The sequence below is a fragment of the Leptodactylus fuscus genome, chromosome 1 (assembly GCF_031893055.1).
Source record: "Leptodactylus fuscus isolate aLepFus1 chromosome 1, aLepFus1.hap2, whole genome shotgun sequence".
NCBI classification, from domain to species: Eukaryota; Metazoa; Chordata; class Amphibia; order Anura; family Leptodactylidae; genus Leptodactylus; species Leptodactylus fuscus.
Genome location: NC_134265.1, coordinates 138,056,571 through 138,200,749, shown reverse-complemented (window position 1 = coordinate 138,200,749; position 144,179 = coordinate 138,056,571). Strand labels below are relative to the sequence as shown.

Below are 144,179 nucleotides of genomic sequence, written 5' to 3'. Positions count from 1 at the left end.
TTTGATTCTAATGTGAAAATAGTTCCTTGTATTGGTTTACTGTTACAGATCAGCATCTGCCTTGGGGTGCCAGGGTATAATAATAATACATTTTATTTAAATAGCGCCAGCATATTCCACCGCATTTTAACAATTGTAGGGTTCATGTACAGACATAATGAGATATTACAGAGTAGTACGTCAATTCACAGAATGGAACTGCTCATAAGAGCTCACAATCTATGAGGTGGAGTGGCGGCATCGGAGGTAGCTTTGCTTATACAGTGGTCCAGCCATTTTTGTGATGCGTATAAATAAAGGTTTATGATACGTACACCTTTGGAGACCTTGCATTTCCATATTATTGACTGTAAAATAACAGTCAAAAAATTAGTGGGATCTATAAGTAGTCACAGGAGCAAAAGATGCTAATGTGAACAAAGCCGATCTTTAGATGCACTGTAGTCCATTTAACCACAGATACATTTACAATTCTGAACTAAACCTCACATGCATTCTGGTTCAGTGTGTACATACAGCTTGGTGGTTTGACTTGGAAACCATTTCTGGATAGAGAATGAACACAGTGCATTATTATTGGATTTGATATAGGATTAACAAGGGGCAGAGTTTGAGGTGATTTGATTTCACATTTAAAATGTCCCTCAAAGGGCTGTCAACATTGCAAATAGAAAGTGCAGGTTTAGCCCTGAGCCCAAGTCCCCCTGAATCCCGAAAATGCACAATAGCTAGAGCTGACAAAAGATGGCAACCCAGGGCATGGTACAAAATCGTAAAACAGATGTGTGGTCATACAAAACTCTGGACTGGCAGTCTTACTACTATATGAGAACACGGATATGAGCCAGAGCATACAGCAATCAGTAAGTTATCAGCGTCCTGTGATATCCATGCAGTGACAGTAGTCAGAGGAAACTATTCAGCACTCAACAGCTAAAACTTGAACTTTATTCCATTAAAAGATGCAGTTACAAGAGAGTCTGGTTTAGTGGAGTGTGGTAATAGCCATTTTGCACTTGCATGATTCATTGGAAGGTCTTGTAAGGTGTGTAAGCGCAAAACAGTTCTTGCCATGCTTCACTAACTTAGGCGCTCTCTCTAGCTGCATATTTCCATGGAAGAAAGTACAAAGAAAGTATTTTAGCTGTTGAGTGCCAAATATTCTAATTCACTCATTATAGGACTTGTTTTCAATGCTCTAGCACCTCCAATGTCCTGCAATAGCTCTACCAGTGTATGTGTGACCCCACTTAAAGGGGTATTCCCACCTCACATACTCATCAGTCTTTACTGCTGTAAAATCTTCTTTCTTCCTGGTTTCTTGCATCATTTGGTGGGCGGGGTTTCACATGCAACCTGTCGTTTAGCTCCGCACCCAAATTCCCGTTTAGCTCCGCCCACCCATATTGGACTATGAAGTACAGGCAGCAGCAACTCCATTCTGTGTTACATACAGAGACTGCCTGTCTCTGCCATAATGAACACATTTGAATTAGCTAAACTGGTAACTGGGAGAACAGAAGAAATGAAAGCAGCTCCTCTCCCCTATCTGAGTGCAGGACCTAGGTCACGTGGTGTAGACACAGGAATAGCTAGAAACACAGGCTCGCTCCCCTGCACTTAGCCCCTCCTCCCTCCCCCCTGAGAGCAGCAGATACATCACTTGACTCATGAGCAGCTAAGTCAGGGCTGTGGCCACAAAGAATTGAAAAACGTAAGATAGTGGACAAACAAAGCAGTTTTGCTGAAGCAATGTATTTAGGAAAAGTCTTACATCCACATTAACAAGCAGTATAGATAGGATCCTTGTGATGGGACAACCCCTTTAAGTTACAGCAGTGCTGACTCGATACTTACTCGTAGATATGACAAGAGTAGTCAGATCCCCCTTTATTTAGCCTTTTATACCTAATATATGTGTGCTAATTTCCGAGACCATCAGGAAAACCATAAAAAGTACAGAAAAGGTCATTCCATCATAGTACATAACAAACTTTTTTAAATAAATTAAAAAAAAAAAAAAAAGAGAGAAACCTAAAAGAAATAGGGCCTGATACCCTCACCTTTTCCTCCACAGGAACATAGCTTCAAAGTCCAAGAATGGGTTTCTTTAGTGCCCAAGACAGACATGGTAAATAGGGTCTTAATTGTAAATAAAGGGAGACTAAAAAAGAGAGATAACACTGCCATAGAGTAGTAAAGTTCAAAAAAGACTTGAGACAGTGAGATTTTCCCTGCTCCCTTGTAGGTGGGTACTAACCTCATCTGATTGTGCAATGGATAGGCACAAGTATACTGCATTTGGTAAGAGTACCTGGGGGTTCCCTGACTGCTGGCAAGCCCAAGTCTTCTGGATGGTAGATTCTGGATGTACATGGATCCCAGATGGAAAGAAAAAGAGACAGGAGTGAAGAATACAAAGATGGATTGGCACTTGGAGTCTTTTATTTGATTGTTTGTTTTATTGATAAATTATACTCTTTTTCAGATCAATACACATGGTACACATAAAGAGAAAAATATACGTACTCCTAAAAATAAAATAAAAAAGAAAACCAAAAAAACGGGGAGAGGAGAGGAGATCCTCTGCAGTGCTGAACACATGTTTTGGTAGGACACTTGCCATAGGGCAGACCAGCACTTCCAAGGCACAGAGGGAAAGCTCTGGCCACGTGACCAAATTACCAACCCAGAAATTGAACGGGGAGGACCCATCACTCAGTACCAGGAGACGTGTCGACAGATACCCATCCACCATATGAGTCAAAATTTGTGCTACAAGACATTATGGGTACACATGCAGTTATTGTCACTTTGCCTGGAGACAATATTGGTACACATGCAGTTTTTTTCACTGTACTAGAAGACAGTATTGGTATTCAAACACAGTTATTACTGCCCTAGGAAACAGTTGGGTACACACATAGTTATTATTACTATGCTAAGGGAATGGTAAGGGTACACATGCATCTATTGTTACTGCGCTAGGAGAGAGTATGGGTACACACATAGTTACTGCACTAGAAGACAGTGATGGTATACACACAGTTATTGTTACTGCACTAGGAGACAGCATAGGTGTGAAGGTAGACCATGTCTATTCTTATTTTTATACATGCTTTATACTGCTCAAGAAATTATATTTTTCTTTGTGCAACGTTTATACATTAAGATGGCGCCTGTATCCAGTACCACACCCAGATGCTGACGCACATGATCGTCATGTGGTTTACAAGAAAGACAGTATCATTTCCTGGGAACTCGAAAGCTAAAAGATGTTGAAATTTAAGAGCCAATGACTGATTGCCAGTGTATTCGGATACAAGACGTATATGCTTACAGCCTGCCGTTATCTTATCTTTCTTGCATTCCTGTATAAAAACTGTAACTTCCTCAATAAACCTCAGTTCTGTGTGAACAGGCATCACGCTCGTTGCATGGACTGGGATTAACCCTGACATATGTGTCAGAATTCATTCTAGTCAGCGTGCACATGCATGATTGATTTGGAGCAGGTGACTGACCACTGTAAGTGACCCGTACTCTGGCGGGGGTTCTCCCTCAACAAGTGGTGCCGAAACCCGGGACTACGGCCATAGGACCACCGCGGATGACCGACCCGCGCCGGACCCTGGACGCCGGACGACGTCTCACCGACCCGAGGCCTGATCACCCTCATTAGAGTCACGGTAAGTGTATGCATATTCATATGAATATGTGTCATTTGCCTGTGACTGTCGGTGTGTCGTTGTCTGGCTGACAGGTGATCCAGTTGGATCGATTGTCCAGTCCGAGTGATACGGATGGGTGGGTCCTAGAGCCGTAGTCTGAACTTGTTTTTCCTCACGGTATATATATATCACCGAGTGTTCAGTCACCTGTGGTGCTGCAGATTCCAGGAAGTGAATTTCTTGCCCTCTTTGATGTAGAGTAGTGCATGTGATCTTTTGGACGATTGCAGCATTTGGTCTGGGCACGGGCCGTCAGTAAAGAGGACGGGTGCTGTAATTTATTTATTTATTGATCCCTAGCATAAGGCCGTCAGGGAGTAGACGGGTGCTGGTGGATTGCTTTATTCTCCTTATTCTTTCCTTTCTGATACTGCCCAGTGACCGCAACCTTTGGTCAGCGGAGGACCTGTCAGCAAGAGTCTGAGACCGGTAAAGGTGACTTTGTTGGTGGTTGTGGGGTCACATATCTGCCGTGCGCACGCAGATAAGCAATATTGGGACCGTAAGAATGTTGCGGTTGTTCAAGAGGGAACATGTTCTGCCTGACGGGGCACAGACTGCTGTTGATTTAGTTCGAGTCAGGGAGGGCAAGAAATATGTGAAAGAAGCTTTGAGAATGTATAAACTGGCTGAGGTGCCTCCTACGGGCCGATTGCAACCTAGTATGTGGAGAAAAATGTTAGAAGAGTCACGGGGAGTGTTAGAAGATAAAGGTTTGCTGGAAGCCGCCCAAGCTCATTACAGGGTCGCAAGGACTCTAGAATGTGAGGGATATGAAAATGCTGAACCTTTGTTTCTTTGTTTGGTTATCTGAAACTTAATGATAAAAAAGAATATGCCGAGTATAATTGCTTGTGCGCCACTGCCCTAAAATGGCGCCGAGAGTAGTGGAGATGGGTGGATCTGTGACGTCTGTAGGCAGCTGAATCCTGATTTGCAAGATGTCTGTGTAGCCTGTGGAGCTCCTGCCCATGCCCCTGTTGTCTCATCTTCCGGGCCAACGCCCAGGGATGGCGGAAGTGAGGTTATGGCTGTTCCCACTGGCAGCCATGTTAGTACACCCAGACCAACATCTCCAGCCCCCACCGCCCCCTTTATCCGGTGATAGCCACATCCAGTTCCTATCACAAACCCTCAAGCCCGGAAGGTCAAACCCCTGGTAGCCCCCTTTCCGAGTGTCCGAGTGTCTATGCCCAGTTCAGCTATAAAAGACCTCACTGTATACCACTATTATGATGTTTAGAGGATTATACGTTCAAAACTTTGGTTGGGATCTAGTAAAGAAAAGGAAAATTGGGAAGGAAGGAAATTTCCCTTAACTTCAAGTATAGTTTAAGAGATTCTGAACACTTGTGGTAATTACTAGAGTGAGGTTTGCTGTGAAAATAAAAGATTGTGCAAAAATATTAATGTGTAATTTTGGTGTCAGTATACTAACTGCTGTTTGAGTTTTATTCCTATTTTTATTTCTGTAGAGGGCAATCAAAGCATTTTAATTGACTGCCAAGAGCTTCAAGGTCGTTTTATCTCATAGACTGCCAGATGCTGGATGACGCGCAGAGAAGACGAAACTTGGCTTTGTGCCAGCACCACAGTCCACAGTCTATGTATTACAGTCCTATGAAAAAGTTTGGGCACCCCTATTAATCTTAATCATTTTTTGTTCTAAATATTTTGGTGTTTGCAACAGCCATTTCAGTTTGATATATCTAATAACTGATGGACACAGTAATATTTCAGGATTGAAATGAGGTTTATTGTACTAACAGAAAATGTGCAATATGCATTAAACCAAAATTTGACCGGTGCAAAAGTATGGGCACCCTTATCATTTTATTGATTTGAATTCCCCTAACTACTTTTTACTGACTTACTGAAGCACAAAATTGGTTTTGTAACCTCAGTGAGCTTTGAACTTCATAGCCAGATGTATCCAATCATAAGAAAAGGTATTTAAGGTGGCCAATTGCAAGTTGTTCTCCTATTTGAATCTCCTCTGAAGAGTGGCATCATGGGCTACTCAAAACAACTCTCAAATGATCTGAAAACAAAGATTGTTCAACATAGTTGTTCAGGGGAAGGATACAAAAAGTTGTCTCAGAGATTTAACCTGTCAGTTTCCACTGTGAGGAACATAGTAAGGAAATGGAAGACCACAGGGACAGTTCTTGTTAAGCCCAGAAGTGGCAGGCCAAGAAAAATATCAGAAAGGCAGAGAAGAAGAATGGTGAGAACAGTCAAGGACAATCCACAGACCACCTCCAAAGAGCTGCAGCATCATCTTGCTGCAGATGGTGTCACTGTGCATCGGTCAACTATACAGCGCACTTTGCACAAATAGAAGCTGTATGGGAGAGTGATGAGAAAGAAGCCGTTTCTGCACGTACGCCACAAATAGAGTTGCCTGAGGTATGAAAAAGCACATTTGGACAAGGCAGCTTCATTTTGGAAACAAAAATTGAGTTGTTTGGTTATAAAAAAAGGCGTTATGCATGGCGTCCAAAAAGAAACAGCATTCCAAGAAAAACACATGCTACCCACTGTAAAATTTGGTGGAGGTTCCATCATGCTTTGGGGCTGTGTGGCCAATGCCGGCATCGGGAATCTTGTTAAAGTTGAGAATCGCATGGATTCCACTCAGTATCAGCAGATTCTTGAGAATAATGTTCAAGAATCAGTGACGAAGTTGAAGTTACGCCGGGAATGGATATTTCAGCAAGACAATGATCCAAAACACCGCTCCAAATCCTCAGGCATTCATGCAGAGGAACAATTACAATGTTCTGGAATGGCCATCCCAGTCCCCAGACCTGAATATCATTGAACATCTGTGGGATGATTTGAAGCGGGCTGTCCATGCTCGGCGACCATCTAACTTAACTGAACTTGAATTGTTTGTCCAAAATACCTTTATCCAGGATCCAGGAACTGATTAAAAGCTACAGGAAGCGACTAGAGGCTGTTATCTTTGCAAAAGGAGGATCTACTAAATATTAATGTCACTTTTCTGTTGAGGTGCCCATACTTTTGCACCGGTCAAATTTTGGTTTAATGCATATTGCACATTTTCTGTTAGTACAATAAACCTCATTTCAATCCTGAAATATTACTGTGTCCATCAGTTATTAGATATATCAAACTGAAATGGCTGTTATAAACACCAAAATATTTAGAACTAAAAATGATTAAGATTAATAGGGGTGCCCAAACTTTTTCATAGGACTGTATATCCAAAGGAGTGATTTAGCACAAAAAAAAAAAAAGGGGTTAACCTGAGTAACGTATAATGACAATGTGTATACAGGGATATCCAAGCATATGATGTAATGGTTATGTTTTGAATTATTGTTTGTCTGTTATTGTCTTTTAAACTGTTGTATCCACAAAAGAGCAAAAAGGTGATAGTAAAAAGTTTTGAGTCTTCACAGCGTGGGTATGGGAGGTCACGGAGGGGGAGACGGCCACTCACCCTCTGTCGCCTCGGCAACCTACAAGTTGGGGTTTTACCCCAAGTTAAAATCTTTGTGCAAAAGTTCACGGCACACAGAGCTTGGATTACTGGTATCATCTATGTATTACAGAGAATATTCTGATTTTTACTTGTTTGGTTATATTTCTATGTGTTTATGTCTTATTTATGGGAGTGGGAAATAATGAGATGAAACTTCTTCTTTGTGTCTTATCCCATAGTTATGTGTTGAAACCTATGTTGGAATTTTATATCCCGTTATGTTATGCTAATTATTCTAACGTGTCTTCTTCTTGTCTAATAATTTACAATAAGAGACCAGAATCCTTTTCCTGAGCTGACTCAGATCACGGTTATGAGGGAAGGTAACTCATCTGGTCTGTGCCGTATTTTCATCTTTGTATATTATTCTTTATAATTTGTATCATACAGAAGTGTGCACAATATCACACTAGCTTCCGTTCTCTTTTTATGTAGTCACTGATCCGACATAGAATTGTCTTAGTAAAGCATTTGGTGTTGCCTTCTTTAAAGCCGTACCCGACCCCTTTAAGATAGTTAAGATAGTTGGAAAAACATATAGTGCTATAAGAGGGGTACGGTAGAAGGTTTTTCTTGTTAGGACTGTGTTGTTAGCAACATTTTGATCTTAAAAGTAAAATTTTAGGAAAATTCTGATAATCTGGAATTTTGAGACGTCCATCCAATAATCCGGAATATAGTGTGAAATTGTGTTAAACATGTATCTTAGTCAATGAGTGGTCACAATGTGTTAGATTATGTGAATCGTGAAATGAATGGTTGAAAAATGTTGATGTAATGAAAAGATGCCAGAAAGTGGCATGAAACAGGAGGTTTAAGTATGTTGCCTAAGTTTAGGATGTCAAAGAGATGGAACTTGGAATGTTGAAACATAAAGTGATGTGATAATATGCACATAATAGGATGGGTATCGGATTTTAGGGTGAAGCAAGTGGAAAGATTGCTCCAGCAAGTGAAGAGATTGCGCAAGAAAGTGAACATAGGTTGAGATAAGCTGATTGAAACCAGGATTGTCCCCATTGTAGGAAAACTGTTATTGAAACTTAGAAACTCAGTAAGGTGTCCGAATTTGAAAACGTGTGTGTGTATGTTGATTGATAAAAAGACGTAGCACAGATTATCTTTGTAATGATGTCTTGGTTTTAGGAAAAAGGAAAAAGAGAGAGAAAAATTCCTTTGTGTCTATACTAAGAGAGTTAGAAGTCACTCCCATACCTGTTGTGTAGTGTTCTATGTGTATGATTGTGTTGTGTGAACAGGAGATTGATTTGATCCCTCAGTTAATGTTTCTGCTTTCTTTGCTGATATATATATGTTCTGAATATGTACCTAACTTTATTGTATTGATATTATGAGATTGTACAAATGTGTTTCTGTTTCTTTAAGAGAGATTGCTGAAGTCTGTAGTCCTACACAAGACACAGCTATGAGATACAGGGGGGGGGATATTCAGCCGCAGCTATGAGTGGGATAGGCAGCTATGTGAGCTGCAGCATGATAAGATAATACTGGCTCTTCTTGTATTGTCTAGCTTTGACCTTGCAGAGATTCCTGTGCCCCGTCAGACATGTATCTCTCTCACAGAACATGAAGTACTTTTGGAAAAAAAAAAAAAAAGAGGTCCAGTCCACGTACATTAAGATTGTGTTAAAGTTCATTTCTCTGACAAGTCACATTTGCTTGCTGCATTAGAAGGTTTTTTTTTTTTTTTTTTTTTTTTTGTTTTGTTTTTCCCAGGGGGGAAAGACAGCACAGCCATTGTTGTTTGTTTTTCAGCACGCCCCATCCTATTTGTTACCGTTGGCAGCTGCACCTATTCTTTCATTAGGGGTGACCATCTTTAGTATCCCAGTCCCTAGCCTCTTTCAGCTCTCACCCCACCTGTCTGTTAGGTCTTCGTGTTTAGAGAGCCAGAAGTTGTCGGGGCCAAGTTTAGCTTGGGAACAGCTGACCAACACCCGCAGGCAGGGCCTAGTCAGCCAGTAGCGCCAGGGAGAGTTTTCCTACCCCATTCCCATAGAGGTGCATGCAGCATTCAGTATATGGTTGTTTGGGCATTGACACAACCGAACCGTGATGTTATCAATATCTTCAAAGGGTGGGGGGGGGGGGGGTGAAGAAGCCTAAGATAACTTAAGAAAATTTTGCTGATATGAATCTGTTGATAACTTTTTTGATTGAGCTCTATTATAGATGGTCTTATATTTGGGAAGGATGGTGAATCCTGCATCAGATATGCCACAGTCACCATATATGAGGTAAACCAAGCGTAAGTAGACCTATTATGGGACTCCACGGGTCTCAGCTGAACTTGAAGCCATCGCTTGAACATGGTACAACGTCTGAGGGTAGGTGTTGGATATAGTAGAATTATGGTCCGATCTGGAGGGCAAGAACTTTTGTGTGATGGAGACCCTGCGGCTGCTCATAGGTTGGTATAGTCAGAAGTCATGGCACACACCAAGGCTGATACGAAAGAAAGTAGAGGTAGCATGTGGGCAGACACTGCCATTAGCCCGGCTGCGGAAGCCTAGGGGACATGTTTTACTGATAAGACCCAAACCTTTTAGCTCTCTTTTCAGGTTTTATGACATTGATGCACCGAAGATGGTCCAGGAGGAAAGGAGACTTGGAAAGAGGATGTACAAGTCCTGGTGTCTGGTGGTAAGAGAGTATGTACTGAGAACATTGTTCCCACTTATGGCATAAGCAGCTTCTTACTAAGTGTACTGTTTAGTAGTAGCCATGTGTGACCTGGTGAGCGGAGGATGGGCAGCTGCAGGGTGTAGCATCACTATAGTCAGATATATATGTGAGCCTGCACGGCATGTGCTAGGCCAGAGAGCCAGGCCTGAAGCCCTTGTACCTGTTCCAGAGATTGCAGGTTGAGTATATACAGTGAGACGGTATGAGTACGTGCTTGTGTGTAGTTGTCTCCCTTCAGGATGGCTTGGGGCATATCTGGTGAGGAAAAACCATCACAAACAGTCCGTGTACAAAGTCCACTAGTTCTGGGGCAGACGTGTCTACGCATGTCATTATTGGTTACCTGAATCTATTGTCCATAAGTATGCGGTGTGTTTCACACTAAGTTGAAAAGAGGAAAATTGATATTTAGCCCTGTCTTTGGATTGTATTTCTTATAAATGTTCCAGATGTAATATGTTGGGCTGACTGACTATGTGACGAATAATCAAAGACATATGATTAATGTATATTCTCGAGTTTTTCCCTTTTTCCCTCCAGATTCTAAGTCAGTGGAAGGAACTTCTAAACTAAAACCCAAAGATTGGATGGTGATAAGGAGATATATGAGATTCAATGGTCACTTCCGATTCCTGTTGATCGCCAGTACAGCTGTGAGAGTACAAGGAGAACCTTAAACCTTCGCCCACTTGATGATGTTCTTGAAAAAAAATGGGACAATAAACTGTTAGAGGATATGGACCTTGAGAAGAGAAAATTTGAAGACTGTTGGATCTATCTGAACTTATATTCCTGTTATGTTTCTATAGTTATTATATTCATATTGTTTATAGGTCTGACAATAGTCAATGTATATGCTTTCTATAAGATCTGAAGGGTATTTTCTTACAGTCCGGTAGTGAGAGATAGGGACAGACATCCCACCCTGCATTCCCTTTGTCTGGAGCTGTTTCAAGGGGGGACTATTAGGGTCATGTGTATATACTTGCTGGTAACTATACCTGTTTTACTGCCAATGAAACATCTGGAGTCAAACTAGGCATATTTGGCTCTGACTTCTGCATGGAAAACTCTACCACACCCTCCTCCTCTCCAAAACCGACTAGCTATAGATATGATCACAGCAGAAAGAGGTGGAGTCTGCTCCATGATTGGTGAAGAATGTTGTACTCACATTCCAGATAGCACTGTGTAGAAATTTCAGGGAAAGAAAAATATAATTTAGGGGGGAATGTGAAGGTAGACCATGTCTATTCTTATTTTTATACATGCTTTATACTGCTCAAGAAATTATATTTTTCTTTGTGCAACGTTTATACATTAAGATGGCGCCTGTATCCAGTACCACACCCAGATGCTGACGCACATGATCGTCATGTGGTTTACAAGAAAGACAGTATCATTTCCTGGGAACTCGAAAGCTAAAAGATGTTGAAATTTAAGAGCCAATGACTGATCGCCAGTGTATTCGGATACAAGACGTATATGCTTACAGCCTGCCGTTATCTTATCTTTCTTGCATTCCTGTATAAAAACTGTAACTTCCTCAATAAACCTCAGTTCTGTGTGAACAGGCATCACGCTCGTTGCATGGACTGGGATTAACCTTGACATATGTGTCAGAATTCATTCTAGTCAGCGCGCACATGCATGATTGATTTGGAGCAGGTGACTGACCACTGTAAGTGACCCGTACTCTGGCGGGGGTTCTCCCTCAACATAGGTATACACAGTTATTGTTACTAGGAGACGGTATGGGTACACACACAGTTACTGTGCTAGGAGACGGTATGGGTACACACACAGTTATTGTGCTAGGAGACAGTTGGGTACACACACAGTTACTGTGCTAGGAGACAGTTGGGTACACAGGGTACACACATAGTTATTATTACTGTGCTAGGATATGGTAAGGGTACACATGCAGTTATTGTTACTGCGCTAGAAGATGGTATGGGTACACACATAGTTACTGCACTAGTAGACAGTATGGGTATACACACAGTTATTGTTACTAGGAGACAGTATGGGTACACACACAGTTATTGTTACTGCACAAGGAGACAGTATGGGTATACACAGTTATTGTTACTAGGAGACAATATGGGTACACACACAGTTACTGTGGTAGGAGACAGTTGGGTGCACACACAGTTATTGTTACTGGGCTAGGAGACGTAAGGGTACACAGTTATTGTTACTGCGCTAAGAGACATAAGGGTACACACTCAGTTATTGTTACTGCACTAGGAGATGGTATGGGTACACAAACAGTTACTGTGCAAGGAGACAGTTGGATACACACATGGTTATTTTTACTGTGATAGGAGACAGTACGGGTATACACACAGTTATTGTTACTAAGAAAGAGTATTGATAGGGACATATGGATCCCTCCGTATTAGAGGTCCTAATTAGATAATTAATTAACAGGCCTAGATTGACTGCAGCCATCTTTCTTTTAGGCCTGGAGAACTGATTAAGACACAAGATGGTGGTGTATCAAAAGAGTTCTGATTTTATTGTAAGAAAAAGGTAGTTTAAATACATTACAGACAAAGAGCTGGCTTGGCTATTCTAATCAGTACAACATGATTGGTTATAGAGATATAAGACAAGCCTGGCACATGGCTATTGGCTGAGGCTCATTATAATCTGCATCTCATTATAGCTTTCCACACTGGGATGGACTTTCCCATGAAACAAAGAAGGATTCAAAATACTTATGTGTGAGCTAACATCCCAGACTATGTCTATATGTATATATCATGGCAAAAGATATAAGATGACACGTTCCATAGACTCTGTGTCTATACACACTCTAAGTGACCTTCATATGCCATAAAATATGACAGAGTGCCCATGTCACGGGATGGTTAGAGTCCGGCAATAGGCAATGTGTAATATATATTTCATGTGGAATGTATTCTCTAACCTGTTGTAAACATCAGTGTGTAGTTGGCTGATTCGGGTCTAGTGTGTTAGCACATTGTATGCAAATACCTCTAACTAGTGAGGACAATGGGTGGAGATAATCTGATCCGTGTCTCCAAGAAGATGTTGGACTGTGCATTGTTCAAAAGAGACAGGGAGTCTGCTCTCCTTGGCATAGGTGAGGGGGGAAGGATCTGTGACTCAGCCCTTCCCACCCCCAGATATAGGAAGTAACAGTTTGGTATATAGATGTAGCTAGCAGTTAGTATGAGTTAGCCGGCCTGTGCACAGCTCTGTAGAGAGCCAGGATTTAGTTACAGGACCAAGGAACCAAAGCTATCATTGGATTGTGACTTCTGTGGACTTATTGTTATTACGGTTGATGTGACCACCGCCGGCTACTAACTTTGTGGATTACAATAAATTGCTGTTGTCTCCCGACCTCTTGCGTCCGTGTTGATTCAAAAGACCTTCCGGAGGAAGACATATACCTTCGCTCCGTGACAACTGGTTGGCAGCGGTGGGATCAACAGCGGACAGCGAGATGGACTACAGCAGCCCAGCGATTAATGGAGCCACAACCTCAGAATACAGGAACTGGACTATGGCAAGTCTACAAGTAAGGGCCCGGGAACTAAACCTGAGTTACCAGGGAAGAACGAAAGATCAACTGATCGAGGCACTGGAGGAGATGACCCTGCAAAGCGACCATGAGGAGGGCTGCCCCCAGGAGACAGTAGAGATACGGGAGTGGCAGGTACAGACCCAAAAGAGCAGATGGGTTGTTTTGTATGAGGAGGAATTGGCAGTGCTGGGGCTAGAAGCAACTGCAGAGCAAAGGAGTAGAGCGTTACAGAGGGCTCAGGAAACGGAGAAGGAGGAACAGAGAATGGCGTATGAAAAGGAAAGAATGGCGCATGAAATGCGAATGGCTGAGATAACTGCGCGGAATTATAATCAAACGTCGACCCCCAGCCCAACAGTGAGAGAACCACCATATGTCTCCCATAAACACTTCAAGACCTTTGATGAAGCGGCTGGGGATGTTGATGGATATTTTCAGGACTTCGAACACCAGTGCCGCCTGATGGAAGTCCCAGAGAAGGATTGGGTCCGGTATCTGGTGGGGCACCTACGAGATGGGGCTGCGGAAGCTCTCAGAGCCATGGACCCTAGTGATCAGCGGGACTATGAGGCCATTAAAAGAGCGGTGCAGAAGTATTATGCAGTCACTCCAGAGTCCTACCGAGTTCAGTTCCGCTCTTTGTCTTACAATGGGGGAAGCTCCTTCCACATGTTCACCCACAAGTTGAAGCAAGCATGCAAGCGCTGGCTAGAAGGAGAGGAGGCTGTCACAGTCGATAAGATCCTCCAAGTCATACTTAAGGAACAGTTCTTTTCCCAGTGCCCCGCTGAGATCCGTGAGTGGGTGCTGGAACGGAACCCAGTCACAGTTGAGCAAGCTGCTTCTCTTGCAGATGAGGGCCTGACCATCAAGCCGCAGTGGAAGAGGTTGTTTGCAGAGGAGCGGAAAACTACCACAGTCCGCCAGACACCCTTCAGCCAGCCACCCACCTTTCGTGTCCGGCCTCAGGATTACAATTCCCCCTCTACCCCTGCCCCAGCCCATCGGCCTCCAGCTATGAACAACCCTGTCCCTAGACAACGACCCACTGGAAGAATGCTAGAGCGCAGATGTTTTGGGTGCGGGCGGCCTGGACATTTGCAAGCTAGTTGCCCTGCTAACATGGGGGCACGGGCCACCGTGGCATCCCGGCCTATTCACTACCTGGGAACCACCCCTAGGACAGAAAGTTTGGCCCCATTTCCAGATGACTCCATGAATGACCCATCTGTTCCACCTCCAGGGGTCTATGGGATTCAGCCTTCCGCCACACATCCCGCAAACCTTCAGAGGAAGCACTTGCAGGAGGTCCTACTGGATGGCCGAACAGTTGTTGGATTCCGGGACTCGGGAGCTTTCCTAACGGTAGCGGACCCCCGAGTTGTGCGACCCGAGGCCCTAGAGGAGGGCCCTGGCATTTCTATCAAGTTGGCAGGGGGTACTCAAAGACGTATTCCTAAAGCTACCGTGGAACTCGACTATGGTTATGGACCAAAACGATGCACAATTGGTGTGATGAGCGGGCTGCCGGCCGATGTTCTGTTAGGCAACGATGTTGGAAATCTACAGTGCCACTTTGTGGGAGCAGTGACCCGAAGCCAAGCTCAGGGAGAAGCCAACATGGATCCACCGGATTTTCTGACAGATGCCAGCCCTTCAACCCTACAACTTTACCATTCAGCACCGCCGAGGGAACCAACACCAGAACACAGATGGGTTATCCCGGCAGGAGGAAATATGAGCTATAGAGACTGATGTGCATTCCCCAATTTACCTGTGTAGGCCAATTGTGTCATGCACATGTTTTGAGAGGGGGAGGGGTTGTCACGGGATGGTTAGAGTCCGGCAATAGGCAATGTGTAATATATATTTCATGTGGAATGTATTCACTAACCTGTTGTAAACATCAGTGTGTAGTTGGCTGATTCGGGTCTAGTGTGTTAGCACATTGTATGCAAATACCTCTAACTAGTGAGGACAATGGGTGGAGATAATCTGATCCGTGTCTCCAAGAAGATGTTGGACTGTGCATTGTTCAAAAGAGACAGGGAGTCTGCTCTCCTTGGCATAGGTGAGGGGGGAAGGATCTGTGACTCAGCCCTTCCCACCCCCAGATATAGGAAGTAACAGTTTGGTATATAGATGTAGCTAGCAGTTAGTATGAGTTAGCCGGCCTGTGCACAGCTCTGTAGAGAGCCAGGATTTAGTTACAGGACCAAGGAACCAAAGCTATCATTGGATTGTGACTTCTGTGGACTTATTGTTATTACGGTTGATGTGACCACCGCCGGCTACTAACTTTGTGGATTACAATAAATTGCTGTTGTCTCCCGACCTCTTGCGTCCGTGTTGATTCAAAAGACCTTCCGGAGGAAGACATATACCTTCGCTCCGTGACAACTGGTTGGCAGCGGTGGGATCAACAGCGGACAGCGAGATGGACTACAGCAGCCCAGCGATTAATGGAGCCACAACCTCAGAATACAGGAACTGGACTATGGCAAGTCTACAAGTAAGGGCCCGGGAACTAAACCTGAGTTACCAGGGAAGAACGAAAGATCAACTGATCGAGGCACTGGAGGAGATGACCCTGCAAAGCGACCATGAGGAGGGCTGCCCCCAGGAGACAGTAGAGATACGGGAGTGGCAGGTACAGACCCAAAAGAGCAGATGGGTTGTTTTGTATGAGGAGGAATTGGCAGTGCTGGGGCTAGAAGCAACTGCAGAGCAAAGGAGTAGAGCGTTACAGAGGGCTCAGGAAACGGAGAAGGAGGAACAGAGAATGGCGTATGAAAAGGAAAGAATGGCGCATGAAATGCGAATGGCTGAGATAACTGCGCGGAATTATAATCAAACGTCGACCCCCAGCCCAACAGTGAGAGAACCACCATATGTCTCCCATAAACACTTCAAGACCTTTGATGAAGCGGCTGGGGATGTTGATGGATATTTTCAGGACTTCGAACACCAGTGCCGCCTGATGGAAGTCCCAGAGAAGGATTGGGTCCGGTATCTGGTGGGGCACCTACGAGATGGGGCTGCGGAAGCTCTCAGAGCCATGGACCCTAGTGATCAGCGGGACTATGAGGCCATTAAAAGAGCGGTGCAGAAGTATTATGCAGTCACTCCAGAGTCCTACCGAGTTCAGTTCCGCTCTTTGTCTTACAATGGGGGAAGCTCCTTCCACATGTTCACCCACAAGTTGAAGCAAGCATGCAAGCGCTGGCTAGAAGGAGAGGAGGCTGTCACAGTCGATAAGATCCTCCAAGTCATACTTAAGGAACAGTTCTTTTCCCAGTGCCCCGCTGAGATCCGTGAGTGGGTGCTGGAACGGAACCCAGTCACAGTTGAGCAAGCTGCTTCTCTTGCAGATGAGGGCCTGACCATCAAGCCGCAGTGGAAGAGGTTGTTTGCAGAGGAGCGGAAAACTACCACAGTCCGCCAGACACCCTTCAGCCAGCCACCCACCTTTCGTGTCCGGCCTCAGGATTACAATTCCCCCTCTACCCCTGCCCCAGCCCATCGGCCTCCAGCTATGAACAACCCTGTCCCTAGACAACGACCCACTGGAAGAATGCTAGAGCGCAGATGTTTTGGGTGCGGGCGGCCTGGACATTTGCAAGCTAGTTGCCCTGCTAACATGGGGGCACGGGCCACCGTGGCATCCCGGCCTATTCACTACCTGGGAACCACCCCTAGGACAGAAAGTTTGGCCCCATTTCCAGATGACTCCATGAATGACCCATCTGTTCCACCTCCAGGGGTCTATGGGATTCAGCCTTCCGCCACACATCCCGCAAACCTTCAGAGGAAGCACTTGCAGGAGGTCCTACTGGATGGCCGAACAGTTGTTGGATTCCGGGACTCGGGAGCTTTCCTAACGGTAGCGGACCCCCGAGTTGTGCGACCCGAGGCCCTAGAGGAGGGCCCTGGCATTTCTATCAAGTTGGCAGGGGGTACTCAAAGACGTATTCCTAAAGCTACCGTGGAACTCGACTATGGTTATGGACCAAAACGATGCACAATTGGTGTGATGAGCGGGCTGCCGGCCGATGTTCTGTTAGGCAACGATGTTGGAAATCTACAGTGCCACTTTGTGGGAGCAGTGACCCGAAGCCAAGCTCAGGGAGAAGCCAACATGGATCCACCGGATTTTCTGACAGATGCCAGCCCTTCAACCCTACAACTTTACCATTCAGCACCGCCGAGGGAACCAACACCAGAACACAGATGGGTTATCCCGGCAGGAGGAAATATGAGCTATAGAGACTGATGTGCATTCCCCAATTTACCTGTGTAGGCCAATTGTGTCATGCACATGTTTTGAGAGGGGGAGGGGTTGTCACGGGATGGTTAGAGTCCGGCAATAGGCAATGTGTAATATATATTTCATGTGGAATGTATTCTCTAACCTGTTGTAAACATCAGTGTGTAGTTGGCTGATTCGGGTCTAGTGTGTTAGCACATTGTATGCAAATACCTCTAACTAGTGAGGACAATGGGTGGAGATAATCTGATCCGTGTCTCCAAGAAGATGTTGGACTGTGCATTGTTCAAAAGAGACAGGGAGTCTGCTCTCCTTGGCATAGGTGAGGGGGGAAGGATCTGTGACTCAGCCCTTCCCACCCCCAGATATAGGAAGTAACAGTTTGGTATATAGATGTAGCTAGCAGTTAGTATGAGTTAGCCGGCCTGTGCACAGCTCTGTAGAGAGCCAGGATTTAGTTACAGGACCAAGGAACCAAAGCTATCATTGGATTGTGACTTCTGTGGACTTATTGTTATTACGGTTGATGTGACCACCGCCGGCTACTAACTTTGTGGATTACAATAAATTGCTGTTGTCTCCCGACCTCTTGCGTCCGTGTTGATTCAAAAGACCTTCCGGAGGAAGACATATACCTTCGCTCCGTGACAGCCCAGATACCATAAGATTAAAACTTTTGTTGGTTATGTGTCCATACATTATGTAAAGGAGATATGAGATATACAAAGTCAGCTGCATCTTCTCAAAATGAGGCCCTTGAGAGATAAGGATTAGCAGCCTATGCATTAACGTTCATTATCACATTCCTTAAAGTCTAACAAGGGGCCTCCTTGACTTAAGCAGAAAAATACATACTTAACTAACAGTATGGTTACACACCGTTATTATTACTGCGCTAGGAGATGGTATGGGTACACAAACAGTTATAAAAGAAGAGGTGGCACTACTGTGACCATGAACAAACTGCTATATTTAAAACATTCAGTGGAAGAAATATAAATGAGCGTTGGTCATCCGCTGTGTCTTATCACTGCTCAACTGTCCAAAAACATATAAATCCACGACGTATAAAGAAGCAGTAGACAAATAGGGCACTCACCATCAGCATCTGTACAAACAGTCCGGTCTTTATTAACTCTTCAATACATCATAAAACAAGGTGGGGAGGAGGTACGCCTAGAAGAGAAGGAGCGACGATCGTTTCGTGCAAAGCACTTTCTCAAGTTTAAGAATGAGAAAGTGCTTTGCACGAAATGATTGTCGCTCCTTCTCTTCTAGGCGTACCTCCTCCCCACCTTGTTTTATGTATTGAAGAGTTAATAAAGACTGGACTGTTTGTACAGATGCTGATGGTGAGTGCCCTGTTTGTCTACTGCTTCTTTGCACACACAGTTATTGTTACTAAGAGACAGTATGGGTACACACGCAGTTATTGTTACTGCGCTAGGAGATAGTATGGGTACACACAGTTACTGTTACTAGGAGACGGTATGGGTACACACAGTTGTTGTTACTAGGAGGCAGTATGGGTACACAGTTATTGTTATTGTACTAGGAGACAGTATGGGTATACACAGTTATTGTTACTAGGAGACAGTATGGGTATACACAGATATTGTTTCAAGGAGCATGTATGGGTACACACAGTTGCTGCACTAGGAGACGTTATGGGTACACCCACATAGTTACCTTTCACTGCCCTGAAAAGGGCCATTCTTATTTCTAGGCTAACTGTTCCTAACAGTATCAGCTTCTCTCCCTCCGGACTTGTAGGAGCAGACGTAGAGATCATAGAAAAATGAAAAAGAGGACCAGCAGCTCTCCAAAAGATTAAGATTTAACTTTTAATTATTCCAAAGGATAAAATTCATCAATAACAAAAAAAAAAGAGCTTTCTCAATGCTTTGAGAAAGAGATGTAATATCTCTGCGTCAGCAGTGTTTTTTATGGGGGGGTTTTGTTATTTTTGTCACTTTTTTTGTTATTGTTGAATTTTATCCTTTGGAGTAATTAAAAGTTAAATATTAATCTTTTGTAGAGCTGCCGGTCCTCTTTTTCATAGTTCTATGATCTCCCTACCTAACCTAACTAGCTGGAATGGTGACAGGAGTTGTGACCTTGCCTCTTATACAGAGAAGTCACATGTCCCGCCTGGCCAATCACAGCTATGCCCATACTGGGCATGTCTGTAATGTCTGTGGGCTTAAAGCTGGTTGATTGACTGCTCAGAAGTCTATACAGTATACACAGTCTGCTCAGCCGTCTACACAGTATGCATATTATATACAGTATACACAGTCTGCTCAGCAGTCTACACAGTATGCATATTATATACAGTATACACACTCTCCTCAGCAGTCTACACAGTATGCATATTATATACAGTATACACAGTCTGCTCAGCAGTCTACACAGTATGCATATTATATACAGTATACACAGTCTGCTCAGCCGTCTACACAGTATGCATATTATATACAGTATACACAGTCTGCTCAGCAGTCTACACAGTATGCATATTATATACAGTATACACACTCTCCTCAGCAGTCTACACAGTATGCATATTATATACAGTATACACAGTCTGCTCAGCCGTCTACACAGTATGCATATTATATACAGTATACACAGTCTGCTCAGCCATCTACACAGTATGCATATTATATACAGTATACACAGTCTGCTCAGCAGTCTACACAGTATGCATATTATATACAGTATACACAGTCTGCTCAGCAGTCTACACAGTATGCATATTATATACAATATACACAGTCTGCTCAGCAGTCTACACAGTATGCATATTATATACAGTATACACAGTCTGCTCAGCCGTCTACACAGTATGCATATTATATACAGTATACACAGTCTGCTCAGCAGTCTACACAGTATGCATATTATATACAGTATACACAGTCTGCTCAGCCGTCTACACAGTATGCATATTATATACAGTATACACAGTCTGCTCAGCAGTCTACACAGTATGCATATTATATACAGTATACACAGTCTGCTCAGCTGTCTACACAGTATGCATATTATATACAGTATACACAGTCTGCTCAGCCGTCTACACAGTATGCATATTATATACAGTATACACAGTCTGCTCAGCCGTCTACACAGTATGCATATTATATACAGTATACACAGTCTGCTCAGCCGTCTACACAGTATGCATATTATATACAGTATACACAGTCTGCTCAGCCGTCTACACAGTATGCATATTATATACAGTATACACAGTCTGCTCAGCAGTCTACACAGTATGCATATTATATACAATATACACAGTCTGCTCAGCAGTCTACACAGTATGCATATTATATACAGTATACACAGTCTGCTCAGCCGTCTACACAGTATGCATATTATATACAGTATACACAGTCTGCTCAGCAGTCTACACAGTATGCATATTATATACAGTATACACAGTCTGCTCAGCCATCTACACAGTATGCATATTATATACAGTATACACAGTCTGCTCAGCAGTCTACACAGTATGCATATTATATACAGTATACACAGTCTGCTCAGCCATCTACACAGTATGCATATTATATACAGTATACACAGTCTGCTCAGCAGTCTACACAGTATGCATATTATATACAGTATACACACTCTCCTCAGCAGTCTACACAGTATGCATATTATATACAGTATACACAGTCTGCTCAGCCATCTACACAGTATGCATATTATATACAGTATACACAGTCTGCTCAGCAGTCTACACAGTATGCATATTATATACAATATACACAGTCTGCTCAGCAGTCTACACAGTATGCATATTATATACAGTATACACAGTCTGCTCAGCAGTCTACACAGTATGCATATTATATACAGTATACACAGTCTGCTCAGCCATCTACACAGTATGCATATTATATACAGTATACACAGTCTGCTCAGCAGTCTACACAGTATGCATAATATATACAATATACACAGTCTGCTCAGCGGTCAATCAACCAGCTTTAGGGATGAGCTGAACGCAAATCCGAACATCAGCACTGAACTTTGCGCTTCGGTTTTGCTTATTGCTAGTCAGGACATTAATAGCTTCTTTTAGATAATAGTACTATAACACCTTCCTTGTCTGCAGATCAGATGACCAAATCTTGGTTTTCTTTTAGGACTTTTAATGCTTTCCTCTTGCTCCACTTAGATTGATTTTCTTTGGAGGAGGATGTTTGGTTAATTCTGGAGACTTATTCATGAAATCTTTCAGCTTTAGGCTGTGCTTGCGGACTGTAGTATATAAGACACACAAAACAATCCCTGAGACAAAGGTTGAACAAGCACAAGTCAAACACCCTCAAGAGCTGTCTCAAACAGAGTGTATCCAAACGTCCTCCTGTAGAACATAATAGGCAATTCACCAGTATTCAAGTCACAAATCCCAGAGACATAGCCAGATCACTCCCAAAAACGAAACATGGGAGAGTCCTACTGGATATACAGATTTCAGAGCTTAAGACCCCAAGGGTTGAATGAGGTTACAGAAACCATCAAATAACTTCCCCTCCCCACAGATAAGGAAAATCACTCAAAAGAATAGTTTGGAGGATTGCAAAACAGTGTCCTAAAAATATCCGAAAAGTCTATGATCATCTGTTAAAAAAAAAAAAATATTATTGGTCTGTCTCTCATTCCATGTATCCTCTTGCAGCCAGGTTACCATGACAACATGACGTCTAGCACGGCATCTCTCCAGCAGTTTAGCTTCTTTACTACATATACACCGGCTTCAATCAATGCACCAAAGTCCCCACACTTATCGTTTACTAGGCAACTCAAGACGCCCTCCAGGACTGTTTCTTATTATATAATCTGTTTTACAGCCCAGTGACTATGACAACAAGATGCCCAGCACATCACCCCTCCAGTCATCTGACCATGCATGCACTGGTTTCAGTCAATGCACCAAAACTCTAGGACTAACCAGCACCCATGCAATTCAAGACACCTTCCAGACAGCCAAATTGCAACAAATTCTTAAGTGCATCAAGCTTATGAACATGAGTAACTAAGAAAACCTATACTTTGAAGGTGCAACTATGTACAGCCTTCAGTTCTGATAGTCACAAGTGGGCACAACCTCTCTGCAGAGATCCAGAGACACCAGCCAGTGACAACCAATCACTGATCCCTAACCCACCCTCTATTATATGGAACTGTTTCCAAGACAACAGAAGACACCAATGGCTGTGGTCTATCATATCAATTTCATCCAGAGACGAGACAGTTGTCAGGGCAACTAAAGACAAGAGCACGGGTTGGTTGGTAGACAGAGATAAGGCAAGAAATGTAGGGAAGAGGGCTTTGTGGGTAAGGGTGACAGAAGCAATCTGGAAGCACTGTCAACTGAATAAAACATCAGACTGCTGTAGGTGCCCAACACATAGGGTTACTGTCAGCTGACTAAGGGTAAAGACACATGAAGGCCTATGCCCGCATGTTGTTGAAGGTGAAACTGAGGATGAAGCTGTGGATGCTACAGTAGTTTCATAACTTCTCCTCACCCTATGGCCACTTGCAAATGACCAATTAAAGGAACAGGCGATTCACAGGGGACACATGGATGTCCCCCATGTGCCGCCCATGCACGGGCTATGCTTCCGCGGCCCCTTTCATTAAATGAATAGGAGCCACAGCAAGGGACGCCCGGACTGTAATTCACGGTCACGTGTACAGGCCTATAGAAATGAATGAGTCAGTATGCTATCTGTGAAATACATGGATGACATACTGAACACAGCCACGGTCGTCTTCAACCGGCCTAAGGGTAAGGCTAGACTGCACAGAGTTTTTGGCCATTGCAGAAACAGAAAGGAAAAAAATGCTACATTTTAGAGTCCCAGCAAAGTGCTGAAAATTTTATGTAATCTCATTTCGCATTGTAGAGAAAATGCAGTGTTTTCAGAAACTCATGGGGTTGAAAAAATGCAACATATTAATATTACCTATAAAAATTTTGCATATGGAGTTTTTGAGCTGCATTGCACTATATTTTTGATCGCTGCTGACAGACGTATACTGTGTGTCAGGCACTGAGGCCTCTTTATTGTATACCAGACATACGATACATTGTGTAGCAGCTTTGCTTGATAATACAGCTCTATCGCATTTACTTGAATGGGACTGAATTTTTTTAATGGTCTATCCTTAGGATAAATCATAAATATCTGGTTGTGGGGGCCCACAGCTAGCCAGTTTCTTCATGGATTAGGTGTTTGGGAACGTGCTATACACAAAAAGCAGTTGGCTTTGGTCTCCATATAGTGGCAAGCATCAGAACTGCCATTTAGTTCCCAACAAAGCCCACGCACTATACAAAGCACAGAGCCAACTGGCGTAAGAAGCAGCCCTGAATACCGCTACCAGGAACACCAAATTTCCAAGATCCTTCCACAATTGATCCGACCAAAATTTAGCCTCCATGGCAAGGGGGCTGTGTCTCAGTTTATGTATTTGACCTTAAGGGGGAGTGACATTTACCTTCCGGACTTCAGATGTGCTTTCCCTTTATATTTTTCTGGACAATAAGCCACAAATAAAGTCATATCCAGGCGCAATATAATTATTATTATTTGCATGATCAAATCATTATTACTATCAACAGCAGTTAAAGTAACATGTTAAAGTAAAATAATATGATATGATAGTACAATTTATTGTGAAGTGATGGGTATGCACCAGAATGGGCGAGGTTTAAGTTTCTAACTTTAAGACATTTATGAGACAGAAAAGTATGAATATGGTGCAGATTTCCTTTGTGCAAATTTTTGCAAAATAGAACGTAACGTGTGATTTATTTACTTTATATTTCTAATCATAAATAAGCAAAAAGGTCATCTTTTACTACAACAGCAGCATAACATGATGTGATAGTACAATTTATTGTAATGTGATGGCTGTTAGAAATAAAGCATAGTACAACAGCGCTATCTAGTGTTCATTCTGATTATTGCGTACAACTAATAATTGTCAATCACGGTTAACTTGCTATAAAAGAAAATAGTTATCTTTAAAATATTTAAGTAGTTGAACTGTTTTTTATCCATGACCAAAACTTTCGGTATAACATTTTCATATTTGGCTTAGAAGCAATATAGAATTTAAATTCAATATATTATTTAATTATTTGTAAAACTGAACCACAGAGATATTAATTTCTAGCAAATTCAATATGTTTTACTAAAAGATTTAATGGGTCCATTCACTTTCTACAGTATATTACTGTCTGTTCACTGACAGTACTCAAACCCATTATAGCGAATGTTTTTATTACTATATTGACTAGCACTTTTTTACTCTGCCAGTAAACCAGGGGTCTTCAATTTAATGGCCCTGTGAAATGCAATATGCAAGGCATTACAGGAATAAAAAAATTTTTGTGGTTCTCAATTTAAAAAAGCAGTGTGAATTTAGCCTTAGACAGCAAGTGAACAGTCAGATCTTGTTTATGTGTAGCAACTAGAGATGAGCGAACAGTGAAATATTCGATATTCGTTATTCGTTTCGAATAGCCCCTCAATATTCGACTACTAGAATGAATATCGAACCCCATTATAGTCTATGGGGAAAAAAACGTTCACCAAGTCCACTATGACACCTCAGGAAATGATGCCAACACCTCTGGAATACAACTGGGACAGCAGGGGAAGCATGTCTGTGGGCATCTAAGAAGCCCTATGAACTACACACTTTCCACACTCAAAAAAACCTTTATCAAAGTGGGAAAATACCTGTAAAACTTCTTTCCTCCCCAATTGGATGGACAAAAACCCAAATTTTACGCTACAGAAACATTACCAAGCACCCCTTTAACTCACGTTGCCCATGACAACCACAGTTGGAATAGGCAATGGGAAATCCAACAGTACCCACCCTTAACTGCCATTGTGTATGTGTGTGTGATGTGGTAAGACCTTCAAAAATTCACTTTTCTGGCCCTTAACGTGAGCCCTTCCAAATTAAGTTAGAGGCCCTTAAACTGAGCTACTAGCAGAGATTGAGGCCCTTTAGGTGACTTCAGCCTTTTACCAGCAGAGTTTTAGACCCTTTAACTTAGTTCAGCCTTGCACCAGCAGAGTTTTTTGTCCTTTGGGTGAGTTGAGCCTTGTACCAGCAGAGTGTTAGCCCCTTTAAAATTGTTAGCCCCTAAAACGGTGGTTCCAGAACCATCACTCTCATTGTGTGGGATTGATGCTGTGGATTGGACTGAGGACCCAGACATTGACCTTGATTTGGATTGGGAAATTGATAACATTTTGGCATCAAGTCCTGAGGGTAACGTTTATTTAGAGGACCGCAAAGGTGGAGAATTGGCTGCAACTACTACCGGTAATGGTCCTCTAATATCGGACTCTACATTACCTCTACAGGGTTCTGATCAGGTGTTAATAGTCCAAACAACATGCTCCAGTACTTTAGATGCAGATCAGAAACCACTTTCCCTTCCAACATCAGATTTAACCAAGCTTCAACATCATCATGCTGCTGAGATGGAGCCACTAAAGGAAACCTTGCCTTCCAAGGCATGTTCTGGCGCTGTGACTGAACCAAATCTAAGCACAGAGTCCTTTGCAACTGAACAAAATTCACCAGCAGTTTTTTTGGCCCTTAGGGTGAGTTGAGCCTTGCACCAGTACGTGTCCCGTAACATCAGGAGGGCCCTAAATTCTGCGCTTTGCACAAAGTTCCACTTGACCACCGATGAGTGGACAAGTGCATGCGGCCAGGGACGCTACATCTCAATCACGGCACACTGGCTGAATGTAGTTGAGGCTAGGACAGGGTCCCAAACTGTGGTGGCCTGCCTTGTCTCCCCGCCCAATATTCTTGGCAGGAGTGCTGAAACACCACCGTCCTCCTACTCCTCCACCGCCGTTAAATCGACCCCAGCTACGAGCTGGAAACACTGCAACACTGGCGTGGGGAGACGTCAGCAGACCATGCTGAAGCTCATCAGCTTGGGGGACAGACAGCACACAGCCTTCGAGGTGAGGGATGCCATCCTGGATAATATGGCAATGTGGTTTTCGCTGCTGCACCTGGGTCCAGGCATTTTTTCGTGTGTGATAATGGACGGATCCTGGTAGCGGCTCTGGACCTTGCCAGCATCCAACATGGTCCATGCCTGGCCCACATTTTGAACTTATTGGTGCAACGGTTTTTAAAAACGTACCCCAATTTACACAAACTACTAGTTAAAGTACGGCGCTTGTGCGCCCTCTTTGGCAAGTCTACAGTAGCTGCTGCTAGGCTCAATACACTCCAGCAATGCCTACATCTGCTTGAAGCACCGGCTGTTGTGCGAGGTCACCACACGCTGAAACCCTAGATACCATATGTTGAGCAGGGTGTGTGAGCAGCAGAGACCTTTGATGGAGTTCCATCTCCAAAACCCAACGGTTCATCAAAGTCAGCTCCCTCAGTTTCTGCACCATGAGTGCCCATGGATGGCAGACTTATGTGAAATCCTATCCCATCCTTTCCACTGGACACTTTACAAACTCACTAGAACCTCTATGAAAGTGGATAAATAATTTGAAAACTTCTTTCCTCTACATTAATATGGACAGAAACATAACTTTAAACCGAAAGAAACATTAGCATGTGCTCATCACAATTCCTGATATGACAGCTGCGTTAAGCAGGGTGCAGGGTACAACGCAGACCAGACCAGGAACTGGTGTTACAATGGCTAGCAGATAATGCTTCCAGCTGCTTTTCCACCAGCCAGTCAGCCACTACCTGCAGTCGTGTTCATACCCAAGAGTCTGCCCGTCCTTCCTCCCAACATGCCCAATCTTCCCAACAGAGTCATCCCACCCTTGCCCCTTCCCAGGATCTATTTTCGGGTCCTTTTACTGTTTCTCCCTCTGTTGAACCACTGCCCGAATCGCAGGAGCTACAAGACGACTTTGTGTGTCCTGATACCCAAATACTGGAGCATCCGCCATTTCCTACCAATTTTGTGGTTGTGGACCCGCAACCAGCGTTTCTCGGCCTCAGCGATGATGACGAGACACTGTTGCCATCAGGGCAAGCTATGGTTATGTGCGGTTTGGAGTAAGTGGAGAGTGAGCAATTGGAAGAGGAGTTGGTGGACGACGAGGCCACCGAGCCGACATGGACAGGGGTGATGTCTAGGGGAAAGCAGTATAGATGTGGAGGCAAGCTAAGCAAGAAAAAAGGTGGCAAGAGGCAGAGGCATGGACAGGGGTGATGTCTAGGGGGGAAAGCAGTGTAGATGTGGAGGCAAGCGCAGCAGCAAAAAAGGTAGCTAGAGGCAGAGGCATGTCCAGAGGCAGCAAGGCCAAAGATTTTCCATGTACTAGCCACTCGCGCAAAACTCGGCCATGTTGGCAGACTTATGTGAGATCTTGCATGTCTTTGAGGAGTCCACGAAGAGGGTCAGCTGCAATGACGCATTAGTGAGTGTAACAATCCTGCTCCTGTGTGTGATGCAAGAATCCCTCATCGCCATCAGGGATAATGCATTGTATGCTGAGGAATCGGGCATAGGAGCAGAACCATTCCGGCAGAATAGTCAGTGCACACTCCTGTCCGCTTCGCAGCATATATTGATGGAGGAAGAGGAGGATGACGAAGTGGCAGATGATCTCATTGTCACACAGGAGGCTAGCGGCACTCCCTGGCCAAAGTACCACCACTTAGGGGCCTAGTGTCACCAGGAGGGACAAGTATAGGTACATGTTGCAGGAGTACCTGGCCGACCACAGCCCTGTCCTCTCCGATGCCTTTGCGCCCTACACTTAGTGGTTCTACAAGTTGGATTTGTGGCTGGAACTTGCGCTATACGCCTTGGAGGTCCTTTCCTGCCCTGCCGCCAGCGTGCTATCGGAAAGGGTCTTCAGCGCAGCTGGTTGCATCATCACGGATAAGCACAGTCGGCTGTCAGCTGACAGTGCTGACCGGCTGACTTTCATCAAAATGAACAGCCAATGGATAGACCCATCATTTACATGTCCACCAGTGTTAAAGAGGTTGTCCCATCACAAGGATCCTATCTATACTGCTGGTTAATGTGGATGTAAGACTTTTCCTAAATACACTGCTTCAGCAAAGCTGCTTTGTTTGTCCACTGTCTTACTTTATACAATTCATTGTTGACATTCCCTTGACTTATCTGCTCAAAAGTCAAGTGATGTATCTGCTGCTCTCAGGGGGGAGGGAGGAGGGGCTAAGTGCAGGGAGCGAGCCTGTGTTTCTAGCTATTCCTGTGTCTACACCACCTGACCTAGCTTCCTGCTATCAGATAGCGGAGAGGAAAAAATCACAAAAATGATATATAGATATGGAGGCAAGCTAAGCAGGAAAAAAGGTGGCTAGAGGCAGAGGCATGTCCAGAGGCTCAAGACAGCTGCTTCACACAAGCCAGGCCTGAGGCAGCAAGGCCCAAGATGTTCCCTCTTCTGGCCACCCGAGAGAAACTCACCCATCGAGGCCACGTTCTTCGATGGTGTTGAGATTATTCAATGTATACACGGAGGACAAATTTAGTGCGGTTTGCACACTTTGCAAGTCTAAACTGAGTAGGGGCTCTGAAAAGAGCATGCGCTGTCATTTGGAAGGCAAGCCCTGGGCTCAGTGGCAGAGAGCAAACGCAGGACAATCGTCGCCCGGTGTTGCCGACACTGTCTCTTCCACTGTTTACAGTGCTGGTGCTGCAGTCCAGACCACCAGCCTGGACAACTCCACATCTGTCTCTGACACTTTGGGGAAAGCCTCTTTGAAAGCCTACTCCTGCGCTGCAACCTCGACCACACCTGCAACCTGTAAGTGCTTCAGCACTGAGGTGTGGAGACGTCAGCAGGTCGTGCTGAAGCTCATCAGCTTGGCCAACAGAAAAAACACTTCCCCTGAGGTTAGGGATGCCATCGTTGATGAGACGGCAATGTGGTTTTCCCCGCTGCACCTGGGCCCAGGCATGTTTGCGTATGTGATAATGGCCGGAACCTGGTAGAAGATCTGGAGCTTGCCAGACTCAAGCACGGTCCACACATGGCCCACGTTTTTAACTTGGTGGTGCAAAGGTTCTTTGAAACCTACACCATTGTGCCTGATATACATGTAAAAGTGCGGCCATTTTCGTAAGTGAAAAGTAGCCTCCGCTAGGCTGAAAATTTACTGAGCCACTCTTCTACTTGTAACTGCATGATAGAACCTGCATGTGTATACTCTCTTGAGTTAGAGATAGATTGGAGCCCCTGCGTTTTAAGTTTATGTCCCATTCAGCTTCAGCCCATAAACAGAGATGTATTTTGTGCCCATTAGTGCCAATTCAGCTGTGCCACCCCCAGGATTAATTCTTTTACCCCTCTTTTGTAGTTGCCACTTGCCCCAGCAGCGTATACAGTGTCAGGCCCACCATTCAGCTTCAGCCCATAAACAGAGATGCTATTTTATATTTAGCTGTATACCACTTTTATTTGGGAGTGGAATATAACCAGAAAAGCTGGATTCGGTATATATATATATATACTGTACACAGATTGTCTGTATATCACTTAGGTTTTTGGGGGTACACACCGAATAAAGCTGGATTGAGCATATATAGCCTGACTTAATTGCTGTGTATCCCAGGTAGGTTTTTGGGGGTACACACCATTAAAAACTGGATTGAGCATATATAGCCTGACTGACTTGTTGTGTATCCCACTTAGCTTTTGGGGGGTACAGCAGTAAAAACTGGTTTGAGCATACATGGACTGACTGAATTGCTGTCTATCACACTTAGCTTTTGGGGGGGTAGACCCTTAAAAATTGGATTGAGCTTATATAGCCTGACTGAATTTCTGGGTATCCCAGGTAGGTTTTGGGGTTACACACCATGAAAATCTGGATTGAGCGTATATAGCCTGACTGAATTGCTGTGTATCCCAGGTAGGTTTTGGGGTTACACGCCGTGAAAAACTGGATTGAGCATACATAGCCTGACTGAATTTCTATGTATCCCACTTAGGTTTTGGTGGTACACACTGTGGATATCTGGATTGATCATACATAGCCTGACTCAATTTCTGTGTATCCCAGGTAGGTTTTGGGGGTACACACCATGGATATCTGGATTGAACGTACATAGCCTGACTCAATTTCTGTGTATCCCACTTAGGTTTTGGGGTTACACATCCTGGATAGGAGGTAAGGGGCCGTATTCACTTCCTGTTCCCGACTCCTGCTCACGGCCACCGGCACTTCCCCTGTGGCCGTGAGCAGGAGCTGAGATTGATAAGTAAGCCCACGGGCCCATGAACCCCACAAACAATATCATTATACTTGAGCATTGGTGAACCTAGCTCCTCTGCTGCCTGAAGCAGATGATCAACCCCACCCAACCCACCCCTTATTTTATATGAGCACTGCACAGTACCACTCCTCTAATCCTCTATACTGTATGCAGGTACTGCATCACTCATCTAATCCTGTATACTGTATATGAGCAGTGAACATTACTATATCTCTAACACTGTATATAGGCACTGCACTGTACCACTCCTCTAATTCTGTATACCAGCAACCCCAACATTTTTTGTAGCAAGACCACCTTCATGCAAGCCAATTTTCCAGTGGTCTGGTGAGGTGGCAGCGTTTTCGGTGGCGAAGCAGGGTTGAAGCAGTTGGACAGCTCATAAGAAGCTCATAACAACACAATACAGTGCATATTTAATTATTAAAATTATACATTTCCCTATACTTTATTAAGGGATATTTCTCTGCATATCATGCATAACTTATTGGTGGCATGGACAGCTTCTTTAATAAAAGTATAGGTAGGAGGTGTAACGTCTCTGCTTGTTTGGGTCTCTGCGCCACCCTACACTTGCGCAGTGCAGCGCAGGAGGCATGCTCAGTTAGATTCTTTGCTTAGTGTTTTTCGCTGCACTGTGTGAAAACTGCTCTCTCTCTGTAATTGAATTTCCACCACACTCATCTCCTGCACCTTGTTTCCCTCTGTTCATCAAATAGTTAATTCTAGCTTTGCCTTGTGATTGACAGCCCGTCTACCAATCAAGCCTAGGGCAAGTCCTGGGCTTCATATATACAGGCCATTAGCCCACACAGACTTGCTGGCTATTGAGACTCTGTCCTTAGACTTTGTCCCTGATAAGCTTCTCTTTCTGCTACTATTGTTTTTACTGATCTCTGACCCTTGGCTTTCCTTGTGACTATTCTCTTGGATTACGATTCTGTATTGCGTTACTCGACTGTTACTGGACCCTTGGCTAGCTGACCTCCCTTTGTTGTTGTTTGCTGTGAGCTTTGGGCTCACTGTCTATTGTGCCCCTCCCCCCAGGGTTCATCAGAAGCTACTGGGGTATTGCTGTTCTAGCAATTCCCTTACAGGAGGGGCCTCACTCAGTTAGGGGTGATTTTGAACCTTTTCCCTCAATACAGTATAGGTAGGTCAGGGGGGGGACTATCACTCAGATGACACTATTACTGTAATTCTGTAAGACCAGAAGGGGTGTAAAGGCGCACACCATAGAAGTACAATAGCAGTTTAGGTCCGAATGAAACTACTGGGGAAACATCAGGTTTGTCCAACACATTATCTTAGTGCTTCTGGCAGCCTCTGCTCTGAAGGGGCTGCACTCTGCAGCAGTAGTCAGAATTAAGGGGCCTTGAGATAGGCAACATGCTGACCCAGCGGTCCACATTCCAGTTGGCCCATCAGAAATGTTCCCAGTGACATACATGGCCAACCCTCCTCTGCCTATAATTCTTAATATATAGGGGCAGAGAGGTCCTATAAACCTGTATACAATATATGGGAGCAGCAGAGTACAACTCCCTTAATTTTGTATACTCTATATAGGCACTGGATCCTACCACTCCTCTAATACTGAATACTATATAAAGGCATTGCAGAGTGCCATTTCACTAATCCTGTATATTGTTAATGGCACTGCACAGTACCACTCCTCTAATCCTGTATAATATATTGGCACATCACAATACTGCTACTCTGATCCTATATACTGTATATGGGCATGGCACAGTATCATTTTTTTAATCCTTTATACCGTATATGGGAACTGCACAACACCACTCTCCTAATCCTGTGTAATTCATATGGGAACTGCATAATTGAATTCAATGTTAAAAAAAAGAATACTTTCATCTGCCTTCTGCTTTTAGATGCAATATAAGTGCAACACTGTGTTTTTTCATGTAGTAAGTGATTTGGTTCTGGTATCTAGTCAGACTGTAGGTGTCAAATCATAAAGACTTTATCCCCCCTTCATAACAGAGTCCATAGCAGTCTTAATCCACCCCTGCTGTTGCATCAAATTGTATATATTTAGAATCCAAAACACTAGGGTGAACATCGGGGGCATAACTTGAGGGGGTGCAGAGGGTACAGTCGCACTGGGGCCCAGGAGCTTTAGGGGGCCCATAAACACTGGCATCAGTATTGAGATTGCAGCTTCCATATGGCCCATAATCCAAGGAGACCCCCAGATTACTCGAACCACACTAAGGTTGATTAAACTCCTTACCACCTGTAACCATCACTATCAAGAATTCGCTGTAGGGATGAGATATGTGGCCCTGGACAAAAGATTGCACTGGGGCACACAAGACTTTAGTTACGCCATTGGTGAACATAGCCTAATGTATGTATGTGGTCGACAAAGATTATTGTTGAAGGTTTACAATTTAGGATTGTGTGTCAGAACAGCAGACAATGAAGAAAGTATGGTAAGAAGTAGTAGTGAAGGAATTATTTTCTGCCATTCTCATTTTAAAATCTTGACTGGTATGAAAACATATATGAGGGATACGGCCACTGGGCCAGCAACTATGTAAAAAACGTCCCCATTTACAGATATTGTACAAATTTGCACAGCTCCATAACATAAAACAATGTTGCATATCAATATATGCATCAAATAATTTTAATTAAAAAGACAAACACAAATGTTACGATTTTTTTCCCAAATGGGATTTTTTTTCCATTAGCATATTTTATTAAAGATAATTATGTAACAGTGCCCTTAGCGCTCATTTTCAACAAATTCAGATGCAAGAAATACATTGGTACAGAAAGCATACTGGAAACAAAAATTGATCTGACCAAGTTTTATTCTAATATTTGCTCCACTAAATAGGATGTTGGACTGATTTAAAGCTGTAACAGTAACACATTTTTTTTCAATAGACTATAAACCAAAAGGTCTGCAATAGCAAAACAGAACAAAACTGCATTTTCTGGATATTAAGATCCTTTTCGTGTTAGTCGTGCTTGTTTTACAATCAGGTTTGGATGGACATGAAGAAAGTATCTTTGTTGTCAATTGAACAAACTATACAAGATAGAAATTTCTTTCGGTACACATATGCAAATAATGCCAAAGCCAACATAGCAAGCATTCATTTCAAATTGCTGTTATCTGTGTTCTGCATTAAGGCATTTGCTTAGAAAATCTACAAAGAAGACCGTGATAAGGTGGCCCTTTCAGTATTATTACATTCATATGTATTTATATATGTATTGTTAAAAAGTGTCTTGTATTAGATTATAAAAAAGTCAAATTTGGTAACATCATAGCTGCAAAACTAGCCATGATTGTCACGTTCAAAAAATTTGTACAAATTGCTGTGGTTTACCTATCTGAATACAGGCGTATATTACTGATAGGTTTTAAAGCAACAGGAAGTAAAAGTCTTAATATGTCAGGAACCAGAAGCTTTGTAGACATCTACAGAAAGAACTGTTTTACATCAGGAAAATAAAACAACACTCCAAATTCATATATATATATACTGTTATATTATATACCGTTAAACCGAATGACTGAGAATAAATAGAAAGGAATACAGTGCAAACAGCTGCTGTGAGATTCAAGAGGAACCAACATTTTGCATTACAGGAATTAATCAATAGAATTTGGACACAATTGTCACATTTGCATGATGAATTCAAAGAAAATACAGTATATACAGCTTTAACATAGTAAAAACTAGGAATAAATAGTAATAAATAGACATTCTTAATCTAAAGATAGAATATATATATATATATATATATATATATATATATATATATATATATATATATAATTTCTAAACAATAAGCTTTGCATTGATAGAAATACACCTCAGGCATTAAATTGGCGTTCATCGTTTTTGATATTCACAAACTTGTAAAATGAGGGATTTCTACATTGATAAATACTTTACAGAAACAAGTGCCATGGAACTGGTGGAGTGAACCACCCTAAATAAAAGGCCTTACTTAGAAACTTGCTACAATTGAAATTGCCCTTATTCGTAAAAGTGCCCAGTACATTGAAAAAAGGCTGGTCCATAAAATACAACTTCCTTTGTCTTGACAAATTTGATGTGCCTTATGTTCAAAAAGCATTTTATCCTAGAAAAAAATCCATTGGACTCACAATGTTAATGCAAATCCGTGCCTTTAATCTTATAGAAGTTCAGATAGAATCATGCCATGCTTACAGTACACCATTCACATTCAGAAGTCTGCTATCCATCAACAGTATACTTTGTAAAATAATGGATAGAAATACACACACATACATCTATATACTGTATAACAGATCCCTAATGGTAAATAAAAGGTCGCTTGCTTAGAATTGCATAGGGACAGCTGAGATTATAAACTTTTACAGAACAAAGACAGATGTATTGGAAACCAATTATAGTGACCCCTTCTTAAATAAATGCAATACAGAGAATGTGTGTGACGTAGGCTTAAAGTATACACTGTCTACCAATAAGTATTTGGACACCCACGACTTCCACCGTTAAATAGAAAACAGCATTGGCATTAGTCACATGCAAGGTGCATGAAGTTGTCCGATTTCGAGAAAGGGGGAATTGTGGGGTACCACAGAAATGGTTGATCCTTAAGGAACATAGCAATCGAACTGAATTACCCAAAATTGACAGTGGTCTATGTAATTATGAAGTGGAAGGTGAATGGTGATTGTCGGAATGTGCCCCGAGTCAGCAGACCCCCAAAACTGGGAGATAGAGACCGACGAGCACTGGCCAGAGAAACCGCACCAACCGATGGCGCATATACACCAGGAGTTTCACCAGGCATCCGGGAGTTTTGTGTCGATCGATACCATCCTTAAGGAAGCATCTGCTGGGTTCTACCAACTACTGTATATGAATAAATGTTTTCTATTCTACCACAGGCATCTAAATACTTATTGGTAGACAGTTTATATATGCACAGGCTAAATGAATGCAAAACATGAGTGAATAAATGTATTTTCCAAAACCCAAATCTGCTTGTTTTTAACAGACCCACAGACCTGGTAACTAAAGGCTGCCTCCTAGCCAAATGTCCTTGTTCATATTTCAACACATAACTATCCCATATACGTATTATTCCTACACTCAGCCTAGTTATAACATTGCATTTTTACAAGGCTACAACTAAACAGTATTAACAGAGATACACCACTGAAGGACACAGGAGGGGGCGACTGGCCATTTGTAGGTGCTTTCCTTTCAAAATTGATCTCCTTAGAAGAATACATGCAGTTAAAAATCTCTTTAATTTTAAGCCTTATAATATATATATATATATATATATATATATATACATATATATATATATATACACACATACATATACATATATATATATATATATTTCCAACCTTTTATTCAGCTGTGGTTATTTTGGATTTCGTTCATAGTTAGAATTGTTAGTGAAATTCTGAACAGGTTCTCATATTGTTTCACATTATAATGGTGTAGGAATTTGTTCAGAGACACAAAATTAGGCGTGTTTTATTGTTATATACAAAAACGGTCCACACTTCCCACAAGTACAGTGAATAAAAAAAATATGGAATAAGACATACATATAAAAACAAGATACTTAAACGTGATAAAAGACAACAATTAACTGTACACAAGAAGGCTGCTTTTAATGTCCTTATGTTACTGTTGAAGCTGTTTTTATTTTCTTGCGTTTTTTTAGCTTGGAAGAAGATTAAAAAACAAAAAAGGGAATGTAATCATGTTTATATATATCTGAAATATGAAGCACATTATCATACTGTATCTGTATACTGCATTATTTGTTACTGCATCACATGCATAATCCTTAAAAACTTTCTTATGACACCAAAAAAATTATGGCCGCCAAACAATTAAAAAGGGCTTCCAGAAAACACTCCATTTCCTCTTCTCAGGAAGTGATATCACATCTCAGTCCTATTAAAATGAGCTGCAGGATGGCCATGTGACCAATTGACGTGATGTCACTTCCTGAGAAGAAGAAGTGACATGGTTTCTTACAGAAAGCAGTTATTTTCTCTAATCCTTACAGAATTTCCTACAGAAAGCAGTCATTTTTTTCTAAAGCTGGTTAACCCCTTTTAAAACCCACTTTGTAAGAAATTATACTTGTTAATAGTGTGTGTATATGAGAAAAACAAAAAAAATATATAAATGAGCCCTTAAAAGGGCAGTCTTATGCAATATTTTAGATGTACAACTATTTGTCTCTATAATACTCTACATTTGGTTATTAAAGCAGATGTTCATACATCTTGAATTAGAACAAACTACAAATACAGAATTGAACTACTCTACAGCTTAATTATGCCAGACTGAAGTTTTGTTTTTATACAGAGTGAATTAAAATGCGATACCAATATACAGGAGTCTGCAAACACTGTCCAACTCAATGCTAGATGCCACAGATAGTGAGTGGATACTCACAACATACATTCCAGACATTCATGGAATATCCATTGATCAGAGATCAGGGAAATCCAACCTATAAGACACTTACTCTGTTAGTATGTAATGTGTCTGCACAACAAAGTAAGTTATAATAATTTTGTCAGGCATCTCCATTCCGCCATGCTTTTGTCCAATTCTACTGTGCCAACTTTTTTGAAAAGTGGTGCGTGGGGCGCAAAATGAACAAAGGTAGCAATTGTACCCAAAAAAAATTTGCATGTCCAACCAGGCTAACATACAACTTTATATCCGAACAATAGAACAAACACAAAATTGAAAGCATCCCACACTGTCCTTCATAGGTAGAGCCAATTTACTAAAAATGTCCACATTTCCTAAACTACTTAACATACTGCAGTCCCTGCCAATATCATCGAAGCCCAATTTTTTTTTAACCATAAGATAAAATATGTTAATTGTCTTTCTTAATTTCCTGTATCCCTTACTGTGTGGAGGGATCACTATGGGACATTATACTGTGTGGAGGAGCTACTATGGAAAATTTTACTAAGTGGAGGGATCACTATGGGACATTATACTGCGTGGAGGGTTACTATGTGATATTATACTGTCTGGAGGTCATTTTGGGACATTATATGATGTATAAATGGGGTCAGGAAGAGGGGCTATGTTGTGAGGGCCCCAAGGCAAAATTTGTTATGGAGCCCAGTCTATGCTACTTACGGCCCTGATCATATGCAAAATGTTCTTCCTTTAATTGTAGTTGCTTTCCTTACTTTTTTTTTTTTTTTAGTAACCTGAGCGTAGGAGAGTCACAGCAGATATACCAGCATGTCAGAGTGTACATTGCTGGTGAGGACCCTGGTAAGGAGCTCTCACCAGCAACTGTGTTCGGAGTAAAGAATGCAAAGCTACAAGGCAACAGGCTCAGGTGGCACCTCTTGCCATAAACTGAGCGGTGGCATTTTTTTTTAAATTGTCCACTACCTATTGGCTTATTGCAATATTTTACTAACCGTTCCAGCTTCAGTCCAGTCTGGCCTAGGATTCTGCCTTCAAGTTGTGGATACTGCAGTGCCCTCTGGAGAAAGAGGTCAGAAGTCAGACAGGAGAGGAGCTGGATTGGTGAGTAAAATATCAGCTGCTACCTGTTGGAATAATAAAATAATGACCAAACTTGAGCAGCAACAGGGAAGGTGAGTAAAAACAACAAACAATTATACTCACCTCTCCTAAGAGTCCAGTGGTCTTCCTACATCCTCTCCAGGCCTCTTCCAGCCTATGGCAGAACTGATGTGCCAAGCATCATTACATCATGGCCTCAGTGGTGCCCCCCACAGCATATGACGTCAGGCAGAGGCTTGAAGAGGATGTCAAGTACCACTGGATGCCACAAAGATGCCCAGGAGAGGTGAGACAAGATGAGAGTAAGTGTTCGTAAAGGGGGCATTATATTGTGTGTGGGCTAAATGAGGGGATTTTTTTGATCTGCAAATAGGGGGCATGACCTACAATTTTAATTAGGGGGCCTCATCAAAGATCACTCGGTTAGATATTTGAGAGGGGGGGGCGCCTTTTCATAGGTCATCTCAGGCAGCAGAGATGCGAGATTCAATCCTGAGAAGATGCAATAGTGGAAATAATGGAAGTATTAAGATTTATAAAATTGCTGTATTTACACCAGAAATGTTTTACTGTATTATGCGAATATTTACTTTCACCTTTGGGGTGTATACATTAAAAGGGTTCTCCAGGAAGTATTCCAGTACATACGTCCCCTGGGTTCTAGTGCAGACCAACCACTGGTTTCTTGACTGGTTCCGACGCCAGTTCATATGATCAGAACCAGCACCTTGACCTGGCCACCTCCCTCCTCTTTTGTGTTCCAATATAAGCTACCTGTAGAATGGGGGCTGGCTTTACTATTATAATTTTTATTTTGCAAATCACTATTGCACAGGTAACTAGTAGTGAAGACAGGAGAAAATAGAGAAGGCAAGGCGATCAGGGGGTGGGTGCTGACTCTGATAACATGAATCAGGGTCAACAGCAGCCATGAAGTTCTTGGTTCGTCCACCTCTATGGTTGATGAACCATGAACATCTTGGCTGGTTCTATAACCTAAGGAAGAAAATATAGAATCACTTCTTGGAGAATCTCTTGAAAAAAAGCACCTTTTCATTTTTCTACTTTTCTACATACATGCTAGAGATTCCTGGGACCAAGTGTAAAATCTGTATAGTGGCATAATATATTATTGCTTGTCGCCAACAGCAAACATTTATACATAATTGTAGGTATTTTTTGACAGATATTCAATGGCTCTCTATTAGTTTTTATTATGTATATAAATACAAATGCAACATACAGTACTTCTCCTCAAAATGGAATAAAAATGTCTCCCTAGTCCCACATTTAAAGAGAATATTTAAATTTTCCATTTCACTACATCAACATGCATGGCAGATACCAGATCTTTAAACGTGGTACAAAATGTCACACATTTCACAAAATAGCATCAATAAAAACTCATAACTGCCCACGAAAAAAGCTTACAAAGTTCAATAGACATGAATGTAAATAATTATGTATGTCAGAATATGGTGATACATTTTTTTTTTTTCAAAAGTTTTTTTCTTTACAGTATCAAACCATAATAAAGACTATATACATGTCATTGCTGTAATGGTACTGATCTACAGAAGGAGGTAATGTCTCATTATTACTGCACGTAAACATTGTAAAAACAAAACCCTTAAGAAAATGGGGCACTTGTGTTTTATTACCAATTACACCTAATTCAGAATTTTTTTCCAGCTTCCCATTACAATGGATGAAATATTAGAGAGTGCCATTAAGAATATAAATTTCTCATGCCGTAATATGGGTATTCAAATAGAAAAATAATGGCTTTTGGAAGGTAGAGAGCAAAAAATTAAAATGCAAAAATGCAAAATGGCTGCAGGAGGAAGGACTTTAAAAAAAATACTGAAACCCTGTAATTTTAAATTTGGCCAGTGAGACTCTTAATAGAATAAGGCCTCGTTTACATCTGCGTTGGTATTCCGTCTGGGGGAGTCCACATGAGGACCCCCCGAATGGAATACTGAACTCAACTGCAAATGGTGTGGCAGTGAAAGCACACGGACCCCATGGACTATAATGGGGTCCGTGTGCTTGCCGCCAGATCTCCGCAGGGATCATGCGGACAGGAAAGTAGTTCACAATCTACTTTCCTGCCCACATGATTCTTGCGGGCAGCATGCGGCCAGCACACGGAGCCCATTATAGTCTATGGGGTCCGTGTGCTTTCACTGCACAGCGCTTGCAGTTGCGTTTGGTATTCCATTCGGGGGGTTCCCAAGCAGACTCCCCGAACAGAATACCGAACTCAGATGTGAATGAAGGGTAACACCTTCTGATCTATAGAGATGAGTTTTCCCATTATCATCGCAGGCAGAATTATAATGGAAGGTGCTCCAGTTTACACATTCCCGTGATTCAGAATACAGACCAGATGGCTTGACAATAAAGACAGAAAATAGAGTTTTGCAGTGAGGAAACTAAAAATACTGATGAGAAAAAAGTTAACACAAGTAAGTATGCATAGCTTGTCATATACTTTTTGACAAATCCATAAGAACTCACAACTCAACATGGCCTTCTGTAATACTGTTGCCTAACCAGTATCATTATGTTTCACTGGTCACTTTTAAGGACAAGGAATTACATTTTTACAATATAATGCATATTTTACTATGGGTATTTAACCTGATGGAAAGCCACCTGTCTAAGATCACTACTTGTAACATCTCTTTTAGGTCAAATAACTAATTATTTATTATATAAAGAGACATATATACAGCTATGTACATGTCAAAAATAATGTCTTGGGTAATAAAACACTATGATTTTATCTTCATTAGAGCGTATGTAACATAAGTTCCGCGTAATATAAGTAACGTACACATGCTATGCTAAGTGTCCCATGACAAAAAGGGAGCCAGATTATCCAAGTTTGCTACCAATACAACCCACCTGTACATGCAAGTGAGGTGGGAAATAAACAAGCATGTTTTTACAACAATTTGCAGCATGGCACCTTGGCCTAAAGAGGTTATTCAGTCTCTATCGAGACATGGCGGCTGCCAGTATTGTTCACAAGCCGGAAGCTGCACTGATCATTTGCTACACAAACTGTAATGGCAGGTTTTTGTACTATTTTGGAGTATGCATGACTTTTTGATCTCATTTTATGTAATGTATATCTGTCTGCAATCTATTACTTTCTACCTAAGGTAGGTTCTCCTAGAGAATGGGCCTGGGGCTTTCACTAGGCCCTCAGCCACCATGAAAAACGCTCAGCAAGCTCCCTCACATGTTACAAACACTATTGACTGGGACAATTTCCAGGATCATAACTAGTCCTGATGCTGGTGAAAGTCTACTGTAAAATGTACCCATAGTATATGGAGCAGGCAGAGCTCCTGAGCCCTCTCCATACACCTGACCTAACATGTATATGTATGTGAAATGTCAGGAAGGGGTTAATGTATGCATAAACTTCATTAGCAAATCCAGTTACATATATTAACAACCATATCAAAAGAAGACATTATGGAAGATTCCATTCTACAGTATTATGAGACGGAAAACTAATACTGCTGTAAAATAAAAACCCAGGGTTACATGAAATAGATATGGTGCACCACATTAAAGCTTGCCTATTGTTACAAACTCTTAATGTCTAACTTACGCAGCTGTAGACATGTATTCATTGTCACCCAGCCAGTAATGTTGTGTATAATTTCCATATTTTCCTTTACATTTCTGCTTTGGATTTCTGTAAGTACAAAATGGGGCATCACAGAAGATTCCAGGCAGCAGTCAGGGACTGGCATACATTTCTGGTACAACTCATGCCAGTTTTCTGCCCACAGTCACAATTTATGCCCAAAAAACAAGTCATGTAAAAGAAACTTTTTCACAACTGTACACCAGAAAACTGATGTACAAGATATGATAGATTGGGCCCATGTTTGTCTCTACATGCTTGCTAAGTAGATGGGTAAAAGGGGTCTTCCTCATATGATGTAAGGGCTCTGCTGTGTGCTAGGAAATAAATCATCAGCCTCGCCTCTGCTTCCGCCACAACCTTCTTTCTGTGTCTTACTTGCAGTTGTATCCTCTTCTTCCTTTTCTTCTATTGTTTAACACTTCTTAGCTAAGGCTCCACATAGCAGGCCACAGCAAAAAAGCGCTGTGGGAAAAACCTTGGCGGCAACGCATTGCGTTTTTTCTCGCAGTGCTTTTCACAGAAAATCCGCAGAGATTTCCTCTGCAGACATTCTGCTTCCATTATACCTATAGCCAAACCATTGGTGTTTGTGTGGGTATAATTGACATGGAGCAATTTCCAAAACTACAAGGGTTTTGGAAATTGCAGCATATTCGCTGCACATATTTTTTCACAATTATGAATCTCACCTGCTTCATAGGGACTGTAAAACGCAGCGGTTTTTGGTGCACCATTTCTGCCACTGCCAAACCATTTTACACCATGTGGGGCCCCTGCCCTAGACAGAATTTTTTGTGACTTTGGGTTTTCTGATAGCAACAGGAAGAGTAAAATGACTACAGGCTGCTCTAAGGGAAGGAAGATGCCAACTTGCTCTAAAATATAGTTGTTACAAAATGATATTGTATATTCATGTACAAAAAAAGTAAAAATTTTAAGAGAAACAAACATGGATTGGCTGCTGTTTGATCCAGTGATATATGCATCAGTTTGTAGACACAGCTGAAAGGGATTGTCCAAGACCCCAAATGTTTTGGATACTGATGAGGTTATCCGTATGTATTTGGTGGTGGTCTGACACCTATATCCCATACCGATCAGCTGTTCTCGCTGCCCCAGGCCACATAAACTGTATACATGGTATATGGCTGGAAGCAACTCTCCTCCTATTCAAGTGAATGGAACTGATCTGCAGTTCTCCACCGCTATCACTACCCCTAGCCATACATTGTTCTATTGGATAGGCCATCAGTATCCAAATCATCATTGACAACCATTTTAATCCCTGGATTTAATGAAATATTCCTTCAAAAACAAAAATGTGACACCTTTTATAAATGTAAAGCCCATCTACCTACAGTGCAGCTTCAATATACAGTACTTACATTGCTAGTTGCAGGATTTCAGTTGCTGTCAGGCCTATGTATAGCAATGACTGCCTGCTCCATTTAATAGCATCTCACCCATTTGCAGTAAAATCCAGTAGTGTCAGAGAATCCCAGAAGCCACAAACAAAGCAGTCAACCTCCTGTTTTGTTATTATCTGGATAACTTACCCAAAAATCTTACATAGGCACAATTTTGCATGGACATATTGGAAAAGCATTAAGTAAAATTAAAAACACAAAAAATAGTTGTCTATAGATGAGGTTACTGAAATGAACACACAACGTAATGATAATTCTCGTCACAATGACTTAAACCTTCTCCCCAGCTCCAAAAGCAGCAAAGACCAATCTATTCCGTTTCTTACGGACACTGTCCAGAAGTTCTCTATGTTTATTTTCTGCATGATTTTTTGGATGGCTGACAACCCAGTCTCAGGGGACATTGAAATCCTGTAGCTGTCAGCTCAATGCATTAAATAGTTCAGTACCTGAAACAAAGCCTATACCATGTATATAAGTGTAAATGTAATTCCCTAAAGTGAAATCTGTACCATCAAAGTGAAGCTACACTTCACAGTTATAATAGAAATAAATAAATAAGATTGTTATTATTAATGAATTATTATACTTCTCATTAAATCAAAGTTGATATTACCACACTAACATCGACCTATGCATAGCCATGTTATGTCCAGTCGGTTTATATATCACACATATATTTGGTTACCATAAATCCTTGACAGTTTTGATAAACTCATGTGTGTAGAAAATTTCCACATCAAATAAAGTGGCCATTGCTTACCATGCCAAGATCATTGTGAAATTTAAAGCGCTTCTTCTAGCATGCACCAACATTAGAACATGATGTATTCAATATGGGAAGAAATTGGATGAGATTCTACAGTACATAATGCTACCATTCAGAGGTAGCCAATGCTACATACTACTAATGCATTATAAAGATGAAAAAATATCTATGCTTTTCACCTATGCGATATATACATATAAAACTAGTTAGAAATGCATACAAGAAATTGTTGATAAAAATAACGATTTTATAGGCTGCGACACAAATAGGCCTTCAAATATATTATCATATATATTATGTTACATACAACAATACACCTGAAATACAATAAACTAAACATTGGGCATCATATCAAGTGATGCCTCAAAAGATACCTTTTATATATTTCATCGTTTTTTGATAAAATGCTTTTTGAATAAATACCACATAGGTACCACTATGCTAGCCTCATCAGTGCAAAGTTAGTTGAAAGTTTGTAGTACAATGGGATTGGAGTACCCCTCACCCTATAACCAGCTGAGACAACCTGTGGCTCATAACAACTAGAAAGCTGGACGTTCCCTAATCCTCCTGTATATAAACTGCTAACGTCAAATTGAAAAGCCCACAAAAAACCAAACCACTAGATTTTTCTTAATGCTATATAACAGTACATATTGGATGGTGTGTTCAAGCAATCACATCCACCAACAGAAAAAATCCTTCTGCAAAGATTCGCAACACCTTGCAGCACTAAGTAGTACAGTATTTCTCTAACTTTTGTCCAGTCTTCTTGTTTTGTGCTTATTAGTTAAAACCATGATCAGATCATGCAGCATTATATTTATTAAATCAGAATGCCGCCCTCAATATCAAGCTAAAGTACCACAATTATTGTTCTGTTATCATTAAAACATACCAGTCTTATTCTTTTCTCATAGTCTCCAAAAATATAAATATATTTATATCTATATATACATATTTTAGTGTATATATACACACACTTTATATTCACATTAAGGGATCAAACAATTTTATAAAAATTATGGTTCAAGAAGTGCCACTTATTGTATGGGTTAAGTAGAGTGTTTAACTCATACGATCTGTGTTCCTATTGCACTGACTTCTGATGCAGCCTCTGTAAAGATATACTGGCGTAGTGGAAGTGACAGTAATATCAAGGTCTCCCGTCTACGGGCTGTTTCAAGCATAATTCGCTTCCGGAGGACACAATAGGTAAATGGTTTTCCAGATGGTGATTGATGAGATGACCAATGCTGTCAAAGACGCGATCTTTAGTTCTAACCTGAAAGAAAAAGATTTGATACTCAGTTTCAGTAACCCTTTAATTCATCAGTATATGTTTAGAGATATTATACCAAAAGAGAGACCGGACTGTACAGAAATACTTTGGCTGAGTTCAGATGGGGTTTTTGGGTCAGGATTTTGACGCGGAATCCACAGGAAAATCCTGACAAAAAAACGCTTCCCATTGAAATCAATGTTCCCGCTTGCGGAAAAAAGAAGTGACATGCCCCTTCTTCAGGCTGAATCAGCCACGGACATCCACCTCGTGACACCTCCCTCCCGACTAGGTTCATTCATTTGGGCCTAATCCAGAGCGGAATGCCGCAACTGGATGCCGCTGCAGGCACAGCTAGCCGTTTTTTGGTCCAGAATCTGAGGCGGCCTCTGCGTCAAATTCCAGACCAAAAAACTCTGTCTGAACTTGGCCTTTGTGGTTCAAAATAATCTTCTAAAATGTAATGTGTTTAGAAGATAGCACATGGTATGGGAAATATATTTATATAAATTAAGAAAGAGATTAAAAGTCTATTTTTTAAAAACATAAGGTGATATATTAAGCACAAATATCGTTACAATATTCCCTTATTGCTGATTTATTGTTTTCTTCTCGATAGAAAAATGAAGCTATTGTGTAAGTCCATCATGATAATGCTTGTCAGTTTTCAAGACTGGAAAGATAAAGATGTAGTCATAGCAAGGTATGGCAGGTATGTTTTTATGAAACATATTTTTGATCTCACACATTTGTAGGTAATGAGCAATGACTAAAGGCAGACATCTGGTTCAATGATCCTAATAATAATGTGCACTGATGTGTGAATGTTAAAGCTGTTCTGGCATTAAAAAAAGTCCAATTTGGGCTTCTACCATCATTTCTAAATAGAATATTTTATTAAGGTCATGATTATTGCTGCTTATATCTACTTGTACCTGCATTATCGTATTTGTTTTCTGCCTAAAAGAATAAATATATACTGGGCATAGCTATATGAAGAGCAGAGGTAGAGATTGCTAGCAGGCCGTGGACACTCGGGAAAGGCCTCTCTACAACTTAGGAAATACCAGTATTATAGCTAGTACATGATAAGTGGGGATCCCGTTACAGAATTGGCCAAGGAGCTGGAAGGTACGCCTCTTCATACTGGGACATACTGTATTTGCTAAGCAAAATATGCCAGAATTCTAGCTCATATTTCCAGGTCAGGTTAGACCGAGGTGTCACGGGCCTTAATGCCCACGATCAATGCAGGTACTTGTCGCAGGCATTAGAGCCAGGTCTCTGCTGGCGACTGCCACTTTTAAACACCCGACATCCACCATACTATTACGGCTGATGTTGGGAGGGGTTAATTAACTGTTACTGGTTAGTTTCCTGTGCTCTGTAGATATCTGTATTCTTGATGACTGACTTTGGCTCATTTACTGGATATCCATTTACTTACTGAATTGGCTTTGAACTCTTGGACTTGACCTCGGCTTGGACACGTTTTTTAATGTGGATATTCTGCACCTTAGTAGTTTGACCTTGCTTTTTTTGCTGCATTTCCTTGTCTGTTTTCATTTTGCAGCTATTATTTACACTACCGACTAGTCTGCTAACCTGGGTCCTGATCTTGCCAAGTCCATCTGACCTCGTAGTGGGCTCTAGTGAAAACGTCGGAGTAGCCTTAGACTCTATCAACAGGGCAGTTCTTGTTCTCTATTATCTGCCAGTTTCTGCAGTTTGGGAATTGCTTTAGAGGCAATTCCATAAAACCTGGTCTAGTTTTTCAGCTCTATTACTTTAAAATGTAATAATAAATCTGCCCCATTAAGTTTCCATGGTTCCCAGCATGTCACATAAATACATAAGGATCTTTGCAAAGTGCAGTTACTTTCTGTGTATTTCAAGTGTACTTCCAGTGAAAATATGTGCGTTCTTTTATTATTGTATTTACATGTATCTCTGGCTACAATAAGAGACCATAGCTCTGTTCTTCCAACAGAATTCTGCTGCATAAATGTTTATACTGTTGCTACGACTGCTTTCCCTTATTTAGCTAATTTTTAACTGTATGGCAATGGCTATCCCCATTGCTACAGATATCCATAATAGTTCAATCTGGAAAATCCTATCAGCAGCGGAGAGCTGCAGAGATTTTAATATTAATACTTCTGGGAACAATACAGCAGAACACAGAAGCAAAAATGAAGCTCAAAACCCTGAATGATACTATAAAAACTCATTTAAATATAATAAAGGGTTCACATACTTAAATGGAGAACTCCAGGTACAGTACAACATACTAGACAACACAATGTTATATAAAAAGCAAGTACTTACTGTGCCTTCAGGATCTACCAGGAGAAGATGTTTGGCTTGTCCATTGTGCATGCCAGTTAGCACATAAGATCCAGGATTATTGATGCTTTTTCTTACAAGGAAATCACCATCCTTCTTAAGTAATTTCTCTGCCTCTTTCCTGCACATTTCCCCAACATACCAGTTTTCCGATTTCAGTTCTTCATTAATAGTTAACATGGCAGCTCTGGATAACAATGGACTGGAGCAGTCTACTGAAGCATCCTTATGTAGCATTGGCTGGTTCTTTAGAGCATCTTCAAATGGTTCTAGGGGAAGGTTATTAATTTCATTTCATGTTCATAGAAAATGTCAGTAATAAATAGGCAATTCTAGATATAAAGGACAAAATGATTATGTTAAGGCTAAGAGTAGCTGAATAGATAGCGGTGTAAGATTAGAAAGGGCAGAGATACTAGCCATAAATATGCATACTCTGCTATGCAGAAATATTTTCCATACCTAAAAGTTCCTTTATCCTACACTTATTCATATCACACCTTTGCATTTATTTGAGGAACAAAATTACCCAGCATCTCTATCAGTCATGTGAAACATGACAATGTACAGCAAAAAAGCATGGTATAAAATAAGCTTTTTTATGCCATTCACAGTTTTAATTGCTGTTTTAGCAGGTTATCTGTTCTCTCTGTTATGCTGCCTTCTCTGATAATCATATTTAGAATTGTAGACAATCAAAACATTTTAACAAATATAAATTGTTAAAAATGTTGCTGTATTTTAAAGATTCCCTCTTATCACTTAGTGGGAATGTCTTGAATAAGACTTCCTATATATGTGTGTAGAAGTTTGATGTTTCACTTCATTTGCCTATTGTACACCTGAGGAAGGGACGTGATCAGTTCCGAAACGCGTTGTATGTGGCTTAATAAAGGATTGTCTCAAAGAAGACCTCTGGTAAGCCTGGATTATTTTTATACCTTGGTTTGAACTAGTTCAATAGTCCTACTTTGATGTGTCTATATACGTCAGGGTGATGGCGATCTGGCAATCACTATTGTATATGGAGGACTTTCTTTCTTTTATATTGTATCAAGGGAGTTGTGACTATATCACAACCCCTTAAGGTGAGCAGCTTTCAATTAGCCTGTTTTTGTTTGAGATAGTGCTTACCGAGGCTAATGCACTAGGTACCTGCATGGTGCTTATTTTTTTCTGTTTTACCACTATATCAGATATGGTGATTTTTCGACAACCTTCACCAACCATAAAACAAAATATAAAAACATGGATCAACAAAAAAAAAAAAAAGGTTTATATTGTGCAGTTTTGCATGAGTTAAACTGACCCATAGAATAAGGATAATATATTATTGATTATGCTGTGAATGGCACAAAATTTATCATGTAATAAAATGCCAAAATTGACTGGGTTTTCTATTCGTTTTAGGATGCCTATAAGTCATAGGCACCTCAAAAGGTGGAAAAATATAGCTTATTTCCAAAAACAAGCATTCAGATTCATCAACAGAAAAAATAAAAGAAAAAAATATGGCTTTCAGGATGGAGTAAACAAAAACAAATGGTGTATCCTTAATATCCAACTTTTGTACTTATGGCTTTAAATAGGTTAGCCACCTTTCTAATATTGATGGCCTATTCTTGGTGTCCCATAGTATTCTGTATTGTATTCTGAACACTGCAGTTCCTAAATCTGCCATTATAATATTGTACGTCGAATGAGCAGCACGGATATCATATAAACCTTACAAAAGCCATATCGCCCAGGAACAGCTGACCTGTGGTGGTCCCGGCTGTCTCCCACAGATCTAAAATTGATGGCACCTAGCCTAGCGATAGATCATCAATAATAGAAAGGTCGATAACCCCTTTAAAACAGTTCTGTAAACAAACGAACAGACTGCTGTCATTGCTTGAAATATTGTTAGCTACATGTGGTACAACCAGACAATAACTAAGGAATTCTGGAATTCCTGCATGTGTGACTACCATAAATGAAGGGGTACTCCAGTTTTTATTTATTTGTGTATATAAAAGCATATCAAACAAGTCATGCGAATCTCATGCCCACTTTGCAGAAAAAAACGCAGTGCGGACATGTTGCAATTTTGAAAATCACAGCATGTCAATTATATCTACAGAAACGCCTGCGGCTTTCCTATAGATATAATTGTAACAGAAAGTCCGCGGAGGAAAACTCCGCAAACTTTCTGTTGAAAGCACTGTGGAAAGAACCGCAGTGCGTTCAAGCAGTGGTTCTTCCAGCAGTGCTTTAGTTCTGCAGATACGGCCTGTGGGGCCTTAGCCTTATTGTGGTTTTTATAGGTATAATTTTACTGGGCATAACATGGATATAAGTTTGTGACGTTGTCTTGGTGTGGACACAAGTGTAGCACTTTATAAGTGATGTTGTTCAATAAACTATTACTCACCCCATCCATAGGATGTCATAATGCAGCACATAGAACTAACCTGAGGTATACTGTCTTTTTAGCCACTGACTACTGCACTCATATAATAAAGATATATGACCAACAATTCAATTACAAGTATATTAAAGTAATTCTACATACAAGTAAATTAAAACCAGAGTTTCCCTTTAATTTTTTTATTTATTTTTTAACAAAAGAGATGACAATGCTGCTGTTTCCACCATTGCAGCCATGGCACCAGCGCATATAGTTGATATTGTTTGCTGACTAATTTTTCTTGATAGATAGATAGATAGATAGATAGATAGATAGATAGGATACAGTGCCTACAAGTAGTATTCAACCCCCTGCAAATTTAGCAGGTTTGATAAGATGCAAATAAGTTAGAGCCTTCAAACTTCAAACAAGAGCAGGATTTATTAACAGATGCATAAATCTTACAAACCAAAAAGTTATGTTGCTCAGTTAAATTTTAATAAATTTTAAACATAAAAGTGTGGGTCAATTATTATTCAACCCCTAGGTTTAATATTTTGTGGAATAACCCTTGTTTGCAATTACAGCTAATAATCGTCTTTTATAAGACCTGATCAGGCCGGCACAGATCGCTGGAGTTATCTTGGCCCACTCCTCCATGCAGATCTTCTCCAAGTTATCTAGGTTCTTTGGGTGTCTCATGTGGACTTTAATCTTGAGCTCCTTCCACAAGTTTTCAATTGGGTTAAGGTCAGGAGACTGACTAGGCCACTGCAACACCTTGATTTTTTCCCTCTTGAACCAGGCCTTGGTTTTCTTGGCTGTGTGCTTTGGGTCGTTGTCTTGTTGGAAGATGAAATGACGACCCATCTTAAGATCCTTGATGGAGAAGCGGAGGTTCTTGGCCAAAATCTCCAGGTAGGCCGTGCTATCCATCTTCCCATGGATGCGGACCAGATGGCCAGGCCCCTTGGCTGAGAAGCAGCCCCACAGCATGATGCTGCTACCACCATGCTTGACTGTAGGGATGGTATTCTTGGGGTCGTATGCAGTGCCATCCAGTCTCCAAACGTCACATGTGTGGTTGGCACCAAAGATCTCGATCTTGGTCTCATCAGACCAGAGAACCTTGAACCAATCTGTCTCAGAGTCCTCCAAGTGATCATGAGCAAACTGTAGACGAGCCTTGACATGACACTTTGAAAGTAAAGGTACCTTACGGGCTCATCTGGAACGGAGACCATTGCGGTGGAGTACGTTACTTATGGTATTGACTGAAACCAATGTCCCCACTGCCATGAGATCTTCCCGGAGCTCCTTCCTTGTTGTCCTTGGGTTAACCTTGACTCTTCGGACAAGCCTGGCCTCGGCACGGGAAGAAACTTTCAAAGGCTGTCCAGGCCGTGGAAGGCTAACAGTAGTTCCATAAGCCTTCCACTTCCGGATGATGCTCCCAACAGTGGAGACAGGTAGGCCCAACTCCTTGGAAAGGGTTTTGTACCCCCTTGCCAGCCTTGTGACCCTCCACGATCTTGTCTCTGATGGCCTTGGAATGCTCCTTTGTCTTTCCCATGTTGACCATGTATGAGTGCTGTTCACAAGTTTGGGGAGGGTCTTAAATATTCAGAAAAGGCTGGAAAGAGAGATAATTAATCCAAACATGTGAAGCTCATTGTTCTTTGTGCCTGAACTACTTCTTAATACTTTAGGGGAACCAAACAGAATTCTGGTGGTTTGAGGGGTTGAATAATAAATGACCCTCTGAATAAACTTTTCACAATTTAAAACAAAATTAAACAAAGAAATAACATTCTTTTTTGCTGCAGTGCATTTCACACTTCCAGGCTGATCTACAGTCCAAATGTCACAATGCCAAGTTAATTCCGAATGTGTAAACCTGCTAAATCTGCAGGGGGTTGAATACTACTTGTAGGCACTGTAGATAGATAGGTTCTTTCATATTTTCCCATTATGCAAAGACAAATTGATAGATACTGTAGATAGCTATTATAAATAAAACTTTTCAAAGAATAGATGGTACTTACTCATGTCAAACAGATCTTTTCTAGGACTTATGTCCTTGCAGCTGTCCACCGATCCACAGAACATTCCATCCACACTCCGCTGAAAGGCTCCTAACATTTTCTTGTTCATGTGTTGGGTGTTGACATATGTAGGTACATTACTTGCATGATTAGCTGTTGACTTTCCTTCTGGGACACTGTATATGTCTAAGGAAGCTGGAAAAGTTCTTATTATATTATTCGAATGCCACATCTGTATCATAACTTGTTAATTAAATACTGTATAGGCTTCTAGAACAGATAGAAGAGCAGTCTGAGTAGAAAACTACAATTAATTCCATGGGAAAGACTTCTCTTGCACAAATCAGATGCACGCCCATGCGACAGAATGGAGAGCTACGCCAGTTAAGAGCTGGCATAGGTTTCCATTATAACTCAAGCCAGAAAACTGGCATAAGTTATAATATGGTGTGAACCCAGGGTTCTTTGGACCAGATTTTGACACGGAGGCCGCCAAAAACGGTGCATCGGCATCCAATCACGGTATTCTGCTCCGGATTAGGCCAAATGAATGGGCCAAGTCAGAAGGGAGTGTCGTGCCGTGAAAAAAAAGGGCATGTCGCTTCTTTTTTCCGCAAGCGGCAACAAACCACTCGCGGAAAAAGGAACCCATTGAATTCAATGGGATGCGTTTTTTTTAGCTGGATTTTGACGTGGATTCAGCGTCAAAATCCAGCCCAAAAAACCCTGTGTGAACGTGGCCTAAGGTGTCCATGGTGCACTCACCTATATTCGAGTAATGTGGTGAGAGAAATACAGAAAGAGTCTGGCGCCAAATGTGGTCACACGTCTACACTAGAAATTTTGCATAGAGGGATTGATAAATTCTCTCCATGTATTACATAGACAACCATTCATTTAAATGACCACCATTTTTCCTTCAGACACCCCCCCCCACCAATACCAGCAGTTAGCAAAGGTGATCAGCTGATCATCTTTTCTTTCCAAAAGGCGTTGTCATGGTTAGACAACCCCTTTGATAAATCTGAAAAATCTAGCTAGAAACATGGTAGTGGGTTTACAGATTTTTGCATTGTGTATTATAAAGCCACAACAATAGGGTAGAATAAAAAGCAATAGCAAAATAAGCAAATACAATAACAAGTTTCTTCCCACTTGAGATCAAATAAATGTCGTACGTAATTGTCAAGGCAGCAAGTTTATAAAGAAAATCTTACCTTGCCTTTTTATAGCTTGTTGAAAGTTTTCATTAGACTTTTCTACTAGATGACGACCTTGGTAATATGTTTGTTCTATCCCGGCAGAGGTCATAAACTAAATTAGCGATAAAACAGTTCCTGTGAGTTCTTTCAACATTTTTCATTAACATCAGTCAACATGGTCAAAGGTGAATGGATAACTTGTGAAAGCTTTCTTTTTTATAAGCCTTTTAATATGTACACTGTCTTATTCATTTACTTGCATTGTTTAAAGGGTAAAAAAAACTTTTCAACTAGCTTTGCATAAATCAATAGTATATTGTGTGTATACAAGGAATAATGATTTCTGGCCATTATATAACTTTCTCTATGCAAGCTCCGTGTATGATTCTCAGTTGTCCCTGAACTGCTGAGTGAAGACAAGCAGCTATTATGTCTCCCATGGACAGCACACAGACAGTAGAAGAGAATCTGCTCATCTAAGTCTCTGCTACTAGAAAGCAATAGCAACAAATAGGGATGCAGCTATTACTCCCAGAAATGTGAAGATAGGGTCCCAACCCATTGTCAAGTTGAATCATGGACTTCACACAGGTATATGCAAATCAAATCACCATTTATTATGCAAAGCTGAGTCAATGTTTTCGGTCAATGTAGACCTTCCTCATACTTTCCAGATAACCCAGAATGGGCCCTGTGTGAAGTCAATGATTCGACTAGAAAGTAATAACAGGCTCATACAGTACTGACCTATACTGATGTAAATAAAGCACTTGGAGTAGGTAAGGGGGCGTTCACACTTGTGCTCGGTGTCTGCCCTTGCCTTTCCGCTGGGTTTCTGTCCTCAGTGGACAGAGGGCGGCTACCTGGAGTTGAGCTTTAAAACCCATTCATTTGAATGGATTTTTAAAGGTGGCCGCCTGTGTGCGCCTGCGGCATCTCCACGAGGAAACAATTTTTTTTCGGCCAGAGACAGTCCTGCATGTCCGACTATGTCTGGCTAAATAAAACTGTTTCCCCACAAAGAGGCTGCAGGCGGACAAGTCACCTTTAAAAACCCATTAAAATGAATAGGTTTTAAAGCTGACCGCCAGGTTTCCATCCCCTGTCCATTTTCTCAGGGTTGAGGACAAAAACCCGGCGGAATGGCACAGGGCAGACACTGGGCGCTCCCTTACTAAGCATATTGTATCTGCAGTAGTCTCCTTTCTGTGTGTTTCTCTCTTCCCTCTCTCTCACACACTCACTCAGCTCCCTCATTCCTCCACTTCTCTATCTCTCCAGATATTTTTGGAATCAGACAGTGAACACCACTGCATGGATATTTCTGGTTTATCATATCAATATGTCTTTTATTAGAAAATCTAATTCTGATATATAGACACATTGCAGTTACTCCTTTGTTTTATTAACAAAAACAAAAGTCATGTAGTCTGGGGCCCCCTTCAGCAGGAGGTGCAGACTTATGCAAGTGGATAATACTCAACCCTTGGTGGGATGTCCAGGACATGCCCATCAAACCCCTCAATTAGGGGAAGCATAATAAGAAAGTGCTACTTCAATGTTATTACAAGGTAGACCATTATTGGTCAAGCTTAGATTTGTGGAGATACCACTTAGACTTATTACTCATGTGACACATTCTATATGGATAAGCACCAATTAATAATCATTAATCACATACAAACAGAAAACCAACAATTCCAAACAGGGGTCCCTAGAAAACCCATACTCTACAATACTCTGGTTAGGAAGATGACAGCATACTTTAATGCAACATTATTTGCATTTGTATAATGTTGTTTTGTCTTTTAGTAAAAATTATTTGGTAGGTATACCACAAGGTGCCCAGAATCTGAAAAGGTTGAGAAACAATGCAGTAAACTATCAGCAGGCAGTGCTTTTATGTATAAATAGCACATTATTATAAATAAGTACTAACACAGTAATGGTCAAAATAAGCAAGAAAAATGCCATGGCTAAAAAAGAAAAGGTACAAACTCTAATAGGGCATCCATATATTCCATAGAAGTACTGTATTCTGTTTCAGATGCCATATCATGGAAGCATTTTCCAGCATTGCTTCCTGTGCAGAACAACCATGACATACACACTACATGGAATACCATATGGTCCATTGGGAGCAGACTGAACAGCTGAAACATGTTTGGAAAGTTCCCACATTGAAAAAGAAAAACAATCCTGTTAATGACACCCCAGTGAAACAGCTTCCAATCAATGGGCTTATGGTATATACCTGTGAATTGTCTCCCTGATTTGTGTGCTGCTTTAACCTCTCATCAATAATTCCTCCCGGGGGTGGCATCTTATTCGGAATACTATTGTAATATTGAGGTTCTGTTGCAGCGCCATCTTCTTCTGTCCATAACGGGTCATCTAAGCTTTGCATTCTAAAACAAAATTTTTAGAATCAACATAAATGTATTAACAATAGAAATTTTCTCCTTTATTCGAAATGAAGTAGTGCTCACAAACTTTCTTGAAGATACAGATGATTCTGGGAAAACTAAAAGCAATTAAAAATAAACATAATAAATATTGTTATTACTGTAATTTTACTATGCTGTTAAAACATAGCCTCTAAACAAACACCTGGTTCTAAAAACGTAAAACATAAAATTTATAAACACAAAAATAAAAATGTAATCAATAAATGTGCCACAAAAATAAAAAAACACAATCAATTCAAATAACAATATACAATTAGTTAATTGATAGAAAAACAATATAGCTTTAAAAATCTTGTTGAATAGGTAATCTATCTATTAGTACATAATAAGAATGTTACTTATATAGCGCCAACATATTCCACAGTCCAGCGGAATATGTTGTGGCTTATTAATAAATACGATCATATCAATGAAGCTGAATTAAGCTGCTGTAGTTGGGGATTATTCTGATTTTGCGGGGTAAATCATTCCAGAGCACAGCTGCCGCTTGAGAAAAGTCTTGGAGATGGGAGTGGGATGTTTGGATAACAGAGGATACAAGTCTAAGGTCATTGGCAGAACAGAGAGGACGGTTAGGGTGGTAAACAGTGACGAGGGAAGAGATGTAGGGAAGTACAGCATCACGGATGGGTTTATTGGTGAGTGCGATAGTTTAATATTGTATTCTGTGGTGCAAGGGCAACTGGTCTAGCGATTGACACGGTAAATGCAGCTAAATGCATCAGTGCATCGGTTTGCCATAAAGATGAGTTTGGCAGGTGCATTCAGGACACATCATAGAGGGGAGAATAAGAGGGTTTAGTAAGAGGAAACCCAATTAGTGGAGAATTGCAACAGTCAAGTTCATAATCCATAACTCACTTATGGGCAATTGATAGCCAAGTCATATGTGATCAATAATAAAAAAACAAAAAAACAAAACAATGACACAATAACTAATGTTCAATACCTGTCCTGAGGGGGTTACACAAGACACACTTTACTTAAAAAACCTTCTACAACCGTAGGGCACTTGAGGTGAAATAAAGTTACTGTCAAAGACTGTCAGTATACTATATGTCAAACTAGAGCGCCAGTAATCTATATACCCGACAATATTGATTTGTAACATATCAGACTTATTTTTGAACATTAATAATGTGAAAAATGAGTAGATGTTGCCAACTTTAACCACCAGAAACAAAGGGAATGTTCTATACTATAAAATTACCTGTCAGGAAATGCAGGCATCTTGGAAGGGCACTGCAAATACTGTTTGAATCGAAGTTCAAATGCTTGGCCTATAGTACTGATGACATCTTGTGCCAGTCCATCACTACATTCTAGAATATGACAAGCTGGGAGAAAATGCATAGAAATATCAATAAGTCAGTATGTATTTTCCCTCTAATATCAATAAGGTTAAACCTAACTTCCAGTGCACAATAAGAAAATTAATACAAAATGCATAATGCATAGATAAAATACCTGGTATTATCCTTTTAATCTTTCTGGGATAGTTTCTGCAGTTCCCAGTCCCTTCTTCATTTTTGTAAAATGGCTACCAGCTTCTCAGACTACTCTATGCTTTGTGTTTTGGTAGTAAGAAACACTTGCCCCTGTTCTTGAATGGATTATTCAGGAGCATCTCAGACTCAAAAACACAAACTCATCAAAACAGTGGGGCGCAGTTACTAAGGTCCTGCACAAGAAAGGGGGCTATTTCTACATAACTGCATGGACCCTCGAGACCAGCAAACACAACGTTGGTGTTGATGAGTCCCTAAGTGTGCATAAGGTAGTCTTAAGATAGTGATCCTTTAACAGAGATGCAGCAGAAAGGTCACCAGGAATGTTACCTATGCATTTCTTGTGAAAGTTTTATTGTGAACCGAAGGGTGGCTTTACCTAGTCAATAGATAATAGTTCTTACCTCGACGATTAACGGGATCTTTTGCGACATAAGCAACATAGTCTGTAGCATCCTAGCACACAAATAAAAGAGTGTTACAGTTTTTGGTCTGCTTATTTATATAACCGATTATCAGGTTATTGTTTTTGCACGTTTCCTTTAGCTGTTAAGGCTGAAGCCCCACGTTGTAGAAACGCAGCGTTTTCCCCCCCATTGCAAACGCTGCAGAAAAAAACATTATATGTTATATTATTATATGAAAGTATTGGTGCCTACCATCTGGGACAGAGAACTGCAGTTGTTACTGCACTATCTTTATTACTGAGGTTAGATCCTACACTTTGATGAATCTGAAAAATTAGTTTTTGGCTTGGGGAAACACGTAGGATAATTGAGATGAGGCTATGAGAGCATAGGTAGATGGAGGTGTTTATATTATAGACACAAGTGCTCCTTGATCCCTTACTACATTAGTGGATCTATTGAGATGAGAGGCGGTCAGCACACATGCACATAAGCGCGTGTGCCAAAAACTGTGCGGGAAGCAGCCCCCACGTCCACCAATGACATATATATGCTTACCACTATCGGGTTGGTAAGCTTCCAGCCCGACAGAACCAAGTAAGCATGTTTAATCGGTACTAACTCTGCAAATTTGAGGATTAATTGTGGAGATTTTTGGTTACATTCATCAGTGCCCCTTATAGAGTTTGGGGTATTCCATGTGCTCCTTTCCAAGGATTTTATATCTACCTAGCAATGAAGGTAGTTAGATAAACCCCAATTGGGCCCATATTATATACCCTTTTGTGAACCACTTTGGGCTAATAAGATTGCTGTGTTATTACCATCCCAATGATGTCAAAAGACAGAAGCACCATAAGTAAAATAGTAGAATCTTTATTAAATATACATATAAAATGAATTACACATGTACACATATAAAATAGGGGGTCTAATGCTTCAGTAATAACACTGGTGGTAACAATAGTCAATAATATAGTATGCATAAAGGGACATATGGTTAATATCAATGAGTAACCAATGTCACTGTGATATATAGATAAACAGGTAGATAACCAGTATTGACAACCAGTGACAAAGGTACAATGAAAAATTCAATTACTAGCCATGACCCAAAATGAGTATAAGTTTAGCATGTACACATACCGCCAGTGAACGCGCCCCAACGCGCGTTTCGCTTTGTAGCTTCGTCAGGGGGAAGCTTTATTTTTATTTATGTATTATTCAATACAACTATTTATTTATTTATACAAGTTTTATGATAGTTTTATAAAGATCCAGATGGACCCCAGCAGATAGGATGATTATATCTGATATTAAGTCATGTTTTTATGCTGAGATGCGTTCTTTGGTTTGTTTTATGCATGATCATAGTTCATTACACTTGAGAAAGGCATTCATAGGCCTGAAACGCGTCGTATGTATTTCTTGGACAACAATAAAGAAGATTTGGTTTATTGAATCATTGGGTGAAACGCGGTGATCTTTATCTCTTGGTCCCTCAGGCAAAGAAAATAGTTTAGCAACAAAGTCCTCCAAAACTTTGTTACAAAATTTTGCTGCAAAGTTAGCCAACCAATAGTTGTAAAGTTATATGAACATGTCTAAGGAAGTTTATCATCTAATCTGAATGATATATAAATTGGATGCATTAGACTATGCAATCTAATTTTACACCGCCTTAATATTATATGGAATTAATAAGACCCCAATAAGTTCCAATGTATAAGTACTTACCGGGTCACCACCAGAGGCAAAGGAAATGGACTGCATGTGATGATTGGCTATGATCTGTACATGAATAAAAGTAATAAAATTATAAATTACGTTAGATATTTATGTACATGTGTTTTCAGGTAACGTACAGATTATGAACACTGGTCTGTGGTCTACATTTATCAATGTATTTGGGCCTTTTTTTCTGGGTCATTTAACTCCAAAATAATGTCTAATCTGCTGTAAGACATATTTATCAAACATTTGCTTGGCCATTTGCACACATTTATTAAATGTGACTTTTTGAGATGCCCCAATTTTGTGTAATCTCACTCCAGTGGGTGGAGAAAGATAAAAACCAGAGAAACATCTTTAGATATTTTAAAGACTAAGCATGTAGTGAACGGGCTGCTTCTCAAGCTGCCTTCTAACTTGTGCTTGTCAGGGAAGATGCTGAGCAAGTGAGGCCATATTATTGGAATTGAATCTACCCTGACAAGCAGAGAAGAAGCTGCAGCTTCAGAAACATCTGGCTGTCCACACCAGGAAATACCTCCACATATTCAGTGGCGCAGAGAGACAACCCCTTTACGGCTACCATAGACAGCAATCTATTATTTTCTTTTTTGTACCGTGTTAGCCAGTGGCTATGAAATATAAAATAAACAAAAAACTTGAGAGTCTTCAGTAGTTGATACCTTTTTTAATGGCTAACTAATAATGATGACAGATTACACGCTTTTGAAAGCTCTTGGCTTCTTCCTCAGGTATATTTAAAAACAATTTCTGAAATATGCATCTTTCCGAAATTGTTTTTAGATATACCTGAGGAAGAAGCCAAGAGCTTTGAAAGCTTGTAATCTGTCATCATTATTAGTTAGCCATTAAAAAAGGTATCAACTACTGAAGACTCTCAAGTTTTTCTGTTTTTTTTATATAGCAATCTAGTATGTATGTGTTGTTGCAATGCTTAGGTACGGTTGTAAAAAGTATTATCTGCATGTATAAAAAGGATTTTTTTTTAATAGTAACATTCCATTTTCTTCTAATATGTCATAATCTTTCTCTTGCAGAATTTTTTTCTGACATTTAACTGCAATATAGATTTTTAATTGTTACTATTATTATAGTCTACATTTAGAAAACACATTCTTTGAAGTAAAGCTAAATACCAAGCTTTTCCTTGGCTATTAAAGACATGCCAAAGATGAGAAGAATGTGGGCATTAATCATAACCATAACAAATAAATATTTCTGTACATTCTGATGGTTTTCACCTCAACTAATGCGATGTTCGCACTTGCGCCACTGTCCATCCTTTGTGCTTCCGCCTAAATTCCTGGAAAAACTGCTTGGAGACAGCTTGCCGGCAGTCAGTTTTAAAACCCATCCCTTTCAATGGGTTTTTAAAGCAAGCTGTCGGTGTCCATAAGCAGCCTCTCTGTGGTAAAACCTGTATTTGGGGGGGGGGGGGGGGGTTAGCACAGACACAAAGTCCTGCATGTCCAAGTTTGTGTCCATGCAAAGAAAATGGTTTCCTTGCAGAGAAGCTGTGTACTGACACTGGCGGTTTGCTTTAAAAACCCATTGACATGAATAGGTTTTTAAACTGACCGCTGGCAAGTCGTCCCTATGCAGTTTTTTTCAGGGATTCAGGCAGAAATACAAAGGGCGGACAGTGACGCAAGTGTGAATGCCACATTACACTTGTAAGCAAAACAAACTGTCTCCATCATAACATAACAAAATAGCATTTAGTAACCTGTTGTCCACACTAGCAGGTGTCATTTCGCTTTGTGTCTTGCCTGTATGTACATTCTCATGTTTCTTATCATATGCACATCTTCTACTACTGAATGCAGATGTAAGAGCTTATTCACACAGCAACCTTTCACACAATGGCATGTTGGACATTTTTTTCAATGCACAGTACATAGCCCCATAGAAAATAATGGATCTATCTATGCACATGACCTTTTTTCTTACGGTCTATGTAACTGATCCATTTGATAATAGAAGACTTAAAGGGGTTGTCCACTTTCAGACCAATATTGAGAGGCAAATGGTTATGGTTTGTATAATAAAAAGTTGTACAATTTTCCAATATACTTTCTGTATCAATTCCTCATGGTTTTCTAGATCTCTGCTTGCTGTCATTCATTCTGTTACTTCTAGAGGATAAAACTCTGACCATGGTCATGTGATGTATAGTCCATGGTCATGTGATTTACGGTCCATGGTCATGTGATGAGCACACAGGTGCCGCTCGTTATAGTCACAGCCCAGTAATCAGACATCTGCCTGGTAATCAGCTGTGCACCTGTGTACTCATCACATGACCATGGACCGTAAATCACATGACCATGGACCGTAAATCACATGACCATGGACCATAAATCACATGACCATGGACCGTAAATCACATGACCATGGACCGTAAATCACATGACCATGGACTGTAAATCACATGGCCATGGACCGTAAATCACATGACCATGGACCATAAATCACATGACCATGGTCAGACTTATCCACTAGAAGTAACAGAATGAATGACAGCAAACAGTGATCTATAAAACAGTGAGGAATTGATACAGAAATTATATTGGAAAATTGTATATCCTTTTATTGTACAAACAATAACATTTGTTTCTCAATATTGGTCTGAAAGTGGCCAACCCCTTTAAGTCAGAAGAACACATGACTGTAAAAAAAAATGTCACCTAAATAAGCAGTGAATGGTAATAGGAGGGGGTGTGAAATTAGGACAAAAAAGCTCACGGTAATATTATGGAGTAATATTATCAGCAATTGCCTAATATAAATCTGTTACAAAATCACTGTTTTAGTTGAAATATACAAAATCTTGGAATAAAGTCTTCTAGGAAAGCCAGATGGTCACTTTGATGCTGTCCATGTAGCGAGTGTCTCTAGCATTCATGCCAGTGTTTCCAATGATAAAGCGCTGTTTAGTCAGTGCTTTATCTGTCCATCCTACTCTGTTAATATCCTTACCCCGCTCTGTTAATATGTTATTGAATGCATTTCTTCTTTGTGTACATTTATTGCAGCACTAATACTTGGGCTTCCTGCCATGTATCCTTTTCCATGACAAATGTATTTCCAACTGTTGCTCTGGCAACCACTGCCAGCCGCAGCCAACACTTACATTTTGCAGAGGCATTTCATGTTCATTCATTGATTTGATTTGCTTTAGGAATACAATGCATGTAAGCTTTATACAAGGAATACAAGTCACCAACTAACCAGCTATATATCACATTTTGTTCAGATGTCTCCTCTCTACCAACATTTCTACAAAATCAAGGGATTTAACACAGGATTTCAATAGTTGCATCTGCATAAGCAGTGTTGAATACAGCATGTTGTGGTGCACAGTTATGGTAGGAGGGGGGTAGTATGGGGGGATTATTAAAACTAAAGTTCTCTATGCCAGTCTTAATCCATTCCACTCACTTAATATTGCAGGCACCAAGACTAAAGCCTGGTTCACATCTGGGTTCGGTATTCCATTCGGGGAGCCTGCTTGGGGACCCTCTGAACACACTGGACGGAATACTGAACGCATTGACAAACGGTGACCAATGCAAGCACACGGACCCCATAGACTATAATGGGGTTTGCGTGTTTTCCACGTGGTGTCCGCACAAGTCATGTGGAGAGGAAAGTAGTTCATGAAGTACTTTTCTCTCCACATGTTCCATGCAGACACCATGCAAAAAACACACAGACCCCATTATAGTCTATGGGGTCCGTGTCATAAGCTCGCTGCTTGCCAATGCTTTCAGTATTCCATTCAGGGGGTCCACAAGTGGACTCCACGAACAGAATACTGAACGCAGATGTGAACCAGGCCTTAGCCTAACTCCACTTTCTGGCACGAGTTATAGAAATTTGGCAGGCCAGGGAGTTCCTGCCTCAGTACATCTTTGTTTCTGCCACGTTCCAACCACTTCATAAATGGTGAGTGGAGTTCAGAAAGAACATTGTATCGCATATTTGGCACAAGATATAACTGCATGCAAAGATGCATCACATTTACACCCATCTAAAGCAAAAAACTGGTATAGATGAGTTAGTAAGTACCCCCTTATGTGACCATAATCAGCCAGGACTGGGACTCACCATCAGAGTCCTGGGAATTGCGGTTTTTACCACATTCTTCTATATTTCAAGGATATAGCGCTAATAAGTTCTCCTGATGACTTACTACCCTGTTTCCCCGAAAATAAGACATGTTCTTATAATTAATTATCTAACGAAATATATGACCTTTCTTATTTTCGGGGGATGTTTTATGCAGCGGCTGGAGCGGGGAACAATCGGCAAACAAAGCGGGGAACAATTAGCGGAGTGCCGGCATGACTGCCGGTTGTATGTGATCCAGAAGGTGAAGGGGGGGGGTGTCTTATTTTCAGGGAAACAGGGTAGATGTAATGAAACACGTAGAGAAATAGATATTTAGAATTCAAGGCAGAGTGTGCTGTTCCCATTTATGTGGGTGATCCTATCAGGTTTCAGCCTGCAACACTGCATGTATGTACACCCAGGGAACTCAGACTAGTGGTTTACTGGATATTTTCTAGCATTGTATATGATCTTGGCCTCCTTATACAAGGGAGTCAGAAAGGCAATAGTTTGCAGTTTGATACACAGTTACTGCCACTCAATACGGCAGTGTGTGGTGGTTCTGCCCTTCCATTCATGGGTATATACACTTTAAAGGTCCATTCACACGGCGTAAATGCACGTTCATTTTGGCAAAGTACACGTGTACTACACGCGACACGTTTTTTGCCGCTTTTTTTTTTACACGAGTAAAAAAATGTCATTGAAGTCAATGGGAGTCTTATTTTTACACGTGTATTCTTTACACGTGTATTTTGCCAAAATGAGCGCTGGTTTACTCCGTGTGACTGGACCCTAACAACACACTCTGTATCCTATTTAAACCCTGTTTTTTACATCTGCTTGGGAGGGTTAGGTGTATAATTGTTGTGTGGAGTTGGCACACTTGCATCAGTGCTGTGGAGAGATATACAAACAGCACTTACCAGGATAATCTGGGATCAGGTGCACTCCCACAACTTCCATTCCCTTCCCTATTTGTTTTTGTTTTTAATATAAGACTCCTGACCACAGTATTATGGAGTGTAATTAGTGGTTGATGGGTTGCAGATTTTAAAAGTCTCAATAAAAGTTATATTTAAAAAAAAAAAAAAATTTGGGGGGGTGCCCATTACAGATTCTATAAAAAAAAAAATTGGCAGTCCTGTATCCATTGTATATTTGACTACGAATGTATAATGGAGGATTCATGTTGATGCCTATGACATTACCTGGAAGGTATTTTCTATATGGTTCAAAGATCATACCTGTTTTGAATCTGGTGTCATCATATTCAAGCTGGTTGTGGATATATTCAGAGTTATACACATTCCTGCAAACTGGAGGTTGCTTTTTCCAAGGATGCTAGAAAGGATTTTATTTGCTGGCTAAATAAAACAAACAAAATAGTATGTGAAAAACAGAAAGTAAGATCTTGTGCGCACTGGCAAAAACATTAATACTCTCTCTCTCTGGAGCAAGTGGTCACAAAAAGGTGTCTTAAGGCTGAGGCCCCACATTGCGGAAACACAGTTTTTTGTTGAAGATTTTGCTGCTTTTTTTTTTTTTTGTGAGCCAAAGCCAGAAGTGGATTGAGCAGAAGGGCGAATTATAAGTACTTTCTATACATTTCTCATTGTGTTTGTAGCCATTCTTGGCTTGGCTCAAAAAAACCTCAGCAACATCTGCAACAATAAAAACTGCGTTTCTGCAATGTAGGGCCTCAGCCTATGGCAAAGGCCCCATTGTAGTGAGCCACACCAGAAAATGCTGCAGAAAAGACAGCGGTAGAAATACATGCCATTCCCCTGGCATCTAGCACCAGCCTCTGTATATAAATGGACAGTATGTGAGCACTGCATCCAATGAGTGGTTATGATGGGCACATGCCATATTACTGGCATTGAGGATCAATGATAGGAGCCATGACATCAGAGAGGCCTGATTTCATTCCCTGTCCCTATTTAACAGTGTAGACCAAGAGGATGTTGGAACATCGAGCCTCTCGGCCTTCACTGCTAAATAAATGTATCAAATATCCCAGCATCTATGTGAAATACAGTGTCTCACCTGCATGGGGCAACCAGAGGGCTATTTCACACGGGGGAAGTTGGCAGTGCATTTTGAGGCAGAAATATTTTTATATATTTAAAATTAGGAAATACCAAAGATCATTTTGCGCAAAGATTAGATTAAAAACCTTCATACATAAAAAATTAAGCTTGTCAAAGTCGTGTGAATGGTGCAGTAATCTACTATTTATACCTGCGTCTTCACACCACATAAGATTAAGAAAGTGATATAATCTTACTGCCAGCAAATGTATTCTCTGTGCCTCCGATTTGCATAGTATGAGTCACGAATCTCACTTTAAATCATGCCAGGATTCATCAGCCTTGCGAGTAATACAAGTGTTACCAGATGGCCCTCATTCCATGTATTTATTCAGATTCTGTTTTATACCATAACACTCTGTTACAGCATTACCAATAGGTTATGGGATATTGTATTTTCACAGACTTTATATTACAACATATGCTAATGAATTCCTCTGACAAAACAATCTGAAAACATTCCTGTTCATGCTCTATATGTATACACAATATACTATCGTCCTGTAGCCTGTTAACCTCACAAGACATACAAAAAGGTAGTCTTGTAAAGACAATCGCTGGTCATATGCCCTATCCCTTGACAAGACACCCCTTATAGAACAGAACAGAAAGCCTCTCTGTAAGGGTGCATGCACACTACGTAACGCCGGGCGTGTATGAGAGCCGTACACGCCGGCGTTACAGCAGGGCTGCCGAACACTTCCCATTCACTTCAATGGGAGCGCTCGTAAACGCCGCTGTTACGAGCGCTCCCATTGAAGTGAATGGGAAGTGTTCGGCAGTCTGCCGTAATGCCGGCGTGTACGGCTCTCATACACGCCCGGCGTTACTCAGTGTGCATGCACCCTAAGATGACTCAAGACATCCATGTATTACCTCTGATGCATGTTGTTCAATACTACATCTACTCTGCTGCAAAACAAATGTCTACCTGGCCAAAGCTTCTCAGAGGAAAATCAGCAGATTGCCATGGGTGTCGGGAGCTGAAATCTCCAACCCCCTAAAATCAATGGGGCCCATTTATCACAAAAGATTAAAATATTTTTATTTTTCATACTGCTGTGGGGAAATTAAAGCTGTACTGTGACTGGATACCATAGGCAACAATGTCACTTTGCCTTTTAGGATGAGGCCCCACATGGCAGAAACACAGCTTTTCTTTGTTGCAGATTTTGCTGCATTTTTGAGCCAAAGCCAAGAGCGGCTATATAAGGAATGGGAAATATAGAGGGACTTATACTTCTTTCTGCTCAATCCACTTCTGCGTTTTACATAACCAGCAACATGGATGGAATTCTGACTAATCCCATCCACACATTACAGAAAAAAATCTGCAGCGGAAAAATGCAGCATGTCAATTATACCTGTGGAAATGCTGGTGTTTTCTGTATAAGTATGATAGGGACAGAAAATCTGCAGAGGAAAACTCTGCAATATCGCAAACAAAAAAACGCTGCGGAAAAAAATATATGTTTTTTGCTGTGCTTTGCTACATGGGATCTTAGCCTTAGGCCCACATCGTTTTACAGTCCCTGCAAAGTGGATGGAATTCTAGCGAATCCCATCCACAAATTGAGGGAAAATATGCAAAGCAGAGATGCTGCGATTTTCAAAACATTGCAGTTTGTGAAATTGCAGCATGTCAATTATGGCAATGCCATGGAAATGCCAGTGGTATCCCTATAGGTATAATGGATACAGAAAGTCCACAGAGGAAAGCTCTGCAGACTTTCTGTGAAATGCGCTGTCTGAAAAACTGCGATGCATTACATGGGTCTAATAAATTTGTCCCAGGTATGTTCTGTATGAAAGTAGTTAGACTGTTAGACTAATACCTCTTATAAGCACCACCGCGCTCTAAAACAATTGACGCATAAAATTCTGTAGATCTTGTCACTATCAGCCACCTTAAGGCTAAGGCCCCACATTGCGGAGCGCAGCTAAAAAGGACTGCGGAAAAAATGCAGCAGAAACATCATGTGTTTTCATTCTGTTATGTCAGTCCTGGTAGCTGCAACGGGGCTAAGGGATAGCAGTTGGGAATCTCGCCCTGCACTACTCCCACTAGCTAACCCGGTCCCTGCCTCACGGGTGTAGGTCGGCTGTTCTCAGGCTAAGCCTGACCCCGACAGCTCCTCTCTCACTGACACCGTAGGCCTAGAGGGAAGGGGGAGAAGGAATGCCCTATAAGATCTCTAGGGACTGGAGACTAAAGGGGGTCACCCCTAACGAACAAGTGAAGCTGCTACTGACAGGGACTGACAAGGGTGTGCGCTGACTAACACCACAAGCAGCACACAGGAAACATGTAGGAAAGGAATTCCCCAAACCAATATGGGAAGGAACAATACACTAGGAAACAAACACAGGGAAACTGAGTAGAAATCAAAGGATAAGGCAGTTCACTCACACAGTCAATAATACACAGAGGGAGGATTGGTGAACACAGAAGGGAAAACACACTAACCAACTCGTTCACCCAAACCTCCCAAAAATCAACCACGGAACTTCCTCTATCCAAGATAACCACCTACTCCTCCTGCTAAGGCCTAGCTCTGTAAAAGCGACACTCAGCACAGAACCATGGGAGGCATGGGTTTAAATACCGAGTAGAGACCACTCCTCCCAGGTGCAAATGGGAGGACAGACTAACCAACCAGGAAAGAAAGCAATGAACCTAAATACTCCTAACACATTCTGTTTGTGCTGTGTTTTTTTACTGCACTTTTTCTTCCCTTATTACAACTATAGGAAAAACACCAGCATTTCTGCAGGTAAAATTGACATGCTGCGATTTTCAAAAATGCCAGCGTTTTTAAAACACATCTTTTCCACTGTGTTTTTTTCCCCGCAATGTGTGTATGGGATTAACCAGAATCTCATTCACTTTGCTGGTATTGTAAAACACTGCATTTCTTCCTCTGGGTTTCCACAATATGGGGCCTTAGCCTAAGGCTCCATGTTATAGAATGCAGTGACAAAAAAATGCAGCGGAAATGCATCGTGTTTTTTCTGCAGCATTTTTCATTGCACTTTGGCTGCAGATTTTCTTTCCTTTTAGGCTGAAGCCTCGCGTTCACAGTACCAGCAAAGTGACTGAGATTCTAGCTAATCCCTTCCACACATTGCAGAAAAAAACGGCTGTGGAAAAGCTGCGTTTTAAAATATGCATGCGTTTTTGAAAAACACAGCATGTCAATTATGGCTGAGGAAATGTTCACATTTTTCCTATAGATTTAAAGAGGAAAGAAAATCTGGAGAGAAAAGCACAATAAAAAAAAGTTGTTGCAAAAAAAGTGATACTTTTCTGCTGTGCTTTTTATATAGTATAGTATAATGCTTGGATCGGTGGTATAGATGTCCCTGCATTAGAGGTGGACCCTAAGAAATGGACTGCTCCTTACGCAAAACACTCTTAATCTGGAAGACTATTATTCTATTGACATTTGGATACACATGCAAGCACTGTACAGTTATAACTAGGAGTGGAAACATCTGGCATAATAAACATTAAAAAACATATTGCTTATTACAACGGTGCTCCTAATGAAAGAGCCACACAAAAATCATAACTAAATGATAGAAAACGGAAGCAATCGCTCTTTGAATTCACGGTGCCAAGGATGTCATTTGTGTCCACTATACTTTAGAAAAGTATAGAGATACCTGTTCAATATGCTTTTTATTGGTGGTGGTTTGTTAGTTAGGACCCCTACATGATAGACCTCCACCCATGAAGACTTGACATATGAGACTTTGAAGATAAATAAGTACCTTTCTTTTCTTGAATACTCCTTTGGTGCCTGGGACAGCTTCACATACTCTACTGAAAGCTTCTCTACAATAAAGAGCAGAAATAAATATTCATTATTTCAGATTTTCTTCAGTATAAGATTGAAATCAGCCTAAATATGGAATAAAAAAGATCATCACTATGTTGCTTTTCATCAAATAGAGAAGATTTTCTTGTCACTTTAGATTATTTTAAAGGAAAAAGTAACAATGTTTCTGTCTTCCTTAAGTCATGAATGTAATGTTTAGGTTTCTTCTGCTGTCTTCAGTAGATTCACGGCTGAGGTTTATATGCTTTATATACAGGACATTAGCAGATTCAGTAGCCTAGACATATATAAAGCCGGTCATATACATTAGATGAAAGATGGCCAAATAAGCAGATTGCAAATGGAGAGGCTGACTTTCTAAAGTGTATGACAGCAGATGTCAAGTGATAGAAATATCAGGCGATTTGGATTTCAATATTTCCTCACAATGAATATCTGTCATGGGTCCATTCCTATAAAAGCAAAAAGAAATATAACCCTTTGCCATCATTGTGTTCTACAACCGTAGTCGCTAATGCTATTTAGTTGACAGTATTTTTCTCTTACTACGTAGTCACATTAGTGTGGTCCCTTGTAATGATAATTTATTTCAGGTTTCTCTCTCAAATCTTATAATTTGTCTTTTTCTTTTCTCAGTTTATGTCCCCTTACAGATTGAGTTTATTGAAAAATCAGAGGCCCTTCTATTTCTGCACCAAAGACAAGTCCCATGCACACTTCTAGCATAATTCACATGACTGTATGAAATGAGATATCAATCAGTTTTAACATGTCCTGTACATGTACCAATGTATTTTTCTGCTTCAAAACATTTAGACTTTGTGGTAGAGTAATGTAAAATATACTATTTATATGCTACCTTTACTCAGATCCGTACTGATGGAGAAGAATTTTCATTCTCCATTGACTTCTACAGAGGAAAACTGTACCCAGATGACATTCAATTGACTATGACACAACCTATTTCCTCATGGAGGCGCATAAAATATATATAGCCCAAAAAAATATGGCTTCATACAAAGGCAAAAAACTCAATTGAAATTGAGCCATAATACAATCACTTGTAACATTAACCCATGAGGATATTCCATATTCGTTTTGTACCCCCATTCTTCTTAGGCTTAGGCTTCTTGATTTTAAGACTAAGGCCCCACGTTGCGAACCACAGCCAAAAAGCACTGGGGGAAAAACTGCAGCGGAAATATAATTCTGTTTTTTTCCCACAGCACTTTCTGCTTTAATTATACCTATACGGAGACTGCCAGCGTTTCTGTAGATACAATTGGTATACTGTCTTTTAAAAAAGCTCATCGAAATCACAGCATGACTGCTGCAGATTTTTTTCTGCAATGTGTGGTGGGATTAGCCAGAATCTCATATATTTTGCAGGTACTGTAAAACAAAAAACACCGTGCTTACACTACATGGGGCCCCAGCCTAAACTGTGTAAATGTTTGAATAAGCCTTGAACCTGGAATGGATGCAACTTTTTTATCTCTTACTTACGCAGGGCAGTTTTAGGCTGAAGCCCAAATGTTAGGGAAATTGCTAAGATGACAATTCCCCAGTAGCTGCTGGAGAAACCTGGAGGAAGGGGCACAAGAGACAGTGAGCCCTAAACAGTGCCAAATCGAAGTCCAAAAGAATAGTCAGTAGGAAAAGCCAAGGTCAGGATTAAGAATACAAGTAAATAAACAGCAAGAAAAACGTCAGCAAACATGAGGACGACAATGGCAGAAAACGGGTGTGGTGCAAATTCAATTACAGAACTAGAGCTGTGTTCACACAGTGCAACCAAAAAATCTAAGCAAGGAACTAAACTGCACATGCCGCCTGCACCACAGCATGCGAGCAGAGGGTGGCGCAGTGACCTGAACAGGCAGAGATGTTACACCAAGGTTGTGAAAATGTATAGTTTTTGGCAAAGTGGAAATACTGTGAAAAAATTGCTGCACTTTACAGAACATAGAAAGTGAATGGAATTCTGGTTAATCCCATCCACACATTGCAGAAAAAAACCTGCAGCGGTGTTTTCCCTGTAGGTATAATATAGCCAGAAAGTCCGCAGATAAAACCTCAGCGAAAACGCAATGAAAAAACCTATGTGGGGCCTTCGCCTTTGGGGGTTTAGCTCAAACCAGAATCTGAAATAATGATATAAATATTCTTATTAAATTGTAAGAGATCCAGTACAATCATGGAGTTACAAGCCAAAGAGTTTAAGTACAGTATCCACATGTGAACAATATATCAGATTACATATACATTTCTGTATGAGTCCCTAGTGACTGCTGGGTTACACAAGGTAAGGATACAAATAATTTCCATAAAGGGGCACAAACTAAATTGTTCCTCAATGTTCAAAAATTGACAACTGAGTGCTCTCAGTTGGAGGTATGTCTCCATAAACTCTGACAGTCTCCAGTTGCTAGACACATCTCTTTGACAAGGTGTAAAAAGAATAAGAAGGAAATAGCACTACACAGTGGGGCAGAAAAAATAATACTGTCTAATGCCAGGGTCCCATGGAACGGAAACGCTGTGGGAAAAATTGTGGCGTTTTACAGTAAGGGCAAAGTGGATGAGATTCTACCAACATGTTGCGGACATGTTGCGATTTCCAAAACTGATGCGTTTTTGGAAATCACAGCATGTCAATTATACCTACGGAAATGCCAGCAGTTTCCCCAAAGGTATAATTGTAACAAAGTCCACAGAGGAAAACTCAGTGAACTTTCTGTTTCAAGCACTGCAGTAAGAACCGTGATGTGATGCCGACGCGTTTTTCCTGCAGCGCTTTTTTGCTGCAGGTCGTCCCGTGGGGCCTTAGCCTAACAATGAAAAGTGAGACAAGACAGTCTTAAATTACACCAGATTTTCCAAAGTGGCTGATGCTGTTTGAAAACATGGGGCACTATAAGATTGTCTAGTCTAACTTTACACCACTTAGTACTTGGCTTAAGTTTGACACAAAATTTTGGCGCATTGTCCTGAATCTTGGCATATTGTCCAAAATTTTGGCATATTGTCTGGTGCATAGTTTTGCATATTAAACTCTACAAACCCTCTCTACCTGTCAGACAAAGGGCAGAAACTAAAATACATAGAAAATAAAGTGTAAGACATAAATGCCAGTTTTGTTGGCGCAAATTACAGCAGAATTTGGCTACAATTTTAATTGTTTATCTGTTTGCATAACGATGGAATTTTATCCAAGTAACATACAATAAATCTAAAAAAAAACAAAACATATTACATAATGTAGAATATTTCATTGCTGTAACTCAACCATCAATAAATTAGTGAAAGGTCCAGCTGGTTGCCAATAACTAGAATTCACTATTGCCAGTACTTGCTGAGCTGTGCTGAGTCACCAAAACCAGCTCTATAAAAGTGTATGTTTTTATATTATTGTTCACATGGAAACCAAGCATACAGGATTCCAGAGTGAATAGTAGCAAGTGTGAAAGGGAAAGGGACTTCAGGGCTCCCTCTGCATCCCCTTAGTTACACCCCTGACCCTTGGTTTTGGATGTATAATAATAATAAGGATTAGAGATGAGCGAACACTAAAATGTTCGAGGTTCGAAATTCGATTCGAACAGCCGCTCACTGTTCGAGTGTTCGAATGGGTTTCGAACCCCATTATAGTCTATGGGGAACATAAACTCGTTAAGGGGGAAACCCAAATTCGTGTCTGGAGGGTCACCAAGTCCACTATGACACCCCAGGAAATGATACCAACACCCTGGAATGACACTGGGACAGCAGGGGAAGCATGTCTGGGGGCATAAAAGTCACTTTATTTCATGGAAATCCCTGTCAGTTTGCGATTTTCGCAAGCTAACTTTTCCCCATAGAAATGCATTGGCCAGTGCTGATTGGCCAGAGTACGGAACTCGACCAATCAGCGCTGGCTCTGCTGGAGGAGGCGGAGTCTAAGATAGCTCCACACCAGTCTCCATTCAGGTCCGACCTTAGACTCCGCCTCCTCCGGCAGAGCCAGCGCTGATTGGCCGAAGGCTGGCCAATGCATTCCTATGCGAATGCAGACTTAGCAGTGCTGAGTCAGTTTTGCTCAACTACACATCTGATGCACACTCGGCACTGCTACATCAGATGTAGCAATCTGATGTAGCAGAGCCGAGGGTGCACTAGAACCCCTGTGCAAACTCAGTTCACGCTAATAGAATGCATTGGCCAGCGCTGATTGGCCAATGCATTCTATTAGCCCGATGAAGTAGAGCTGAATGTGTGTGCTAAGCACACACATTCAGCACTGCTTCATCAAGCCAATACAATGCATTAGCCAGTGCTGATTGGCCAGAGTACGGAATTCGGCCAATCAGCGCTGGCCAATGCATTCTATTAGCCCGATGAAGTAGAGCTGAATGTGTGTGCTAAGCACACACATTCAGCACTGCTTCATCAAGCCAATACAATGCATTAGCCAGTGCTGATTGGCCAGAGTACGGAATTCGGCCAATCAGCGCTGGCTCTGCTGGAGGAGGCGGAGTCTAAGGTCGCTCCACACCAGTCTCCATTCAGGTCCGACCTTAGACTCCGCCTCCTCCGGCAGAGCCAGCGCTGATTGGCCGAAGGCTGGCCAATGCATTCCTATGCGAATGCAGACTTAGCAGTGCTGAGTCAGTTTTGCTCAACTACACATCTGATGCACACTCGGCACTGCTACATCAGATGTAGCAATCTGATGTAGCAGAGCCGAGGGTGCACTAGAACCCCTGTGCAAACTCAGTTCACGCTAATAGAATGCATTGGCCAGCGCTGATTGGCCAATGCATTCTATTAGCCCGATGAAGTAGAGCTGAATGTGTGTGCTAAGCACACACATTCAGCACTGCTTCATCAAGCCAATACAATGCATTAGCCAGTGCTGATTGGCCAGAGTACGGAATTCGGCCAATCAGCGCTGGCCAATGCATTCTATTAGCCCGATGAAGTAGAGCTGAATGTGTGTGCTAAGCACACACATTCAGCTCTACTTCATCGGGCTAATAGAATGCATTGGCCAGCGCTGATTGGCCAGAGTACGGAACTCGACCAATCAGCGCTGGCTCTGCTGGAGGAGGCGGAGTCTAAGGTCGGACCTGAATGGAGACTGGTGTGGAGCGATCTTAGACTCCGCCTCCTCCAGCAGAGCCAGCGCTGATTGGCCGAATTCCGTACTCTGGCCAATCAGCACTGGCTAATGCATTGTATTGGCGTGATGAAGCAGTGCTGAATGTGTGTGCTTAGCACACACATTCAGCTCTACTTCATCGGGCTAATAGAATGCATTGGCCAGCGCTGATTGGCCGAATTCCGTACTCTGGCCAATCAGTGCTGGCCAATGCATTCTATTAGCTTGATGAAGCAGAGTGTGCACAAGGGTTCAAGCGCACCCTCGGCTCTGATGTAGGAGAGCCGAGGGTGCACTTGAACCCTTGTGCACCCTCAGCTCTGCTACATCAGAGCCGAGGGTGCGCTTGAACCCTTGTGCACACTCTGCTTCATCAAGCTAATAGAATGCATTGGCCAGCGCTGATTGGCCAATGTATTCTATTAGCCTGATGAAGTAGAGCTGAATGTGTGTGCTAAGCACACACATTCAGCTCTACTTCATCGGGCTAATAGAATGCATTGGCCAGCGCTGATTGGCCAGAGTACGGAACTCGACCAATCAGCGCTGGCTCTGCTGGAGGAGGCGGAGTCTAAGATCGCTCCACACCAGTCTCCATTCAGGTCCGACCTTAGACTCCGCCTCCTCCAGCAGAGCCAGCGCTGATTGGCCGAATTCCGTACTCTGGCCAATCAGCACTGGCTAATGCATTGTATTGGCTTGATGAAGCAGTGCTGAATGTGTGTGCTTAGCACACACATTCAGCTCTACTTCATCGGGCTAATAGAATGCATTGGCCAATCAGCGCTGGCCAATGCATTCTATTAGCGTGAACTGAGTTTGCACAGGGGTTCTAGTGCACCCTCGGCTCTGCTACATCAGATTGCTACATCTGATGTAGCAGTGCCGAGTGTGCATCAGATGTGTAGTTGAGCAAAACTGACTCAGCACTGCTAAGTATGCATTCGCATAGGAATGCATTGGCCAGCCTTCGGCCAATCAGCGCTGGCTCTGCCGGAGGAGGCGGAGTCTAAGGTCGGACCTGAATGGAGACTGGTGTGGAGCGACCTTAGACTCCGCCTCCTCCAGCAGAGCCAGCGCTGATTGGCCGAATTCCGTACTCTGGCCAATCAGCACTGGCTAATGCATTGTATTGGCTTGATGAAGCAGTGCTGAATGTGTGTGCTTAGCACACACATTCAGCTCTACTTCATCGGGCTAATAGAATGCATTGGCCAATCAGCGCTGGCCAATGCATTCTATTAGCGTGAACTGAGTTTGCACAGGGGTTCTAGTGCACCCTCGGCTCTGCTACATCAGATTGCTACATCTGATGTAGCAGTGCCGAGTGTGCATCAGATGTGTAGTTGAGCAAAACTGACTCAGCACTGCTAAGTCTCTGCATTCGCATAGGAATGCATTGGCCAGCCTTCGGCCAATCAGCGCTGGCTCTGCCGGAGGAGGCGGAGTCTAAGGTCGGACCTGAATGGAGACTGGTGTGGAGCGATCTTAGACTCCGCCTCCTCCAGCAGAGCCAGCGCTGATTGGTCGAGTTCCGTACTCTGGCCAATCAGCGCTGGCCAATGCATTCTATTAGCCCGATGAAGTAGAGCTGAATGTGTGTGCTTAGCACACACATTCAGCTCTACTTCATCAGGCTAATAGAATACATTGGCCAATCAGCGCTGGCCAATGCATTCTATTAGCTTGATGAAGCAGAGTGTGCACAAGGGTTCAAGCGCACCCTCGGCTCTGATGTAGCAGAGCTGAGGGTGCACAAGGGTTCAAGTGCACCCTCGGCTCTCCTACATCAGAGCCGAGGGTGCGCTTGAACCCTTGTGCAGCCTCGGCTCTGCTACATCAGAGCCGAGGGTGCGCTTGAACCCTTGTGCACACTCTGCTTCATCAAGCTAATAGAATGCATTGGCCAGCACTGATTGGCCAGAGTACGGAATTCGGCCAATCAGCGCTGGCCAATGCATCCCTATGGGAAAAAGTTTATCTCACAAAAATCACAATTACACACCCGATAGAGCCCCAAAAAGTTATTTTTAATAACATTCCCCCCTAAATAAAGGTTATCCCTAGCTATCCCTGCCTGTACAGCTATCCCTGTCTCATAGTCACAAAGTTCACATTCTCATATGACCCGGATTTGAAATCCACTATTCGTCTAAAATGGAGGTCACCTGATTTCGGCAGCCAATGACTTTTTCCAATTTTTTTCAATGCCCCCAGTGTCGTAGTTCCTGTCCCACCTCCCCTGCGCTGTTATTGGTGCAAAAAAGGCGCCAGGGAAGGTGGGAGGGGAATCGAATTTTGGCGCACTTTACCACGTGGTGTTCGATTCGATTCGAACATGGCGAACACCCTGATATCCGATCGAACATGTGTTCGATAGAACACTGTTCGCTCATCTCTAATAAGGATGCATAATATGGACTAAATCTGCACTATGTGACAGTATACTAATGGCTAGTGTAAAACCCTGTAAATATTGGTGGCAATGGATATAAGTTTCAATTCAGATGGTACAATCGAATTGCGATTTGCTTGCACCATGTGAGTAGACTCTAGCAGGATAGCAGGAAAGACTCCACTAGTTATTATAGCAGAAAAAAAGGAACATGACAATAGTTAAATGTTTAAATATATTTTTTTTATAAAAAAAAAAATATTCTAAAATAATATTATATTTGGATGCATTTATTATACACATCGCAGGCTCTTGATTTTCAAATCGTGTTGGTTGTTTTCAGTCATGTGATCTCCGCAAGGAATGCAAAAAATTCTCCTAAAAAAGAGTGATAACATTGGAATTATAACAAGCAATAAATTGTGCGGAATATTCTTTGACAATACATTTCTTTTAATATTCAATAATAAACAACAATTACCGGTAATTTACTTTCCTAATTCATTGGATGGAGAGAATATCAAATGTCTTTATAGGTTGTATACTTTTTTTGAGTGTGTGAAAATGTTTGCCATTCTGTCAACTGCACACTGCCAACCTTAGTACCCTATGTGCAGTGAAGCCTGGAGCTGCAGAAGATCCCCTGAGCAAGGTGGGTACATACTGTATATACTCTGGCAGCAGTGCAATGGACATACACATGATATGACATTAAAATGTTTTAGAAAACAATGAAAAAAATTAATGAAATCCCCAACAACGTGCATGTGCAGCATGGAAATGTCCTGTTATAACACTACAGAGACTAGAGTGTTGGGAGGTTGACTGATATCACCGACATTACCTATCTAGGGGAAACTGTCAAAAATCTAAGGATTCTCAGAATCCATATAAAGTAATGTTGAAGCAGAAAGCCCCTGCTCAGCTGCAACTCAGCTCAAGTCTGCTGCATCAAACCAGAGACAAGTAGTGCAGAAGAGAAGATGTGAAGCTCTGTTGGAACGGGGCTTAGTAAATATTGGCTTTTTTTTTTTTCTTTTTTATTTGTATGGCACAACTTCTATGTAAAAAGCCACTGAGGAACATTGTACTGCTGCGGAGCCACTGAAGAGCATTATATTGAGTGGGTCCCTGGGGAGCATATTGTGTGGGGGCCACTGCGGGGGCCAGACAGCTGGACGCTGCACAAATCAGCTGTTCCGATCCGCTTACAACACTTGTACCATACACTGAATGGAGTCAAAAGCAGTTGGCTCTGATCCCTGCATAGTGGCCAGGTACAGGTACTGCAGCTCTGCTCCCATTGAAGTCAAGGGAACTGAACTGCAGTGACAGCATCTGAAGAAGTTGGCTTTGTGCCATACTTTATATACAACAGAGACAAAGCAGTTGGCTTTGTGCCCTGTATAGTGAACATGCACTGTCACTGCAGCTCAGATCCCATTGTCTTCCAGAACCAACAGGCTGTGTATATTATGGGTGTCGGAAACTTTTTAGGGCACAGTTACCACAGTCAGCTACCCATAATATAGCCTAAGGATAGTCCATGAATAAAACATTCCTGGCCAAGCCCTTTAAAGATTTACTAATAAATATGACAATAAATAGCACCCTCTTTGATACAGGCAAGTACTGTATAAGATATCATAATTGCCCATAGCTCTACCTACCCTTATTCTTTGTTTCTACTATTCTCTTTTATGGCTGCTTGTATTGAGAAGTTCCTGCAGAAAATAAAGAGAACAAAATGAGACAGTGACTTGTAAAGACACTGCAATCCAATATAACATCACAGCTGTATTATGAAGCCACAGATGGCCTTCCATGCTGTTTGCATTAAAGGGGTTTTCACACCAATGACATTTAACCTCCTATCCTCCTATCCTTCAGGATAATGGAAAAATATCGAAATATTGGGATCCCTCAGTAATCCCCAGAAAAGAAGTCTACAAGTGTCCATGTGCATGCAGTGGTGGTTTGCATGCTTGACCATCACTATATTCACTTCTATTGGACTGGCTTTCCTCAAATCCCAAAGAAGTAAATACAGCACTTAGGACCTCCATTTTCCATATCACTGTGGATATGTGAAATATAATGTTAAACCCCTTTAATGCCAATACTGAGTATGATAAGCTAGTTTAGGGACAATGTATGCCATGCTATGAAAAGGACAAAGACTCCATGCAGATGATTATATTAGTTACCTTTCCTTATCTTCTGGTTATTTCTATTGACCCTTAGGGGTTTTGGATGGTTTCCGCTGTTATTCTGTCATTTATTGACATTGATGCTGGAACATCATTGACATTAACATTTGTTTTGTATAAAATCCGTGTTTTCGCATCATGTAGAAGAAAGTATGTTAGTGTTCAATCAATAGATTTCAGAATTTGGGTTTAAATGCCTCTCAATGTTTGCTCAATGACTCTTAAGCATACTGATACTTGTATGCTACCTGATTTTAGTTACTTGGGACAGGACGTAATTCTCTGACAGCTCATACGTTAGTATCTTTCTGTCTGCTAATCACACCCCATTGTCCTCACCCTGGCAGTCATCCTCCTATCCTCTCATTGTGTAGACACAGCTTAACAAAGCTTAATATATGCTCAGTACTGTCACCCGGTAAAGCTGCGTGCTGCATTTAGTAGTACAAATGCAGCAAGTGAAAATTCAGTTTGAAAAAAATCCATACAAAATGCACATTCCTGTAAGAGAGCAGGGCAGATTTACTAATGTGTGTTTGTCTAGATCATGGATCCATCAGGCTATTGAGGGATTCGTGAAACAGACAAATATAGGACATGTTCTATAGACATGTGAATAGACATACTGAAATCAATGGCTTTTAATATATAGCCTAAAGCTACATTTGCATGACCGAGTTGCAAACTGACCTGGAAAAAAGCACCATTTTTCATGACTGGCTTGCACCCGAGTGGCACCTATTTTAACAGACCCCCCCATATATTTGAGTATATGGAAGAGTCTATGAAAAATGGACAAAAATAAGACATGACCAATGTTTTGATGGCTCATTACAATGGATTGTCAAAATGACAGTCATTCACTTTAATTGAATTCAATGCTGCCATTTGACAGTTAATGCTAGTTCACATGGATCAAAATGGCGCGGATTTTGACGCGGAATCTGTCTTAAAATCTGCCTCCTCACAATAGAGTCCTATGTAAACCGCTAGCGTTCTTTTTTCCGCTAGCGTTTTTTTTCCACTAGCGGAAAAAAGGAAACAACATGACCTTTCTTCAGGCCTGCAAAAACCAACGTGAGTCAACGGTTTTTTCAAGGTCCATACACTGTGCTGGAGGAAAAAATGTAAGACATTTAGTGGCTATAGCTAGGTTCAGTTATTCAGCGCAAAAATATCACCAGCCTCATAGAAGGGGATTCTTATCTGTAAGAACAGCAAAGCTATGGAACTCTCTGCCCCAGGAAGTGGTGATGGTGGATTCATTGTGAAAGTTCAAAAAGGTCCTGGATGCCATTCTCAAACAAAAAAATATAACAGATTACTTGTTTTTAAGCTTTTGGTAAAGAAAACTTGATCCACAGTTTTATACTTATAGCCAGATTTGAAGTCAGGAAGTAAGATTTTCACTTGACATGGGGCAATTGGATTCAGTCTCTTCTGGATCAAAACTGTAGGATTATAGGTTGGACTTGATGAACCTGTGTCTTCATTCAACCTCTACTATGCTACTATGTATGTACACATCTTAAAATCTGGAACTGCTTAAAGCCTTTCAACCTATTTGCCACTACATATATATCAGGCTGCCTCAGACTTCTAAATTAATATATTTAGTTTTGCAGGGTTTTTTGCCTTAGCTTAGCTTATTGATCCTATTTACATTTGCTTAATATTTGCATATGTCTTCCTTTATAGCCATGTTTCAGGAACCAAATGCCCTTTAATTCACAATTAGATGTGAAATCTGTAGATCATAGTAATACCATAGTCTTTCATATGACTGCTAATTCAGTCCATTTTCACAGATAATAATAACAATAACTTTTTATTTATATAGCACCAACATATTCCGCTCCACAGCACTTTACCAATCATAGAATAATAATACATTTTTATTTATATCTCCTATTTTGTCCATCAGTTGAGTGAATACAGCTTTATTCTCTTCTGGAAGCATAGATTAGTAGAAGCACCAAGGGAGACAGATAAAATCATTTTACATAATAGTTTATTTTTATGTAAGAAACACCATACATACTTCAAAACAGCAATTTACAGGGTTTTTTTTTGGAAGTTTTGGTATAAAAAAATTCCTGAAATAATCCCTTTAATCATATTTTCTGAATATAGGCTGTTGCATTATCATTGCCAGACACGCATTGTATTATTTAGTGTTTGCGAGGACTAGTGTGATCAGGAGTAAATAAAACCTATGTCATCTAACACATAGCGAAACTGAGGGCTCATTCCCACGCAGCGCTGCACCTCCCATGAGGCGACCTGAAGCGACCGCTTCAGGCAGCGCTATGCCTGGGCCCCAGGGGAGGGCGCATTTTTGCTGACCTAAGCCAGTCCAGGACAAGCAGTCCTGGACTGGCTTAGCATCACCGTCTCTGCAGCCCGGCACGGGAAGCGAGCGGTGGATTGGGGCGGCCCTGTGGATGCAGTGCTGCTCCAGCGGCCGCCCCTCACGCTTAGCAGAGAGCAGATCCTCTCCCTGCCTGTTAGCGACGCTTGCTCCGCTCTGCCCCCTCCACTCGGCCCCGCACCCTCCTCCGGGAGGGGGGGGGGGCGGCTTAGTGACGTCCGCCTCAGGCGTCACAAACCCTAGGTTCACCCCTGTTCCCACGATGTAACGCGGCGCTCATTCTGACGTAAACACGTGTCAGAGTCAGCGCTTCAAAACAGAATCCCATTGACTTCAATGGGTTCCATTTAACGCGCGTAACACATTGAAATCAATGGGTTAAAAAGCCTCCCATTGATTTCAATGTGTAGCGCACGTAAGATGGAACCCATTGAAGTCAATGGGATTCTGTTTTGAAGCGCTGACTCTGACACGTGTATACGTCAGAATGATCGTCACATTACATCGTGGGAATGAGCCCTTAGTGAATAGAGGAAACTCTCAGGGGAAAAAAAGGAATAAATGGTAAAATATACAGATACTTTCATTGCTTTCATCCAATAATATACAATTTATGTTTAGTCTATACTGTATACTTTGAGGTTATAGTATTAGTTCCAAGGTTATGGAGTAAAAACAGTCTAGACAATAAACACATGCTCTTTCATGTTCAAGCCCTGCCATGTATGTACTCAATTTTTTACTAACAAATAATTCTCATTATTTTATTAATTTAATCAAGATCTGGTATTTTAGTTTCAAATATTTAAAATATTATACAAACTTTCAAGGACCTCTGTAAAATATCCGCAGTATATAGACAGAGTTATCAACACAGTCTACAGTGCTGTCAAAAGTACTTGCCCCCCTTATGGATTTCTTTTGTTTTGCTTTTTTATTATACTTGCATTTCTCAGATTATCGAACAAATTTCAATATCAGACAAAATAACCTAAGTGAATACAAAATACAATTTTTCAATGAGGATTTCATTTATTAGAGGGAAAAAAATTATCCAAACCAACCTGGCCCTATGTGAAAATGTAATTGCCCTCTAAAGATAATAACGGGTTGTGGCACCCTTGGGGGCAATAACTGACAATGAGTCTTTGACCTCTCTGTGGAGGAATTTTGTCCCATTCTTCTTGGCAGGATTGTTTTAATTCAGCCACATTGGAGGGTTTTCAAACATCAGCAGCCTGTTTAAGGTCATGCCTTTGACTAGGCCATTTCAAAACCTTCATTTTATTGTTTGTTTTTCAGCCATGCCAAGGTGGACATGCTGGTGTGCTTCGGGTCATGCTGCAGATCCCAAGTACATGAACTGATGACCAGACATTCTGCTTCAACATTTTCTGGCAGAGAACAGAATTCATGGTTCCATCAATTAACCCCTTAGAGACACAGCCCAAAAGTGACTTAAGGACCAGGCCTCTTTTTTCAAATCTGACATGTGTCACTTTAAATGGCGATAACTTTGAGACGCTTTAACTTACACAAGTGATTCTGAGATTGTTTTTTCGTAACACATTGTACTTCATGTCAGTAGTAAATTTTCGTCGATATGTTTTGTCTTTAATTTAAAAAAATAGGAAATTTGGTGAAAATTTTGAAAAAAATGCAGTTTTCAAACTTTGAAATTGCAAGCCTTTCAAATAGAAAGTCATACTACCCGAATTTTTTCATAAATATAATTAACCATGTCTCTGATTTATGTAGCAATCAAATTTTAAGCACCCTTTCATTTTTTTCAGATATTATAAGGCTTACAAGTCAAGCAGTAATTTTCCAAATTTTCAAGAAAATTTCCAAAACACATTTTTCAAGGGACCAGTTCAGTTCTGAAGGGAACTTGAAAGGCCTCTCTAATAAAACCCCCCAAAAGTCACCCTATTCTAAAAACTGCACTCCTGAAAGAATCTAAAACAGCAGTTAGAAAGTTTCTTAACCCTTTCAGCATTTCACAACAATTAAAACAAAATGGAGGTCAAATTTACATTTTTCAATTTCTGTCACTAATATATTCATTTAGCCCTAGAATTTACACATTTACTAAGGTTTAAAGGAGAAACTGCACCCCACATTTTGTTACACAATTTCTCCCGAACACGACAATACCCCATATGTGCTGGTACCCTAATGTACGGGCACACGGTCGCTCTCAGAGCGGATGGAGCACTAATTGGATTTTGTAGGCCAGATTTTGCTAGAATATTTTTCAGGCGCCATGCCCCGATTGCAAAGCCCCCAAGGTGCCAAAACAATGGAAAACCCCAAAATGTCACCCCATTTTGGAAACTAGACCCCTCAAGGAATTTATCAAGGGGTATAGTGAGCACTTGGACCCTACAGGTGTTTCACAGATTTTTTTACCATTGAGATGTGAAAATGAAAAATTACTTTTTTTATAATAAAATGTCACTGTAGCCCCAAATTTTTCATCTTCACAAAGGGTTAAAGGAGAAACTGCACCCCACATTTTGTTACACAATTTCTCCTGAACACGACAATACCCCGTATGTGCTGGTACCCTAATGTACGGGCACACGGTCGCTCTCAGAACGGATGGAGCGCTAATTGGATTTTGTAGGCCAGATTTTACTAGAATACTTTTCAGGCACCATGTCCCTTTTGCAGAGCCCCCAATGTGCCAAAACAGTGGAAACCCCCAAAATGTCACCCCATTTTGGAAACTATACCCCTCAAGGAATTTACCAAGGGGTTTAGTGAGCCCTTTGACCCTACAGGAGTGTAACAGAATTGGCCCAACAAAAGGAAAAGTGACATTTTTTGCTATAAAATGTAGCTTTAACCCCAAATTATGCATTTCCACAAGGGGTTAAAAAAGAAAATGCACCCCACAAATTGTCAAGCACTTTGCCCCAACTACAGAAATGCCCCACATGTGGATGTAAAGTGATGTATGGGCACACTGTAAAGTCCAGAGCTGAAGGATCGCTATTGGGATTTTGGAGGGCAAATTTAGCTGAAATCTGTTTCAGGCACCATGTTGCATTTGGAGAGCCCCTGAAGTGCTAGAACAGTGGAAACCCCCCCCCCCCAAAAAACGACCCCATTTTGAAAACTAGACCCCTCAAGGAATTTATCAAGGGGTTTAGTGAGCACTTGGACCCTACAGGTGTTTCACAGATTTTTTTACCATTGAGATGTGAAAATGAAAAATTACTTTTTTTCCAATAAATCGTCCATTTAGCGCCATATTTTTAATTTTTGCAAGTAGTTAGAGAATTAAGAGCCCCCCACAGTTTGTTACACAATTTCCCCTGAACACGGCAATACCCCATATGGGATCATAATCTGCTGTATGGGTACATGTTGGGGCTCAGAATGGAAAGAGCGCTATTTGGATTTTGGAGGGCATATATTGCTGGAATAGTTTTGAGGTGCCATGTCGCATTTGCTGAGCCCCTAAAGTATCAATACAATAGAAACCCCTCAAAAGTGACCCCATTTTAGAAACTACACCCGTCAAGGAATGTATCAAGTGGTATTATGATTTTGAGACTAAAAATGCTTCCCAAAAATTGAAATTTTTAAAGAAATATGCCATTTTGGTATCCAATGCATTGCACCCACTTTGTGTTGTCAGAGACCTGCACTCCTAAAACTATTAAGTGGGCCTTCCCGAGGGGCAAAAAAATTATATATGTGGGTATAAACTGCTGCTTGGGCGCACAGCAGGGCTCAGAAGGGAAGGAGCACTGCGCTTTTTAGCTTTTGGGGTACAGATTTAGAGAGACTTCCTGGGCGCCATGTTGTTTTTGCAGAGCCCTGGAGGTGCCAGTAAACTGGAATTCCCCAAGAAGTGACCCCATTTTGTAGGGGAAATTTTAGAGTCTCTGCAAAAGTGCCATGGCATCCAAAAACCAAACCGTGTAAGTCTGTGCTCCAAAAACCAAATAACCTTCTTCCCTTCTGTGTCTGGCTGGGCCATAATATCAGTTTATACCCACATATGACATTACGTACGTTATCCGGGGTACACCAGTGTCATACATGTGCCCTAATATCAGTTTATACTCACATATGACATTACCCCGGTTACACCAGTGTCATACATGTGGCATAAACTGCAGTTTGGGCACACAGCAGGGGGCAGAAGGGAAGGAGCGCGATGCGGCTTTTGGAGTACAGATTCAGATGTTTGGTATCTAGACGCCATGTCATGTTTGTAGAGCCTTTAAGGTACCAGAAAAGTGGATTCCCCAAAGGAGTGACCGCAGTTTGAAAACTGCACCCCTAAAAGAATTTATCAGGGGGTGTAGTGTAGTATTAGTATCCCGGACGTGACTGCACAGCGGATGGCGAAGAGGGAATATATAAGCGGTGCGGAGGACATTGCAGACACTAAATTCCCTACTGTACCCCCAGTAGCTCCTATGATTGGGGGAGTCACACTGGGGTCACTTTGGGGGTCACTTCTGGTATATTTTCCCTCATAAGCTGTAAATATAGGGTGTCCCCTGATATTCGCTTGCACAGCTTATACATTTCCTGCCTGCCGCACCCAGTTGTGTTCTAATGATTTGGCGATTTTGCGTGATTTTGTCTTCACATTGGTAGAGGCTATATTTTCTTTATTTTTCTGCTGACGTGGCCATATAAGGGCTTGTTGTTTGCGGGATACGATGTATTTTGTAATGACACCATCTTGGGGTGCCTAAAACTTACTGATTACATTTTATTAACTCTTTTTTTGCTGGATTTAAAAGAGAAAAAATCAATTCTGGTATTGAGTTTTACCTTTTACATTTTTCGCCATGCAGCGTACAGTATAAGTAACATGTGACCTTTATTCTGCGGGTTGGTACGGTTACGGCGATACCTCATTTATGTTATTTTTTTATGCGATACTAAGTCTGCAGAACAAAAACACATTTGGGGACATAAATCAGTGATTTTTGCATCGCCATCTTCTGAGAGGCGTAACATTTTTATTTTTCGCTTGACAGTGTTGGTTGAGGGCTTATTTTTTGCGGGACAACCTGTGCATTTTATTGGTACTATTTTGGGGTGCATATGACTTTTTGATCACTTTTTATAGCACATTTTGTAAGGTGAGATGGCGAAAAATCACTACTTCCGGCGGGTTTTTTCCGTTATTTTTTACCGCCGTTCACTGTGTACATTAAATATTGTTTCAGTTTTGTTGTACAGGTTGTTACGGACGCGACAATACCAAATATGTATTGTTTTTATTAATTTTTTGTGTTTTTTTTTACATAATTCATTTTTTATAGAAAAAAGGGATTTTTGGGACTTTATAACTTTATTAATTGTTTTCAAATACTTTTTTTTTTTTTTTTACACTTTTTTTTTTACTTGTTCTTGTGTCCCTATGGGACACATGGATCAGTGAAGATTGCATCACTGATTCTCTACTCTAGACTGAGACACAGGCTGCAGTGACAGCCTGCACGTGTCTCACTCTAGACACAGGAAGTGAGCTGTGCGGACGGGACAGCTCACTTCCAGAAGACGCCGGGAGCATCACCAGGTAAGTGAGTGCTCAGGGCTGTCTGGGGTCACTAACCAGACCCCAGACTACGTATTACAGATACCGGCACCCCCCGATCTCGGTCCGGGGGGTGCCGGCGGGGGGAGGAGAGATCGCGGCACCCTTTGTTTGCGGTGGTCATGTTTGACCATCGCAATCAAAGGGTTAAAACCTCCGATCGGTAAAAGTACCGACCGGAGGTTATGGAAAAGGGTGATAGCTGTCAGTAACAGCTATCACTCAGTTCCGATTCCGCCTGCTCAGCTAGTGAGCGGGCGGAATCACCATGACGTAATATTACTTCATGGTGCGCGAAGTACCTCGCGTCCATGACGTAATAGTACGTCAAAGGTCGCTAAGGGGTTAAAGCAAGACGTGAAGCCACAAAGCAGCCTCAGACCATCACACCACGACCACCATGTAGGACTGTCAGTATGATGTTCTTTTTCCAAAATGCTGTGTTAGCTTTAGACTAAATTTAACAGGACACATACCTTCCAAAAAAATTCCACTTTGTCTTGTCAGTCCTTAGAATATTCTAACAAGAGTCTTGAGGATTATCAAAATGTTTTTTGGCAAATATGAGAAGGGCCTTTGTTTTCTTTTTGGACAGCAGTGGTTTTTGCCTTGGAACTCTCCCATAGATTCCAGAAAAAATACTTGTGCATGTTGTATTCCCAGATCAAAATAGCACATTTCATTGCACATGAAATCTGAGGTCTCCTTCTAATGCACACTGATGAACACACATTTCCAGAGGCACCACGGAGCAAAAAATATCAGTCATGTGAATAGTGCCTTAGAGTTTTTGTTTAAAGGGTATTGCTGGGAATAGCCTCTTTTGTCTTAGTTACCTGGCTACATTATGACTCCATTATGACTCCATTATGGCCATGTGCCAAATTATTCAAAGAATGTGGAAATCTATGCTTGCCCTCATGCGATTAATGTGGATGGAACCTTTTAATCACCTTATTATGCACATGAAGGAACTGGAAGCCAGGGTTGAGGGTGAACAGGACAAATTCTGCACCATCTGTAGTCCTTGGAACACTTTTTGATTCTCAGATGTCATGTGTACCTGGATAGATGGGGCCTCTGCCTCACATGCAGATTGAAACCCCCCAAGATAACCTCCTCTTGCTTTTCCTACTTTTCCTTTCCACTTTTTGCTTTTCTCTTTCTTCCCTTTTTGATTTTTGACCATGGTTATGTTTATAGTGCTCTGCAGGGCACACAATGTTTTCACGTTTGCATGCTTTGGCGGTTATTATGTTTGCTTGTTTCTTCTTGTGAGCAGGGAAGGCTGATGAGTCATCAACAGCTCTCACACACACATAGCAGACAGTGCTTGCTGAGACTTCCAGGTGCACGCCGGAGGATAATCGGCATATGAATAAAAACGAGCTCATTCAAAAACGACTGAGGCAATTTACATACAAAAGGTATGTGTGGAATAGCCTTTCTAAAGGCTATGCAAGTATGTGTTTAGTTAAAAATGAGCTTTCCCAATGATAGAGCCCCTTTAAGCTGCACATTTCAGTACAAAACCTTGACATGCTGGACCACTGCCTGTTTACCTCACTCGCTTTGTACTCCAAGCGCTTCTCAATAAAAAAAAACTAATTGAACCAAAAAAGGGTTTACTGCCCCCAGACTTAAGTTATGAAAAAGTAGGAAAGGGGTTAAAATAAATAAATAATGCTCCCTGGTGGGGCTGAGACACATCATCCCTGCAGTCCCAGAACATAAGACTAGAGCCTGGGACCTACAGCTGTGATGGAAGGGATTAAAGGTAGGCAAATATGCTTTATTTTTTATTTTTATTTTTTTTAACCCCTTCCCTGTCCTTTCTTAATTTGCCTAATTTGTATCTGGGGCCAGAAAATCCCCTTAAGATCGGCTCTAATCTGAATAAGTGTCATAAAGGTAAGGAAACTGTGAGAATAACTCATAAAGCTATTTGCTTTATACTGAAACCAATATTAAAATTAACTGAATGATTTATTTCCCAAGCGTTATTTTTCATTTTATTTTTTTAAGCAGTGACAAAAACAGTGTGTACCAAAAAAAACAGCACAATACATCAAAATGAAGTTTCATCAACATAAGAAAAGAAAACATTCATGAGACAATGGTGGCTCATTCTTCCTTTATGAACTGCGTCTTCCACTTGGTAAATCACTTCAGCTGTTTAGTAAGCCTGTAATTCTCCATGGTAACTGGCATTCCTTTACTGATAGCGGTGCCTGCAAAATACTTCACGATTGGTAGCTTGAGGATACAGAAATAAACCTCAGGTCTGTCGGCGCGGCTGAAAAAGCCTTCGAAGAAGACCACACAATCACCCCATTACACATGGGGACATACAGTAGAAGAACTCGATACTGGGAAATTTTCCACACGTCACCATTTTATCAGTAGTGAAAATCTCTACTAATAATCTGCTCTAAAATGAGCAGACATTACTCTTATTAAATACGTATATCACACAAAATTGCGTAGGTCAGACACACACATATAAACAACTGGAGAGATATATCAATACTGTTCTGGCACCTGTTGATTTAGAAGATGATGAAAATGGCGCACAATGCACAAACGTTTTCAAGATCATGTATGGGGCATAAAAAATATTCCTAATTATGATAGATACCATATATGCTAGCCTATGCCATTACATCATAATCAACCGACCAATAGGACCATTGCTAGTACTGAGAACCAAGACTTCAGCATAATGCAGTACCGCTACAGTATATTCATTGTGTTTTTCAATCTTTTCAAGCAAAGTATTTCTTAGTATGAAAATGACCCAACCAAGGACCCTCAAAAGTAGCGATCTCTTATAATAAATGTTAAAAAAATAAGGCTTCACTTGGAGCCTCCATCAGCAGTTAAGAAATAACCCCCTGCAAAGTGTAAGTGTAATGGTCCCCATATTCAATAAAATGACTCTCACAGTGCCCCACATGTAATATAAAGGCCCCCACTTTGCCCCATGTAATATATTGATCTCCACAGTGCTCTCCTGTAATATAATGGCTCCCATAGTACCTCCATCGTCAACAATTTGGTGCTATTTCTAACTAACCCATCCATTGCCACCCCAATGGCGCTTCGAATATTTGAACAGTTTGGTTTTACCTCTAATTTCAAAATCAATTATGATAAGTCAGAAATATATCTGTCCCACCACACATTCTCTGTCCCCATAAAAACAAACAATTATTATGGCTGGAATGTGCTATTAAAGTACTTGATGCCAAAATAGCAGCTCTTTTCTCTTAACTACACTCCCCTCCTAGCCAATATTAAGTCTCAGCTTGCTACAATGAATCCCCCCTATACATCTTGAATGAATGGTAAAATTATATTGAAAATGTATGTCCTACCGAAAACATTATGTTATGCAGGCCGTCCCAATATCACTTTTTTTAGGAACTTACGCAGTCTGTTTATTTTGTTTCTCTGGCGAGGAAAAAGCCAATGGCTAGCTTTTACTCTGTTAATACAAAAGAAAGAAAACGGTGGATTCGCTCCTCCTGTTTTATACTCCTACCTTAGAGCTATCCACTTATTGGCTGGACTTAATAAACCACTCCTCCACTCCCATCCATATACACTTGGAGAGAAGTTCTTTTTAACTTACCGCAGCAGTTTTGTTTTTTTTGTCCCCTAACACAGTGTTTCGCAACCTTATCAAGCCAATTACCCCCTCGAGAAAAATGTTCTGACTGGTCCCAATAGACACTGTGGTGTCTTTTATGTGATAGATCCTGCTCCTGATCAGAAGTGGCAAACTACACATGCATAGTGTGCCAAGCAAATCCTTTTGCTTGTGGGGACACCAATGCCAGACACACACTAAAAGTTATAAGGGAGTTTTAGCTTCTGACCAAATTTTCAATCATCAGATCGTAGTTCAGGAGTTATTTGTCTACTTAGCACAGACTAAACGCTTTTGTAGAGGTGACCTGCCCCTTAACCCTGACCTGAAGTCTTCTGATGGTGGGCTCTGCTTAGAAGCCACTGCGCCTCAGTATTTGAAGCTGGTGGGGGATTTGGGTGGCACTAGCCATTCAATAAATCTGACACTTACAGAGCAGTGGTTCCCAGCCATGATGAGACTGCATGGCGTACCCCCTGGAATACACATACCACAGCTTGAGAACCACTGCTCTAACACAACCCACACCCAATCCACTATCTCAAGTGATATCACATGGGCCATAATCAGAGTTTGGTAGGAGTTTAACTTGCTCCTGGTTCAACAGGATAAGCCATCTCCTCTCATGCTGGAAAAACACAGAGAAATTCCACAGCTGGAATTTCCTTGGTCCAGTTTACTATTAATGCAGTTCGGTCACTTACCAACAAATGCCTCCAAGCTGGACCTATTACCCTTTCTCTGTAGATGACAGTCTTACGTTTTTACTTTCTCTCTCCTTTAGCCCAACTGGCAGAAACTTCTTGCACTCCAATAATTGATATCTAATAATAAATTAAGCTATTCAGGCACCGCTAATGGTATTTTAAAAGCCCCCCCCTGTTTTAAACTAAAACCATAAAAACATTTAAAGGCTATTCAGGCATATGTGGGGCTCATACGGAATAATTTTGCTGATAGAGCCCCTTTAAGCAAAAGATTTAGAATGGTATGGCATAAAAGCTCATGTATGTGTAATGTGTAGGTGTCTCAATACTTTTGTCCATATAATGCCTAGAACTAGGGTTTCATCTATGGTATGACACTAGAAACTATTGATCTATCATAGAAGAACACAATGGAATTTTCTTCTGCTAATGCAATTTGCTTTTTTATTTGACACATGGTTTATTATAATTTTAGTTAACTTTTCCATTGTTTTTGGAGCTGAGGAGACCAGAACCTATACATGTATTTATTAAATTCTGTATTTTTCACGTATTCTATTAAATTGTACTGACTGGCAGCAACGATAAAGCCCACCTCACTCTATAGTGTAGTGGTCATAACAGTTGTATGTTATACATATCTCTTGTTTTATTATATAACCTGGTGTCTTCATAACCAACATTTCATATAGTTTGCATATTTGATATCGCTCCATCTGATACTTTTCTGAGCAGATGGTGACGGAGATGACTAACTCCACTACAGTCATATCTACGATACAGTATACATTTAAATCATTACTAAAATTGACTTTCACAATACTGTTTGCTTAAAGAAAAAGAACATATTGCAAAAGGTTATTCTACTTTTTAGATTTCATTACTTATCAAACAACACCAAGAGCAACCCAATACACAGACAGTCAGGAAACCCACAACATGACGTGCCTGAGGGGAGAAATCTCTACTATCCATCATTTATGTACAATCCCATCATCACTGTGCCACCCTATGGCCTGTAAGAAGACTGGGAACCTAAGTCACCTAAGTCACGCGCGCTACACATTGAAATCAATGGGTTAGAAAGCCTCCCATTGATTTCAATGTGTAGCGCCCGTAAGCCGACACACATTGAAGTGAATGGGATCTGTTTTGAGCGCTCACACTCTGACACGTTTGCTGTATTTTTGCTGCAATAGGGAATTATTAACTAGAAACTGTGCATTTTTTGTGTTTTTCTTACTTTTGGTGCATGTTTTTGGGTCTATGATGTATTTTTTTCAAAATATAGCATGCTCAAGGTACGCTTTTTGCTTTAGATTTATACAGAAAAAAAATAAGTCCAAAAAACATATATTGAAATATCACAATCAAACTTTAAGGGCAGTGATCACAGTCAAAATACTTGTTTTTAGAAACTGGAAAAATAGTGTGACGGACCCTTATACTGAAATTCTGAGACAGCCGACATAGATTACATTCCCAATTTATTACACCAAAATTGCCATTCTGTGAATAGAATTATAAAAATGTGTATTACAAATAATAATAAAAAGGTAAAAAAAACAGCTAAGGGAGCCTTCACACGGAGTAAACGCTCCGCTTATTCTGAACATAAACTCGTTCAGAGTGAGCGGCGTTAAAACAGATCCCATTGATTTCTATGGGTGCCGGCATACGCGCGTTCCCCATTGAAATCAATGGGAGGCTTTTTTACCTATTGCTTTCAATGTGATACGCGCGTATGCCGGCACCCATAGAAATCAATGGGATCTGTTTTAACGCCGCTCACTCTGAACGAGTTTACGTTCAGAATAAGCGGAGCGTTTACTCCGTGTGAAGGCTCCCTAATACTGAACTACAGCTAGTAATCGTGCCTATATGGAGGGCATTCAGTTGGAATATGAGGTGTATTCTGGCTTTATCAGAGTATAACAGAAACCAATTACAAACACTATTACACCAGTTACAACAATGGTGTCCATAAGGTTCGGTTCACACTTGCCCTGGGCTCTCCATAGTTTAAGTTTATTAAAGGAGATAAGTATTAATTAAAATCATTGTTAAAGGGGTTGTGCCATTAAGGCTATATCCACAGCAAAGACCCCCTAAAGCCTCCTAGTGAATGGAGAACCATTTACTGCTATGGAGTTGCCACATTGTAATCTGGCAGCCCCACGGTACAACCCCTATAAAATAATATTTTATTGTTTGTTAATTTAAAGACTGTTGACGAAAAAACTATATTGTATGTTCATGTTATAAGCATAAAGTAAAACTTGTTGGGGCAACGCGGTGGCTCAGTGGTTAGCACTGCAGCCTTGCAGCGCCGAAGTCCTGGGTTCAAATCCTACCAGGAACAACATCTGCAATGAGTTTGTATGTTCTCCCCATGTTTGCATGGATTTGCCTCCCATACTCCAAAGACATACTAATAGGAGAAAAAAATATGGGGCTCACAATCTATATAAAAAAAAAAAAAAACAAACAAAAAAAAAAAGTACTGCTTGAGGTACTTTTAAATAAATAAAACTTGTCCTACCTTGTTATCTGCGTTCTTGTGCTGAAATCTAGTGATCTCATGGAACGTAAAACTTCTATGCATCCCAAATACTGCAAGAAAATGATGAATTGTTACAAAGAATTCAACATTCAAAATGCGCATGCATATCAATAAGCATTCTGTCTAGGACAGTAGCAGAGACAATATGCACACAACCGAGTGTGCTTCTGACGTGGGGACGATATTGCATCAGAATGTAACTCAGCTCACACTCAAAGTGACATCCGAGTGCATTCCCTTATGCATTTACATCTATGGGGGCTTCTGATCAATTCTGAACAATTTTGTAAAGAACTATGTGGTAGTCTATTTATTACGATGAAAGCCTACAACTGGGCTTAGGGTAAGTTCTTATCTGCATTGGATTTCTGTTATTGGTAAAGAAAAGGTTGAATTCCAACATGAAAAGAGGCGGGTGTACGACATGGATTCAACCTAAATTGTTTGGTTTTTAACAACAACGAATAAATAGTGATTCACTTTGGATCAACAGAAATGGCTGTGCTATGAGAAAATGGGCACAGCCACATGTTTGACCAGGAAATACAGAGCATACACAGTGAATACCTCCCAACTTTTGAAGAGCCGAAAGAGGGAGAAAATATGCGACGCACGTGTGCGCAGCGGCAAACTTAACTCCGCCCACTTTTATGTTGACTCCGCCCATTCTAACCCCCCTGCTTCCAGCCTCCTGTCCCTCACCGCCTCCTTTGGTCTCTCCCTTTGGTCCTCTTCTGCCACCCACATAAAGGGGGGCACACTAGACCTCATATTCACCCGCCTCTGCTCCATATGCAACCTCTCCAACTCTCCGTCTACGCTCTATGACCACAACCTGTTGACATTCTCTGCCCACTCCTCTCCAATAGACCCCCCCAATCTCTAAACCACCACGCCCCTGCAGGAACCTCAACCGCCTTGACACCTGCACCCTCTCAGACTCTCTCCTACTACTCGCTGACATATCCTCACTCCAAGACACAGATGCCGCTGCTGCCTTCTATAATACCACCATTACCTCAGCCCTTGACTCTGTGGCTCCCTACACAAACACCAGAGCCTGACCGATCAATAGACAACCCTGGCACACCGACCTGACTAAAATACTGAGACGTGCCTCGTGGGTTGCAGAACGCCTCTAGAAGAAAAGCCACTCCCAGGAGGATTTCCTCAGTTACAAAGAGGCAGTTCTCACATTTAAGAACGCACTCACTTCCGAAAAGCAGGTCTACTTCAACAAACTCATATCTGCACTCTCTCGCAACCCCAAACAGCTATTCTCCACCTTCAACTCCCTCCTCCGTCCTCCTGCCCCCCCTCAGACATCACTTATCTCAGCTGACGACTTCGCCTCTTACTTTAAAACTAAAATTGACACCATCAGAGACAGTCTCACTCTACTCCTCCGACAACCCCTCTACCCAATTACTCGCTGCTCCCATCCCTGACCTGTTTCTCCTCCATCACTGATCAAAAACTCTCCTCATTAATCTCCAAATCCCACCTCACCTCCTGCGCGCTTGACCCAATCCAGTCACATCTCATCCCCAAGCTCACTGAAGTTATTACTCCGGCCCTACTCCGGCCCTCCATCTCTTCAACCTATCCCTAGCCAATGGATCCTTCCCCTCTGCCTTCAAACATGCCACTGTCACACCTATACTTAAGAAACTGTCCCTCAGCCCGTCCTCCCTAGCCAACTATCATCCCATCTCACTACTCCCGTATGCCTCAAAACTACTTGAGGTCCACTCCGAACTCTCCTCCTCTCGTTCAACCTGCTGTTTGACAGACTAGTCAGGCTTCAGACCCTGTCACTCCACTAAAACTGCCCTAACAAAAATCACTAATGACCTGCTAACCGCCAAAGCCAAGCGCCGTTACTCTGTCCTCCTACTCCTTGACCTCTCCTCTGCCTTTGACACAGTTGACCACTCCTTCCTGTTAGAAATTCTCTCATCCCTTGGCATCTCAGACCTGGCCCTTTCCTGGATCTCCTCATACCTCACCGACCGCACATTCAGCGTCTCCTACTCACAAACCACCTCCTCACCGCGCCCACTCTCTGAAGGTGTCCCCCAAGGCTCCGTTATAGTACCCCTCCTGTTCTCCATCTACACCCTTGGCCTGGGCCAACTCATAGAATCTCATGGTTTCCAGTACCACTGTTATGCCGACGACACCCAAATCTACATCTCTGGACCAGACATTACCTCCCTGCTGGCCAGAGTTCCAGATTGTTTAGCAGCTGTATCCTCCTTCCTTTCCTTCCGCTTTCTCAAACTCAACATGGAGAAAACAGAGTTCATCATTTACCCTCCACCCGACCCATCTATCAAAGTTAATGGAACCCCACTTACCCCTTTCCCACAGGCCCGATGCCTTGGGGTAACCCTGGACTCTGACCTATCCTTCAAGCCACCTCCTGTCGCTTCCAGCTCAAGAACATCCATCGAATCCGCTCCTTCCTCACCCCAAAAAACTACCAAGATGCTCGTCCAGGCCCTCATAATCTCCCGCTTAGACTACTGCAACTCCCTTCTCCATGGACTCCCAGCTAACACCCTCACCCCCCTCCAGTCCACACTAAACTGTGCTGCTTGCTTAAGCCACCTCACCCCCCGATCCTCATCGGCTGCTCCCCTCTGCCAGTTCCTCCACTGGCTACCCATAGCCCAGCGAATTGAGTTCAAGCTACTAACGTTAACATACAAAGCGATCCACAACCTGTCCCCTCCATATATCTCTGACCTAATCTCCCGCTACCTGCCCACACGTAACCTCAGATCCTCCAATGACCTCCTACTCCGCTCTCATCTGCTCCTCACACAACCGCCTCCAAGATCTCTCCCGTGCATCCCCCATACTCTGGAACTCCTTACCACGACACATAAGACTGACCCCCACAATCACAGGCTTCAAGAAGGCCCTGAAGACTCACCTATTCAGGAAGGCCTACAACCTCTAATAACACTATCACCTCACTGCCATCTGTACAGTCTCCCCCTCTCCTTCTATCTCTACCCCCCCCCCCCTTCCCTCATAGATTGTAAGCCCTCGCGGGCAGGGCCCTCTACCCCACTGTGCCAGTCGATCACTGTTAGTATTATATCTACCCGTATACTTTGTGTATTGTATGTAAACCCCCAAATGTAAAACACCATGGAATTAATGGTGCTATATAAATAAGCAATAATAATAATAATAATAATAATAATAAAATAATAATTCATTTTTCATGTGCCCCAACACATTATAATCCTCCTATAGTCACCTGTAAATTATATCCCCCCCTCCATCTCTCCCACAGTTTCATATAACTCCTTTATCTGCCCCCAGTTTCATGCCCCCCTATCTCTGCCCCCAGATTCATGTCCCCACATCTTTGCCCCCAGATTCATGTCCCAACCATCTCTGCCCCCAGATTCATGTCCCCCCCTTCATCTGCCTCAGTGCCATGCCGCTCCCCCCCTTCATCTGTCCCAGTGTCACGCCGTTCTCCCCCCTTCATCTGCCCCAGTGTCATGCCGTCCCCCCCTTCATCTGCCCCAGTGTCATGCCGCCCCCCCTTCATCTGCCCCAATGTGATGTCGTTCTCCCCGCCTATATGCCCCCAGTTTCATAGGCCCCCTACATTACGTTCCCCTCAATGTTTAACACAAATACTCACCTTCCAACGCTCTACCGCTGCTCTCTCACTCTACTCACATAGTTGTAGGCCTGATGTGACGTCATCACATCACGCCTACACACGCCGACGCCGGAGCGCAGCAGTAAGGCAGGAGCTGAGCTGTGAGAGCTCCTGCTTTACTCGCATATGTGTTCAACTCATCGGCGTCCGGAGCCGATGAGTTGAAAACGGGACATACCTCCTGCCGACCGGGATCGTGGGACAGGACACTGAATTCATGAATGTCCCGCGGAAATCAGGACGGTTGGGAGGAATGTACACATGTGCAATGATTTCATACATGTCTGTCTGACATTCTCACAGCCAGTGGTACCCTGTTTCCCCGAAAATAAGTCATCCCCCAAAAGTAAGACATAGCAGAGGTTTTGTTGAATTGCCTAATATAAGGCACCCCCCGAAAGTAAGACATCCCCCAGTAATACGGTAATAATCTTTCTGCGCAAAGATTGTATGAAGAAAAACATTGCAGCCAGCTGAACACTGTGCGCAATGTTCTGTGTGCACAGATATGCCGGCTGCTGACACCGCTGCAATACGTTGTATCTACTGTTAGAGCACCGCACACAGAGTTCAGCTGGCAGCAATGTTTTTCTTTATACAATCTTTGCGCAATCTTAGCACATAAGACATCCCCTGTAAATAAGACATAGCATGTCTTTAGGACCAAAATTTAATATAAGACACTGTCTTATTTTCGAGGAAACAGGGTAGGTGGACCTTACAGAGCTGATGGAGTACATAAGCTTGGACACTGCTGATCAACCTTTAGTTGTTGCTGTAATGGTGAACATGGAACTGTAATCCGTCTCACTGCATCATAGGCTATAGCGCAGTTCAGAAAAAGCAATAGCTATTCCAGCAATAGTTAGAGGACTAGTAGAACTAAGAGAATCAATCAATTACCCAGGACAGATTAATGCTAGAATTGCTGAAGACATAGACAATAACTCTGTTATCTACAAGCGGTTTCTTGTTGTTTCCCCAATACCCAGTCTGGCCTGCATTAATCTTAAAATGAAACATTTTCATGGGGTCTTTGTTGGCTGATCCATACACAGTGGAACATTATTGTTAATCTGAACCAGCAAATCTGGGTATCATCCCATAAATTGCATGGCAGAAATCCTTCTCCAGCCAAAAGGGTTCCCAACAGAAAAAACAATCCACGTGTCAGTCCTTATACACACACACACAGAGAGTCACGGCCGGGGGAGGCGGTGTGTTCACCGAATAAACAGTTTAAACAGTTTAGTTTACAGTAATCTAAAAAAAAAAACAAGTTTCACTATTTCCGAAGAAGAAGAAGTTTTCGATTATTTGGCTAGCTCATCTCAGGAGGGTTTTGCATCCTAGAGTAATGTGATCTTGAGTTAGGTATCTGTGTGTTCCTCCTCTTCTTACAAAACATGTCATTTACCACAGGGCCTTTCTAGACTGTCACCAGTGTCTACTTCACATTATCCACTGTAATATATTTATCCCAGTCACAGCAACCTTCCTTACCTGTTTCTCCTATCCCTCTGACTCCTGTTTCAACTCTTTACACCAATGTAAGTCATCTATGAGGGAATGTGTGGACAGAAGACAGCAATATGCACCCAGTCATCTGGTAATTGTGCAACTTAACTCGCACCTTACCAAGCTTCTGGTAGTAGAGTCTTTGCTGTACCACTTAGTGGATTCCACTGCCTTTCACCAATTGATGACACAAGCTCAACCTCAATTGAGGATACCCAGCCACCATTATTTCTCTGCAAAGCTGCCCCTGCTTTGTATTGCCATGGGTCAATGAGCAGCAGCAGCCACAATCCCGAAATGTAGCAAAGGGCAGATGCTAGTTCCACCCTGATTGTTCAGATCTAGTTCCAACACCATGCAGGGCTGATCCACCTCTTCTAAGAATCATTTCCTGCCACCATCTTCACCAGGGCAAGCCATCGCTTCCAATCTTATTCCTCCTCTTCCACCCTCGTTTCATGGGTGTAAGGTGAATCTCTGCTATGTGGTTTTGCAATTAATGAGCCTGGATCAGAGGAGCCACACAGAGGAGAAGCTACTTTGGTGTATCCTATAGCAAGTATCTCACTAGACGGCTCCTCACCAACTCAAAATGGGCAGCGTTGCCAGAAACAACATCACCAATATTGTTAGTATGCTGGAGTTAGGAGAAATAACACATTGTCCCTGTACTTCGCATGTCCTTAATATGGTGATTTCCACTTTATTAACCTTCATTGCGGCTTAAAAGAGGTGCGCTCCTCAAGGCCAGAAAAACCGATGCATATTTTAGCCATTTTTACAAGGCAAAAAACACCCTGCTCAATTTGTAGCGACAAAACTGTTTGTCTTTACACCACCTTATCTCCGACGTTCCAACTTAAACATGCTGGAGAGACTCTGTGAGCAGCACAAGGCAATGAACAATTATTGTTTGTAACAGACCACAGGGAAAATGTGTTAATTCGAGATACGTCATTGCAGACTTAAGTGTGCTGGCTTCTTAAGCCCTTTCAAGAAGCCGCCAAACTTGCCAGCAGGGATGACTTTAGCATCAGCGATGTGACCCCTATACTGTATAATTTACAGGCAACCCTTAAACCAATGCAATGAGAGATGGAAGAGGAGGAACAATTTCAACAGTGTCATTGCCCTGTGTTGATGGAGGAAGGTGAAGATCCGGTTCAGGGTTATTATGGTAAATGAACTGGGACTACTAGACTGGAAGAAGAGAAAGATTCTCTTGGATGTAGTCGGGAGCCTTGATATGTCACAGGGGAGGTTGACACTTAACTGTTTCAAGATGATGGTGATGAGGAGGATGATGCTGGTCAAGAACACCAACCACGGTGGTTAGCACTGCAGCCTTGCAGTGCTGTAGTCCTGGTGTTCAAATCCCGCCAAGGGTAAAAAACCATCTGCAAGGAGTTTGTAGCCCATATTCCAAAAAAAGACATACTGATAGTTTAAAATGTACATTGTGAGCTCTATGTGGGGCTCACAATCTACATTTTAAAAAAAGAAGAAGACCAACCATGGCAGGTCCCTGGGTCTGTGCATATTTTGGCAAACATGGCAGACTGTACATTTGGCTGATTACACAGCAACAAGCGTATTATTAGCATCAAACAGAGGGATGAGTATTGGACGGCAGTGTTCTTAGACACTAGCTAAAAAGATAAAATGAGGGAATTCTTCCCTGATTCCCAAAGGGAATAAAAATTTTAATATTATCATGATAGGCTGTATACCCAGCTTGTTGCAGTGTTTAGGGAGATCACTGCAACTGCCAGTAGCAAGCGTACCCAGGTGGCCTCTGCCTGTCAGACATGTCCTGAGGTCTGTTCCATCATATTGAGTTCTGCCACACATGTTGCCACAGCCACCAACTACCTACCACCACTGCCACCAGTCAGACAGATATGTTCTGTGGCCTGGTCCATCATATTAGTCTCTGCCGCACTGCCAGACATGTTGCCACAGCTACCACCACTGTTACCACTCAGCCAGACATGTTATTCAGCCTGGTCCATCACAAAAAAATTGATTTCACATGACAAGATAAAATAAAAAGCCAATTCTTCATCACTTTTCAACTAGATTCACAGCCACAAATTTGACTCCCAAATAACAATAAGCCTGTATCACTTACAAGTCATCATAATGAGGTAATATTTCTATAAAACCATTGTGTTTTGCATTATAGGCCCCATGTGTGTCTAACACACCACAAGAAAGCACCTTTCCCCCAAAAGATGGGTCATTTTTGGAGCGTTTTAAATGTTAAAATGCATAAAAGTGAGTGGCAGCGCAGTGTATGGTTAGTCTGAGTTTGTATCCACTGCTTAATATTCGTTTTCTTTCCATAGACATACATGTCATCTCACTTCCTGTATTTCTCCTCCCTCCCCCTCCCTCTTGCTAAATGGCCAGAGAAGTCTCACAATACTTATACAGATCAGACAATATGCAGATGCTTGTAGAGAACCAGGCTCAGTGTTATTTGTGTTTACTTACAGAGATAAGAGTTTTGCTATATCAGGAAAACTGCAATTAGTTGAACGATTGTCCTGCCAGCAAGATCAGTGAGTGAGTGACGTCACTTGTCCTATAGGTCCGTGGTTATAGCAACACTATGTAAACAATGGGGGAATAAGGTCACATAGCAGGAGAACAAAGCAGAATTTCTAAGGCAATATATTTAGTAAAAGTCTTCAATTTACATAAGCTATCAGTATAGATAGGATTTTTGAGTTGGGAATACCCCTTTAAGGTGTGGTTCATACTGATTGTGTTCGACCTGAAACAAATCTTAATCCCAAACCAACTGAACCCAAGCCTAAAATGAAATTAATCTTGAGAGGTTCGCCATCTTTAGACATGAATATATATGATAAATATCAATGGATCCCAAGGGATCTCATTGTCTATCAGTTTCCATTAAGGTACCCATACACTGGGTTTTGTCAGTGTGATAGCTCTCTATAGACCCATTAATTCACCTGTGCATTATCACGGGCCTGTGTATGCAGCGGAAAATCTGCATTTTCAAAAACATGTCAATTATACCTGCAGAAATGCTGCCATTTTCCCTATAAGTATAATAAGGACAGAATGGGTAGAAAAACTCAGCAAAATACCATGAAAAATCCTGTAGAAAAATCGTGATGCGTTTCCCCTGCTTTTTTCCAGCAGTATTCTTTTCGTGCGTTTTGCTCTGTGTGGCCTTAGCCTTATATAGTTATTTTCCACATTTCTAATTTTTGGAGTTGCAGTTTTTCTTCTTTCTGTCACTATAATATACCTGAAAATGTTTTACTTCCATCTTTGATAGATTTTACTCTTCCCATTATGTTTTGTTATCAATATGTTTACCTCCTTCTATCTAATTTTATATAACTCTCTGTTAGGTACATTTCCATATTATTTACACCTTCACTACAGTGGTTTCCATTTAATTTCGCTAATGTGTTGTCATACAGTTTCCATGCCTCTACAAAGGATTCATATGTAGCATTTATTACTATCTATTTCCAGATTTCTGTACTGGTGGTGGTCAATTAAGTTAATATTTTCTTTCACCATAACCTCCACCAGATTCCAATTGGTAAATACTAAATATCAAATTTTATCTCCTCTGGTTGATGATTTTACAGACATATTCACAATGCATATTGATGCCATAATCACAATTTCCCTTTGTTACCATTTGAGTATTTTCATCCACCATTTTCCAAGTCTTTCCAAATACGAGTATCTATCTATCTATCTATCTATCTATCTATCTATCTTTCTATCTATCATCTATCTATCTATCTATCTACCTCCTATCTATCTATCTATCTATCTATCTATCTAATTCTAATGAGGATTTCCTCACATAATACTGAGAAACAATAGTCTCAGCTGAGACTATCCTTCTTTTTCACCACCTCTTCTTTCTCCTATATTTTTTATTTAAAATATTTTTGCATTTAGCAATATTATTGCAATGTGATTAGTTTTTATTCAGGTCACTGAAATCATCTTAATGTGAAGGGAATCACTAGAGATCACTTACTCAGCGATCATTCCTAGATACTAGCTGCAGCATATAAACCCATCCACGCAACTATCTGTTGCTTAACAAAGAATAGCATGTCAAAAATAAGCGGAGTAACGTCCTCCCATCAAGCTGGCTGGCCATCATTCAACAGACAGCTGCCATATGTAATGTGTATGGTCAGGTATAGATGGTTGAATTATAACCAAAGTATAATAGTAACATAAAACTAATATAAAAATAAAGCACTGCTTGTTTGCATAACTTAACAAATAAGGTGTGCTAAAGGGGTTGGACACTTTCAGACCAATATTGAAAGACAAATGTTACTATTTCTATACTAAAAAGATATACAATTTTCCAACATACTTTCTGTATCAATTCCTTGCAGTTTTCTAGATCTCTACTTACTGTCATTCATTCTGTTACTTCTAGAGGCTAAAAATCAGTCCATGGTCATGTGGTGAGCACACAGTTGTGCAGCTCGTTACCAGGCAGATGTCTGATTACTGTGCAGGGACTATAACGAGTGGCACCCATGTGCTCATCACATGACCATGGACTGTATATCACATGATCATGGTCAGAGTTTTATCTACAAGAAGTAACAGACAGCAAGCAAATTTGGAAAACTGTGAGGAATTGATACAGAAAGTATATTGGGATATTGTATATATTTTTATTACACATACAGTTACAATTGTCTCTCATTATTAGTAGACACAGTAGTTCGGAGCTACATATGGCATAGTCGCAATGGGTTAGTTACTAGTGTGATAGCTGGAAGCTAAAATACTGTGATATAAAATACCAGTGTAGTGGATGAGAGTTAAACTAGGCCCTGAAATACATAAGCGGTTCAGTATGCGTTGTATCCCATTTTATATTTTTTCTTCACGATAATTAAAAGTTAAGTTTTATATATATATTTACAATTTTACTTGTTCTGGATATTTTTTCCTTGTATTTGGCCTGTTATATATAATTCTTACCGAAGGATTTAATCCTGTGCACTTGTATTTCGGACACCAATCTTCACCTGTGATCCCATACAACTAAGTGGGCTGTTTGTTCGTACTTTTAGGGCCCCTTCAGACAGAGTATACGCTGGCTGATTCTGAACGTGTAAACATTCCAAATCAGCAGCGTTTAAAACAGACCCCATCGCTTTCTATGGGAGCCGGCATACGTGCGCTCCCTATAGAAATTAATAGGCTGCGTTTTTCCATTCATTTTTATGGGGAGCACACGTATGCCGGTTCCCATAGAAAGCAATGGGGTCTGTTTTAAACACTGCTGATTCGGAATGTTTACACGTTCAGAATCAGCCAGTGTATCCTCCGTGTGAAGGGGCCCTTACACATATTTCTAAATCTGTTGGTACCAATGTTTGGTATGTATGACTTTTTAATCACTTTTTATTGCTGTTTTTTTTTTAAAGCAGAGTGACCAAAATATTTTAATTTGAGCACTGTGGTATATATTTTTTTTGGTGTTCACCATACAGGATAATTAACACAATTTTTGGATAGTGAGGACTTATATGTGCGTGGGGATACCTAACATGTTTGGTTATTTTTTTTTGTTTACATTTGTTTATATTTTTTAAATATAAAGGTGTTTTGTTTTTTTTAAATGTATTATGTGTTTATTTTTTGTGTGTTTGTTTGTTTGCCCCTTTGTACATGTCCCACAAGGGGAATTGAATCTGGGATCTCAGATCCCCTTGGCATTGTACTGCAGTACATAGTACTTCAGAACATCACACAGTACCTATTGGAACTATGCATAGGCAGTCATGGCAACCCTTCTGGCATAAAGAAGTGATGGGGTGGCGATCTTGCCCCCGGACCTCCTGGATACCGTGATCACTACTGATCACAAGATCCAGGGGGTTAATCTAACGGAGTCGGAGTATCTTGTATACACTCAGCACGACGTAATAGTACGCACAGAGTGGGAAAGGGTTAAATTTCATTTTAAAAAAGCAAATAAGGCCGGGGTTCCACATGGGGGAAATATTGCACAAAAAATTAGGTGATTTCCAGTCACTGTAGTGAATGGGATTCTGGAAGATCGTCACGGTTTTGGAAATCGCAGCATGTCAATTATACCTACGGAAAATATAGTGGTTTCCCTAGAGGTATAATTTAAGAAGAAAGTCCGCAGAGGAGACCTCTGACCTCGACCCAAGAAACCTAGAGATGTTTTAATTGTGGAAAATTGTAAGAAGGGTTCTTCTCCAGTAAACACTTTTATCCTGCTCACAGTATAGGGGACAAAATCCTCAGTTATTTCGAGCATTTCCATACTTACAGTACACCGTGTATCCACTCTTTGGACGGAGACCAAAGTCATACTTGTAACACTTTGTCTCCGTTAAAAAAATAAGGATACATGACGGACCGCATCAGAACCGTTTTTGCAAGGGGGATTACAAACGGATTATAAATGGATAGCAATCTGTTTGTGTCTGTCTTGCAATCTGTTTTTCCCTTTATGCATGCTCAGAATAAAGAAGTGGGAAAAAAAATAGATTGTTCAAAAACGGACACACACTGAAACAAACGGTCCGTTATTTTGACGGACACCCATTCACTAATTTGTCTAAAAAGACAGATTTGAGTATTTGCTGTGTAACTGTTTGGAATCCTTTATGTACCAAACAGGTTTTTTTTTTTGTTTTTTTTTTAACTGTTTGCAAGTGGATAGATTACCAGGCACAAGAGTGAGCCCAGCATAACTCTACAAGGACATAATGGTACTTTCTCGCAGAGTGTGCAGATATAGAAGTTAGTCATTGAGAGCCAGACTCCCCAAAGAGAAAGGAGGGACAGGTTATTACTATTCCTGACTTCCCGATCACTGTATAGACAGCACTTAATGTATCATTATATTTATCTATTATTGTACATAGCTATGGAAGCTGATGTAATGCGGCTTCCTCCTGTTCCAGGAAACAATGAACTGCAGGAACTGATCTGCCCTGAAGTGTATTCCATTAGTCAGTATACCACCTGTAACTGTAGCTAATATATCCGCCCCAGTCATAGGAAAATCTGCAAAAATATTATGACTTTATGGGGCAAATTGAGTAAAAAATAAGGAAAAAAATAAAGACAAGTTAGAAAGAAAAAAAGAACACCAGTATCATTCCCACTTCACAAGGTCTGATATAAAAGTTTGTTTCACCTACATAAAAATGTGGAGAGTATTATTAAAAATAATTTTAATAGTGTTTTGTGCCACTAAAAAAAACAAGAAAAAGTCAAAACAGTTAAAACTCTTATTTTACATTTTCCTATACAAAAATATGTCCTATATATCAATTTAAAAAATACAAAAAAAACCCATTGAAATAGCCCAAGCAAAAAAATATATTACAGCTTTCAAAGCCACATGAACTAAAAGACCCAAATTTGTGTCCGGTCATGAACCAGAGAAAATGGCCCAGTCATAAGGCAGATAAAAATGAAATTCCTGGTAATAAAATCCGTCATCACCCATAAAGTGTAGTTTACACACGCATATAAAATGATGCATTAACTCCTTTATGTCTTTCGGGGGGATATTAGAGTGTGCTGTGAGTAACAACATTAGTTAGTACTATATGTTTCATTCAGACATTCTGAAAATATTAGTACCAGTTAGTAATATGAGTTGCCAGTATGACTAACTTCAGCCAAAATAACAGATCATATATCTAAAGTAGAAGGATAAACGCTTTTATCAGATAGAATAATTTATGCTTCACACTTGATGTACAAATAAAAAAACACATCACATTTTTTGATTAGTTTGACCAAGAGTACAATACTTACAGGTTTATCCTAATGCCTACAGATTTTGGAGGTATATATGATGGTATCAAGAGTATCTAGTATCAAATAACAAAACAAACATTAAATATTAATCTACATTACTTCATTTATGCTTATGACTGTATGTGAATAATATAAGCACTATTAAATGTCCTGGCAGCATGCGTACATTTTAGAAAACCACCCTGTACTGCAATGGCTTACACAACTAAACCATACCAATCTGAGGCTAGAAAGCATAGTAAACCTTGGGGCGCTGTGGCATAATGTCTTTCTAGCATTCTCTTCATGATGACCTTTCATTAAAGCTACACAAGGTAAGACATTCTATAAAGAAAAACCCAAGGGTGGACACAGACAACATGTAGACCTCTTCTGGTAGCAATACCCAGAACTTACATCTCCAGAGTTCCTCTTTGTGGTGGATCCTCCTGTTCTTAATAAAGAAGGATTCTGAATGGGGGAACCCTTTCTATGACACCCATAAGGTAGTCTAGTAGCCTTGATATGTTGCCTTTTCTTTTTTTTCAACTATTGGTGATTTGCATAGTGAGTTGGTTAATGAGAACATCACCGGTGGTCTAGGACAGTGAAGGGATTTATGATTGCATTTATTGTTGACAAGGTAGTGAATGGAGATAACAGGGATATCCTATGATGTAGTGTTCAGGCACACAGGCACTGCATACTCAGTTTATTCTATCATACATAGAATAAATGCTGGGATGAAGCAGTGTCACTGTCATCTATCAGAGGCCTATACAGAGTGCTAACAATGGGAAGGATTCTTGTTTTGAAGCTCCTAGGGTCAAAGTTGATCAATTATTGACCCTTGTGCAGTTGAATAGGTTATGCAGGCTATGTCATGAACAGGCTATACAGGGTATATGTCCACCACTAGGTAATCTCTTTCTCCATGATATAGTAGAAGATATCTCAGCCTTATACTGCCTTCTTTGTATACGGCTGTGGTAGCCTCCTTTTAGATACCGTGCCACCATTGTATATTAGCATTGTTAAATGGTATATACAACGTTTAGGCAACATAGCTAATACCAAAGACCAATGCGTTTATGTGAACATATACCCAACATAGTTCAACATCAATCTGAAAAAAGAAATGTTTTGGTAATACCTCTAAATTGGATTTTCTTCCTTGTAAATGTTGATATGCTAGGAACTCAGAGACCACCATTGCTTTGGCGCTGTGTACTGTTTATATTCATACATGTTTCTGCAGATTGTTCATGAAACTGGTCTGTACATTGAAGTCTATGTACATGGCATGTGTTACCAATACAGAGCATTTTTCTAACAATACCCTAGGTCTGAGCTTGGAGACCAGTTTGAAATGCAAGTTAGATTTATGTAAACCCAAGATTTACCACATCCTTATCCCTGTTAATAGTTATGATACATAACATATCTCTCCAAGTATAGCTAAGTGTATAACATTTGTGACTACAACCTAGTATATGCAGTTATTGCCAGCAAAATGTTATGACGAGCATTATTTTGTGGAATACACGGGTGGTGGGTGCGACAATGATATTATATCAAAAGTGAGGAAATGGAAAGGATTTAAATAAACAGAAGAATATTCACTGACAATATAGTAATAGTACTGGAAGGGATTTAATAATGCACAGAAGCACGTTATTTACTTGTTAGGAGACTTCGCTAAACACAAAAAAAGTGAAAACATCAAATTCTAATAAGTTGAGACATTCACTGTCTCTGACCCTCCAGTGCTCTCCTTACCTTGGGCGGTAGTATATATGTCATGTATATATGCATATATTCTACCTATGTGTGGTGGAAGGATGGCGAGTGAGAACTGCCATATTGTGCAATTTGGTGGTAACTGTGTTCTATTCACAAGACTATAAAAACTGTGAGTTTTTTAACAATGTAAAAGATATTCATGCAACAGTTCCACAGATGAAATGGCATTTTGTAATATATTTAAACCTTTCTTATAAACCATATGTACAATATGAGCACATATATGACGTGATTAAAAATCTGAATACCTTGATACTCAAAAACATCTATCACTGTCTGTAACCATTCACACTGACGCAAAATTAAGTATACAAGATTTCTAATAATGAAAACACATATAGCCAAGGGAATGACTTAAGTATGACTGCTGTTTAGTTACTGACATGGATATCCCAATGTACAGCAAATAAATTAGCATCAGATTTCCACTGCATTCATTAATTCACCTGCTTCGTCTTCACTACAACACACAAAAAATCTATTGGAAATCTGGAAACGAACAATCCTGTGTGGTCATAGGAACGCTATTATTTATATGTATTTGTGTGTACTTAGTATAGGTAAAGAGACCTTTATCAATTAAACGGTATTGTACAAGCTACACGAAACAGGACATTTTTAACATGAAAAAGCAGACAAGGAGAAAGCAGCAGACCAACCTTCACAATGTACGTCACTCCAGGTCCCTGAATCTTCTCATTCGAGTGCAGCCATCCTCGAGAAGGCTTATTGACGAAGCTGCTACTTTGATTCCAATCTTCACCTCCCAGATGCATTTCTTCCGATCGTGTTTTTTTCCCTGTGTTCATCTTGCTCACGTCCTGCTGAGAACACGGAGGGGTAGAGACAAGGTTACATGTGTTGTCCGAAGCCCCTGCTGCTGTACTAAGAGCAGGAGAGCTACCCTGTAACTTGGAACCAGCAAGCTCCTTTACTGCAGAGGAAAGGTTTTTTATACCCAACAGGCTGCCCGTGCTGGAGAGTTTCATGTGAGACACTTTGTGAATAAATGTACAAAGAGAGGTGGGTCCATCTTCCTGGTCCTTCTGTAAGTCTGTGGTCGGAACCAGGCAAGGAATTGTAGATGGGTTACCGGCGACCGTAGAGGCTTTACTGTTCGTGGACAGATTGTGCAAAAGATCATCGACCGGTGTCACAGATTCATTCTTGAAGCGGTTATACTTGGTACGTTGAAGCATGCCCTTTTATATAGTTTCTTTCATATGTTGTGGCAAATCTGATGCCAGTCTAAGATACACCTTTGTTAACATTGCCAGAGGTTCATAGTGGCACCTGTAAAACCAAATACAAGAAATAAATCAACCGTATAATAAAATGGTAGTGATTAAAAAAGAGCATTAATTGTTGATATATTCCTCCAGAAGAAATAAAAATGTCTCTATGTCCATGCAGCTATAGGATGAGAATGGAGGTAGGAGCAGACAGTTCTATATGACATTCCACTTCTGGTTAGAGCTGCCAACTCGCTCACAGCAAAAGCATGACTCACACAAATGAGGAGACCCTTTTCAACAAAAGGCTCAGTGAGCACTGCAAATCACTTCCTGTAGCACAAAAAACATCCACCCACTTACAGCACACTAGAACCAATCAATTCTCAAATTTCCTTTTCCCAACTTCGCAAACGGATCATTTCTTCAAGTTATATTAATTTTACTCACCCTCCAAAGGTGATGTGCACCTGTAATACTTAGAGGTGCTCACCTGTAAAATAGTCCTACCCCTATACTGTCACCAATAAATGCAAATCCATAGCCACAACTTCTACACAGATAATGAGACTATTGTTTCAAGTACATGTATGCAAATAAAAGAAAGCACAGTTTTTCATCTTAACATGGCGTATATTTTTTGTAAAAAGTACAGATACCTACATGCCGACTTAAAATAAGCCATCATCGGTCATGATTTCACAGGCCACAAATGATAAGAAACAGTAGGAATATATAGCAAGTGGTGTGCCATGTCTCCCATTGCAGCATTAATATTACACTATAGCCCCCCATCTTCAACACACACACACATATGCTGCAGCGCAGACAACGTACAAGGGCTAAATAAACTTTCAGATGGAGATGTTTAATTAGTCTCATTTGTGACGTGAAATAAGTCAGCACCTCCGCTCCCGGGAGTGATGAATAATGGAAATGTCCTATTTAATGTAAGAGCGAGCTTCCAGTCAAGTGCAGAACAGCCTTTCATTAAGCACACGACACAACACGCTGCAGTATTCTCCCAGTCTTCATCTTACCCCTTCTTTCTAGAAGCACAGGAACAGCGAATACTCACATCATAGACTGTTTCAGCTCTTATCTAACACAAGGAAAGAGCTATCATCCCCCAAATGCTTCTCTTCTTTACATACAGTATAAATAAAAACTGTAAAATGTGAATGAAACTCTATTTATGTGAATGAAAGGGCTGGCTCGCATATCAATAATTCTGTGAATGAAGCAGGGCCATGCAGCCTCTGCCTGGCAATCCCTTGGGTGCTAACCGTTCCATCCAATGAGAGACAGCCTGGATGACTCATTCAACAAAGGCTTGCTAAATAGTGGAAGAGTCCATTTTGATCACAGGCAGCATTCTTAAGACGACAAAATCTAACCTAATTAAGAAGCTTTTTGAAAAACAATTACATCCCCTTAGCTTGACAAAGAAACAGATGTTAAGGGCGAATAAAATCTGCACGTTGCCGGGTGCATGATATAAATTCATCTCATAGAGAAGTATTTATCTGTACCTGCTTCATTCATGAATGTGCTCATTCTGCCCAATATGCCTATTGCAGCACATTAAATTGACATATAGAGCCTCAGATGGTTGTATGATGCTGTGCAGGGAAAGGGTCTGTACAGTGCATGTACTGGAGATTTAACCATTTGCATGCCTTGATATACAAAGCTTTCTGTTTATACGTCACATATTAGAAATAAACCTATAAATTCTTTTGTGCTATCACTAACCTGTGACATTATATGATTTGTTTGAGCGATTTTATGTATTCTGTTATCATACAGATCACATATTATCACCAGATGTTGCTGGGATATATAAAATATAGAGGATGTTCATCTCCTCCTGTTCAGTGGTCTCTGCTGACAATGGGATAATTCTGAGGGTAGTGGTTATGGGGTACTAGGGAACAGCTGTCTGTATTTCCCCCATATCGCCTTGTGGCATTTGAGAAGGGTTTGTCTTATACAGACCTGAATTTTTACCTGACTATAAAGTGTTAATATTAATTTTAAAGGGGAAATCCAGTACCTTATTTGCAAGTCCACATTTCACATAAGTATGGTGTTTACATTTTTCACAGACGCCATACTTAGCCATTCATGGTGTTTATTCATGTGTCACAGGTCTGCAAAAAAAAAAACCAGAAGCCATGGAAGCATCATATCAGTGAAAGTATGGGTCCGTATATATAAACAGATGACATCCATGTGCTACATGATATTTACAGACCCAAAGATATTTATAATATAGAAAACCAAAATAAAAAATGGCTCTATATATGTCTATATCTGATATAGCTCTATGGGGTTGCTACCAGGTCCCTGGAACCTGAGGGGGCCCAAAATGTCCCTCTGTCTCATAAAATATAACAATATTATAAATGGAAAAAGGGAGGAATAGGCCCAATTACCAGTTCTGCATTTGGACGCAGTAGCTTCAAGTTACTCCTCTGGCCATAAGAGATGATATTTTTTAATAAAATCAATCCTCTTTAAAAATTAAAACAGGGCATAGCTGCTTAAAGGAGTTGCATAGGATTCGGAACAGGCTGTGTCTGGCACTGCAGCTCAGCTCCACTGAAGTGAATGGGGTTGAGCTGCAACACAACACATTATCTATGAACAGGTATGGTGCTGTTTTTTGGAAATCATGTATCAATAATTTCTAATCCTGTAAAACCCTTTGAGCCTTAAACCCTAGATTGCGGAAACACAGCAGAAAAAAACCACTTCGTTTTACATTACCTGCCAAGTGATTCTGGCTAATCCCATCCATACATTATAGAAAAAAATCCGCTGTGGAAAAACTGCATCTACATAAACATCTGCTTCTTTGAAAATCGCAGCATCTCAATTATATCTGTGGAAACGCTGGAATTCTTCCTATAAGTTTTATAAGGGAAGAAAATCCACTAAGGAAAAACTCAGCAAAAATGCAATGAAAATGCTGTGGAAAAAAAACACTAAATACAGCTTTTTTTGTTGCAAATTTTGCTGCGGTTTTCTGAGTCAAACCTAGTAGTGGCTACAGAAGGAATGGAAATTTTTTTAGGAATCACTTATACTTCTCCCTTCTGCATAATCCACTCCTGGCTTTAGCTAGAAAAAGACATTTTTCTTAGTAAATTTCCCCAATATTGCAAAACCACTTAGTATTCTGTATTTTTACTAGTATAATATGAATGAGACCCACAGTGAGTTTTCTTTAAGGGGGGACATGTCCACCCCAAATCAAGGTACATGAAATGTGGTATCTACTACTTTTCTTGGCCTTATTAAAATTATATATACAAATACAGCAAACTCATGGCAAAACTCTGTACTTTCGCCTCACATTCACAAAAAGACATAAGGGCTGATTTATTAAGGCTAACCAGGATCGGACTGACCTATCGGGGAACCGGTGAATTCCCCGGTGGGCCCTGACCCCGACTGTTAATTCCTCATTTACCCACGGCAGATGCATTGTACAGGGGCCCAAATGGGATCCTGAGCAATGCATTTGCCTCAACACACAGGGGCCCCCATTACCTGATGAAGAAGCTGTACATGGTGCCCTCCCGATATATAGGGAAAGTATATATATATAGGAGGACAACAGGTAAAGCTTCAGCATTAGCTAATGGCCGCTTGTAATCCTCTCACTTATCTGCTGTAGCGATCGCTCCTTTCTTCCCTGTCCGTGTTGCCTGAACTTCTCTCCCCCCCCCCTCCCCCTCATATACTACTGCCTCATCTCTCACATCGGAGCGTGTGGGGAAGACAGGGACAGTCTGCTCCAATGCTTTGCTTCTGACAAAGAAGATGAGTATATTCTTTTGGTAAAATGTATATGTATGAGTATATATGCTTTAATGTATATGTGAAAGTATATATAGGCCTGGTTCACATCTGCGTTTGGTAATCCGTTTGGGGAGTCCGCATGGGGACCCCCCTGAACAGATTACCAAAAGCATTAGCAAGTGGTGTGCAGTGATAGCACACTGACCCCATAGACTATAATGGGGTTCGTGTGGTGTCCATACTAATCATGCGGACAGGAAAGTAGATCATGAAGTACTTTTCTGTCCACGTGTTCTCTGAAGACACCGCACGGAAAGCACACAGATCTCATTATAGTCTATGGGGTCTGTGTGCTTTCACTGCACACCATTTTCTAATACGTTCAGTAGCCTGTTTGAGAGGGGGCCCATGCGGACTCCCTGAATGGATTACCGAACGCAGATGTGAACCAGGCCTGAGTGTGTAGGTATATAGTGTGTGTAGTCCCATCCACACATTGCAGTAAAATACACGCAGCGCGGACACACTGCAATTTCTAAAACTGTTGTGGTTTTTGAAATCGCAGCATGTCACTTATACCTACAGACACACCGGCAGTGTCCCTATAGATATAAAGGAAGCAGAAAGTCCTCAGAGGAAACCTCTGTGGAGTTTCTGCAATAAGCGGTATGGGAAAAACGCATGTGTTGCCGCTGGGGTTTTTCCTACATGGGGCCTTTGCCTTAGTGTCCATTCACATGGAGAAAAATGGCGGTGAATTTGCTGCTGTATATATACACTGTATAACAGTATATTGAGATGATCAGGATGAGGCCCAACAGCGAGACTCAATGTATTTTTTCCACAGTGTATTTCATTGCGCTTTTGATGCATTTTCCCTGTACTTTGTCCCAATTGCGTAGCTGAAAGTAACCAGCCATATTTTTTGAAGCGCACACATTTTAGAGGTTGCGGCTGTTCCACATATTATTTTTTCCTGCAACATGTGGATGAGGTAAATTTCATTCACTTTGTTGATTCTGTAAAGCACATTTATTTTTCTGTAATAGCCAAAGACGTTGCGTTTCTGCAATTTGGGGTTTCAGGTATTTATGGCCTGTACTGAGCATAGGCTATAAAAAAGTTTAACCCTGGACAACCCCTTTAATATGTCCCACACAGTTTAACATCCCCTTTCTGCACAGGATGTTACCCCATCACTGCTCCCACACAATATAATGGCCCCATACATTATGGGGGACCAGTGAAGAGGCCACTGTATGATGGAGAGCAGTGAAGAGGCCATACAAGATTTGGCCCAGACAACCACTTAAAAGAGGTTGTCTATAAACAGGAGTTATCACTGTAGCGGCCACCAGAGAGGTGTAAAAAAAAAGTATACTGACCTGTCCCCAGCACCCCGTTGTCTCCCGCCTGTATCTGTTCAGTCTCATGGCAGCAACTCATCTCTGGAAATCCTGTACCTAATTGGTCTCAGCGATCACAGGACTCCCAGCAAGGAGGCGCCAGCACGAGACTGAACGGACACTGGCGGTGGACAAGGGAGACAGGTGAGTATGCTTTTTTATTTGTTTTTTATTTTACACCTCCCGCCTGGCACATGAGTTGCTCCAATTCCTGGACAACCACTTTAAAGGATTTATCCATGTTTCTGATATTGATGGGCTGTCCTTAGGATAGGCCAACAATATTACATCTGTGATGATACAACAGCCAGGACCTCTGCAGATCAGCTCTTCCAGGACAGTGTGGCTACAGGTAATGGTAACATTTCTAGGAGCCACACTGTTCACTTGCCATACAAGGTGTAGCAGTAGGTTTAGGTAGTGCAGTGGTGCCCATGATATAGTGCGTGAGCAGCATGGCTCCGGACAAGTTATTACATTTAGCCGTCGTGTCTCGATTCGGGTATGGAATCTGCCTCCATATCCATGGCATATTCCTCCGTGAACCGTTATATTGCTACTTTCCCTTCCATTTGTGCCAAATTTCTGGACCATAAAAGATGTAGCTAAAAGAAGACTATATTTGCCTATGAGGATATTGAGTGGCTTGGAATATAAATATTTAATACATAAAAATGGCATCTGATAAATAAATATAATAACACCTCGGTGAACAAAGCCACGAGATGTTTTCCTTTCTGTTATCAATAAAAGGATATATTTTGAGAAACTGTGAAATGTACAAGCAGTATAAAGAAAAAAAAAAAAATCATTACTGGCCCTTTGTGTGAAGTGCCCTGTTGTGGTCCAATTCAATATACGACATAATGTATTCATGGGCTTGTAGAACTCTAGTGAACCATTGTGTTTCCTTCGTAATGCTTAGGAGCCATGAAAAGGAGCCCTTGTTTTCTACCTGTATAATGCATTTCCTCTACAGCTATGTCATTAGTGACATATTGTAATTCTATTTCTCCTTAGCGCTTCCAGCACAGGAGGGGTTTAGCACAAACGGCAACATCTCAGACTACCCGACTTTCCAAGGGAACGATTCATACAGCTGCAACCAGGGTGATATACTGCGAGACCCCTCCCTTAGCAACAAGGGTTGCCATGGAAACGCACATGGCAACAAGAATCTGTTGGAATTTGTCAATGAAATCATTAGGATCTGATAGGAATAAAGAAAAAGAAATAACGGTCAATTATTTATTGGGTGGATTACAAGTTTGATGACGATATAGAAAAAGGTCTTTGCCAAATGTGTTTCCAGGCAATTTAAAGAGGGAATTCATTTTGCTGTGGATTAGGAATGCATGTTATCATGTAAGCGTTTACTCTAGAGAAGTGCCTGCGGATCATCAGAATGAAATGAACCTATAAGGACCATTTAGGAACATATTCAGGATTTCTAAATTGTACAGTTAGTATAACAGGCACTCAACCATATTGGTATTAAATGACTAAGGCAAGGATTTCGCACTATGCTTCTGTATGCGTTTAATTCTGAATGGATCTAGTGATAGCATATTTCATCTTCACTGAAATGTCATGTATGGAGACAGAGCATAATATGTTTATACACTTAACCCTTCCTATCCTCAGATGTTGATAGTAGTTGATCTGCCAATAAGGTTAATACTGAGAAGCTGTGTCAATGTTGTTGAGAGTTAAACAAAAAATATATATCCTTGTACCGTGTTAGCCAGTGGATATGAAATGAAAGAAATTTTCTGAGAGAACTCCTCAGTAGTTGATACCTTTTTTAATGGCTAACTCAAAAAGTTTTTTGATGACATATCGAGCTTTCGGGACTACTATAAAGGTCCCTTCATCAGGATGGTATAACACAATGTCTGAAGGTAGGCATATATATACAGAGAAATGGAGTGTTAGATGCAAAATAGATGGAAAACAGAACATAAACAGTTTTTTAAAAAAACACATATATATCAGTTCACAGGAAAGTTCTCTGGGTTTATGGCTTCTTTGATTTGACGTGGTGTCTAGTGGTTATAAAAGGCCATAAAACCCTGGGCCCTGTTTAAACCTTGTTGGAGAGTGCGAAAGGTCTTCATAAGTTTAAATTCCCATATGAGGCGATCTTTTCTGTCTCTGAAATTCCCCCTTAGTACCAGGATCTTCATATCCTGGGTCATATTATGATTTTGATTACAGAAGTGTTCTGGCACCGGGAGGTCCATTCTTTGCTCTATAATCGTATGTCTGTGTGAGTTCATCCTCATCCTAAGTGACTGTCCTGTCTCACCTACATACAGGCCCTCAGGACACTTAGTACACAATATCAAATACACTACATTAGGTGTGCTGCAGGTGAAGTTACCTGGGATCTTGTAGTGTCGATCAGAGTTCGGGATCTTTATTTTGTCCGTAGTCAGTATGTGCGGGCAGGTTTTGCACCTCTTCTGTCCACATGGGAATGTTCCTGTGTTAGTTGGAGGTGACAGAGAGCTGCTAATAATCATATTCCTGAGGTTTGGTGGCTGTCTATAGCACAGGAGAGGGGGTTCTGGAAATATGGATTTTAGATGGTTGTCTTTTTGCAGTAGTGGATGTAATTTGCGTGTGATTCCTCTCAGCGTCTCCAGGTGGGGGTTATATGTGACAACCAGGGGCACCCGAGTGTTCTCCTGTTTGGTATTGTATTTTAATAACTCCGATCTTGGTATTCTGGTGGCCCTGGTGATTTGGTTATCAATTGTTCTTGGATGGTAACCCTGCCTCAAGAATGTGTTTTTGAGGCCCCCAATGTGTTTGTCTCTGTCCACCAGGTCTGAACATATGCGATGGTATCTGATGGCTTGGCTGTAGACAATGGATTTCTTTATGTGTTTCGGATGAAAGCTATCCCATCTTAGGTAAGTACGGCGGTCAATCGGCTTCCGATACAGTGATGTCTCAATTTTGTTGTCCTGTATCTTGATGACTGTGTCTAGGAAGTTTATTTCTGAGAAGGAGTGATTGAGCGTCAGGTTGATAGTGGGATGGAACTGGTTGAATTGTTCATGGAAGGTTTTCAGATGTTCCTCAAACCCAGTCCAAATGATTAGGATATCGTCAATGAATCGGTAGTAGGCCAGAGGTCTGATGGTGCAGGTGGAGAGGAAGTCACTCTCAAGCTTGGCCATGAAGAGATTAGCGTACTGTGGCGCCATTCTGCTCCCCATTGTGGTGCCAGTCTGCTGTAGGTAGATGCAGTCACCAAAAGAGAAGTAATTGTGGGTGAGGATGAATTTTGTGAGTTTCACCACAGAGAGTTAAACAGAGAGTTAAACAGTGAGACTAAGGCTTCATACACATCTGCGTCAGTAATGGGGACCCCCCCAAAACGGACTACCAAACTCATTGGCAAGCGGTGTGTGTGAAAGCACATGGACCCCATAGACTCTCCGCACGAGTCATGTGGACAGAAAAGTAAATCGTGTAGCACATGGACCCCATTATAGTCTATGGGGTTTGTATGCTTTCACTGTACACCGCTTGCCAATGCTTTCGGTAGTCCGTTCAGGGGGGTCCCCATGCGGACTCTCCCGAACGGATTACTGACGCAGATGTGAACCAGGCCTAAGCTCCCACGTAGTAAGCCTCAGCAAAAAAAAAAAAAAAAAAACCCTGCAGAAAAAACTGCAACAGAAACGCATCATGGTTTTTTCCCCGCAATTTATTTCACAGAAAGTCCACAGAGTTTTCCTCTGACCTTAAGGAGGTTTGCCACAAAGCAATTTTCCATATGATAGGGGATAACTTTCAGATCAGTGGACACCTGACCACTCAGACTCCCACTCATCAAGAGAATGTTACAGTTTTGTCCCCAATCTGAATGGAGCGGTGGTCAAGCAGTGCTCCATTCATTTCAATGGGAGCATCAGGAATAGCTGAGCACCTCTGCTGCTGAGAAGTCAGAAACCCCACTTAACTGCACTGAACACCAATGGATAGGGAGTAATTTGCTTTGGTGGGAAAACGTTTTCCATGCACAGTCAGATATAGGTTTACATTCTGTATACATTTCCCCCTTCCATGTGTGAAGGAATAGCAGTGTGACAAAAAGGTGACCAACCATCTCTGCGCTTACATTTCAATTTAATTAATTTTTTTTGGTAGTTTAGGCATATTAAACAAAAACAAAATATTAAAAATGCATCATTACTAATCTCTCTTCTCTCATTTCCATCTCTTTTAACTTATTTTCAATGATTGCATTAATTTCACATTGTTGACTTCTACCAATGGCCTCTAGATCATAGGTGGTTCAAAGATGCAAAACTGGACTTGTGAAAAATGTTGCCTATAATATTAGGCTGAACTTGACAGGGTTAGAAATTTATGGATGGATCTGCTGACAATCTAAAATATGGAAGCTGGCATGCAGTTTAGGTACATTCTTTCACTGACCAAAAAAAACTTGCTGGGTTGGGTTTTTCTACATTTTCTTTAAATGTATTATTTTGTTCTAAGAAGAGACATATAAGAGGTGTCTGACAGTTGCTCACCACTGAAACTCTGAACATGTTAGCATAACCAGTTAGGGGGAGTTTACAATACCATAGTTAATATCTGTTGCTGTCTTCCGTCATAGGATAACAGTAACGGACATTAAACAGTCACACTGTCACAGAGAATGCTCACTAAATGATTGTGTCAATTCCTATGGACACTAATATAAACAACACAATGGAAGCTATCTTCCATCATGTTTGTATACCTTTATAACAGAAGATAGAGTCCTGCATGAACAACTTTATCTTTCATTGCAAAAGTAAACAAACATGACAGAAGATAGCATCCCCGGGGCATTACAGTGGCTCAATGGTTAGCACTGCAACCTTGCAGCACTGGAGTCCTTGGTTCAAATCCTGCTAAGGACAACATCTGCAAGGAGTTTGTATGTACTCCCTGTGTTTGTGTGGCTTTCACCCCTACTCAAAAACATACCGATAGTGAAAAATGTTCACTGTGAGCCCTATATGGGGCTCACAATGTGCATAAAAAAAGAAGAAGAGGATAGCATCCCTCATGTTGTTTACATTCATGTCAATGGGAACGGACACAGAATCAGTCTGTTACTGTTCTCTGTGGCAGTTTAATGTACGTTGCTGTCATCCTATGACAGCAGCGAACATTAACGGTAGTGTGAACTCCCCCTTGGCTGAACATTTGGGATTATCACCATCAAGGCAAATATTCAGTAGACAATTCAGCATATCAAAAACTTTATCTGTATTGGACAGCACACACTAGCTTAGAGGAATCTTATGTGGTTTATCAAAAGGTTAACATCTGAAGAGTCTTTTATTTATTTATGTTAGGTCCAACTCAATTGCATAAAACAAATTGTAAACTCCATCCAGCATAGAAATGATACAGTTACATGAACATTTACATTGCATTGAATCAGGTTCAGCAATAAATAATAGAACAAAATACAGGTACAGAACTTTGCAGGTAGTGTAATTCACTGGGTTTTTAACATTGGTGTTTCTGCTTTTTCCCAACTGGGGCCCTTTAAAAGCAAAATTATATATATATATTTTATTACTATTATTATTATTATTATTATTATTATATGCTGAATATATATATATATATATATATATATATATATATATATATATCTATATGAAGGTAGCTCGGTAGCAGGCACAAAATGAGCAAAATAAAATATAGCCTTAATTTCAGGCAAAAGAACAATGTGAAAAAATTCTGCTTGTCCGAGTTCTTAACTAAACAGTAACAATATACTAACTATACATGTGGCTTACTAGTAGCCATACTAACAAACCAATAAGCATTATACAGTCTCACCAGACTCATAGTATCAGGACAGACCCAGGCGCCTCCTCTAAGTCCCTGGATCTGCCCTGAAGTGTAGGCTCTTCAGTCTTTTATGGCCCTAGTAATGTGTCCATTACCCACAGCTGGAGCTGAGGCCTATTCCAGACCTGCACTGGATCACACGTATGTCAGAATGATAAATCCTCACTACTGTATGTGTGTACATTTCAGGCATTTTAAAATTTGGCGGGGACATAGCAAAGGAAACAAATTATATATGCCTCTGCACAGCAGACGAAGAAGATGAAAGAAAGGATTTCCTTTGATAGAAACAAAGTCACAAAGGGATCTCATTTAAGGGTCTTGAGATTGCATAGACCTGAAAAAGAGAACTTGCAAGAGATTCCTCCCACTGCAGGTCAATTACCTCCTTTTATCACAGCTAGACCAACGCTATGTTATATCCTAGTTTTTTACATATAAATAATAAATGTGGAAAACAGTAGAATGAGATATGCGTGTAAATAATGTTGTAAAATCTAGGATATTTAGAAATACGTGGAAATGCTTTCACAGGTATTGTACTCAACCTTGCATCATATAAAACAGTGGGATGAACAATACAAAGTTGCGTCACTTTGCTGTATCGTCTGTCATGGTTGTATAAAACACTGCTCTGTTTTGTTCAGCATCTATAATCTGAGGGGAATAAGTGTATTAGACCTGCGCATTACTTGTATGGAAATGAAGCTCAGTCACGCTAGGGTTAAACTGCTGAGTCGTGACTGCTTGTAGCAGTCAAATTCTCTCCAAGGATAAATAATTAAAGCTTCAGAAAGAATAAGCACACAGGAAGCAGCAGAGATTGGATGTACGTAGGTGTTAAGGGCATTCATTTTTATCCAATCGCTGAATAAAGAGTGCAATATTCATGCAATCTTGTTCATTCACTGATACGTGACCTGCACTACAATGGGAGTCTGCAGCATTGAGTTCTGCATCACAGACAAGAAAGCTTTTCACACAGTACTGTAGATGTATCCTTACTGGACATTCCTAAAGAAAGCGCAGTACCATTGGAGGTTATGTGTTAATCTGAAAGAATTTGGTCAAATAGATCTTTACTCTACTCTACTGATATGATTAACATTTCAATGATAATATTGTACAGTAAAAATCAGAAAATAAGTCACATTAGGAAACTGAACTGCCATTCAAATTATAACCCATCAATGCCCTACTTGGTTTACAATTTGCATTCATGCCTTTAAAAACTAAACATCTGATCCATTCCAACAGGCATGTAATACTTGAAAATGTTTTTGTAGAATTATTTCAGATTTGCATTAAAAAAAATCCAAACCTATGATCAATTCAAGGGATTCGATATGGCATTTCATATGGCAGTCTTAATAAAGGCCTCAACAGGCACAGGGCACTGCTAATTTATGACCGGGGGTAGATTTCCATTATAACTCATGCCAGAAAACTATCATACAGGTATTGATAAATTCCCCAGTGAGTTTTCATCCCAAGTACAAAAAAAGCACTGAAACTCTTCTGCTCGCCCTACTGTACTTCTTACATACCTCTTCCAGTCTGTCTCCCCTGCTGTCACTGCTCATCTTATTAAAATATCTTATTTGGGTATCTTTCCTTCCTCTTTCATACAAATTGTCATAACCCCACTATTGAAAGTCCCTCTCTTGAGCCATCCTCTACTGCTAACCATCGACTAAAGTCTAAACTGTCTTTCATGTCTAAAGTGACATGTTTGGTGTACAGGCCTAATCTACAGTATCCTCCCTTCCAAATTCTCCAGTGATCTCCTTACAAGTGGTATCTACTTTCTACTCATTTTGGATCTCTTTGCAGCATTTTACACCATAGAATGCCAACTACTCCACAGTATACTCCACTCTATTAACTTCAAGGACAATCTTCGTTTCCTGCTACCTTGCTGACCACTCATTCACTTTATCATTTTCTGGCTCTACCTCCTTACCTCTTCTTGTTAGGGTTACTGAAGGTAAGGGAGAGGGAGACACCTCCCCTGTATTTCCATGTCTATCCACTGGGTCTAACATCATGTATTTTCTCTGAAATATAGGGCCCGTTCACACAACAAAAAATGAAGACAAATTTGAGTGGGCACTGCCTCAGATTTCTATTCATTTTTCACATCTTTACATTGCAATGGGAGACAGAATTAGGACAGAATCTGCCGCTGATTTTGGGACAGATTCCGCTGTGTGAATGGGGACTTAAACGTTCAAAAATTTAATTTCATACGTTTCCACATATGCTAACCTTAAAGGGGCTCTATCAGCAAAATTTTGCTGTAAGAGCCCCACATATGAGTGAATAGCCTTTAAAAAGGTTATTCAGGCACCGCTAATCTTATTTTAAACCCCCGTCCCGTTTTAAAATAAAACTATAAAAACATATAGGTAAATCATACCTGAACATGCACCCTGGGCGGTGATGCACGAGCTGACATCATCTTCTGGCACGCCTACCTCTTCTTTCTTCTTCTTTCGGCGACGCCCTCCAGTCCTGGCTCTTCCCCCGGCTCCATCTTCATTTTCTTCTGACGGTTCAAATCCGAATGGTTGAAATCCAGCGCATGTGCAGTAGCGCTCCCTCTGGAGCTACTGCGCACACTCCAGCGCCATTTTTCTCAAAGTCACCCTCCAACTACCCCCCGTTTAATGACCATCTCGAGCTGCCTCCACAGTATAATTTTCCCCTCTAGCTGTCCTCACAGTTTAAAGTCCGCTTCCAGTTGCCACCTGTTTAATATCCCCCTCCAGCTGCCCCCCCACAGTATAATTTTCCTTCAGCAGCCCCAATATTATTATGTCTATCTCCTTCCATGCAAACATAAAAAACACTAATACTCACCTTTCTTCGCTCCCTGCTGTCTCTGGTCCAAAGTCTTCAGGGAGAAGCAGGCGCAATATAAGTGACATCATCATATCTCACCTGCAGCTCCCGGAGCAGAGGTGGCACCTTGTTTCACCTGAGGACACTGATGAGTTGAAGTTGAGGCAGCCTGGACCCACTGTCCTGAACAGCAGGACAGCAAATGCAGCACTGACCTGCTAACATAGGTCCCGGTGCAAGTGTGTAGTGCATGTATAGATGCTACTCATGAGCTCTTTGTATTTCCATCTCTGTGATTGTCATTGTTTATTGAAAAATAATAAAACTTTTTTTTTTTTTGGCTTTCTACGTAAGTGAAAGGTAACATTATGATTTAATGGTTCAAGCGGGGGGATGCACTCGGCCTGACCGATAGTTTAAAACTTACACCTGGTGTAGATTTCCATACCAGGACATCTAACAGATTTAAGAAGAGGCCACAGTCTCATCAGAAATCTCTCTCATCATAAATGTCCATGCGCCAGTTTGTCCATTTATTTTTTTTTTTTTCAACTGTAATTTTTTATTGAATTTTCAAAAATATTTAACAATACAAATTAAAAGCAAGGCAAATAAAAGCCAGGAACAGGAGGGAAAGGCTGAACCGCCAGTTCCCTAATAGAGTCAAACCAAAACAGACGTACAACTCAACGAGTCGACAGACACACGAAGACAGGAGGAAGAGAAGAAGGGGGAGGAGGAAGGTCCAAGATCAGAGGCCACGCAAGGCACAATGAGCGTCCCAAGGAGACCAAATAGAGTGGAAGGTGTCCAGAGTATTATTGAGGCTGGTAGTCAAGAACTTGAGGCTCCTCACATCCTTAATACGGGCTAGAAGTTTGATGCCTGAGGGGGAGTTGACACTCCTCCAATGTTTTGCAATAAGGGTTTTTGTGGTCGTACACAGATGGAGAAAAAGTCTGGAAGTCTTGCTACCTAGGTGTCTAAAAGGGAGGTTCAATAGATACAGGAGGGGATGTAAAGGGATGCATGAAGAGGGCATCCGTCAGAGCCTTTTCCTCCTCCCAGAAACCAAGGACAAGAGGACAAAACCAAGAAATGTGGAATAATGTACCCACCACGGCGTTGCAACGCCAACACATTGATGGGAGCGCAGGGTTCAAGGCATGAAGAAGAGCTGGGGCGTGATACCAGTGCATCAGGAGTTTATATTGTGTTTCCATAAAGGTTATACACTGGGATGATTTCTGAGCACGAGACCAGACAATCTGCCACTGTCCCTGGGAAATGGGGGCACCCAACGCCTCCTCTCATTTGGCCATATAGCGATGCCAAATAGGAGAACCAGTCATCTGAGAGACAAGAAGCTGGTATACCAAGGATATGAGGCCCCTCGTGGAAGTGCCTGTCCATTTATTAAGATTGGCACACAGATATACCAGTCTGAATAAATTTGCACTATTGTCTTCTTTTTTTTAATGATTATTAGTTTACCATGTGACAAAGGGTAAAAACAATGTATTTAAAATTTTTAATTACCTTTTTTTCATTTAATTGTTTGCTGGTAAGTTTGTATGTTCTGCCTAGCAACAGTGAGGTACCAGGGAAAAAGAGCAGACCAAGCTGAAAGAGATGCTACAAACAGTACAGTCATGGAAAAAAGCATGATATAGAGTGTTCTCTTAACCCATAATTCAGTAGGGTGTTAGGGCATTACTTTTGTTTTATAAGACATCTTTCAGGGGAGGGGGGTGTAATGATTTATTTTTACATCTCATTTTCCCCTATACTGGGGTTGCCATATAAATAAAATAGATTATTTTAACGCCTCCTAAAAACATGTGTTGAGGGGATATCATCACTCCATAGGGAGAGACCACCATTTAGGTGTGTGGAGTCTTATTAAGCCATGAGTGCTCCACTGTGCAAAGGAACATGGGAAGAATATGCAAATCTGATAATCATAATGTAATTAGGAAGCCAGTGCCTCAGGCATGCACACCAATAGAGGGCACTAACTGAGAATGTGCAAGTCTATCTTCCATGATGTAATTAGGAAGACAGAGCCTCAGTCAAGCAAACCAATAGAGGGCGCTCCCTTTGATATCATGCTGACCTTCTCAGAGGCCTTTGTTTGCAATGATGTTTGCACAGTGGAGCGCTCATGGCTTAATAAGACTCCACACACCTAATTGGTGGTCTCTCCCTATGGAGTGACGATATCCCCTCAACCCTGTCTAAGCCTCTCACCTCTGCCAGGTCAGTCCTCTCTGCGCCAAGCTGATGAGATGCAAGAACATCAAAACAGCTGTCCTTGGCTGAGGGACTACCTGGTATAATCCCAACAGATTTTGCTGGAATAGTTTTCAATTTATCAAGGAATATAGTGAGCATTTTGAGCTTTTCATGTTTCACAGATTTTTTTTTAGCACTGGGGCATGACATTGAAAAATTACTAAAAATTACTGTCACTTTATCCACAGATCATTTTCATAAGGGGATAAAGAAGGAAAAGTAGCCCACCGATAAATAATTTCTCATGAATGCAATGGCTGCAAACACCTGTATGGATGGCTCGGAATGGACAGAGCGCTATTTGCGTTTTGGAGGACAGATTTTGCTGGAATACTTTTCTGGTGCCATGTCACATTGCAGAGCCCCTAAAATACCAGTACAATGGAAACCCCCAAAAAGTGACCCCATTTTGGAAACTACAACCCTCTTAAACTGTCTGAATCTTTGCTCCAAAAACCAAATAGCACTCCTTCCATTCTGTGCCCAAATAGCAGTTTATACCCACATATGACATTGTTAAGGATGCCATTCTGGGAACAGCAGTGTCATATGGGCATATTCTTGATAGTGATGGTTACAGGTGCTGCAGCGATATCTCACACGGTATTATATGCTCTGTAGTGGTCCCACACAGTATTATATGCTCCACAGTGGCGGCACACAGTATTATATGCTCTACAGTGACCTCCACATGGTATTATATGCTCCACAGTAGCCCCTGCACGGTCTCATATGATCCACAGTGGCCCTCATACAGTATTATACGTGTGGGGACGCAAAGATGTCATTTGACGACAAGCTCCATGTGATTTCAATTTAAATGGCAGTACTTGTGGCTTCTCCTTACCAAAATGAATTTTGGCCTTCAATTTTTAGGCAATGGTTTGTTTACTATATTAGGAACCTAGAGCTAAAGCTAGAGTCATATATTTGATGCCTTCCCTTTCCAGGGCTGTCCTTAATTCCCCTTATTGTTTGCTTTGGCTATCGAGCCTCTGGCCTTAGTTATTCGGCACTCCCCAGTACAATATGCTGAGGATTCACTTGTGTACCTGCTGGATGACGGTCCCTCCCTGGCTTCTTTTATTATCTCTTATTGAACCATTTGGATCCTTCTCTGGCTCGTCGGTGAATTGTATAACTTACACACAATATTTTCTTTGACTCAATATTATTTTGGCAAAAAAAGAGGATCCCTATCTCATAAACAAATTATAAACCTATAAAGAATCCATACCACTCAAAGTAAAAATAATAACCCAAAAACAAATATAAAAGTATAAATACTTTATTGATAAAATGGAAAATGGATTAAAAACACTTAAAAACACCACAGAAGTGGAAGTATGGCGTTATCCGAGCAAACTATATATGTCTCACATGCAAAAAAAACTGTACAAATTATGCAGTGGTATATATAGATGCTCACAAAGAACATATAGTCATTCCATCCCTTGTATTGCATCAATGGCACTAAGAGACTTTATAAATATATTCAATATCAAGTTATAGATAAGTAGAGGCATATATTGTACCAATAACATTAAACCACTCATAGGCAGACAAAAAACATTGCATAAACAGTCAAAGAAGGAATACTTGGTATAAGCCAAATGAAAACAATAATACCCAGATAACTGCCACGACCTCCACCTTGAGCCCCAATGCGCATTTCACCCATGTTTCGTCAGGGGGCTAAGCTATTGTCGGTGAATTGGTCAAAGTCTGTATTCTTGCCTCTGTCTCCACAATATAGTCTGCGGCAGGACCTTTCTGCCCCCTACAGGTAGTCTCACAATTTAAATACTTAAGTTTTCCGGGGTCTCTCAATTTACTGGAGTATCAAACCCTTTATCTTGATCCCTTAGTGGCCTCTACTTAGAGGCACCTTAAGCCATGGCAATCCCTTACCCTATCACTCTACAGCAGGATAAATCTTTTTAAAATGATTTATCTTCCCGAATGTTTATAGTTAGTTTACACTAGTCCTATATTCTTTCCTAAGACATTGTTTCATCAGTTGGACAGCATGATACGCAGGTGTTACTGGCAATGAGGAGTGGCTAGGTTTCGCTACCCCATATTGCAGGCCTGTATGTCCCATGGTCGGGTGTGGGGTATGGCAGCTCTCAACATGTATAACTAGTATAGTGATACATATTGTATAGTTGAATTAGAGATGAGCGAACACTGTTCGGAACAGCCGTTCCGAACAGCACGCTCCCATAGAAATGAATGGAAGCGGCCGGCACGCTGACTTTGCCGGCGGCCGGCCGCTTAAGCCCCCACGTGCCGGCTGCTTCCATTCATTTCTATGGGAGCGTGATGTTCGGATCGGCTGATCCGAACATTGTTCGCTCATCTCTATAGTTGATATATTCCCATTGGTGTATAGATCTTGCTTTGAGTAATGAGGCTACAGAGCTGGCTGGTGTGCTCATTGATTCCTATGAAAGTTTGGTAAACCTTCTCTATAGATATAAAAACCCCTATACTGAATTGCTATTGTTCAGGACTGTAGCCCGAATTTGGCAAGTAGCTCATATTATCTTTAGGCAGGAATCTACCCCATTGTCATCCCTGAGGACTCCACTGTGGCTGTATCCTCACACTTTCATGGTCTAATGTGGACAATAATATGTATAAAGACTAGGGTGAAATTCCTGGATCAGCTTTCATCCACTGATACCAGCCTCCTCCCCTTCATAGAATTTGTGGAACACCATGCACTCCCATGGAATACCTTCTATCACAAGCTTCAACTGGGACATGCCTGTATGGATCAATTTGGCTCCCTGTCCCCAGGGTTGGGTTTCTTGAACCCCTGATCTTCCCAAACTTTTAACGCAGGCCTACAATTAGCTGCAGTAGGGATTTTTTTATTCCAGCGCCCGCCTCCCCCACTGCATCTACTATACTCTGGTTAGGTTACTTAGATTGGGTTCCTCCTCGTCTGCAAATTGTTTCAATTGTAGGTTGAATTGGGTACCTTTCTAATTTTGACAGGCATAATATCTTCATTTTTCTTCTGTCACAGCTGAAGGCACTACTGAGAGCTTATTGTTGTGGGATCAGCTGTACTTTTTATTGGTACCATTTTGAGCTTTAACCCTTTCTCGACATCCACTGTACTAGTACGGCGGATGCTGGGTGTTTAAATATGATGGCCGCTGGGGACCACCATAGCCGCCACATCTCTGCTGTTTTAGTCCCCTTTATAGTCTCTGTTTTATACAGCAGAGACCCGTCGCTAATGCCCATAATCTCTATTGCACACTGATCGCAAGCATTGACCCCTCTGGTGCCTCGGTCAAAGCTGACAGGGGCGCCATTTTACCAGTGGCGCGGGCCAGAATCCCATTGCTATGACAGCCGGGAGCCTTGTTCGCCACATATTTGAGAGGATCACCTGAGAAGGATGGACTGGCCTCTCTCTTTCTTTCCATTTTCCCCTGTAAACACACTTATAAGCTCCTAGGTTTTCTGTTGGTTGCGGCTAGATCCGTTATACCCAGGCTACGGAATCTACCTCCCATCCTTCCATATTTACATGGTTACAGGAGATTGTTCATATCCGTCTCTTAAACATGATGATGACCAACATCAGCAAGTGTCGTCATTGCAGAATGTCTTTTATTACTCTGCCAGCTTCCAAACTGTTTTCCCCACCCCTCTTTGTTTCCCTCCCTCTGACCTCCATACCTCTGTTTAACATGCACCTTATCTCTTATACCCTTATACACCTTATCTGTTATACCCCAAACCACCCGCCCCACCTCCCCATATAGCGGTCGCCAACTAAGAGGAAGATGAGAATCTACGGACTGTTATACCCCAAACTACCCGCCCAACCCCACCTCCCCATATAGCGGTCACCAACTAAGAGGAAGATGAGACTCCATGGACTGTTATACCCCAAATCAGCCCCCCCCCCATACTCTCCCCCTCGACTCCAACTCCCCCCCACACACACACACACACACACACACTTTACTAGCTTTGACAATGCCAAATATCCATTCGGACATGCCAATAAAGCCTATTTGATTGGATTTGATCTCCTGGAGATTTTCCTGAGAACCATCACTGTTTGAAAGACATCCTCTCCCTTTTGTTAATAGCCTCTGTTGATCCTTAAGCTATTTTTTCCTTTTTCTTTTTTCTCTCTGATTAGTTCTTTTGAAACAGAGCCTGTTGTTCCCCCTACTCCTTCTCTTACTCTCTAACTGCTCCTCATCTGTGTATGGTCCCCCACCAAACAGCCTCCTGTTCCTCTCCTCCCCCATTTTACCCCCGTATTGTATTTGACAACAATCACATTCTGTTTTTCCTTTTATTATTTCTGTTATTGTTGAAAACCCTTATAAAAACTTTAATGATAAAAAAAAAAAAAAAAAAAGATATTTGGTGAAAATTTGACAAAATTTGAACTCTAAAAATGTGAAATTCTCTGTTTTTCAGGCAGTCATACACCTATGTTAGTTAATAAATATTATTTACAATATCTATGCTTCATGTTGAAATCATCTTTTAATAATATAATTTATTTTGAATGTTAGAAGGCTTCAACTAGGTTCACATCTGTGCCGAAGTCTTTGTTGGAGACTCCACTGCAGAAACTGCCAGAAGTTGGTAGATAGTCCTGTACATAGGACTTATTTTCCAGCTAGTTTCAGTATAAAAACAGCAGACACCCAACAGACACGGGGCGGATCCCTTTATAGTCTCTGCTTCAATCATACCTATAGGGAAACACGTTTTCTTAGTTATAATTGACATGCTGCGATTTCCAAAAACTTGATGGTTTCAGAAATTTCTGCTGCACTTATTTTTCTGCAATGTGTGTATGGGATTCACAACCAAAGATTTCTCAAACCCATATTTTAGGGATTATTTCAGGTCTGAGGAGAATCTTAAAGGGATTCTACCATTAAAACTTTTTTTTTGTGGATAAGACGTCGGAATAGCCTTTAGAAAGGCTATTTGTCTATTACCTTTAGACGTGGTCTCTGCCGTGCCGTTCCTCAGAAATACCGTTTTTTACCGGTATGCAAATGAGTTCTCTCGCAGCGATGGGGGCGGGCCCTAGCGCTCAAACAGCGATGAGGGCGTCCCCACCGCTGCCCGAGAAGTGTAAAAAAATGTTTTAATGGTAGAATGCTTTAAAGGCATATGTATTAGAAACCTCCCACAAATCACCCTATTTTCAAAGCTGCACCCCTCAAATAATTCATAACAGGATTTGGGAAATTTGTTAATCCTTTAAGTGTCATATTAATTAAAGCAAAATGGAGGTGAAATCTAGTTATTTTTTATATGCTCATTTAGCCCTAAACTTTAAATATTCACAAGGGCTAACAGGGGAAAATGTATCCCACATTTTATTATGTAACTTCTCCCAAGCTCTAAGATAACATATAAAAAAAACAATCCTAAAAAATGACCCCATTTTAGAAACCACACCCCTCAAGAAGTTTATCAAGGAGTATAACAAGCATTTTGAGCCCAAGAGTCTTCCCAAAATATTAATGTACAAAGTAAAAATTTTAATTTGTAGATAAATATGCCATTTTAGTACACAATATGATGTACCCACTTTGTGTCAACAGACACATGTACTCCTAAAACTTTTATAACTGGGTTATCCCAGGTGCAATAAAGATGTTTATGTGGATGTAAACTGCTGTTTGAGTACACTGCAGTTCTCAGAAGAGCCCCAGAGGTGGCAGCAAAGTGGAATTCCTCAAGAAGCGACCCCATTTTTAAATATCGACCCACAAGGCATTTATGTTGTAAAATTACATTTGTATTTTTCATCATCAGATACGCATTCATTTTTAGAAAACACTTGGGGAGTAAAAATACTCACTATATTCCTGGATAAATTTCTGGAGGGGTACAGATTCCAAAATAGGATCAGGTGTCAGAGCATAAGCAACAGGTAAATAGGCTCCTTTTATTTTTTCTTTTACATCTCCCTGGTCACCCCACAAGTTGCTCCAAATTCTGGACAACCCCTTTAAGAGCACAACCACTTGGATTTCTGAAAGTGGCCGCCATAATGCTGGGGCAGCTGGAGCTTTCACTTATTAGTGAAATTAATTACAGATTATTCAAAAGGAAAATGGTGTAGCCAGTAATGAAAATAGCCTGTAATTAATGGTTTTCACTTAACATAAGTGAAAGCACTGATGGCTCCAGAACATCTTTTGTCAAGAAGATTTGGAGAAGTCATTAACACTGATGTTTATTTCCTGCACTGTGGATAATAATCAGACTGAATTTTATTAGTAATCAGTGAAGAAATACAGGTAATTCCAAAGGGTTCACTTACTTTTTTTTTGCAATTTTTTGGAATATCTTTCATTAAATTATATTAAAATCTGATTTTCCGTAGTTTATTTTATTAATTACTCCTTTAAGCCTCTGTTGATTAGGAATTCTTACCAATACCTTATTATCTCAGGTTAATCCATCTAGTTGTTAAAGAGGACCTTTCACCACCTCCTCCAAGTTCTTAGCATCTTTCAATAGGCTCTGCTTTAATGATTCCAGCTCAGTTGAAATTTATACTCTAGCCCCCACCATTCCTGAGCAACAAATGCAGTTAATTCCCTACTAAATAATTTACAAAGGGTCTAGGGATCCATAAAATAAGCCATGCTGGATATAGAACAATATATCTAATTTTTTGTTAAAAGCTAGTGAAGGAAATAATTATTTGATCCCTTGCTGATTTTGTAAGTTTGACCACTGACAAAGACATGAACAGTCTATAATTTTAAGTGCAGGTTAATTTTAACTGTGAGAGATAGAATATCAAAAATAAAATCCAGAAAATCACATTGTATACATTTTATAAATGTATTTGCATTTTGTATACAGAAATAAGTAATCGATTCCTCCAGCAAACAAGACTGTTTGCTGGAGGAATTCTATCACTGGTGTCAGTGGTTTTGAGATAAAGACATTCTGGACAGTCTTTAAAGAGGACTTTTCATCAGATCGGGCACATGCAGTGTTATATATTGCTGGAAAGCTGACAGTGCGCTGAATTCAGCGCACTATCGGCTTTCCCGATCTATGCCCGGTGTAAAGCGCTATCGGTCCCAGTACCGTAGGGCTTTACAGTCAGAAGGGCGTTTCTGACACTTAGCCAGGGACACCCTTCTGCCCAGCAGCGCCTATCGCGCTGTACTGTGGAGTGGGGAGTAACTCCCCCCTCCCGCTCCTGATAATACTTGTCTATGGACGAGCTGTGTGAGCAGAGGGAGGGGGCGCTTCTCCATTTCTTGTGCCCCGTCTGACCCTCCTCCCTGGATGTTCTTTCGGCCAGATCGCGCTGCTGCATTTGAATTCTCGGGCATGCGCAGTTCCGCTCCATTCAGAGCGGTACTGCCCAAGTGCCATTTTGTTGTAGCTCACTATAGAACTCAGCATGCTGCTCAGTATGCTGTTCTATAGCGAGCTACACCAAAATGGCGCTCGGACGCTTGGTACTGCGCATGCCCGAGTGGCTTTTTGGTGTAGCTCGCTATAGAACAGCATACTTAGCAGTATTCTGAGTTCTATCGTGAACTACAACAAAATGGCACTTGAGCATGTACAGTACCGCTCTGAACGGAGCAGAACTGCGCATGTTTGAGAATTCAAATGCAGCAGCGCGACCTGGCCGGATGAACATCCAGGAAGCAGAGTCAGATGGGGCGCAAGCAATGGAGGAGCGTGAAAAAAGGTATGACGAGGAGTTGTGCTCTCAGGCCCTGGGGAACGCCCAGGGTGCTCGGTGGGCTCATTTACATAAAGTAATTAACCAGGATTACAACGGAACGGCGGGGAGAATCGAAAAATAGAAGGTAGTAGTAGAATAGCCTTTTTATGGGCTATCCAGGAATGTCTTTATCTCAAAACTACTGAAACCAATGATAGAATCCCTTTAATACTTGGTGGCAAAACCCTTGTTGGCGCGCACAGCAGTCAGACATTTTTTTATAGTTGATGATGAAGTTTGCGCACATGTCAGGAGGAATTTTGGTCCATTCCTCTTTGCAGATTGTCTCTAAATCATTAAGATTTTCAGGCTGTCACTTGGCAACTCGAAGCTTCAGCTCTCTCCATAAGATTTCTATGGGATTAAGGTCTGGAGACTGGCTAGGCCACTCCATGACCTTAATGTGCTTCTTTTAGAGCCACTCTTTTGTTGCCTTAGCTGTATATTTTAGATCACTGTCCTACTGGAAGACCCAGCCATGAGGCATTTTTAATGTTCTGGTGAAAGAGGAAAGGAGGTTGTCACTCAGGATTTTATGGCTCCATCCATTCTCCCAATGATGTGGTGAAGTAGTCCTGTGCCCTTAGCAGAGAAACACCCCCAAAATATAATGTTTCCAGCTCCATGCTTGACAGTGGGGATGATGTTCTTTGGGTCATAGTCAGCAATTATCTTCCTCCAAACACAAACACAGCGAGTTGAATTAATGCCAAAGAGCTCAATTTTTGTATCATCTGACCACAGCACCTTCTCCCAAACACTTTCAGAATCATCCAGATGTTCACTGGCAAACTTCAGACGGGCCTGCACATGGGCCTTCTTGAGCAGGGGGATCTTGCGGGCACTGCAGGATTTTAATCCATTACGGCGTAATATGTTACCAATGGTTTTCTTTGGTGACTATGGTCCCAGCTGCCTTGAGATCATTAAAAAGTTCCCCATGTGTAGTTTTAGGCTGATCTCTCACCTTCCTCATGATCAAGGATACCCCACGAGTTGAAATTTTGCATGGAGCCAAAGATCGATGTCGATTGACAGTAATTTTCTATTTCTTCCATTTTCTTACTATTGCACCAACAGTTGTCTCCTTCTCACCCAGCATCTTACTTATGATTTTATAGGCCATTCCTGCCTTGTGCAGGTCTATGATCTTGTCCCTGACATCCTTAGAAAGCTCTTTCGTCTTGCCCATGTTGTTATTCATTCATTGTTATTCCACTGATTCATTGAGTCAGTGAACAACAGTCTTTTATACAGGTGACAATTTAAGTCAGGACACTTAATGGTTGGTAGGGGATCAAATACTTACTTCTCTATGCAAAATGCAAATACATTTATAAAATTTATACAATGTGATTTTCTGGATTTTATTCTTGATATTCTATCGCTGACTGTTAAAATTAACCTACCCTTAAATTATAGACTGTTCATCTCTTTGTCAATGGGCAAAATCACAAAATCAGCCAGGGGTCAAATAATGATTTTCTTCACTGTAGATCTATTATTAGATTACATCTATATTACTTATGGGTGTGGGGCTCTAACTACTGATCTAGAGTAGGTAGGGACTGTACATGAAACCACTAACCCATCGGAGATGGGATAATATGGCACCACAGCAGCTGGACATCTCAGTAGGGTACCAAGGTCTCACAAAAATAAAAAAAAAATGCATCTGTGTAATAAAGTAAATTAAATAACTGAACTGGGTAAATTATATGAAAGTGGGATTTAATTTCGGATTACATAAAACTATTCTGCACTACTGAACTGAGAAAAGAGATCAGATACTAATTTTACAATTATGCATTAATGCAGCAACAGCGAACATAATTATCACAGAACAAACACACCCCTGGGGCTCTTAAGAGAAACAAAAAGTAGTGGAACGCCCTAAACCTCCAGGGAGGTAATTATCTACTGATGGATAATCACTGGAATTACCTGGTTTTAAGACGCTATTAGAGGAAAAGAACAGTCTATTTCCACTATTTTACATCAAGGAACTGATAGATTTAGGTTGTGTCTTTATTATATAAAGCCAACAAATATTATCTATGTAAATATTATTCTCTTCAAGGGTAAAAAAAAAAAACAACTGCTGGATATATTCACATACAGCAGATTTACTGTAAAAATAATTACATTCAATTTATTGGGGGCTACACACATCCATGTGTATGTGTTGCAGAGAGAAGCATGTGCAAGCACTCTATTTAAATGTTGGTAAAAGACTTTCAGTTGCAGAAATTTCTGAAAATTTTCTGAAGCAAATCTGCCCATGTAACTAGTCCTCCTTCAAGGGGTTATCCTGGATTAAAAAACATGACTGCTGTCTTTGTTAAAGACTAGAGATGAGCGAACAGTGTTCTATCGAACACATGTTCGATCGGATATCAGGGTGTTCGCCATGTTCGAATCGAATCGAACACCGCGTGGTAAAGTGCGCCAAAATTCGATTCCCCTCCCACCTTCCCTGGCGCCTTTTTTGCACCAATAACAGCGCAGGGGAGGTGGGACAGGAACTACGACACCGGGGGCATTGAAAAAAATTGGAAAAAGTCATTGGCTGCCGAAATCAGGTGACCTCCATTTTAGACGAATAGTGGATTTCAAATCCGGGTCATATGAGAATGTGAACTTTGTGACTATGAGACAGGGATAGCTGTACAGGCAGGGATAGCTAGGGATAACCTTTATTTAGGGGGGAATGTTATTAAAAATAACTTTTTGGGGCTCTATCGTGTGTGTAATTGTGATTTTTGTGAGATAAACTTTTTCCCATAGGGATGCATTGGCCAGCGCTGATTGGCCAGAGTACGGAACTCGACCAATCAGCGCTGGCTCTGCTGGAGGAGGCGGAGTCTAAGAGCGCTCCACACCAGTCTCCATTCAGGTCCGACCTTAGACTCCGCCTCCTCCATCAGAGCCAGCGCTGATTGGCCGAATTCCGTACTCTGGCCAATCAGCACTGGCTAATGCATTGTATTGGCGTGATGAAGCAGTGCTGAATGTGTGTGCTTAGCACACACATTCAGCTCTACTTCATCGGGCTAATAGAATGCATTGGCCAATCAGCGCTGGCCAATGCATTCTATTAGCTTGATGAAGCAGAGTGTGCACAAGGGTTCAAGCGCACCCTCGGCTCTGATGTAGCAGAGCCGAGGGTGCGCTTGAACCCTTGTGCAGCCTCGGCTCTGCTACATCAGAGCCGAGGGTGCGCTTGAACCCTTGTGCACACTCTGCTTCATCAAGCTAATAGAATGCATTGGCCAGCGCTGATTGGCCAATGCATTCTATTAGCCCGATGAAGTAGAGCTGAATGTGTGTGCTAAGCACACACATTCAGCTCTACTTCATCGGGCTAATAGAATGCATTGGCCAGCGCTGATTGGCCAGAGTACGGAACTCGACCAATCAGCGCTGGCTCTGCTGGAGGAGGCGGAGTCTAAGATCGCTCCACACCAGTCTCCATTCAGGTCCGACCTTAGACTCCGCCTCCTCCAGCAGAGCCAGCGCTGATTGGCCGAAGGCTGGCCAATGCATTCCTATACGAATGCAGAGACTTAGCAGTGCTGAGTCAGTTTTGCTCAACTACACATCTGATGCACACTCGGCACTGCTACATCAGATGTAGCAATCTGATGTAGCAGAGCCGAGGGTGCACTAGAACCCCTGTGCAAACTCAGTTCACGCTAATAGAATGCATTGGCCAGCGCTGATTGGCCAATGCATTCTATTAGCCCGATGAAGTAGAGCTGAATGTGTGTGCTAAGCACACACATTCAGCACTGCTTCATCACGACAATACAATGCATTAGCCAGTGCTGATTGGCCAGAGTACGGAATTCGGCCAATCAGCGCTGGCTCTGCTGGAGGAGGCGGAGTCTAAGGTCGGACCTGAATGGAGACTGGTGTGGAGCGATCTTAGACTCCGCCTCCTCCAGCAGAGCCAGCGCTGATTGGCCGAATTCCGTACTCTGGCCAATCAGCACTGGCTAATGCATTGTATTGTCGTGATGAAGCAGTGCTGAATGTGTGTGCTTAGCACACACATTCAGCTCTACTTCATCGGGCTAATAGAATGCATTGGCCAATCAGCGCTGGCCAATGCATTCTATTAGCTTGATGAAGCAGAGTGTGCACAAGGGTTCAAGCGCACCCTCGGCTCTGATGTAGCAGAGCCGAGGGTGCGCTTGAACCCTTGTGCAGCCTCGGCTCTGCTACATCAGAGCCGAGGGTGCGCTTGAACCCTTGTGCACACTCTGCTTCATCAAGCTAATAGAATGCATTGGCCAGCGCTGATTGGCCAATGCATTCTATTAGCCCGATGAAGTAGAGCTGAATGTGTGTGCTAAGCACACACATTCAGCTCTACTTCATCGGGCTAATAGAATGCATTAGCCAGCGCTGATTGGCCAGAGTACGGAACTCGACCAATCAGCGCTGGCTCTGCTGGAGGAGGCGGAGTCTAAGATCGCTCCACACCAGTCTCCATTCAGGTCCGACCTTAGACTCCGCCTCCTCCAGCAGAGCCAGCGCTGATTGGCCGAATTCCGTACTCTGGCCAATCAGCACTGGCTAATGCATTGTATTGTCGTGATGAAGCAGTGCTGAATGTGTGTGCTTAGCACACACATTCAGCTCTACTTCATCGGGCTAATAGAATGCATTGGCCAATCAGCGCTGGCCAATGCATTCTATTAGCGTGAACTGAGTTTGCACAGGGGTTCTAGTGCACCCTCGGCTCTGCTACATCAGATTGCTACATCTGATGTAGCAGTGCCGAGTGTGCATCAGATGTGTAGTTGAGCAAAACTGACTCAGCACTGCTAAGTCTCTGCATTCGTATAGGAATGCATTGGCCAGCCTTCGGCCAATCAGCGCTGGCTCTGCTGGAGGAGGCGGAGTCTAAGGTCGGACCTGAATGGAGACTGGTGTGGAGCGATCTTAGACTCCGCCTCCTCCAGCAGAGCCAGCGCTGATTGGTCGAGTTCCGTACTCTGGCCAATCAGCGCTGGCCAATGCATTCTATTAGCCCGATGAAGTAGAGCTGAATGTGTGTGCTTAGCACACACATTCAGCTCTACTTCATCGGGCTAATAGAATGCATTGGCCAATCAGCGCTGGCCAATGCATTCTATTAGCGTGAACTGAGTTTGCACAGGGGTTCTAGTGCACCCTCGGCTCTGCTACATCAGATTGCTACATCTGATGTAGCAGTGCCGAGTGTGCATCAGATGTGTAGTTGAGCAAAACTGACTCAGCACTGCTAAGTCTCTGCATTCGTATAGGAATGCATTGGCCAGCCTTCGGCCAATCAGCGCTGGCTCTGCCGGAGGAGGCGGAGTCTAAGGTCGGACCTGAATGGAGACTGGTGTGGAGCGATCTTAGACTCCGCCTCCTCCAGCAGAGCCAGCGCTGATTGGTCGAGTTCCGTACTCTGGCCAATCAGCACTGGCCAATGCATTTCTATGGGGAAAAGTTAGCTTGCGAAAATCGCAAACTGACAGGGATTTCCATGAAATAAAGTGACTTTTATGCCCCCAGACATGCTTCCCCTGCTGTCCCAGTGTCATTCCAGGGTGTTGGTATCATTTCCTGGGGTGTCATAGTGGACTTGGTGACCCTCCAGACACGAATTTGGGTTTCCCCCTTAACGAGTTTATGTTCCCCATAGACTATAATGGGGTTCGAAACCCATTCGAACACTCGAACAGTGAGCGGCTGTTCGAATCGAATTTCGAACCTCGAACATTTTAGTGTTCGCTCATCTCTATTAAAGACCTCTATTTCCTCTTCTTAGGAAGTGACATCATGTCCATTTATCACACGGTCATGATACAAGTAGTATGGCCATGTGACCAATGGGAATAATGACACTGACGAAGAAGAGGAAGTTTAATTGCTGCAACCCAGTGGAGGAGACAAGAGAGTGAGAGTAAAGATGACACTGACTGCGCTACCTGCTAGGCCAGGGACAATGCTCCCACACTCCAATTCCTCCCCAGGGCCGGAGGCAGTCAAGTGGGGTCCTGCAGCACTATCTGATGGAGGTGGTAGTGATCATGTTACCCCCGGGGCACTCCTAGTTGAAGAGAGGACCTCTCTACACTGAGCCAGTGTGGTGGTGTTCAGGAGGGCCCTGATGGTGATGCAGGCAACGACTCAGGGAATCCAGAGTTGCAGTGAACCAATAAATTGTTTATTTTCAACTAAAACCAACTGGTACAAGCAGCAACTTTGCAGATTGGGTATCAATTGCAGTTAAAGCCCACTGTCTTATTCACAGGAGGTTGCCCAGGGATGTTGCAGGCTCTTAAATAAAAGCCCTCCACTAATCCTCCTCTTATGCTACTCCCTCTTTAGTGAGATGGGGATTCTAGAAGGGCAATGAGTTGCTGACAGGGTTCTGGTTACCTGGAAGCTAGGACCGACTGTGTACCTACTGTCGGTTCCTCCATTGCTCCTCCTGGCACAGCTGGCAAACGACTCTCAGAGATGCTGAAGTATATTTCCTGTCTCAGGGCTGTCTCTGGATGAGCCTGGGACGATAAATATTTCTCCTAGAGGCTGTGCTCTCTCCTCACAGGTCAGTCTGCATAAACCTGAGCTGTGCAGGATGGCTGCAAACACTAGACTGAGTCTTCAACTGCCACCTAGGAGACTATAATCTCCTCACAACCCTGCCCAGTGGACTGTGGTTGGCCAGGGCTGAACCAAGCCAGTGGTTTGAGCTGCAAAGGGGGAAAATAACATGGGAACATTACATAGAACACATAAGATGGGACAAATCAACACTACCTGGAGGCACAAAAGACAAGCATAAGAAAACAGCAGCTTCTCCAGGATGCTGCAGAGTTCTTTCTGAAAGCAAGCAGCCATATTTTCTAATCCTTGATAACCCCATACATCGATACATATGATTCAACTATTATTTATTTCTCTTATACATATTGCTAACATGCTCTATTCCACAGCACCTTAGTTATCACTAACTGTTCTTAGTAGGATTAACATATAAATCCGCAATCATTAGGTCATTGGACTTGGAATTGTTGGACTCCCTGAATGGAAACCTGAACGCAGATGTGAACCGGGCCTAAGACAACACCACCACCACTTCTACCATTACCATGTTACAGAGCACATTACAGTAATAAACAATATATCTTTGTTATCTATGTCTATTTTGTAGATATGGAGAAAAACAACTTTGAAGTCTTCTACAAATGAGGCATTTGGTGCACTGGTGGTGGGGCCAAGAAGATAAAAGCCCACTCCTTGTGCACCAACTGTCTTATTTGCATATGTTGTATCTCTCCAAATCTACAAAAATGAAACACATAACTAAGGTGTGTTATTTATTTCTGTATTTATTCACTATCCACTAATGTGAAAATGATATAAATCTTCTGGACCGCCTGTTGCCTTTTTACTTCTGGACGAAATACTCTTAACTCTGCAAGGACATATATACAGGACTAGGGGACCAGCTGTTAATACAGCAAAACCTCCTTCTCAATAGTTGAATATGTATAGATATATTCTACACGGCTCAAAAAACAAAAAGAACAATAAAGTACCAGGTCCTAGATATCAATGAGTTAAATACTCTCAGTTGCAAATCTTTATTCATTACATAGTGTAATGCGTTGATAACAATAAAACATAAAAATGATCTATGTCTATGTATCTATATAAATATCCCATGGAGGTCTGGATTTGGAATGATACTCACAATCAAAGTGGAAAATCAGGCAGATCCAATTTCAGTGGAAATGCCATAATACAAGGAAGTGAGGCTCAGTAGTGTATGTGACCTCCATGTGCCTGTATGACCTCCCTAAAACGCCTGGGCATGCTCCTGATGAGGAGGTGGATGTTCTCCTGAGGGATCTCCTCTCAGACCTGGATTAAAGCATAAGTTAATTCCTGGACATCTGTGGTGCAACGTGGTGTTAGTGGATGGAACGAGACATGATGTCCCAGATGTGCTCTATTGGAATACAGTCTGGTGACACACTTCAGCAACGTGAGGTCTAGCATTGTCATGAATCAGAAGGAGCCCATGGCCCACTGCACCTGCATATAGTCACACAATGGGCTTGAGGATCTCATCCCAGTACCTAATGGCAGTCAGGGTACTTCTGGCTAGCACATGGAGGGCTTTGCAGCCCTCCAAAGAGATGCTTCCTCACACTATTACTGACCCACTGCCAAACCAATCATGCTGGAGGATGTTGGCAGCAGAACGAACGTTCTCCATGGCATCTCCAGACTCTGTCACGTGTTTATTGTGAACCTGCTCGTATCCGTGAAGAGCACAGGGTGCCATTGTCAAATCTGCCAATCTTGGTGTTCTCTGGCAAATGACAATTACCCTGCATGGTGGGCTTTAAGCCTCATGCTACTTCTAAGTGTGAAAGAGGATGAAAGCAATGATAAAATGCAAAAGTGAACCAAAACAACAGCCAAAAAGGGTGAGATGCTCTGTGGTCACCACCTGCAGAACCCTCCTTTATAGGGATGGTCTTGCTAATTGCTACCTGTTATCTGTTCCATTTGCAGAACAGCAGGAGAAATTGATTCAAAATCAGTGTTGCTTCATAACTGGACAGGTTAATTTCATAGAAGCGTCATTGACTTGGAGTTACATTGTGTTCTTTAAAGAGGACCTTTCAGGTCCGGTGCGGTTTTATGTACCACTAGAAAGCCGACAGTGTGCTAAATTCAATCAGCTTTCCCGTTATGTGCCTCTGCTGCTATCAGTGCTGTTCACTGTCAGAAGGGCGTTTCTGACAGTCTATGAGGAACACCCCTCCTGACAGTAGAGTCTATAGCGCTGTACTGTGAGGGGGCATTCCTTACCTCCCATCAATGACGATGAGCGGTGAGGCGACATGGCGATACCAAACATACACTTCAAAACCCGCATAGCGCTCCTTCCCTTTGGCGCCCTGCTGTGTGCCCAAACTGCAGTTTATGCCCACATGTATGACACTGATGTACACAGGATAACGGACTTAATGTCATCTATGGGTATAAACTGTTGTTTGGGCATAACCGGGTACAGAAGGGAAGGAGCACGATTTTGGTTTTTGGAGCACAGATTTAGATGGTTTGGTTTTTATACACCATTGCACTTTTGCAGAACACTGAAGTGCACTCTTGGTCTCAAAATGATAATACTCCTTGATAAATTGAAAGGGGTAGTTTCTAAAATGGACATGGCACATGAAACCTATTCCAGAAAAATCTATTCTCCAAAAGCTAAATAGCGCTCTTTCCATTCCAAGCCCCAGCAAGTACCCATACAGAAGTTTACAACCACATATGGAGTATTGTCGTGTTTAGGAGAAATTGTGTAACAAACTTTAGAGAGCTTTTTCTCCTTTATCCTCTTGTGAAAATAAAAAAAATGGGACTAAACTGACCGTTTATTGGAAAAAATTATTTTTCATTTTCACATCCCAATATTAAAGAGGACCTTTCACCACCTGGGGCACATGCGGTTTT

The 144,179-nt window shown here is 41.4% G+C and overlaps 1 protein-coding gene across 2 annotated transcripts; it reads right to left on the bottom strand.

The window, feature by feature from the left end:
• Positions 1-45,562: 45,562 nt before the first annotated feature.
• On the bottom strand, positions 45,563-111,799 carry SHC3 (SHC adaptor protein 3). Of its 2 annotated transcripts, XM_075276899.1 has the most exons (13): positions 111,736-111,799; positions 110,085-110,718; positions 94,569-94,639; positions 69,909-69,972; positions 65,289-65,408; positions 59,914-59,967; positions 58,174-58,225; positions 57,472-57,598; positions 56,048-56,201; positions 53,809-53,905; positions 52,592-52,786; positions 48,140-48,426; positions 45,563-45,814 (listed from the first exon to the last, which is right to left on the bottom strand). In XM_075276899.1, exons 2-13 carry the CDS (start codon positions 110,622-110,624, stop codon positions 45,686-45,688), a joined length of 1,890 nt encoding a protein of 629 aa, XP_075133000.1. In that variant the 5' UTR covers positions 110,625-110,718; positions 111,736-111,799; the 3' UTR covers positions 45,563-45,685. The 2 variants fall into 2 exon arrangements, with proteins under 2 accessions (XP_075133000.1, XP_075133010.1); XM_075276909.1 differs by lacking the exon at positions 111,736-111,799 and having other exon boundaries at positions 110,085-110,907.
• Between the last annotated feature and the right edge of the window lie 32,380 nt (positions 111,800-144,179).

Coding starts and splice junctions, on each gene's coding strand:
- SHC3 (XM_075276899.1), bottom strand. CDS start 110,624: ATGCTTCAACGTACCAAGTATAACCGCTTCAAGAATGAATCTGTGACA. Junction 69,973..94,568: donor ACAAGAACGCAGATAACAAG/GTAGGACAAGTT, acceptor TCTTTATTGTAG/AGAAGCTTTCAGTAGAGTAT. Junction 45,815..48,139: donor TGGTAGATCCTGAAGGCACA/GTAAGTACTTGC, acceptor TTTTTCTTTCAG/GTTAGAACTAAAGATCGCGT.